The 144,179-nt window shown below is 42.8% G+C and overlaps 3 protein-coding genes across 5 annotated transcripts; 1 reads left to right on the top strand and 2 right to left on the bottom strand.

The window, feature by feature from the left end:
* Window positions 1-503: 503 nt before the first annotated feature.
* Window positions 504-16,804, top strand: LOC139419585 (transmembrane protein 47-like). The gene is made up of 3 exons (XM_071169555.1): window positions 504-811; window positions 5,460-5,600; window positions 15,352-16,804. The coding sequence occupies exons 1-3, from the start codon at window positions 616-618 to the stop codon at window positions 15,531-15,533; spliced, it is 519 nt and encodes a 172-aa protein (XP_071025656.1). The 5' UTR covers window positions 504-615; the 3' UTR covers window positions 15,534-16,804.
* A 15,808-nt stretch (window positions 16,805-32,612) lies between these two features.
* LOC139418588 (interleukin-13 receptor subunit alpha-2-like) lies at window positions 32,613-63,872 on the bottom strand. Of its 3 annotated transcripts, none has more exons than XM_071168175.1 (10): window positions 63,780-63,872; window positions 50,572-50,670; window positions 47,977-48,128; window positions 44,232-44,385; window positions 43,859-43,979; window positions 43,546-43,730; window positions 43,114-43,268; window positions 38,029-38,176; window positions 33,548-33,644; window positions 32,613-33,432 (listed from the first exon to the last, which is right to left on the bottom strand). In XM_071168175.1, the coding sequence occupies exons 2-10, from the start codon at window positions 50,657-50,659 to the stop codon at window positions 33,318-33,320; spliced, it is 1,215 nt and encodes a 404-aa protein (XP_071024276.1). In that variant the 5' UTR covers window positions 50,660-50,670; window positions 63,780-63,872; the 3' UTR covers window positions 32,613-33,317. The 3 variants fall into 3 exon arrangements, with proteins under 3 accessions (XP_071024276.1, XP_071024275.1, XP_071024277.1); XM_071168174.1 differs by having other exon boundaries at window positions 33,078-33,432; window positions 38,029-38,179; window positions 63,780-63,871; XM_071168176.1 differs by having other exon boundaries at window positions 33,078-33,432; window positions 33,548-33,638; window positions 63,780-63,871.
* A 3,625-nt stretch (window positions 63,873-67,497) lies between these two features.
* LOC139418558 (leucine-rich repeat and calponin homology domain-containing protein 2-like) lies at window positions 67,498-143,855 on the bottom strand. Its single transcript, XM_071168118.1, is given in 22 exon segments — window positions 67,498-68,947; window positions 69,610-69,687; window positions 69,797-69,934; window positions 71,057-71,163; window positions 76,016-76,079; window positions 76,212-76,262; window positions 82,056-82,193; window positions 82,447-82,485; window positions 82,672-82,720; window positions 87,820-87,882; window positions 89,160-89,279; window positions 89,610-89,677; window positions 94,236-94,339; window positions 94,460-94,556; window positions 94,915-95,002; window positions 95,241-95,371; window positions 95,621-95,757; window positions 95,943-96,048; window positions 96,173-96,299; window positions 103,527-103,671; window positions 143,572-143,804; window positions 143,806-143,855. Coding segments are annotated over 22 exon segments (2,253 nt in total). The 3' UTR covers window positions 67,498-68,827.
* Between the last annotated feature and the right edge of the window lie 324 nt (window positions 143,856-144,179).

The following is a 144,179-nucleotide window of genomic DNA, read 5'->3' as shown; positions in this document are numbered from 1 at the left end:
GCTCTCTCAATAATTAATCAGCCATAGAGACAAAGCCCACCTCTCATCATCATCAAAATGCCTTTTATGCTCCTGCTCTGACATATTCAGTAATGGCCAGGACTAGGTTTATAGGCCATCATTGTAAATAAGAATTTGTTATTAACTGACTTGCCTAGTTAAATAAAGGTTAAATAAATAAATCCAATATACAGTATTTACACTGCAAAGTTACCATAAGAGCCAGAACATGTTTCAATGAAAGGACAAATGCAGTTGAATAACGACAAAATCCACTCCAGGGCCAAAGTCCACCCTTGATGTGATTCAATATAACCTAATGTATGTACAGTGTGCAGTGGTGGATTGTATATCGTAGAATAGTTCATCAAATCTATTAGGTTCATTGTGCTCCAGTTAAAGTTGACCAGACGGGGGAGCACGGGATCTAAGTAAAGCGCATTGTGCGCACAGACAGACGCGAGGAGGAGAGAGGACTTCAATCAGGGTTTTCATCCCAACTCGCTACAGTCGATTCTGAACTTTCGGATTGAGGGTGCTGGAGGACGCTGTCACAGCTTTTCTCCTCTGCTATATTTCAACACGCGTGGATCGAAGTAAACTTAATATGAAAACATGTCTGTAAATGAAGTGTACGTTTTCAGACCATTCAAGTTGATTGCTTTACTTTGTGTCTTTCTGGCATTGTGTCTGGACATTGTAGCGTTATTGAGTCCCGCCTGGGTAACCGCAGAGCGGTTTTCTTTGTCGCTATGGGAATCATGCACCGAAAAAGATTCTGGCTGGAGATGCCTTTCCACCCTCAAATCTGGTAAGAAGCAATTTTTTTCCTACTAAAATTCTTCTTACTTTTGATGTAAATTATGCCTTTCAAGTGGTTTTCTATCCAGATGAAAAGGGATCCCCAAAATGAGTTATAATCCTTGACTCCCAAAATAATGTAGAAGTATTTTGGCAGCGAATGACGGGGGACTATCACTATAGGATGGTGATATTGGCATTTTTTCATGCTTTCACCCCTGCTCTTAAGGCTCATTATCTATTACAAACTCTATAAAACATGGCCTAGAAATTGGTGCAGTTTCTTCCCTTTCACAACCTTGTTGAAGTTCTATAGCATACACATACACTCTATAAGACTGGTCCAGATGGATACAGACTGAATGCGTAAAGCAATCGGATTATAGTGAGAGAAATACCTGGAATTTACGGTGAATTTCTACTGTATGTAGGTCATGGATGAAGAGCTCAACAATGGACCAATTGTTAATGTACTGTAATTAGCTTGTTCAACATCGCTCCGGCTCCGTTGATACATGTCTACTGCAACACTTGCTTTCCAGGGACAATATTTTGTAGCCTGATTGCATCTCGGGTAAACTATTCCGCTCTTTGCCACTTGCCACTATTACATTCCACTCATTGCCACTCCTGTCATGCGTGGAATATGTTAGCTAAGAAGACTGGTATCCAGACTAATTATTTTTGCTCCCGCCCTGCCAATCAGTGCGTACCACTTCTGTGAGTGATTATCGTGATACAAGTAGATGTTTAGGCCTATCTGAGGCTATTCTCTTTGAGTGTCGCCACAGTTTGTTGCGGTTGTAATGTGAAGTTCTATTTCTCAGCAGTGTTGTATTGGGGTGTTCTCAGGGGGGGGTGTTCTCACGCATTCCGACATAGGCCTAAGCCATATATTTAGGGTCAGTGGCAACCCCTCATTCAGGGCAGGTGGTTGGTAATCTTCTCTAGTTGCGCCGTAATTGGCTCAGTGTGCTGTCACTCATGGGGACACTAGTCTCTGCAAAATCTACAAGGAAAGCTAAAAAGTTCAAGCCCCCTTGGATACTGCCATAGATTTACATTAGAAGTGCCCATCCAAGAAGGATCAAGGTCATTGGCCACATATAAAATAATGTCAAATCAAGTTACCTTAGCTTTTATTGGACTTATTGTGTCAATATCATACTTGCAAAATCTTGTCAACAGTAGCAAGCTAGACAAGCAGTCACCATCATGAATCATGTTGACAATCTGCTGGCAAATCCTTTTCAATCCTTGTCATATGAAGAGAAAATATAAATAAAATGTATCAGTGCTCATCGGCCATTGGACATAAACATTACCCAACAAGTTGGAAATCGCAAATTCAACAATGAGTGGTTTGGAAGGAATCAGTTGCTAACTCTAAGCATTGCAAAGCAATCACTATTTTGCTTCCCCTGCTATTCAGTGAAGAGGGTGTGTGGTCCAAGTTTGGGTTTAAGGGTCTCTTTTCCAAGCTTAAAAGGATAAACATTCACATGCAATACCATGGGTCAGGAAATGTTGAATACATTGGCCATGCTGTCAATCCAGCATGACTACTGAGTCATGTTTAAAACAACTGGAAACTTGGAACTGGGAAATATCAGACTTCGGTGAGTTCAAGACAACTGGGAACTCTGAAAAAAACAGTCTCCGACCGGGAAAATACGTTTTGAACGGTCATCCTTTTTAGAATTCCAAGTCATGCACTCTGGCCTCTTTCTAGAGCTCCGACCTGAAGATCACTGATGTCATGATTCAACCTTGTTGTTTTTTTTATGTTACCACGGTAACCCTACATGAAACACAGTCATTATTTTAAGTGCTACTAAAATCCCCTAAGGGAAAAATGAATGGTGGAAAAACGAAATAAAACAATTTCCCTATTTGACCTCTAGGTTTTATGGGTATTATGACATCTCCACTGTGGAGCTCTAATGTTGGTCTCTTGGAACATTACTTGCTGCTTCCTTAGTTTCATCCCTCTCCTCTACTGTTTCTCAGTATCTCACTAGCTGTTTTGGCTGAGCCTCCCAGCAGAGTAGATAGAATGTGCTGTTAGGGAAAGCCTCAGTGAGGATGCTACTGCCACTGCAGCCAGCACAGGCTCCAGCACAGAGCAGAGCGGACACCATATGGGTGCTGTGATCAGGAGAGGCAGGTTAACCCTGGCGGTCTCCTCTGATAGGACCCTCGATCTCAGTTCAGTGCCCTCCCCTGTGGTGCCCAGCCAGCCACACCCTTTCCAAGCTTGATGGTCTGTCTCTGTCAGACTAAAATAAGAAAAAAACAGTAGGGGAAGTTCTCTTCTGCACTGTTCAACCAATACAGTAAATAAGAGTTAAGATGGAGTGTCGCCTGGTTAATATTCCGGATGGAAACAACTTCAGAGAGCTAGATATTAGATAGCGTTATCTAGCGGCAATGGAATCTCCGACAAAGCTGACGCCAACAAAATTGGTATGTGGTGTCTTGCAACTTTGTGGCAAGAACTTCATCTCAAAGACAAACAGGCACTATCTATAGTCATCCGCTATATGTTTCACCGGAGACTGTAAACAAGTGGCATCACAGCCTCTCTAACTTTTCTCCTGAAAACCGGATGTTTCTGTTTTGTAACAACCCTGCGGAGCGTGCTGTCAGACAAACACCTGTCACATAATGAGCTGCTGTGATAGAGCTCTTTCCCTCTGTTGTTGTGGTGTAATGTGGAGAAGGGGGGGGGGGGGGGGGCTGAATGTGAGGCGGTCCCTAAGAGATAACCCTGTCCCTGGGCAGAGAGAGAGAACGCCTGCCTGCCTGGCAGAGCTCATTAGGACCAGGGCGTCTGGGTGCAGGGGCATGGTGGGGTTAACACTACAGGAGACAAAGGAGACAGTGACCTGGGACCTGGGGGCAGAGAAAGACATGACAGAGCGGAGCTCATTAACTGCCTCCAGTGGAGCTTCTCTCTGTTCTCTGAGGCGAGCCAGCCAACCGAGACGCAACAGACCTGCGGGAGAACTGAACAGTCAGCTGGATTTTGGAAGGCTGCATCATGGCTATGTCTGCACAGCCAGAACCTGGACAGAGGAGAGGCAGAGGCAGATTGGATGGATGGATGAGATTGAAGCAAGGGTTTTGCACGTGGTCAAGTGAGCATGTTTGAAGTAGCTCTGTGGATCAAGCTCCCTTCACTGTCTAAATTAAAACACTAGAGAGAACTGTGAATGTTGGGGAATTTTAAACTCTTTCTTGACCACAAATACACACACACACACACACACGTGTTTTGAGTTGTAACAAGAGCAGTAGGCTATTTGTTTCCTGCGTGTCTCTCATCACTGGTCTGAGTTTATGGGGGATCTATTCAATTCCACCATACAGTCATACACTACATGTTTGGAACATCTCATTCCAAAATCATGGGCATTTATGTGGAGTTTGTCCCCCCTTTGCTGCTACAACCGCCTCCACTCTTCTGGGAGGGCTGTCCACTAGATGTTGGAACATTGCTGCGGGGACTTTCTTCCATTTAGCCAAAGAAGCATTAGAGAGGTCGGGCACTGATGTTGGGTGATTAGGCCTGGCTCGCAGTCAGCATTCCAATTCATCTCAAAGGTGTTCGATGGCGTTGAGGTCGGGGCTCTGTGCAGGCCAGTCAAGTTCTTCCACACTGATTTTGACAAACCATTTCTGAATGGACCTCGCTTTGTGCATGGGGGCATTGTCATGCTGAAACAGGAAAGAGCCTTCCTTATACTGTTGCCACAAAGTTAGAAGCACAGAATCGTCTCAAATATTATTGTATGCTGTAGCGTTAAGAGTTCCCTTCACTGGAACTAAGGGGCCTAGCCCGAACCATGAAAAACAGCCCCAAACCAAACAGCCGCAGACCATCCACCAAACTTTACAGTTGGCACTATGTATTGGGGCAGGTAACGTTCTCCTGGCATTGGCCAAACCCAGATTCGTCCGTCGGACTGCCAGATGGTTAAGAGTGATTCATCACTCCAGAGAAGGCGATTCCACTGCTCCAGAGTCCGATGGTGGCGAGCTTTACACCACTCCAACCTACGTATGCAATTGTGCAGGGTAATCTTAAGCTTGTGTGCTACTGCTCTGCCATGGAAACCCATTTCATGAAGCTCCCGACAAACAGTACTTGTGCTGACGTTGCTTCCAAAGGCAGTTTGGAACTCGGTAGTGAGTGTTGCAGCCGAGGACAGATTTTTATGCGCTACGTGCTTCAGCAATCCCGCTCTGTTAGCTTGTAAGGCCTACCACTTCGCGGCTAAACCATTGTTGCTCCAAGACGTTTCCACTTCACAATAACAGCACTTACAGTTGACCGTGGCAGCTCTAGCAGGGCAGAAATTTCATGAACTGAGTTGTTGGAAAGGTGGCATCCTATGACGGTGCCACGTTGAAAGTCACTGAGCTCTTCAGTAAGGCCATTCTACTGCCAAAGTGTATCTATGGCAATGGCTGTGTGCTCGACTTTATAAACCTGCCAGCAATGGGTGTGGCTGAAATAGCAGAATCCACTAATTTAAAGGGGTGTCCACATACTTTTGTATACATAGATTGTATTTCACTGAGTGATTAGAACAGGAGTACCCTATGAATCAATGTTGGTGATGGTCATTTGTAACATGTGTCTCCTCCTGCAGACTGGCAGATAGCCACCCTCGTGTTGCTGCTGGCCGGTGCTGCGGTGACTCTGGTGGCCTTCCTGGTGGCCCTCATCTCCCTGTGCCGGGGGACACACAGACATCACTACCGCACAGTAGCCGTGTTCATGTTCGCTGCAGGTGAGTCCACCAAACTTGAACTATCACAAACCCAACACCATACAGGGTCATACTGCACCACAACACAATCACATACAAATCAAATCACATTTTAACCATCATATGCTTGGTAAACAACAGGTGTAGACTAACAGTGCAATGCTTACTTACGGGCCGTTCCCAGCAATGCAGAAAGAAAATAGAAATATAATAGAAAAGTAATAACGTAATAATTAAAATAATAATGAATACACAACGAGTAACAATTACTTGGCTATATACACAAGGTACCAGTACTGAGTCTCTGTGCAGGTGTTCGAGGTAACTGAGGTAGATATGTAGGATAGATAATAAACAGTAGCAGCAGCGTATGTGATGAGTCAAAAGAAATTAGTGCAAAAAGGGTCAATGCAGATAGTCCCGGTAGCAATTTGATTAATTATTTAAGCAGTCTTATGGCTTGCGGTAGAAGCTGTTTAGGGTCCTGTTGGTTCTAGACTTGGTTCATCGGTACCACTTGCCGTAGGGTAGCAGAGAGAACAGTCTATGACTTGGGTGGCTTGAGTCTTTGACCATTTTTAGGGCACCGCCTGGTATAGAGGTTCTGGATGGCAGTGATGAGCTACCCTCTTTAGCGCTTTGCGGTTGGATGCCAAGCAGTTGCCATGCCAAGAGGTGATACAGCCAGTCAAGATGCTTTCAATGGTCCCACTGTAGAACTTTTTGAGGATCTGTGGGCCTATGCCAAAACTTTTCAGCCTCCTGAAGAGGTGTTGTCATGCACTCTTCACGACTGTATTGGTGTGTGTATCACAACTCAGGATATGTCCCAGATGCAGGCACAGGAGGTGGATAGTTTGATTCTCAGAATATTTAATATAACAAATGGGCAGGCGAAAGGCAGGTCGAGGGCAGGCAGAGGTCTGTGAACCAGGTCAGAGTCAGGCAGGTACAGGAGGGCAGTCAGGCAGTCAGGCTCAGGGTCAGGACAGGCAGAAAGGTCAGAAACCGGGAAGACTAGAAGACAAAACCTTGAGGACAGTAGAAACGGGAAACCTGCTGGTAAGACCTGACAAATCAAGTTGAACTGGCAACAGACAAACAGAAAACGCAGGTTTAAATACACAGGGGATAATGGGGGGGAAATGGGAGACACCTGGTGGGGGGTGGAGACAAGCACAAGACAGGTGAAACAGATCAGGGTGTGACAATATGTGGACCATGACAGATCCATAGTGATGTGGACACCGAGGAACTTGAAGCTCTCGACCTGCTTCACTGCAGCCCCATTGATGTGAATGGGGGCATGCTCGGACCTCCGTTTCCTGTAGTCTACGATCAGCTCTTTTGCCTTACGGACATTGAGGGAGAGGTTGTTGTCCTGGCACCACAGGTCTCTGACCTCCTCCCTATAGGCTCTCTCATCGTTGTCCGTGATCAGGCCTACCACCGTCTCGTCGTCGTCAGCAAACTTAATGATGGCGTTGGAATCATGCGCAGCCATGCAGTCCTGAATGAACAAAGAGTACAGGAGGGGAGTAAGCACGCACCCCTGAGGGGCCCCTGTGTTGAGGGTCAGCTTGGCGGATGTGTTGTCACCTACCCTCACCACCTGGTGGCGGCTCGTCAGGAAGTCCATCATCCAGTTGTAGAGGGAGGTGTTCAGTCTCGGGGTCCTTAGCCTAGTGATGAGCTTGGAGGGGACTATGGTGTTGAACGCTGAGCTGTAGTCAATGAACAGCTTTCTCACGTAGGCACAACATGGAGATACAGTGTAAATTCTTTCCCCATACCGCATTGGTCTCCATACAGACAGAATTCACCATTTGAGGTCATAGTCAAGTTGTTTGCACAAAGATAAATAGACACTGACTGAGACTGTGAGGGTGGAGAAGGAGAGGGCGGGGGGGGGGGGGGGGGGGGATTGTGGGTGAGAACTCTTTTTGTGGTGCTTTGAGACCCAGAAAGCAGGCTGATGCGTGCCAAGAAAAAGCAGCCGCAGAATTTGCACAGTTACCAATGAAGAGAGGAATGTATTCCCTTATGGATAATATCCATGAAGAAAGAGATGAATTCTCCCACAGCTCTCTCTGCTCAGTCTGCTCCGCCTCTCTCTGCCCCCACTCTCTGCTCACTCTCGTCCCTCTCTCTGCCCTCTATTTCTCTCTCTCCCCCTCTCAATGGTCTCTCTTTCATTTTCTGCTCTCTCTCTCTTTCCCCCTTTTTCTCTGCTCTCTCCTTCACTAGGCCTCTCCTTCTCAGGCTCAGTCAAAACACAATTAAGAGGCCATGCCGGAATAACAGTGCTGTGGAGCATTTAACTCTTAAAACTAACTAATTGTTCAAAACATACTCATTTCACAATACTTTTTTATTTCTCTTCTGTGAACTGTAGCAAATCAACAGCTGGAGATTACTACCAATGCATCACCATATAAAGCATCCACAGAGAGGACAAGCACAGTAAGCCATACTGAATAAGGAAGCAATATTGAAACCAACATCGCTTTTTGCTGTTTGTTCTTGTAATGAAAACGAGTGTGTGTGTGTGTGCATTTCTCTGTGTGTGTGTGTGTGCATGTTTGTATGTGTGAGGTCAGGAATAGAGCAGTGTGCAGTCAGTCAGTCAGTCTTGTGGTTTGAAAACAATGGTGGAGCAGTGACAACAGCCTTTACCTGGTTTGTACTCAGTCCCACATTCCCCAATTTGAAACTTTCTTATTTAACAGACAGGCACCCTGTTATTACATTTATATAGAATGAAAACAAACACATTTGCTCCCACTCCCTGCACTTTCCCAGGCCTGAACACATACGGTGCATTTGGAAAGTATTCAGACCCCTTCACTTTATCCACATTTTGTTACGTTACCGCCTTATTCTAACATGGATTAAGTTGTTTTTTCCCCTCATCAATCTGCACACAATACCCCATAATGACACCACAATACCCCATAATGACACCACAATACCCCATAATGACATCACAATACCCCATAATGACATCACAATACCCCATAATGACAAAGCAAAAACAGGTTTTTAGGCATTTTTGCACATTTATTAAAAATACAAAACGGAAGTATCACACTTACGTAAGTATTCAGACCCTTTGCTCAGTACTTTGTTAAAGAACCTTTGGCAGGGATTAGAGCCTCGAGTCTTCTTGGGTATGATGATACAAGCTTGGCACACCTGTATTTGGGGGATTCCTCCAGCATTCAGGCCAAAGAGTTCAATCTTGGTTTCATCAGACCAGAGACTCTCATGGTCTGAGAGTCCTTATGTGCCAAGCAGGCTGTCATGTGCCTTTTACTGAGGAGTGGCTTCCGTCTGGCCACTCTACCAAAAGGCCTGATTGGTGGAGGGCTGCAGAAATAGTTGTCCTTCTAGAACGTTCTCCCATCTCCACAGAGGAACTCTGGAGCTCGGTCAGAGTGACCAGTGCTCAGTTTGGCTGGGCATCCAGCTCTAGGAAGAGTCTTGGTGGTTCCAAACTTGTTCCATTTAAGAATGATGGAGGCCACTGTGTTCTTGGGGACCTTCAAAGCTGCAGACATTTTTTGCTTCCCTTCCCCAGGGCTGTGCCTCAAAACAATCCTGTCTCTGAGCTCTACGGACATTTCCTTCCACCTCATGGCTTGGTTTTTGCTCTGACATGCACTGTCAACTGTGGGACCTTATATAGACAAGTGAGTGCCTTCCAAATCATGTCCAATCAATTGAATTTACCACAGGTGGACTCCAATCAAGTTGTAGAAACATCTCAAGGGTGATCAATGGAAACAGGATGCACCTGAGCTCAATTTCGAGTCTCATAGCAAAGGGTCTGAACACTTATGTAAATAAGGTATTTGTGACCGATCTGCTCGATTTGGTCTTATGTAGCAACATTTGAAATGGTGTGTTTTACATTGAATACAAGTAGAGACTCAGAGCAAGAAAATGGTATATCATACACTACATTTGAGGAAAATGGCCTTTGAATGTTTTGGTACACCTACTGGAGAGCTCTTCTTTGTCTACACTCATTCAGCATCGTTCACACCCTCTTAAGCTTTTGCCCCACCCATCTCTTTAAGAGTTGATCCGAGCGTTCTGTCCTAACAACAGCAGTCAAGCAATCAAGTTAACTAGCTAACGTTGGCAAGCTTGCTAGCTACTGCCAGACACAAATGAGAGAACAGCTCACTCTGACCATGTGCTGCTGGCAACAATTAACTTTTTTTTGCCAACGTTTACTGACACCGGCCATATTCAACAGGTGTTGAGCGTTCGTAAATTCATCAGTTATTCTGTGCTCTGGCAGACTCAGACGAGAGTGCTCTGAAATCAGAGTAGGTAGCCAGAGTGAATTTCCCAGCTATGTGTATCAACAGCTGTCGCAGTGGCATCATGAACATTCTATTGAAATGGATACTTGCACAGTGGAGTCTTTTGTTAAGACATGTAGGTAGCTAGCTAGCTAATCAATGAACCATAATCTCAACTCATGACGTTACTACCCTCAATTAATCTGCAGGTAGCTAACCAACCAGGTTTAATATTAGCTAGCTAACATTAGGCTATAACTAGCAAAGCAAATGGCTCTGAGATACGAATAATATTGCTACACAGATCTTACACATAACTTTAACTTAACATTAGCTAGCTAGCGAGCCAGCCGGCTAACATTAGCTTGAAATTAAAATGACTTTCTGACAAAACTAGAAACGTGTAATATCTGAAAATGTAGCTAGCTAGACTATCTTACCCATATACATGGTTGGACACTTCTCCCTCTCTGTCACGGATGCCATGGTTGCCCTTAGTTTGAAGATGTAATCCGGAGACAGGTGTTTTCTCCATCTCCTTAGCTATCATAATCTAATTCCACTAATTTCAAAACTCGGTCCTCCAGAAAGTGGAGAGGAACACTTATGCAGTTCTACTACGCAATATATATATATTTTTAAAGCAGCGCTAGACAGGATTACCTCCACATTCTTACCAGCTCAAATAGACAGAAGCGTGCCACAAGGCAGACCAATCCAAACTCATCTCTTGGCATGTCCAGCCCACTCATTATCTCAGTCAATCATTGCTAGCGGGAAAGTTGCTGACTTTTTCTGTGGCTAAACCAACTAGGCTCGTATTTAAAGATGGCATACAAGTTTGTTATTAAGGCACATGAAAGTTCACATGTTCCAGAAGGCATTTCTGCCAAAAAACGCATTTTGATTAAAAAAAACAAGTTTACGTTCAAATGGCTCTCCTGTGAAGTAGTGACCCACGACATACTCCTAGTTTCCTGAAACAAGTCACATTTCAATGTTGTCACTTTGTCATTATGGGGTATTGTGTGTAATATATATATATATATATATATATATATAATATTTTTTCACCTTTATTTAACCAGGTAGGCTAGTTGAGAACAAGTTCTCATTTGCAACTGCAACCTGGCCAATATAAAGCATAGCAGTTCGACACATACAACAACACAGTTACACATGGAATAAACAAAACATACATTCAATAATACAGTAGAAAAAAAGAAAACAAAAAGTCTATATACAGTGAGTGCAAATGAGGTAAGATAACGGAGTTAAGGCAATAAATAGGCATGGTGGCGAAGTAATTACAATATAGCAATTAAACACTGGAATGGTAGATGTGCAGAAGATGAATGTGCAAGTAGAGATACTGGGGTGCAATGGAGCAAGATAAATAAATTAATACAGTATGGGGATGAGGTAGTTGGATGGGCTGTTTACAGATGGGCTATGTACAGGTGCAGTGATCTGTGAGCTTCTCAGACAGCTGATGCTTAAAGCTAGTGAGGGAGATATGAGTCTCCAGCTTCAGTGATTTTTGCAGTTCGTTCCAGTCATTGGCAGCAGAGAACTGGGAGGAAAGGCGGCCAAAGGAGGAATTGGCTTTGGGGGTGACCAGTGAGATATACCTGCTGGAGCGCGTGCTACGAGTGGGTGCTGCTATGGTGACCAGTGAGCTGAGATAAGGCGGGGCTTTACCTAGCAGAGACTTGTAGATGACCTGGAGCCAGTGGGTTTGGCGACGAGTATGAAGTGAGGGCCAGCCAACGAGAGCGTACAGGTCGCAGTGGTGGGTAGTATATGGGGCTTTGGTGACAAAACGGATGGCACTGTGACAGACTGTATCCAATTTGTTGAGTAGAGTGTTGGAGGCTATTTTATAAATGACATCGCCGGAGTCGAGGATCGGTAGGATGGTCGGTTTTACGAGGATATGTTTGACAGCATGAGTGAAGGATACTTTGTTTTGCGAAATAGGAAGCCGATTCTAGATTTAATTTTGGATTGGAGATGGTTAATGTGAGTCTGGAAGGAGAGTTTACAGTCTAACCAGACACCTAGGTATGGTGTGAAATAATTATTTGATATTGTAGAACAAGGCTCTAACGTAACAAAATGTAGGTAAAAGTGAATGGGTCTGAATACTTTCCAAATGCACTGTATCTTTCTGCTTGGAAATGTTCTGCTTGAAGTCCATTGAGAGACAGGTGTCAGGATGTATACAAGCAACCATTGGTTTCATCAGCTAGTTACTTAGCCAGTTGCTCTTATAAAAAGCCAAAACAGCCTAGAAGTCTCCTATACTGTAGCACCAGTATGTGGAGGGATAGATTGTGGTAGATGTCTGAGGCTTTCGCCATTTGTCATTTGCTGAGAAATGTGGGAGATGCAGTGTTTTCTTTCCCTCTCTGTAATTGCTTTCAGGCCTGTTAAGGATAAAGGTCTCCTTATGCAGGAGAGCCTTCAGTCACAGGATGGAGGGGGCAGGGGGGCTGTGTAAATGCCCCCAGTCAGAGAGAAAGGCTGAGAGTCATTGTTGTGCCTGTCTGCTGGCCAGAAGTACGGCCCCAGCCCAGCCGCCTTAGCCTGGCCTCTGTGAACAGTCACGTTCCTGAGCTTATGTCTCACGCCTCTTCACCTCTTTTCCTCCAGGTGGAGTCTCAGTAAATTTCACAATGTCCCTTCTCTGCGTCAGTCGACATATATGCACACTCACACGTGCACATACACACAGGTTTTAATAGGGAAAAGGAACAGTAGTTAACTTTATGTCTAGAGAGCCCACCGTGTGGTATTTCCTCTCCCCCTCTTTCAACTTGACGCCTTACTGTTTGACCATAAAAGTAGGAGGAAGCCTCACCGCACATACGTGAGTACACACACAGACGGACCAACACTCACTCTGATTCATTGCCCAACACAGTGACTGCTTTCCTGCTCTTAAATATATTCATTAGGAATGTGTTGACTCAGAATGTGATGTGACGGATGAGGTTACCCAATGTGAATCCTAAAGTTAATAGTTATGTCTGTGTTGGTCTTCTAACAAAGTTCAATCGACTGACATTGGTGACTATGAACAGGACACTCCACATACAAAGTACACAGAGAGATGGTAACACGGGATACACACAAGGAAAGTTCGGTCGCTATAGGGATATTTTAGTGTGACCCAATGTGTTTTCTATTCTAAGCTCTGCCACCACAGTTCCGACCACAGTCCAGTGGAACACAACGTCACAGGTTATAAAAGCACACTTTTTACTTTTCTTTGGAAGTTCAGGGTTATGGGCTTTGGCCACTTGACAGTATAAGCCCACAACGAGTTTGAATTATAATAGGCTTTTACTTATAGACTTCAGTTCAGAATAGTTCAATACAATAATCCTATATTTAGGCTGTGGTCAGTAAAGGCTAGTGAAGCACTGAGTGTTTCTCAGTGGCAACCTAAGGAGGATGCATTAGAACTTCATTAGAGAACCAGAGATTGGATACAGGATGCAGTAGTATGTTTGTTTACTGTGTAGTGGAGCATGGGCGGGTGGGTTTGTTGTTGGCTGCTGGCTGCAGTAATTAGCAGCTGTTGGGTCTCTGAAGGAGGGGCACAGAGAGTGTGAGGGGAACCCAGGAGGAGGAACAGGGTTTGAAGAGTGTAGAGGATATTGAGGGGAGGGGGTGTGATAGGACCCCCTGGGTAGCGGCTGGTTGGGGGTATCTATCACCCCTCTCCGAGCCTGGCTGTTGTCCCAACTCTGACTCGCACGTGGCTCCAGTTTCCCATCAGCATTCTTGGCATCACTAGCTCTTTACCTGCACACAGGTAGTCATTCATTCATACAGCAAGGCTAGCTGGTTCCCTTTTACCAGAATACATCTCAAATAGTAGGGCCCTACAAAATTTGTTTTTATCAAATTACATTTTATTTGTCATATGCGTCGAATACAACAGGTGTAGTAGACCTTATAGTGAAATGCTTACTTACAAGTCCTTAACCAACAATGCAGTTTTAAGAAACATACCTAAAAAAAATAAGAAATAAAGTAACAAATAATTAAAGAGTAGCAGTAAAATAACAAAAGCGAGGCTACATACAGGGGGTACCGTTACAGAGTTAATGTGCCGGGGCACTGGTTAGCTGGTGTAATTGAGGTGATATTACATGTGGGTAGAATTATTTAAGTGACTATGCATAGATAATAACACAGTAGCAGCAGCGTAAAAGAGGGGGGGGGGGGGGGCAATGCAACTAGTCTGGGTAGCCATTTGATTAGATGTTCAGCAGTCTTATGGCTTGGGGGTAGAATCTGTTTAGAAGCCTCTTGGACCTAGACTTGGCGCTCCGGTACCGCATGCTGTGCGGTATCAGAGAGAACAGTCTATGACAAGGGTGGCTGGAGTCTTTAACAATTTTTTGGGCTTCCTCTGACACCGCCTGGTATAGAGGTCCTGGATGGCAGGAAGCTTGGTCCCAGTGATGTACTGGGTCGTACGCACTACCCTCTGTAGTGGCTTGCGGTCGGAGGCAAAGCAGCTGCCATACCAGGCAGTGATGCAACCAGTCAGGCAGGATGCTCTCGATGGTGCAGCTGTAGAACCTTTTGAGGATCTGAGGACCCATGCCAAATCTTTTCAGTCTCCTGAGGGAGAATAGGTTTTGTCGTGCCCTCTTCACGACTGTCTTGGTGTGCTTTGACCATGTTAGTTTGATGGTGATGATGATGATGATATTACAATTTGTTTTGGTATAAAAACACCACAATTGGGTGTTCTATGTCCACAACAATGCTTAAACCACATCAGAAGACCATTTTTGAGGTCTGGAAAAAATCTAAGAAATTTTGATTTTGGGGTGTAGTTACCCTTTAATGCCAATGTGCAGCAGCAAGAGACTGTTGTTACTTTAGTGGTGTTTCTGTAGCGCTCATGTGATTGCAGAGTTTGCAAAACAAATGGCCACTGGATTTATGCAAATAATCATGATATCATTCTGCCAGGTAGGCATAGGCTACTTAGTAGTTAACATTTCATTGAGAAGATTTTTGTGAATGCCTTTCCATCTTCCAGAAGACAGTTGTCATTACATTAGCGTCATCGCTAACAGCTACACAAAGTGGTAAACAAACACGCACTCACAGGCAGGGGCATTCTTCTGTCATTGCCTCTTCATAAAGTTTAAGGAAAATATAACTCATTGATGCATTTTTTTCATGTCTTATGATAATCATGGGCATATTAAGGACTGTTGTAATAATTTCAATAGTTGATTTCCTACTTCCCTAAAAAAAATGTATATTGTTGAATTCCGTTTTAGTGTCTGGATTCTGTTGGCAACGTGGATTTTATAGGGCCCTAAATTAGTGTACCGAGATAGAAGACATACGTTGTCTAACTATAAAATGTTCACATTTATATCTTTCTGTGGATTCAATATCTAGATATTTTCCCTTTCTTTCAGTGGTCCTTCAGGCCTGTGCACTGGTCCTCTACCCAATCAAGTTCATTGATGGGACCGTCCTGCAGACCTACCATGAGTTCAACTGGGGCTACGGACTGGGCTGGGGAGCTACCATCTTCATGCTAGGGGGAGGCATCCTCTTCTGCCTCCGGACGGACATGTATGAGGATGCTATGTACTGAGCCCTCATCTCTCTCCTTCTCCTACTCTCTCTTGCTCTTTCTGTCACACGCACACACACACACACACACACACACGCACACGCACGCACGCACACACACACAAATAAATATTCACACCCATACTCTGGTACAACAACACACACACACACACAAACACACACACACACACACACACACACAAATAAATATTCATACCCATACTCTGGTACAACAACACGCGCACACACACGCGCGCACACACGCACACACACGCACACACAAATAAATATTCACACCCATACTCTGGTACAACAACACACACACATACAAATAAATATTCACACACATACTTTCGTACAACAACACACACACGCACACGCGCGCACACACACACACGCGCGCACAAACGCACGCACTCACACACGCACGCACACACGCACACACACATAAATATTCACGCCCATACTCTGGTACAACAACACACACACACACACAAATAAATATTCAGACCCATACTCTAGTACAACAACACACACACACACAAACACACACACAAATAATTATTCACACCCATACTCTGGTACAACAACACACACACACAAGCATACACACACATGCACACACACCGCCTTCCTCTGCCAACATAGACACCTACATACAGTATATCTCACAGACACCAATCCACGCTGTTATTTATAGACAGAGTGTGAGGACCTGTTCTAAGACAGGGCTCCTGGCTCTGGCTGATCAACAGGAGAGATGAAGTGGGAGGAACAGCTGTGTGGAGAGAGTGTCTGTCTGTCCTCAGTGGGCTCCCAGAGACCCCCACCACAGTCAGACAGATGGCGAAGCTGTTAAAGCACAGAGATGGTTTTGGACAGAGATGGGCCACTCGACCTATGAACCTTTCTACAGCACATCCCATGGATCTCCATTCGTAGAGGAACAAGAAAGATTATCTGAGCCCTCCCCTCTGAGCTGAGGTGTTTATATAAGGGATTGGTATACATTCCGTTTATTGGGTGTATTTTTTTGTTTGTTTAGAATTTCATGGTGACAAATCAAATTAGGGATGTATTGATGTTATCATTTATCTTGCTATCCGATCTCCCACAGGAAGATATATTTTATGTGTTGCTGTTTGATAATTGCAGTTTCTGAACACTGATAACTTAACATGGGATCAGAGGTGAGTCCCTAGCTACGTGTCTCCATAGCTGAAACATAGCTGGTTTTGCCAGCTCCTTACATTTGAAGTGTAAAATAAACAGTACTGTTATATATGCGAAAATGAACATGTGTTTCTCATTTGTTTTGAATTGATACAGCAGTCTTCAGCTTTTGCATAGCTCTGGCTCTGGGTTATGTCAACTGAGCTTTTACAAATTTAATTGGTGGTCTTTCTCCAGTCTTTGGATCTGTTCACGTTTTTTCATATTGAAGAACACAAAACATTTGAACAACAAACATAACAGAGGGTCTTTGAATAGTTGCACACATTTAGTTTGTAGAGTAGAATCTGTTTAACACCCCTACCATAAGACCTCGGGCCCAGAAATAGCCAATCAAAGCTATGGCAGGAATGTACCACTGAGCAGGGGAGGAGGGAGGTAAATGATAGGTGCCGTGCTTTGGAGGAAATGGCATGGCAGGGAGCCACTTGCTAAATTTCTTACTGTACCATTCTCTCACATCCCAGGACACAAGGGCCTCGCAGGCCAGAATGAAACAGCCGCAGCAACCCAATTATAGTTGCCATTACCAGTGTGGCTGCTTGTGGATCTACGGCTAAATGGGTCGTGGGAATGAGACTCCTGGGCTGGAGCGTAATGAGGTTCGGAGGTATTGGCTGGCAGGATATTGATGGTCTCTCAGGGCTTTACCAGACTCTAATAGTGCTACATCCTGTCCACTAGATGAAAGTGGGGCCAAACACCAGAGGCAAAATAGTTCAGGACCTCCCATATATTACACGCTTATGTTGCCATTAGAGTGATGAAGTATCATTATTAGCTATTTTGTCAGCTCTCCTCGTAATGGGTACGTAAATATCAACCACGTCCAAAGGCTGTGCCATTCATTTCACTTGTGGAATATTCATTTGACAGGCTATGGGTAAACATATGGGTATAACGATACATTCAAGTCAAAGTCGTTCTCCTAGAGTCAGTCCACCCTTTCCCACAATGCATTCCATTGCACACCTGTAACTCCCTTTCCATACATCCCCCCCCCCCCCCAGATATTCTACAGAAGCTCACTGTTACGTAATCAAGTTGTCGTTTCAGGGGCTGTTGTAAATGACTTGTTTATTAGCTCCTCAAAACAAACCACCAGCGGTCTTGTTCTCCCTCTGTGACTCCGGACTGTTTCCCCCTGCAGGCTGTGTTTTTAAGACAGAGAGGGGAAGGGAATGCACTGACTGGGATGTTGTTTCAGTTGAGCCCATCTCATCTGGTTTCAATCCCATGGATACTGAGGACTGTGATCAAATTAGCCTTGATATACATTTTTTTTTTCAAGAAACCAAAAAACTATGTTGGCATACCCAGCGAGGGAGGTCTTGAGCCTCTCTCCCTTTTTGTCATGCTCTCAGTAATGAGACTCATGTTGTGTCTGCGGGCCCCAGCAGGGTTGCAATGTAACTGTGTGACTGTGTGTTCAGCAACGCAGGACCCAGAGGAGGTGCCCAGGCACGCCAGTGCTCAGCTGTTCCTCCCGAACCACTGACTTTCAGGTGTCAGGTGGAGAGTCTGACCGCCTGGTGCCTGTCCTCCCTGGTGCTGCTTGCCCACTCCTCTGTCCCTGCCCAGCAGAGCGCACACTGCAGCAGCTGGGGCTCTCTGCCTGGACTAGGGAGATTCTCAACACCATCTAACTTCAAGCTGTTTTGTATTTTAGCTGCACCAGTGAGAAAAGGGCCCCATGTTATTGTGCGTGGGTGCTCTTGTAAAACACTTCTGCCACGGTGTCGGCCTCTTGTCCCCAAGCTGTCAACAGCTTCTCACAGGAGTCTGGAGGGCGTTAGGTCAAAATGGATGCTTAGCTTCTCTGATCGTTACTGGAGTGTCTGTGCTAGGGTCAAAGTTGATCATTTTCTTATTTTAGAAATGACGTTCCAAAAATCTATGGACTGCAGCTTGTTGGTTAGTGGTGCATGGTCATGTGGTGTGTGGAGTATTGGGTACGTATACTTTACATAGGGGGAGCTTCTATAGAATGACAGGTGTGCAGCTGTGTTATGCCAAGGGTGTATCCTAGGTTGTAACGGGAGGAGTCTAATCTGTGGCTCATGTCATGATGACATGTGGAGCTTGGGGACAAAGGAGTACCACGTATTTATTTCATCATGCATACATGCACTTATTAATACACAGTAAAAGTTTGCACAGACACTTATTATTTAAAATGAGAAAAAAACTTTAAATCAACTTTATGGAGCTAAAGAATCATGTTCACTGCCACAATTTTGTTGTTTACTTTTACAATCCCTTACAATCATTATGGAAGAGCATCCGACAGCATTGAGGTCATTGGAGAATTTAGTCTGACCACACCTGCACTATAAACATGTCTCCCTCTCGCCTCCTAGTGGACAAACCTAACACTGAGCTACTGTTGGGAAAAGGCATGGCCTCACTTGCCTGCTGAAGGAAGTGTTTGTGATGATGTGTGGTTGTTTGTAGATGCTGTCTCCTCAGTAGGGCCTTTGTCTTGAGGGTGTCTCCTCTTGGGCAGGATGTTTCTACAGCTGCAGCTACAGGTCCTGCTGCTCACCTCTGAAGGTGTGGAAGGTGACACCATACAGGCTCCACAGTCAGCACCTCCTGACTGGTCCTGACGAGTCCTGACACCATCACACCTGGCCCTTCTCTCCCCTCCCCCTTCTTCCCCCTCCCCAGACTTACACCAGCTCAGCTCTAGGTCAACATTCACACTGCTAAATAAACAAAGTAGGAAATAGTATCCCAGGACTACAACAAAACCAGTTAGAAGTGCAACTGGTTGGAAAAACAGATGTAATTGCCCATATGTTCAATAATAATAATAAGGTCATGTCCAGACATAAAATGGAGTTGATGGTCCTTTATTTGCAAGTGTTGCGTGGTTCACACATACATGCCCTGCCCAACTTCCGAAAACATCTGAAACCCTTCCTCTTCAAACGCTCTTTAATAATCCCCCCCCCCCCCCCTTCTTTAGCTCTGACTCTACTGATATGTGGTTGTCCCACCTAGCTACCTGTAAGTCACTCTTGACAAGAGCATCTGCTAAATGATTCAAATCTAAATGTGAGGTTCACTGGTTCACCTCATGGATCCACCATGAGGTATTGTAATTACACATTACAATGTAATCAATGTCACTGCGCCGGCCACTCTTGCCTTAACACCACAGATGTGAGTCCAAATGCTGATATGCAGTAAGTGATATAGCTATACAAACAAAAAACTCCCACATGCAAACTATATACAGTACATATAACTCCCCAGTGAGACCTCTAAAAGCGTGAGCAGCCAGGGCGAGCAGCCTGACCCCAGGGCGCAGTAACCAGCCGGCCCTGCTCTACAGTGTGTCTGCAGGGACAGATTCCAGTTACTGAGCATGGGGGACAGAGGTAGGCAGGGGATGCAATCACAGGCTTGGTCAGTGAAACCATTAACAAGGGCAGGGCCGGCCCTGGGCATAAGTAATAAACGGTCGATTAGTGACTCCTGACCTAAAAACAGATAAAGACAAAAACACATAAATAAATGTGCTGAGAGTAAGTAGAATACATAAGGCGCCATTTTGGAAATTGGTTGTGCATCATCAGTTTCTCTCTTGTTATGTCAGTCACTTACATTCACTCAATTAGCCTATGTCAGCAAAATAAAAATGGATTGGTAAATTAGTCTAACCAGCTATCTAAACCTTGTAGTAATCACGGCCAAAATACCCATTGATTTTGTTAGTCACTCTCACTCAGATATCATATTAGCATGGCAAAATGCATAGAATTACAGGAAATTCATTTGTCAACTTTAAAAAAAAAAATCTTGCCTTGGGCCCTCAAAAGGCTTGGGCCTGCCCTGACCAAGGGCCATTGTCAGCACTGTTAATTAATATAGCAGAATAACTGAGTAATTAAACATATATGTAAAGCGGTTAGTCAAATTCCAAACAAATTGTTGATAAAAGTAAAGACTACCTCTGGTTGGCACCTTCCTCCTGAGGTGAGGGATCCACAGCAACTACACCACATGGCCCAGGAATAGGTGGAACAGAACAGGTAGGACACCTCAAGTGGCATGTGGACACTACCTAAACCCACCAGCAGCCTGAGTGGACCAGAGAGCTCCCTAGCTGTCCCAGCCCTATGTCAGAGCCTGAGAGGTGTTCTGTAGCTCAGCACCTGCTCAGTCCAGAGCAGGACCTTCCCCCTGACCCTGTACTTCAACACAGCCCCTCCTAAATTAAATATTAACTAGAGGAACAAACAACCCCCCCCCCCCCCCCTCTGCCAAGCATCTGCTCTCCACGCGTCATGCTGGCCGGGTGTGTGCTTACACCCCATGGAGGCTGGGCCTATTCAAGTGTATTACCTTATTAATTATCAGTGAATTGCAATTAGTTACAAATGATTCATCAATGCTGAATGCCTAGTGAACTCAGCTGTGTGAGTCAGGGCTTTGGCTCCCAAACTGATTGTTGGACTCAATCATTTGATTCCTCTGATGTTATATAATAACTACACAACAGCCAACTTCCATCTAGGTATTTGCCGGCACTCGTCATGCGCTATTACAAAAGATGCGAGATCAAAATCGGACAATTGTGTGTGTGTGTGTGTGTGCGTGCGTGTGTATGTGCGTCCGCGTGTATGTGTCTATGAGTGTGCGAGCCAGTCTGTCACTCTGACACGTCCCTGAGGCGCTAGCTCTGCTTTCCTCAGCAGTCTTGTCACATCAGTGCCTCTGTTCCCTGAGCTATTGAACCGAACTGTGTGTGAGTGCGAGTGTGAGTGTGTGTGTGTAGCTGTCCTCTGTCTCTGGCGGTTTGTGAATAATTAGTAGAGAAGTGTTCCTGAGTGATAGTAGAACGGCAGGATTGTCTGGCTGTATAACTCCTCTGACTCCTCACTGGGCCCTCACTAGGATGAGTCCATTATATAACGGTCAAATTAGACACACAGCATGGAGACTGTTACTATTACTCCTTTCATGTAACCTGATGAGAGTAGACCAGTATGTGGTCTTTATCATGTGTCCTGGACAGAGAGCCCCAATGCTGTGGGAAGTGCTCAGCTGCTTCCGTGGCCTCGGGCATGTCCGTCGGTGAAACAGTGCAGAGGAGAAGTACCAGGACAAACACAAACCAGGTGGTCATTCTCCCAACACCGCAATTTATTGAATCATATTTACACTCTATAGCACAGCCAGCGGGTAATGAGTTACTACTCAAGGCAGCTCGGAAGATTAAATTGAGTTGAAACAGACCAACCCGAAAAGCGACATCGCAGTAAAACAGAACATTTCAAGCAGTTATATTGAAAAATGGCGGAACACTTGCATACCCAACGGTTTTGAGCAGGTGCCGTACACAAATGTTCATTAGCAAAAAAAGACTCCTCTGCACACTAGAAGAAATGCTCCCTAGTGTGTCTATTATAAGAAGAAGGTTTTGACCTTTCATCAGGTCTCAATGGGTTGAATGGCACTATAATAAATACTTGGAAGTGTATATTGTAGTGTGCACTATTTCTTTGCTGACTATAAATGTTCAGTTACATGAGGTAATTAACTTTTACTATGTGGACAGGGTAGGTGAAAACATTTTTGTGTGCATATCAAAGTGATAACACGTTATATCGCCATCTAGTGGTATTGCATGGCATGTGCTCAATTGAGAGGTGGCAGAGCGGCAGTGTTGCAACTAAAATATACACGGAGTATACCAAACATTAGGAACACCTTCCTAACATTGCGATCCACCCTCGCCCTTTTGCCCTCAAAACAGCCTCAATTCGTCAGGGCATGGACTCTACAAGGTGCCGAAAGCGTTACACAGGGATGCTGGCCCACGTTGACTCCAATGCTTCCCAGAGTTGTGTCAAATTGGCTGGATGTCCTTAGAGTGGTGGACCACTCTTGAAACACACAGGGAAACTGTTGAGCTTGAAAATCCCAGCAGTGTTGCAGTTCTTGACACAAACCGGTGCGCCTGGCACCTACTACCATACCCCGTTCAAAGGCACTTACATTTTCTGTCTTACCCATTCACCCTCTGAATTGCACACATACAACATTCATGTCTCAATTGTCTCAAGGCTTATAAATCCTTCTTGTGTTCTTTCAAACAAACTTATGGAGGCATGAATTTGTTTTGCAAAGGAGTGATCATAAAACTATTGCAAATTAATCAGGGGTTATAAAAGAGGCTGACTTGGTGAACAACAAAAAACACGTATTTATTGTTATAGGTGTTGATTTAATCTAGGCTGAATGTTAGCTTTAGTCTGTGAAGTGTATCAACTGGAGCCTGGTAGGACTGAAACTGTGTCATGGTAAGTCTATTAATGGCTCTGTGCAGGTGTGGGCTAGCCACTGATCTCAGAGATAAGTATATTTTCAGAGTCAATTTCCAGAGGTCCATTTATCCTCCGAAGAAAACCCATTAGAAACATAGAGCCGTGGAGAGCTGCAACACTGAGTGGTTTATTCTACCTGGCCAGGAGACTCATCAAAGGGTGTGTGCAGCCTCTTCATACCCCACTGTGTCTCTGTGGGGTTCTCTCTACAGGATTAAAGAACAGTACGGACCAATAGGGGGTCACCAGAGGTTAAATAACTCATCTGCGCAGAGTCATCAGTAGAATACTTAAAACATACAGACATCTGCTCTGAGAATATATTATATACTATATAAATCAAATCAAATGTTATTAGACACATGTGCCGAATACAACAGGTGTAGTAGACCGTACAGTGAAATGTTTACTTACGAGCCCCTAACCGACAGTGCAGTTAAAAAAATATGGATAAGAATAAGAGATAAAAGTAACAAGAAATTAAAGAGGAGCTGTAAGAAATAACAATATATACAGGGGGGTGCCGGTACATAGTCAATGTGCAGGGCCACCGGTTAGTTGAGGTAGTATGTACATGTAGGTAGAGTTAATTAAAGTGACTATGCATAGATGACAACAGAGAGTGGCAGTGGTGTGGAGGGGGGCAATGTGAATAGTCTGGGTAGCAATTTGACTAGATGTTCAGGAGTCTTATGGCTTGGGGATAGAAGCTGTTTAGAAGCCTCTTGGACCTAGACTTGGCTATCCAGTGCAGCTTGCCGTGTGGTAGCAGAGAGAACAGTCTATGACTAGGGTGACTGGAGTCTTTGACAATTTTCAGGGCCTTCCTCTGACACTGCATGGTATAGAGGTCCTGGATGGCAGGAAGCTTGGCCCCAGTGGTGTACTGGGCCGTTCACACTACCCTCTGTAGACTATGGTCTTTAGCTTTGTATGTACAGTTGAAGTCAGAAGTTTACATACAATTTAGCTAAATACATTTAAACTCAGTTTTTCACAATTCCTGACATTTAATCAGAGTAAAAATCCCCTGTTTTAGGTCAGTTAGGATCACCACGTGATCACGTGCAAAATTATTCAGCCCCTTTACTTTCAGTGCAGCAAACTCTCTCCAGAAGTTCAGTGAGGATCTCTGAATGATCCAATGTTGACCTAAATGACTAATGATGATAAATACAATCCACCTGTGTGTAATTAAGTCTCCGTATAAATGCACCTGCACTGTGATAGTCTCAGAGGTCCGTTAAAAGCGCAGAGAGCATCATGAAGAACAAGGAACACACCAGGCAGGTCCGAGATACTGTTGTGAAGAAGTTTAAAGCCGGATTTGGATACAAAAAGATTTCCCAAGCTTTAAACATCCCAAGGAGCACTGTGCAAGCAATAATATTGAAATGGAAGGAGTATCAGACCACTGCAAATCTACCAAGACCTGGCCGTCCCTCTAAACTTTCAGCTCATACAAGGAGAAGACTGATCAGAGATGCAGCCAAGAGGCCCATGATCACTCTGGATGAACTGCAGAGATCTACAGCTGAGGTGGGAGACTCTGTCCATAGGACAACAATCAGTCGTATATTGCACAAATCTGGCCTCTATGGAAGAGTGGCAAGAAGAAAGCCATTTCTTAAAGATATCCATAAAAAGTGTAGTTTAAAGTTTGCCACAAGCCACCTGGGAGACACACCAAACATGTGGAAGAAGGTGCTCTGGTCAGATGAAACCAAAATTGAACTTTTTGGCAACAATGCAAAACGTTATGTTTGGCGTAAAAGCAACACAGCTCATCACCCTGAACACACCATGCCCACTGTCAAACATGGTGGTGGCAGCATCATGGTTTGGGCCTGCTTTTCTTCAGCAGGGACAGGGAAGATGGTTAAAATTGATGGGAACATGGATGGAGCCAAATACAGGACCATTCTGGAAGAAAACCTGATGGAGTCTGCAAAAGACCTGAGACTGGGACGGAGATTTGTCTTCCAACAAGACAATGATCCAAAACATAAAGCAAAATCTACAATGGAATGGTTCAAAAATAAACATACCCAGGTGTTAGAATGGCCAAGTCAAAGTCCAGACCTGAATCCAATCGAGAATCTGTGGAAAGAACTGAAAACTGCTGTTCACAAATGCTCTCCATCCAACCTCACTGAGCTCGAGCTGTTTTGCAAGGAGGAATGGGAAAAATGTCAGTCTCTCGATGTGCAAAACTGATAGAGACATACCCCAAGCGACTTACAGCTGTAATCGCAGCAAAAGGTGGCGCTACAAAGTATTAACTTAAGGGGGCTGAATAATTTTGCACGCCCAATTTTTCAGTTTTTGATTTGTTAAAAAAGTTTGAAATATCCAATAAATGTCGTTCCACTTCATGATTGTGTCCCACTTGTTGTTGATTCTTCACAAAAAAATACAGTTTTATATCTTTATGTTTGAAGCCTGAAATGTGGCAAAAGGTCGCAAAGTTCAAGGGGGCCGAATACTTTCGCAAGGCACTGTAAGTGTATGTAAACTTCCCACTTCAACTGTCCATGTTAGTAAGTACTGATGAAAACGTAACACAGTCACCTTGACCACACATTCAGATTCAAAGCAAAAAAATAAAAAATGTCTCCTTTGAATGGTCTATAAGGCTGTCTATAAGGCAATATAACATGAAGGTAGTATCATCATGATTAGTATGTATAAGCCCAAGCTATGTGAAGGAGGTGTCTATAGGGTCCATAGGATCTTTACAGAAAATGAATTGGCTCAACAGAAATGGCTGCATAACTTGCAAATTAAACATTTATTAGACAACTAGGATAGCATTAAGCTCAACATGTTACAATTTCATGATCACAATATCACCGTCACAGACGGAAAGCATACAGCAATGTGATAGGTGTAGTCACCATGACACAGGGTATAATTAACAATGTATTTGGGTTCTATCTTAAGGCCAAGCTGAGCCATCCTCTCGGCGGACAGTCCACCAGAGAGAACGATGATTATGAAGTCACCCTCTTCCCTGGTTGTTTACACTTGGCAGTGACTGCTCCATGCCGTCTTCCTCTTCCTCTTATCTGTGGCCTCCAAGCACATCTTACCACACCGTTAGAGCATGTCCAAGTTTGACCGCTAAGTCTGATGAATCCCACTGAGCCCAACAGTCTCACCGGCAATGGTTGGACAGGCTCCTTCTATCTATGCCATAGGTATTTAGGCCTGGGGTGGGGTGGGGTGATCCTCACCTGTCCATGGAGCTGCATCTGTAGGGGGACAGAACATCACTAGCTCTACCTTATATGTACTCAATTTTACATAGGCTATCTTCTCTACATTTTACAGTGGGATGAAATACAACACAAGGCAATATTTATACACAGAAAATCTCATCTTCATGGATAAGCCTATAAGCCTATTGTTGTCCACTTTTGACCTTGTAAAAAAATGACATGTTCAAATTTACTGAATAAAACAGAGATTATTCAATTAAAAATATCGCACTGTTAACGATGGACTTAACCAAATTGATATGGGAGCTAAAACATCATTGAATGACATCCGCTGTCATTCAACAAGTAGCCTAAGCACACAATGGAAAACGTCCGGTAGCATCAATTCATAAATGTGTTGGCTAAAAACAAAACATATTACAAGGAATGTCACCAAATGCCACTGTCCAACAAAAGACATTGACGCCATAACAAGCCCCGTTAAAATGGCAGCAGTTCGATCAATACCGTTTCCTTACCTTGGACAGTTCTGTTACCTCGATAAGTGACCTTCGCTTGTTTAAATGTAGTCATTGTCGGTGTCTCGGCATATATACCAGAGGATGACGTATAGAATGAGCAGGATGGCGAAGAGAAACAAAGCAATGAATATGGCTTTGGTGACAGGGGACACCGACTGCATGGCAGGGAGGACGGTTGAGCGGAGCTGTGTAGACGGTGGAGCTCTCAGACATCTCTGGTGATCAGGATGCAGGAGGCTTCTCCAGTGCCACAGCGCATCTAATATCAGACGACTGGCAGTGCCCATCAACTTTTCGCAGCAGTGCCAATATAAAAACAAGGTGCTTGATGTATGATATTAAAACTGTAACCAATTGTTTGCCTCCAACTTCAATTAGCTAAGCTACAAGGAGGTAGGTAGCCTATATCCATCTTCTCAATATTAATACAATATCAAAAAGATTCAATGCATTACCCCATTACTTACTTTCTATTACTTAAAATAATTTAAAATATTTATTTTTTTATTTATTTTTATTCACATTGGAATATGTCATACTTTGTACAACGTGCACAGTAAATGAAAAACAAATATTTACTTGAAAAATCTGTTACCAAACTTATCTGTATCTGCACCGTTCTTCCTGTAAATGTGTTTTCGTAACATTTTCAGTGGAAATTATGAAAAGTATTCAGACCCCTTGACTTTTTCCCCATCAGGTTGGATGGGGAGTGTTGCTGCACAACTATTTTCAGGTCTCTCCAGAGATGTTCGATTGGGTTCAAGTCCAGGCTTTGGCTGGGCCACTCAAGGACATTCAGAGACTTGTCCCCAAGCCACTCCTGCGTTGTCTTGGCTGTGTGCTTAGGATCGTTGTCCCGTTACAATGTGAACCTTCACCCCCAGTCTGAGGTCCTGTGTGCTCTGGAGCAGGTTTTCATCAAGGATCTCTCTGTACTTTTCTCTGTTCATCTTTCCCTCATTCCTGACTAGTCTCCCAGTCCCTACATCATGATGCTGCCACCACCATGCTTCACCGTAGGGATGGTGCCAGGTTTCCTCCAGATGTGAAGCTTGACATTCAGGCCAAAGAGTTCAATCTCGGTTTCATCAGACCAGAGAATGTTGTTTCTCATGGTCTGAGAGCCCTTTTAGGTGCCTTTTGCCAGACTCCAAGTTGACTGTCATGTGCCTTTTACTGAGGAGTGGCTTCCGTCTGGCCACTCTACAATAAAGGCCTGATTGGTGGAGAGCTGCAGAGATAGTTGTTCTTCTGGAACGTTCTCCCATCTCCACAGAGGAACTCTGGAGCTCACCTCCCTGACAAAGGCCCTTCTCCCCCCATTGCTCAGTTTGTCCGGGCGGCCAGCTCTAGGAAGAGTCTTGGTGGTTCCAAACTTGTTCCATTTAAGAATGATGGAGGCCACTGTGTTCTTTGGGACCTTCAAAGCTGCAGAAATATTTTGCTACCCTCAGCTCAGTTTCGAGTCTCATAGCAAAGGGTCGAGTTTGCTGGATGTCTTTTGGGTGGTGGATCATTCTTGATACACATGGAAATCTGTTGAGTGGGAAAAACCCAGCAGAGTTGCAGTTCTTGACACAAACAGGTGCGCCTGGCACCTACTACCGTACCCCTATCAAAGGCACTTACATATTTTGTCTTTCCCATTTACCCTCTGAATGGCACACATACAGAATCCATGTCTCAATTGTCTTAAGGTTTAAAAATCGTCTTTTAACCTGTCTCCTCCCCTTCATCTACACTGATTTAAGTGGATTTAACAAGTGACATCAATAAGGGCTCATAGCTTTCACCTGGTCAGTCTATGTCATGGAAAGGGCAGGTGTTCTTCATTTTTTTGTATACTCATATTTCTGCTGTTTGGAAGAGAATAGGATGTTATGCAGAAAATGTGTTGGTTGTACAGGATGTTTGTATGTTTGTGCACATGGAAGTGAGTGTTTTATGTTTACTATAGGTTAATGAGGCAATACAAATGTGATGTTACTAAAATTAAAGGGCATTTAGTTAAAAGGGCCCACTTTTTTTCATAATTTGACAATAACTAGATTAAATCATTATTCAAATTACAAAAATGTGACTGACAATGATATTTTAGTCCAAATGACTGACTTGACTAAATCTAAAAAAAAAAGAGCCAAAATTACAGGAGTATTTATGTCTGTTTTAAAGCCCTTTTGTTAGGAAAAACTAATTCTGATTATCTGGGCCTGACTCCCCAGTGGGTGGACCTATGGACTCGCGGGCCAAGCCATGGCTGCGCCTCCGCCTAGTCATGTGAAATCCAACGATTATGGCCTAATGAATTTATTTCTATTGACTGATTTCCTTCTATGAACTGTAATTCAGTGAAATCTTTGAAATTGTTGCATGTTGAGTTTATGTTTTTGTTCAGTGTAATTTCCCCCCCCAAAAAAAATGGCATAATAATTTTAGACCCCACTGTACTTCCGACTGAAATTTGGAATTAGCTGTTGTGACACATCTTAGTGCTTTCATTGAGGTAATGGCAATAACGCCAGATTCAAAAGATTCATCAAATTATTTTTACACATTTGTTTCGGATACCCCCAAAGTGTTCTAAAATAGAGAATTAAATAACTTGATGGTCCATGTTAATAGTATCTTAAAATATCCTGTGTGAATCTATTTGACTTAGTTACTTCTCCCCCTTCACCGATGGGTATTGCGGCTCGCGAGTTTGCTTCACAAAAGAGTCTCCCTCAGAAATATTAGTGACAACCACTGCTCTAAGGCCAACAACGTTAGAAAAACCAATCCACTATAGGTCATTTGAGTAAGGAGCATATTCAGAATTCAATGACTTTAGACTGATGGTCTAAAGATGATTATAACGAACGCCCCTTGAAAATATGAAATCCATATACTGTTGGAAGTCGGAAGTTTACATACACTTAGGTTGGAGTAATTAGAACTCGTTTTTCAACCATTCCACAAATGTCTTGTTAACAAACTATAGTTTTGGCAAGTCGGTTAGGACATCTACTTTGTGCATGACACAAGTAATTTTTCCAACTATTGTTTACAGACAGATTATTTCCCTTACAATTCACTGTATCACAATTCCATTGGGTCTTTTAAACACCTTGGAAAATTCCAGAAAATTGTCATGGCTTTAGAAGCTTCTGATTGGCTAATTGGCATCATTTGAGTCAATTGGAGGTGTACCTGTGGATGAATTTCAAGGCCTACCTTCAAACTCAGTGCCTCTTTGCTTGACATCATGGGATAATCAAAAGAAATCAGCCAAGACCTCAGAAAAGAAATTATAGACCTCCACAGGTCTGGTTCATCCTTGGGAGCAATTTCCAAATGCCTGAAGGTTCATCTGTACAAACAATAGTACGCAAGTATAAACACCATAGGACCATGCAACCGTCATACCGCTCAGGAAGGAGACGCGTTCTGTCTCCTAGAGATGAACGTACTTTGGTGCGAAAAATGCAAATCAATCCCAGAACAACAGCAAAGGACCTTGTGAAGATGCTGGAGGAAACAGGTACAAAAGTATTTATTTTCACAGTAAAAACAAGTCCTATATCAACATAACCTGAAAGTCCACTCAGCAAGGAAGAATCCACATGGGGACAAAGATCGTACTTTTTGGAGAAATGTCCTCTGGTCTGATGAAACAAAAATAGAGCTGTTTGGCCATAATGACCATCGTTATGTTTGGAGGAAAAAGGGAGAGGCTTGCAAGCCGAAGAACACCATCCCAACCGTGAAGCACGGGGGTGGCAGCATCATGTTTTGGGTGTGCTTTGCTGCAGGAGGCTTGGTCGCAAATGGGTCTTCCAATTGGACAATGACCCTAAGCATACTTCCAAAGTTGTGGAAAAATGGCTTAAGGACAACAAAGTCAAGGTATTGGAGTGGCCATCACAAAGCCCTGACCTCAATCCTATAGAAATAAAAATATTGTGGACAGAACTGAAACAAATTGTGCGCGCAAGGAGGCCTACAAACCTGACTCAGTTACACCAGCTCTGTCAGGAGGAATGGGCCAAAATTCACCCAACTTGTTGTGGAAGGCTACCTGAAACGTTTGACCCAAGTTAAACAATTTAAAGGCAATGTTACCAAATACTAATTGAGTGTATGTACACTTCTGACCCACTGGGAATGTGATGAAAGAAAGAAAACTGAAATACATTATTCTTTCCACTATTCTGACATTTCACATTCTTAAAATAAAGTGGTGATCCTAATTGACCCAATATAGGGAATTTCTACTAGGATTAAATGTCAGGAATTGTGAAAACTGGAGTTTAAATGTATTTGGTTAAGGTGTATGTAAACTTCCAACTTCAACTGTATCCACTCCATTTACATCTTATGGGATCTCTAACGTGTCACAGATGAGTCTTCACCACAGTGGCCTGTCACTTGGTTGGCAACATCATTGGGTTGTTGCAACTGATGATGGTCATTCTTGAAAATAAATGACAATTATATCACTTGGATTTACAGATTAACCAGTTTTCCTCTGTGCAATAATTTATGAGAGAAAATATGGTAGACTAGAATTCTCCTAAATTACATGGTGATCAAAATTGCCCAAAAAAAGTCACCCTGCAGTCGAAGTGATCTGTGGACATGCTGACCAGGAGGCAGCAGAGTAAAGTACAAATACGTTAAAGTACTACTTAAGTATTTTTGGGGGGTATTTGTACTTTACTATTGATATTTTTGACAGATTACATTCCTAATGAAAATGATGTACTTTTTAGTCCATACATTTCCCCTGACACCCAAACGTACTTGTTACATTTTGAATGCTTAGCAGGACAGGAAATTGGTCCAATTCACACACTTATAAGAGAACATCCCTGGTCATCTCTACTGCCTCTGATCTGGCAGACTCACTAAACACAGATGCTTAGTTTGTAAACTATGTCTGAGTGTAGGATTGTGCACCTGGCTATCCATAAATAAAGAAACAAGAAAATGGTGCCGCTTGGTTCGCTTAATATACAGAATTAGAAATAATTCATACTTTTACTTTTTATACCTAAGTATATTTAAAACCAAATACTTTTAGACTTTTACTCAAGTAGTATTTTACTGGGTGACTTTCACTGAGTCATTTTCTATTAAGGCATCTTTACTTTTACTCAAGTGTGACAATTGCATACTTTTTCCACCACTGCCAGGGGGAGGCAGAGACAGATCATACCCAATGGCCAAAGCACCAACCCAGGTTGAGAAGAGAAGAGAGAAGGGGGGTGACGATCCTCCAATTTCTTATTTATAGGGTAATACAGTCGTACAGTTATGAGGTATTTTGTGGGAGAAGCAAGTATGAACATGATTGTGTGTTTGTGCATGTGTGTTTGTGCGTGTCCAATCATCTGTGTCAAGCAGAGTGGCCCCACTGGCATCATGCCTCATCAATGTCTGAACAAATCAAAACCAAAATCGATCATCTACTCACAGCATTGTCTGAACAATAGATACCCAAGCAAAACTGACCTTTCACCTATTGCAAATGTAGAAATGTCATTATTTGAGTCCTGATGAGCATTAACTATCATATATGCATGATTCCAAAAGATCTCTGAGTGCCGAAGATTGATCCATTACACCAGGTGGCTGCCAGGACAAAAACCCTCCCTCTGGGAACGACTCCAGGTCAGGATCTGGATTTGCATGGGCGCATGGGACAGTCTGAGATGATGGACCTGTCTTCCTCTGTATCAAAGTCAAGACAACTTCCATTGCTTTTACAATTTCTCCATGCTCATGATATAAATACATCCATAAGACAGTACAGCAACACTTCATTGCAAGAGCAAACAATATACACTTTGGAGGATAGTCGTCCTGACCGGCCACATGATGGTGCCAAATAACATACATCTCAAGGTCTCTGAAACATCAATCACTGCAAATACAATACTGTAAACAAAATACCAAACAACACATCTTTATAGCTATAGAGCAGCAAAAAATTGTATTAAACATAACATTAGTTCAACACCATCCAATTTTAACAGGCCGGGGAATTCTATGCAAAGCACTTAAAAGATACATTCGACTGGATGCAATGGCATCAAACTAAAACTACAAAAACCGACTCCAGTAAGTATAATTTGTGATATAAATGAAAGACATGTGGAAAGTAAACAAACCGGAAAGAGCTATGGTATTTCTTAAGTCTATACTGTGTAACGTAAAACCGAGAGTTTTACATTACGTAAATGGTTCGGTAAGAACACTTCCTATTCTACTGAGTAACATATCGATACATAAGAGATGAATATCAGCATACAAGTCCATACAATTCTGTCTTGAATATGAAATTACACAGAGCTTTACTGTCTCATCCTCATGTTGTGTCTGTGCATGGGTGTGCGCATGGGTGTGTTTGAGCATGTTTGCATGGGTGCTTCAAATAAGTGTGAACACCAGTCTAACTCTGATCTCTTTATCATTTGTCTGCCCAAAGGTAATGCTTGCAAAGGCTATACTACTGGTTCTCTCTTGTTTTATTGAAATGACTGCGAGCAGAGAGTCCTTTGGAATATTCCATCAGTTTGTGCAGGGGACCGAAAGGCATAATTTCCCCCTCTCTGGCTTTCCACCTAAGAGACAGAGAGTTGATCAAGATATGCAATGATCCTTCACCAGTATTTCAGTGCTTAAATAGACGGTTTTGTGTGTGTGTGTGTGTGTGTGTGTGTGTGTGTGTGTACTCACTTTCTCCATAGTGCCCACCCAAACAGAGACAGGATCAACATAGAGATGATGATCCCGATGACCACGGCACAGCCCACCACAGCATCTGACTCTGTATCTAGGGAAAGATATGGGTTCAGAGACTCCTCCTTACAGGAAATACACAGAGTGTACAAACCATTATGAAAAGCTATTATCCCTTATTGATTGAGGAGACAGGTTAAAAGAAGAAGGATTTTTAAACTTTGAGACAATTGGGATATGGATTGTGTATGTGTGCCATTCAGAGGGTGAATGGGCGAGACAAAATATTGAAGTGCCTTTGAACGGGGTATGGTATTAGGTGCCATGCGCACCGGTTTGAGTGTGTCAAGAACTGCAACACTGCTGGGTTTTTCACCCTGAACAGTTTCCCTAGTGTATCAAGAATGGTCCACCACCCAAAGGACATCCAGCCATCTTGACAACTGTGGGAAGCATTGGAGTCAACAAGGGCCAGCATCCCGGTGGAATGCTTTTAACACCTTGTAGAGTCCATGCCCGACAAATTGAGGCGCAACTCAATATTAGGAAGGTGTTAATGTTTTGTACACTCAGTGTATATGCATACAGTTGAAGTCGGAAGTTTACATACACCTTAGCCAAATACATTTAAACTCAGTTTTTCACAATTCCTGATATTTAATCAGAGTAAAAATGTCCTGTCTTAGGTCAGTTAGGACCACCACTTTATTTTAAGAATAAAAAATTATAATAGTAGAGAGAATGATTAATTTCAGCTTTTCTTTCTTTCCTCACATTCCCAGTGGGTCAAGTTTACATACACTCAATTAGTATCTGGTAGCATTGCCTTTAAATTGTTTAACTTGGGTAAAATGTTTCAGGTAGCCTTCCACAAACTTCACACAATAAGTTGGGTGAATTTTGGCCCGTTCATTCTGACAGAGCTGATGTAACGGAGTCAGGTTTGTAGGCCTCCTTGCTCGCACACGCTTTTTCAGTTCTGCCTACAGTTCTGCCTATCTAAATCCAGAACAAATTCAAGAAAGCATACAATATTACACTGCTCCTAAAATAAAGGGAACACTTAAACAACACAATGTAACTCCAAGCCAATCACACTTCTGTGAAATCAAACTGTCCACTTAGGAAGCAACACTGACAATAAATTTCACATGCTGTTGTGCAAATGGAATAGACAACAGGTGGAAATTATAGGCAATTAGCAAGACACCCCCAATAAAGGAGTGGTTCTGCAGGTGGTGACCACAGACCACTTCTCAGTTCCTATGCTTCCTGGCTGATGTTTTGGTCACTTTTGAATGCTGGCGGTGCTTTCACTCTAGTGGTAGCATGAGACGGAGTCTACAACCCACACAAGTGGCTCAGGTACTGCAGCTGATCCAGGATGGTACATCAATGCGAGCTGTGGCAACAAGGTTTGCTGTGTCTGTCAGCGTAGTGTCCAGAGCATGGAGGCGCTCCCAGGAGACAGGCCAGTACATCAGGAGACGTGGAGGAGGCCGTAGGAGGGCAACAACCCAGCAGCAGGACCGCTACCTCCGCCTTTGTGCAAGGAGGAGCAGGAGGAGCACTGCCAGAGCCCTGCAAAATGATCTCCAGCAGGCCACAAATGTGCATGTGTCTGCTCAAACGGTCAGAAACAGACTCCATGAGGGTGGTATGAGTGCCCGACAACCACAGGTGGGGTTGTGCTTACAGCCCAACACCGTGCAGGACGTTTGGCATTTGCCAGAGAACACCAAGATTGACAAATTCACCACTGGTGCCCTGTGCTCTTCACAGATGAAAGCAGGTTCACACTGAGCATGTGACAGACGTGACAGAGTCTGGAGATGCTGTGGAGAACGTTCTGCTGCCTGCAACATCCTCCAGCATGACTGGTTTGGCGGTGGGTCAGTCATGGTGTGGGGTGGCATTTCTTTGGGTGGCCGCACAGCCCTCCATGTGCTCGCCAGAGGAAGCCTGACTGCCATTAGGTACCGAGATGAGATCCTCAGACCCCTTGTGAGACCATATGCTGGTGCGGTTGGCCCTGGGTTCCTCCTAATGCAGGACAATGCTAGACCTCATGTGGCTGGAGTGTGTCAGCAGTTCCTGCAAGAGGAAGGCATTGATGTTATGGACTGGCCCGCCCGTTCCCCAGACCTGAATCCAATTGAGCACATCTGGGACATCATGTCTCGCTCCATCCACCAACGCCACGTTGCACCACAGACTGTCCAGGAGTTGGCGGATGCTTTAGTCCAGGTCTGGGAGGAGATCCCTCAGGAGACCATCCGCCACCTCATCAGGAGCATGCCCAGGCATTGTAGGGAGGTCATACAGGCACGTGGAGGCCACACACACTACTGAGCCTCATTTTGACTTGTTTTAAGGACATTACATCAAAGTTGGATCAGCCTGTAGTGTGGTTTTCCACTTTAATTTTGAGTGTGACTCCAAATCCAGACCTCTATGGGTTGATAAATTTGATTTCCATTGATCATTTTTGTGATTTTGTTGTCAGCACATTCAACTATGTAAAGAAAAAAGTATTTAATAAGAATATTTCATTCATTCAGATCTAGGATGTGTTATTTTAGTGTTCCCTTTATTTTTTTGAGCAGTGTTTATAGAGCCACGATTGCACGGAACTCTCATTTCATATTGCTCAAATTAACAACAAAACTGGTTTAAAAAAACAGATAAAGCAACACCTCACAGACCAACTCTCCCCTATTTGACCTAGATTTTGTGTGTATGTATTGATATGTACAGTTGAAGTCGGAAGTTTGCATACACCTTAAACACTTAAACTCAGTTAATCATAATTCCTGACATTTAATCTGTGTAAAAATTCACTGTTTTAGGTCAGTTAGCATCACCTCAATCTATAGTCAGTTAGCATCACATCAATCTATATTTTAAAAATGTGAAATATCAGAATAATAATAGAGAATTATTTATTTCAGCTTTATTTGATAGTATTGCCTTTAAATTGTTTAACTAAATTGTTTAACTTGGGTCAAACAAGGTAGCCTTCCACAAGCTTCCCACAATAAGTTGGGTGAATTTTGGCCGTTTGCTCCTGACAGAGCTGGTGTAACTGAGTCAGGTTTGTAGGCCTCCTTGCTCGCACACGCTTTTCCAGTTCTGCCCACAAATGTTCTTTAGGATTGAGGTCAGGGCTTTGTGATGGCCACTCCATTACCTTGACTTTGTTGTTCTTCAGTCATTTTGCCACAACTTTGGAAGTATGCTTAGGGTCATTGTCCATTTGGAAGACCCATTTGCGACCAAGCTTTAACTCCTGACTGATGTCTTGAGATTTTGCTTCAATTTATCCACCTAATTTTCCTCCCTCATGATGCCATCTATTTTGTGAAGTGCACCAGTACCTCCTGCAGCAAAGCACCCCCACAACATGATGCTGCCACCCCTGTGCTTCTCCGTTGGGATGGTGTTCTTCAGCTTGTAAGCTTCTCCCTTTTTCCTCCAAACATAACAATGGTCATTATGGCCAAACAGTTCTATTTTTGTTTCATCAGACCCGAGGACATTTCTCCAAAAAGTATTATCTTTGTCCCCATGTGCAGTAGCAAACCGTCATCTGGATTTTTTAATGGTGGTTTTGGAGCAGTGGCTTCTTCCTTGCTGAGCGGCCTTTCAGGTTATGTCGATATAAGACTTGTTTTACTGTGGATATAGATACTTTTGTACCCGTTTCCTCCAGCATCGTTCTTTGTTCTTTGCTGTTGTTCTGGGATTGATTTGCACTTTTAGCCCCAAAGTACGTTCATCTCTAGGAGACAGAATGCGTCTCCTTCCTGAGCGGTATGGCGGCTGCATGGTCCCATAGTGTTTATACTTGCGTACTATTGTTTGTACAGATGAACGTGGTACCTTCAGGCGTTTGGAAATTGCTCCCAAGGATGAACCAGACTTGTGGAGGTCTACAATATCTTTTCTGAGGTTTTGGCTGATTTCTTTTGATTTTCCCATGATGTCAAGCAAAGAGGCACTGAGTTTGAAGGTAGGCCTTGAAATACATCCACAGGTCCACCTCCAATTGACTCAAATGATGTCAATTAGCCTCTCAGAAGCTTCTAAAGCCATGACATCATTTTCTAGAATTTTCCAAGCTGTTTAAAAGACACAGTTAACTTACTGTATGTAAACTTCTGACCCACAGGAATTGTGATACAGTGAATTGTAAGTGAAATAATCTGTTTGTAAACAATTGTAGGAAAAATGACTTGTGTCATGCACAAAGTAGATGTCCTAACCGACTTGCCAAAACTATAGTTTGTTAACAAGAAATTTGTGGAGTGGTTGAAAAATGAGTTTTAATGACTCCAACCTAAGTGTTTGTAAACTTCCGACGTCAACTGTATATACAGGGGGCGAAATATGCATGGAGGAGAACAAACAGGCAAATCTATGAATTGAATTTAAGGATATACACCAGGAGATGATTTCTGTATGGAGAAATCTGTTACCTGAGTGACAGGACCAATGGCTCCAGTCACTCCAGAAGCCTCTGTCAGCACAGTACTGGTGCATCCTAGACCTGACCCGGAAGCACTTCCTCCGGGCACCATCCATTGAGAGGGAAGTCAGCGTCATCTCATTTGTTACGTTCCTCTGCTGCTGGTGACAGGAACAATATCAGATCTGAACAAAACTTCAGACAGATTTTGTCTATTCTCTAACCAATAATATTATTATTTTCTTCTTCAAAGGTTATCTTCAATGCTATGTGTCAAAACAAAATGAGAACTATGTTCAGTACAGTATGTGCCTGCATGATCTGAGATCATGCATTTCTGTCTTTACTATTTTTTTTAAATTTCACCTTTATTTAACCAGGTAGGCAAGTTGAGAACAAGTTCTAATTTACAATTGCGACCTGGCTAAGATAAAGCAAAGCAGTTCGACACATACAACAACACAGAGTAAAATGGAGTAAAACAAACATACAGTCAATAATACAGTAGAAAAATAAGTATATATATACAATGTGAGCAAGTGAGGTGAGATAAGGGAGGTAAAGGCAAAAAAGGGCATGGTGGCAAAGTAAATACAATATAGCAAGTAAAACATTGGAATGGGTGATTTGCAGTAGAAGAATGTGCAAAGTAGAGATAGAAATAATGGGGTGCAAAGGAGCAAAATAAATAAATAAAGTAGGGAAAGAGGTAGTTGTTTGGGCTAAATTATAGATGGCCTATGTACAGGTGCAGTAATCTATGAGCTGCTCTGACAGCTGGTGCTTAAAGCTAGTGAGGGAGATAAGTGTTTCCAGTTTCAGAAATGTTTGTAGTTCGTTCCAGTCATTGGCAGCAGAGAACTGGAAGGAGAAGCGGCCAAAGGAAGAATTGGTTTTGGGGGTGACCAGAGATATATACAGTGCCTTGCGAAAGTATTCGGCCCCCTTGAACTTTGCGACCTTTTGCCACATTTCAGGCTTCAAACATAAAGATATAAAACTGTATTTTTTTGTGAAGAATCAACAACAAGTGGGACACAATCATGAAGTGGAACGACATTTATTGGATATTTCAAACTTTTTTAACAAATCATGCCAAAAGTGCCAAATTATTCAGCCCCCTTAAGTTAATACTTTGTAGCGCCACCTTTTGCTGCGATTACAGCTGTAAGTCGCTTGGGGTATGTCTCTATCAGTTTTGCACATCGAGAGACTGACATTTTTCCCATTCCTCCTTGCAAAACAGCTCGAGCTCAGTGAGGTTGGATGGAGAGCATTTGTGAACAGCAGTTTTCAGTTCTTTCCACAGAATCTTGATTGGATTCAGGTCTGGACTTTGACTTGGCCATTCTAACACCTGGATATGTTTATTTTTGAACCATTCCATTGTAGATTTTGCTTTATGTTTTGGATCATTGTCTTGTTGGAAGACAAATCTCCGTCCCAGTCTCAGGTCTTTTGCAGACTCCATCAGGTCTTCTTCCAGAATGGTCCTGTATTTGGCTCCATCCATCTTCCCATCAATTTTAACCATCTTCCCTGTCCCTGCTGAAGAAAAGCAGGCCCAAACCATGATGCTTCCACCACCATGTTTGACAGTGGGGATGGTGTGTTCAGCTGTGTTGCTTTTACGCCAAACATAACGTTTTGCATTGTTGACAAAAGTTCAATTTTGGTTTCATCTGACCAGAGCACCTTCTTCCACATGTTTGGTGTGTCTCCCAGGTGGCTTGTGGCAAACTTTAAACAACACTTTTTATGGATATCTTTAAGAAATGGCTTTCTTCTTGCCACTCTTCCATAGAGGCCAGATTTGTGCAATATACGACTGATTGTTGTCCTATGGACAGAGTCTCCCACCTCAGCTGTAGATCTCTGCAGTTCATCCAGAGTGATCATGGGCCTCTTGGCTGTATCTCTGATCAGTCTTCTCCTTGTATGAGCTGAAAGTTTAGAGGGACAGCCAGGTCTTGGTAGATTTGCAGTGGTCTGATACTCCTTCCATTTCAATATTATCGCTTGCACAGTGCTCCTTGGGATGTTTAAAGCTTGGGAAATCTTTTTGTATCCAAATCCGGCTTTAAACTTCTTCACAACAGTATCTCGGACCTGCCTGGTGTGTTCCTTGTTCTTCATGATGCTCTCTGCGCTTTTAACGGACCTCTGAGACTATCACAGTGCAGGTGCATTTATACGGAGACTTGATTACACACAGGTGGATTGTATTTATCATCATTAGTCATTTAGGTCAACATTGGATCATTCAGAGATCCTCACTGAACTTCTGGAGAGAGTTTGCTGCACTGAAAGTAAAGGGGCTGAATAATTTTGCACGCCCAATTTTTCAGTTTTTGATTTGTTAAAAAAGTTTGAAATATCCAATAAATGTTGTTCCACTTCATGATTGTGTCCCACTTGTTGTTGATTCTTCACAAAAATACAGTTTTATATCTTTATGTTTGAATCCTGAAATGTGGCAAAAGGTCGCAAAGTTCAAGGGGGCCGAATACTTTCGCAAGGCACTGTACCTGCTGGAGCGCGTGCTACAGGTGGGTGCTGCTATGGTGACCAGTGAACTGAGATAAGGGGGGACTTTACCTAGCAGGGTCTTGTAGATGACCTGGAGCCAGTGGGCTTGGCGACGAGTATGAAGCGAGGGCCAGCCAACGAGAGCGTACAGGTCGCAGTGGTGGGTAGTATTTGGGGCTTTGGTGACAAAACGGATGGCACTGTGATAGATTGCATCCAATTTATTGAGTAGGGTATTGGAGGCTATTTTATAAATGACATTGCCGAAGTCGAGGATTGGTAGGATGGTAAGTTTTACAAGGTTATGTTTGGCAGCATGAGTGAAGGATGCTTTGTTGCGAAATAGGAAGCCAATTCTAGATTTAACTTGGATTGGATATGTTTGATGTGAGTCTGGAAGGAGAGTTTACAGTCTAACCAGACACCTAGGTATTTGTAGTTGTCCACATATTCTAAGTCAGAGCCGTCCAGAGTAGTGATGTTGGACAGGCGGGCAGGTGCAGGCAGCGATCGGTTGAAGAGCATGCATTTAGTTTTACTTGTATTTAAGAGCAATTGGAGGCCACGGAAGGAGAGTTGTATGGCATTGAAGCTCGCCTGGAGGGTTGTTAACACAGTGTCCAAAGAAGGGACGGAAGTATACAGAATGGTGTCGTCTGCGTAGAGGTGGATCAGAGACTCACCAGCAGCAAGAGCGACATCATTGATGTATACAGAGAAGAGAGTCGGTCCAAGAATTGAACCTTGTGGCACCCCCATAGAGACTGCCAGAGGCCCGGACAACAGACCCTCCGATTTGACATACTGAACTCTATCAGAGAAGTAGTTGGTGAACCAGGCGAGGCAATCATTTGAGAAACCAAGGCTGTCGAGTCTGCCGATGAGGATGTGGTGGTTGACAAAGTCGAAAGCCTTGGCCAGGTCAATGAATACGGCTGCACAGTATTGTTTCTTATCGATGACGGTTAAGATATCGTTTAGGACCTTGAGCGTGGCTGAGGTGCACCCATGACCAGCTCTGAAACCAGATTGCATAGCGGAGAAGGTATGGTGGGATTCGAAATGGTCTGTAATCTGTTTGTTGACTTGGCTTTCGAAGACCTTAGAAAAGGCAGGGTAGGATAGATATAGGTCTGTAGCAGTTTGGGTCAAGAGTGTCCCCCCCTTTGAAGAGGGGGATGACCGCAGCTGCTTTCCAATCTTTGGGAATCTCAGACGACAGGCTAGTAATAGGGGTGGCAACAATTTTGGCAGATCATTTTAGAAAGAAAGGGTCCAGATTGTCTAGCCCTGCTGATTTGTAGGGGTCCAGATTTTGCAGCTCTTTCAGAACATCAGCTGACTGGATTTGGGAGAAGGAGGAATGGGGAAGGCTTGGGCGATTTGCTGTGGGGGGGTGCAGTGCTGTTGACCGGGGTAGGGGTAGCCAGGTGGAAAGCATGGCCAGCCGTAGAAAAATGCTTATTGAAATTCTCAATTATAGTGGATTTATCGGTGGTGACAGTGTTTCCTATCTTCAGTGCAGTGGGCAGCTGGGAGGAGGTGTTCTTATTCTCCATGGACTTTACAGTGTCCCAGAACTTTTTTGAGTTTGTGTTGCAGGAAGCAAATTTCTGCTTGAAAAAGCTAGCCTTGGCTTTACTAACTGCCTGTGTATATTGGTTTCCAGCTTCCCTGAACAGCTGCATATCACGGGGGCTGTTTGATGCTAATGCAAAACGCCATAGGATGTTTTTGTGTTGGTTAAGGGCAATCAGGTCTGGAGAGAACCAAGGGCTATATCTGTTCCTGGTTCTAAATTTATTGAATGGGGCATGCTTATTTAAGATGGTGAGGAAGGCATTTAAAAAGAATAACCAGGCATCCTCTACTGACGGGATGAGATCTATATCCTTCCAGGATACCCCGGCCAGGTTGATTAGAAAGGCCTGCTCGTTGAAGTGTTTCAGGGAGCGTTTGACAGTGATGAGTGGAGGTTGTTTGACCGCTGACCCATTACGGATGCAGGCAATGAGGCAGTGATCGCTGAGATTTTGGTTGAAAACAGCACAGGTGTATTTAGAGGGCAAGTTGGTTAGGATGATATCTATGAGGGTGCCTGTATTTACAGCTTTAGGGTGGTACCTGGTAGGTTCATTGATGATTTGTGTGAGATTGAGGGCATCAAGTTTAGATTGTAGGATGGCTGGGGTGTTAAGCATGTTCCAGATTAGGTTGTCTAGCAGTACGAGCTCTGAAGATAGATGGGGGGCAATCAGTTCACATATGGTGTCCAGAGCACAGCTGGGGGCAGAGGCTGGTCTATAGAAGGCGGCAACGGTGAGAGACTTGTTTTTAGAGAGGTGGATTTTTAAAAGTAGAAGTTCAAATTGTTTGGGTACAGACCTGGATAGTAGGACAGAACTCTGCAGGCTATCTTTGCAGTAGATTGCAACACCGCCCACTATACCTTGCAGACTGAGCAATGGCCAAGTTGCTACGCTACCTGTTATCTCAGGGAATTACACAATGTTTTGACACATAACGTCATTGGAGATATTGAGAGACAGGTTCAAGAAGGACATACCAACAACGGCTGCCCGCCTACGCCCTCCTCTCTGGCTTCCACTTCATACTCAAGGCAGTGCCTGGGAATCCTCTCGTTGGGCAAGTCCCACTGCACCTGGAGCCTCCTGTCTGGACTAGCTTCCAGATGCACTGTCTCAATGGCTGCAGGTTTCACTAGAGTACAAAGAGGCCCAAAGGAGTCAGTGGATTGTTTACAAAGAAACCAGAACGGAGAAGACATAATGATGTCATTGCAAGTACCGGTGGGTGTAATGAGACCGGAGGAGAGATTAGACTGTGCAGATAATATCTGGATGTGCTATGAACAAAGGACATTATGAAAAATAACATTATGTGCAGCTGAAGAATGTTTATGTGAAGAAAATCTAGCAGTATTGCATTGAATAAGTGAGGCATATCATGCCTTGTTGTGAAGTTGAGTTTTAAGTACCATAATTCTGAATTTGCAGGGAGAAGAACGCCGACCTCAAGACCACCTTAGGAGAGGAGCTGTTTATGCATATGTTGAAATCACTGAATTCTGAGAGAGATTCCTCTGTGAATTTGCAGCCAGTCCTGACCCCATTGGAGTGGATGTACTGAGGACACACTTCCGCTTGCTCCATCTCCCGATGCCTGGAGAAGCACACAGACACACTCAGGCATCAACACGCCACATTTGTCCAATATATAACAGGTACAGACATGTAGGTAGGCCATACATTAGGAGAGATGTTCTAACGTACCCATTTAGGGTGACCTACCAAAAGTACAGGCTGTACTGGGATTGGGTTGGCTCCTCCAAGCCCGTCTCCCAGGTGCACTCCATGAACTCCTTCTGATAAAACACGCAACCAAACCCCTGGACCCTGGAGCCAACTGGGCCTGGAAACAAATTAAAAGAGGTTAAGAGATAAATAGATGGTTGAAGCTGGTCGACCAAATCGAACCGCCCCATTCCGCCCCTGTCCATAATGGTGCCTGTAGAGAATTCCAGCTATACAGCACTCACTCATTGTTCATTCCTATATAGGATGATAAGAGGATAGAACGAATCTCGCTTTCTGTCAGCCTATTGGTGTCATTTAATCCAAACAATTCCATATCTACAAAAGCACATTGTCCTCCTGACCTCACCTGTGTTATTGGGTGGCAGAACCATCTCTGTGAAGGGGCTCTTGAGCTCAGTGCCGTTGGTGCAGGCTCCCTTCAGTAAGGTGGAGATCCGCACCCTGACCTCCTTCTCCAGGTCAAACTGAGCACGGTACCATGTCCGTACAGTCCTGATCACCTAACCATTCACAGACAATATCACATTAATATTATGCATACCTCAGGCACCTGGCCATTACTACTATATTGAAAAGATTTTTAAAAATCTCCAATGTATTCATGATGTTCTCATGAATACATTCATGAATATTTCATTCTCACTCCCCCTAAAAATGCTGTAGGGTGTTTTACATTCACAGGAAAAACTCCAGAATAATTCCATTGAATCTAAATACAGTGCCTTGCGAAAGTATTCGGCCCCCTTGAACTTTGCGACCTTTTGCCACATTTCAGGCTTCAAACATAAAGATATAAAACTGTATTTTTTTGTGAAGAATCAACAACAAGTGGGACACAATCATGAAGTGGAACGACATTTATTGGATATTTCAAACTTTTTTAACAAATCAAAAACTGAAAAATTGGGCGTGCAAAATTATTCAGCCCCCTTAAGTTAATACTTTGTAGCGCCACCTTTTGCTGCGATTACAGCTGTATGTCACTTGGGGTATGTCTCTATCAGTTTTGCACATCGAGAGACTGACATTTTTTCCCATTCCTCCTTGCAAAACAGCTCGAGCTCAGTGAGGTTGGATGGAGAGCATTTGTGAACAGCAGTTTTCAGTTCTTTCCACAGATTCTCGATTGGATTCAAGTCTGGACTTTGACTTGGCCATTCTAACACCTGGATATGTTTATTATTGAACCATTCCATTGTAGATTTTGCTTTATGTTTTGGATCATTGTCTTGTTGGAAGACAAATCTCCGTCCCAGTCTCAGGTCTTTTGCAGACTCCATCAGGTTTTCTTCCAGAATGGTCCTGTATTTGGCTCCATCCATCTTCCCATCAATTTTAACCATCTTCCCTGTCCCTGCTGAAGAAAAGCAGGCCCAAACCATGATGCTGCCACCACCATGTTTGACAGTGGGGATGGTGTGTTCAGCTGTGTTGCTTTTACGCCAAACATAACGTTTTGCATTGTTGCCAAAAAGTTCAATTTTGGTTTCATCTGACCAGAGCACCTTCTTCCACATGTTTGGTGTGTCTCCCAGGTGGCTTGTGGCAAACTTTAAACGACACTTTTTATGGATATCTTTAAGAAATGGCTTTCTTCTTGCCACTCTTCCATAAAGGCCAGATTTGTGCAATATACGACTGATTGTTGTCCTATGGACAGAGTCTCCCACCTCAGCTGTAGATCTCTGCAGTTCATCCAGAGTGATCATGGGCCTCTTGGCTGCATCTCTGATCAGTCTTCTCCTTGTATGAGCTGAAAGTTTAGAGGGACAGCCAGGTCTTGGTAGATTTGCAGTGGTCTGATACTCCTTCCATTTCAATATTATCGCTTGCACAATGCTCCTTGGGATGTTTAAAGCTTGGGAAATCTTTTTGTATCCAAATCCGGCTTTAAACTTATTCACAACAGTATCTCGGACCTGCCTGGTGTGTTCCTTGTTCTTCATGATGCTCTCTGCGCTTTTAACGGACCTCTGAGACTATCACAGTGCAGGTGCATTTATACGGAGACTTGATTACACACAGGTGTATTGTATTTATCATCATTAGTCATTTAGGTCAACATTGGATCATTCAGAGATCCTCACTGAACTTCTGGAGAGAGTTTGCTGCACTGAAAGTAAAGAGGCTGAATAATTTTGCACGCCCGATTTTTCAGTTTTTGATTTGTTAAAAAAGTTTGAAATATCCAATAAATGTCGTTCCACTTCATGATTGTGTCCCACTTGTTGTTGATTCTTCACAAAAAAATACAGTTTTATATCATTATGTTTGAAGCCTGAAATGTGGCAAAAGGTCGCAAAGTTCAAGGGGGCCGAATACTTTCGCAAGGCACTGTATGTAAGGACTTTAGAAATCACCACCATAGACATGTTTTTTCAAAAAATCCATGAGTTCAGATAAAGCCAAACAGTGAGACACTTAGTTAATGTTTGGAAACAGCACATAGTTGTTACAGACTGTAATGAGAAAGAGCTACAGACAGATAGGGGAAAGGGCAGAAAGAGGAGCCCTCCACCCACTGCGGAGACCTTGAAGGCTTGAGAACAGAGAGGAGAAGGTTAATAAGGGGGGCCAGGACATGAGCAAGAACAGAATGGGAGAAGAACAGAATGGGTAGATAGCAGTTACTGTGGGGAGACAAAAGGGAATGAAAGCTTAGTTGGTTTCTGGAAACAAGGTGTTAACCACGGAAGCGTTGCCCGGAAATTGTTTGGCACAACAGGCCGAAATATTAGCATTGACTAGGGCCTGTGAAATAAAAAAGGAGAGAAAGATTACGGTTTACATAGACAAGCACATATACATCCAAGCCCATAGAAAACAGCACAGGTAACTCTTAAAGTAGATATATATTGATACAGGGGCGAAGCCATGTATCAAACGGGGGATGGGATAGGACACTTTGTGGCCTTTTGGATAATACTAAAACAATTTTTTTATAGCGTTCCCAACTTACTTGGCGGACACGATTAGATAGAACAAGTAGAAGACTGTTTGTTAACCAAACCCGTATCTCAAAGGTTTTATGTCCTACAGGAGAACTACAGAAGTAGATTACCCACGGGATTGGGCCAGGGGACTGGGTCTGGGTCCAATCACTAAAGAGAAAGGACTGGAAGCAGCCACAGTGGGAGGGACCATACCAAGTACTTCCTGGTGACAGCCTTTGCTGTGAGAATAGCTGAAGGAGCTACCTGGGTTCATATCACTGCAAAAGGGTAAGACACACGGACACTGTCGAACAATCACAGTCATCACAATCATCTCTCTAATGAAGATTCCCTGATCCAGTCATTTCAGTGGTCTGATACTCCTTCCATTTCAATATTATCGCTTGCACAGTGCTCCTTGGGATGTTTAAAGCTTGGGAAATCTTTTTGTATCCAAATCCGGCTTTAAACTTATTCACAACAGTATCTCGGACCTGCCTGGTGTTTTCCTTGTTCTTCATGATGCTCTCTGCGCTTTTAACGGACCTCTGAGACTATCACAGTGCAGGTGCATTTATACGGAGACTTGATTACACGCAGGTGGATTGTATTTATCATCATTAGTCATTTAGGTCAACATTGGATCATTCAGAGATCCTCACTGAACTTCTGGAGAGAGTTTGCTGCACTGAAAGTAAAGGGGCTGAATAATTTTGCACGCCCAATTTTTCAGTTTTTGATTTGTTAAAAAAGTGTGAAATATCCAATAAATGTCGTTCCACTTCATGATTGTGTCCCACTTGTTGTTGATTCTTCACAAAAAAATACAGTTTTATATCTTTATGTTTGAAGCCTGAAATGTGGCAAAAGGTCGCAAAGTTCAAGGGGGCCGAATACTTTCGCAAGGCACTGTACAGTTACAGCTAGTCAACCACAAATCTAGACAGATCTTAGGAGATGATATCATTGGGAAATATTGACTTCTGATGTAAATCATAACTGGTTTTGGCAGGATGTTTATGGATGGTGCATCACGTTTCTCTGTTATTCTGTGTATAAGAATACAGTAGCATTAGGACACACAGTTGGCAGGATAAGAAGAACGCCGGGAGGTAGGTGCACGTTTGACAATGTCTAGTTTTGTGTCCAGTGACTTACAGTCCATCTGCTCTGATATGTGTTGAAGTACTCTAGATGGTATCTCATGGAGCAGGCAGTCAAGTTGGTCAGGCTGGCTGGAGCCGTCCAGTGGATGTAGAGCGGCCCGAGGTGGCCAGGGTCATCAATCCCAATGTTCTCAGGAGGATCCACTGGAAGTCAATGAGGTACACAGTATTTTCAGGTCAAAGGTTAATAGAGCAAAAGGCACCTGCAAGCTTGCAGTAAGCATTAAGAGGCAATCTGTGATTGGTTCATCAATTCATTATATATATTGTTGTAACCCAACCAAAGCCAAAATATAAGCTTGTTTTATCTATTGTTTGTAAACAATTTAATTATAAATAAGCACGGTATAGCCTCAACATGGTTAGAGCTATAATTTCGCTAATTTCGCTAATTTCGCTCAGTCCTTGCAGACAGTTTAGGTCGGCGGGAAAGCGGCTGTGGGAGGTCAAAATGCATGCGCGCTACACCGTCACATGGCCGCTCAGCGTCACAGAGTCGGCTGGAGATGTTGTAGATATTGAAATTGGGAACCAAATAGCACACACGTCTGCCCAACGTAGTTACGATGTACACATGATACATCGGGATTATGTGGTATAGTATTGAGAGCATTAGCACATTGCCTACATTCTACAGTTCTACATCGTTTATATAAATAGGCCAGGCATCAACATTCTATTCAGATGTCTCGGCGTCATTTCACCAATGTGCAAACGCTCTCCAAACGACATATTCCCTACGCATTTTGATATGTCGGCCAAAGATTTGCGTTCTGACTGGCGTCGAGTGTCACAATGCAGCCTTCTCTGGGTGTATAATCATTCCGCACCCGTGGAGGTCACATATCGCAACTTTTAGGCATAGCTTACCAATGGACAGTCAATATTTTCAGGTCATGGTTGGCAATACTTTGATCAGAAAATATCATTTAAAAAAATAATAAAAGCGCGTTTTCTGATTACAGTACTTGTCCCATGCATTCTTTTCACCTTATTTTGTAAATACATTCATCACATATTCAAATCAAATTTTATTCGTCACATGCGCCGAATACAACAGGTAACAGACCTCACAGTGAAATGCTAACTTACAAGCCCTTCACCAACATTGCAGTTTTAAGAAAAATAAGTGTTAAGAAATTATTTACCAAAATAAACTGAAGTAAAACAAAAAAAACAAGGTAAATAAATAGAAAAGGTAGGTTTTCCTTTTGTCCAGGTGGGAAATGACAGTGTGGAGTGCAATAGAGATTGCTTCATGTGTGGGTCTGTTGGGGCGGTATGCAAATTGGAGTGGGTCTAGGATTTCTGGGATAATGGTGTTGTGAACCATGACCAGCCTTTCAAAGCACTTCACGGCTACAGACGTGCGTGCTACTGGTCGGTAGTCATTTAGGCAGGTTATCTTGGTGTTCTTGGGCACAGGGAATATGGTGGTCTGCTTGAAACATGTTGGTATTACAGACTCGGTCAGGGACAGGTTGAAAATGTCAGTGAAGACACTTGCCAGTTGGTCAGCACAAGCTCGGATTCACATCCTGGTAATCCGTCTGTTCCTGCAGCCCTGGGAATGTTGACCTGTTTCAAGGTCTTAACTCATGTCGGCTACGGAGAGCTTGATCACACAGTCGTGCGGAAGAGCTAGTGCTCTCAAGCATGCTTCAGTACTGCTTGTTTCGAAGCGAGCATAGAAGTAATTTAGCTCGTCTGGTAGGCTTGCGTCAATGGCAGTTTGCGGCGGTGCTTTCCTTTGTAGTCCGTAATAGTTTACAAGCCCTGCCGCCTCTGGATGAGCATTTTCTTGTTTGCTTATGGCCTTATACAGATCGTTGAGTGCGGTCAGTGGCAGTATCAGTTTGTGGTGGTAAATAGACAGCTAAAATATAGATGAAAACCCTCTTGGTAAATAGTGTGGTCCTCAGCCTGCATAAGCTAGATTTTTGTTAAATGTGATGTTTCTGTTTCTCTGTTCCTCGTTCCTCTCTTCTTTGTGCCGGAGTAATTGTAAGAATTTGATGGTATAGCAATAGGTTAATAAACTTGACATTAACTCTAGTCTTCCCTCTTTCATTTTTACCCACAAACAAAGTCACTTCCAATCTATATATATTCTCATTTAGCTCAGTTGGTAGAGCATGGAGCTTTGTGGCTTCGATTCCCACAGGGGACAAGTATGAAAAATGAAGAGTATAAAAAAATGTATTTACTCACGACTGTAACTTTTTATTATTGCCAGTATAATTTAGGAGCTTTGACATGCGTCGTCCAAATAGCGGCTGAAGGGAAAATGTGATCTAATCCAGATGTTTTGGCGACATCTTGCCAATGTGCAAACACTCTCTGTGATGCTGAGCGGCCATGTGACTGTGCAGTGCGCTTTCATTTCAACCTCCCACACTCACCGCCACCCACCTAGCCATGTGCTGTCTGGATATAACCACCTATATAGCCTATATAGTACAGTGTATTTGACAGCCCATCACATTCTTGTACAAACATAACTTTGAACGGAAATCTGCCTGGTATTATGAGATATTACACAGTAAAACAGTGATTAATGAATGGAAAGACACCTGCAGAGACTAACCTGTAAATTCTTGTGACTTGATGGACTGACTCCAATCAGATATAAGCATTAAGATGGCTGTCAACTGCCACGTTTTACTCTTCAACATTCTTCTGGCCCCTGGAACATCATGAGAATGTAATGGTAGAATTTACTATTGATAAATCAATCATATCTATCCAGTGTTGGGGAAGCTACAGTACTCTGAAAATATAGTTTACTAAAATACCAATTACTATACACTGGAAGAAGTTAAGCTACAATAAAACAACAAATAAAAAAACATATAGTTTACTTAACTAAAGTCACTTTGAAAAAGTTGTTCACCACATCCAAACAACTTTGTAAAAAAGTATCATATCTTAATCTGAAATATCAGACTACAAATTGCAAGACAGATCAATCTGGGGTCATATGTTAACAGAATGTGTAATTTAGCCTTTTAAACACAAAAACAATGTTTCAATTGAGAATTAAGCAGGTCTGCCTACTTCGCTTACAATTTGTTATTTTTGCAAAAAAATGAGTGGTTTCATTAGTTGTTTGGGTTGGGTTGTTGAAATATGGTCTCAGAGTATTTTGTATTATTCTGTACGTAAATCTGAGAAATCAGTATCATGTATTACTATGGTATGTATTCATTTGTGGATGTCCATCACCGATTTCGTATGATATGTTAAGAATTACAATTGGTATTATATGTTACGAATTTGCAAAATGTACAATATACTATGAATTTTCTAAACGTAAAATATGTAAAGAATTTGCTCAAATGTATGATATGTTAAGAATTCTAGCTAGGTGACTAGGTGGCTAACATTAGCTAGCTTGCTACCGTTAGCGAGGCTAGGGGTTAGGGTTAAATTTAAGAGTTAGGTTAAAGGGTTAAGGTTAGGGTTAGCTAAAAAAGGTTAATGTTGGGGTTATGCGAAGGGATGGCTAAAAGGGTTAAGGTTAGCGTGAGGGGAAGGGTTAGCTAACATGCTAAGTAGTTGCAAAGTAGCAAAACATTTGTGAGTAGTTGAAAAGTTGCTAAAATGCTAAAGTTGTCTGTGATGAGATTTGAACATGCAACCTTGCGAGATGTTTGCGTTATATGTATTACAGCACTTTTTGTACATAGTTCCCCGATGATTTTAGGGGACCAAAAATATTGGGACATTCACTTACATGTGTTTTAAAGATGGTAAAAAGTTAAGTATTTGGTGCCATATTCACAGCATGCAATGACTACATCAAGCTTTACTCTACAAATTTGTTGGATGCATTTGCTGTTCGTTTTGGTTACATTTCAGATTATTTTGTGGCCAATAGAAATGAATGGTAAATAATGTGTCATTTTGGAGTTACTTTTATTGTAAATAAGAATAGAATGTCTGATAGGTGAGAATTGTCAGTTAATCGAATGATTAGAATATTCTGCCCTGAAACATATAATTGTATGGAATTGATTAGAATGTATAAAATCATAATCAATAAATGTGTAGTCCGAGTCAGAATTAGGGTAAAGACAATATGTCTTTATGGTATTTTAAACACAGACTGTCTGAGCTTGGTGCTGACCTGACTAGAGATTTGGGAGAGAATGGGGAGTACGTCTCAAGGACAAGGTCACTATCTCTGTCGGCTGGGTAGTGAGACAGACAGTGTGTGCGTAGCAGGACATGTGTGTGCGTCTGTTTGTGTGCATGTGTGTGTGGGTATGTGTGTATTTGCGTCTGTTTGTGTGTGTGTGCGTATGGCTGTGTGTATGTGTGGGCGTACGAAGTCAGTATAAAATGAATTGATTTGTATTCTTGACTTCAGAACGTTCTCTGAATAAACTGTACTAACCTCTTGTATAAGCTGAGTCTTTGACTAATTATTATTATACCCATGGTCTTACAAACCTCGGGAATTGGTCCGAGCTATTGATTGATTGTTATTATCATTGGGATTGGAAATTCTCTTATCAATTGGTCCTTCGAGCCAGATTTCAATACCTGTTTTCTGTCATCCCATGGGAGCGCCGAAAACCGTGCCAGGACGGATCAGAGATCCGTAAGTTAAAGACATGACCTCTGGAAATTGAGGTTCCATTTCAGGCCGGTGGCAAACTGGTACACGACAGAAAACGGTGACGAAATCCAACCAACATTGAATTCTCAGCTGCAAGATAAGGTCGGTGATCTTTGGGGTTAAATTCTAAACTTACAAAAAATTAGAGCAAGATAAATGTGAAGGAGGATTTTTAACTGTAAAACTAACAGTAAGTAAGATTTGTATCGGGTATACCGTCCATATAATCTAATGTAGAGAAAGTTTAAGACAAAAGTATCTATGTTAGTGATGGCGGCACTGGGTCACAGATCTAATTAAGACATTTCGAAGTACAGTATCTAACAGTGAGACCTAAAAGTAAAACTGGTTGAAGTACAGTAGCCGGAAAACGTAGAAGGTGAAGTAAAGTAAAGTAAGATCGATTGTGGGAACAGGTCCGCAATGACCTGAGGTACATGTGCACTACCATAAATAAAAACAGCTTAATGATTGAGGTCTGTCGAGTGTGAGCTCACACATAGGGAGTAGTGACATACACATCAATAGTGAAACACATAGGAGTTATTTTATCAAAATGAATTTTAAAAGCACACACACAGATATATTTATCAGTCAGAAGTCATAAGGAAAAACTAAGACTAAGTAGAACTTGTAGTCATATAAATTGTGAGATCTAAATGATATCAGGATTCATACAAATAATTATTGTAAAATTCTAGGAAAGATTAACGGGAGGAATTTATCAACATAGGATAAGGATAATAATGGTTAAAAGCACATACACATAGAAGATGAGACAGAAAAAGGATGGGCGGCTGTAAAAGGAGACGGGACCCCAGGACAGGGGGCAGCGGTGGTTTTACAGTGGGCTGTAGATAGAGAGCAGAGAGAGAGAGAGGACAGACAGGAGTCAAATATTTATTGCTACTCTTGGGGAAATAGCAGGAAAGATTTTAAAAAGAAAAGAGGACAGGATTTGGCAACCTTATTGAGCAAGTTACAATAAGGATATCAGCGAGGGGGGGGGGGGGGGTATGTGCGTATCAAAAGTCATTATAGTAATTATTCCTGAATTCTGAGTAGGAGATAGAGAGAGAACCAAGGGAGAGAGAGTAAGGAGAAGCCTCGCTGGGGAAACGCTTGGACCTTTAAATTATGACTATTGTCTCCCAACGCGGGAGACTCGGGTTCGTATCTCAGCCTTAGCACCGATAGACTGAAATTTATTCTGATTGTAATCCAAATACTGATATGTTTTGCCGGGAGAGATACGGTTAGTTAGTGTTTCTTTAGGATATAAACTGAGTGTTTTAATAGCTGGTTTAGGTTCAATTGAAAGACTAATCCATTCAAAATAATAGCTGGGCGATTTCGATGAAATGCGGTGTCTTGCCTAAATGGGCCACTGGAATAATGTATTGGGAATGGAGTCGTATTTAAATTACTGAATCATAGAAGAGACAGTTAACCCAAGTCTAATGAATTCTACATAATAGCGGAGAGATAATTGTGATAGATTGACTGACATACGTTATAAATTTAGCGAAGTACATGGTACTTTTAAATTTTGGACATTTCATAAAGGGGAAGCCGAACGAGAAGAGAAAGTTGGAAAGTTTGGTTTCACTCTTACGATAGAATTCAAGCAGAACTCAGTCTGAATAGGGGTTCGATTTTTGCCTAGAAGCAGGAATAGGAGAGTTGGTTACAGTGTTGCCAACTCATTTTCAGGGTAAATTTGCTAGAGGAAGGTTGATTTTTTGCTAAAGATGTTGTGATATGATTGCGTGATAACGTAAAACTGCGTCATTACGTAGAATACACAATAACGTTACTCAAATTGATTTGACAGTTGTTCAGGTACAGACTTCCACTATTTTCTGTACTTCTGGCAGTACAATATTGATTGAGAGATGTTGATTGATGTTGTAAGTTCTGTTCAAGATCAAACATTCGTGACCAACTATATTCATTGGGTTTGGCTTGTCGAACCCGTACTACTGCTGTTGCAGTCAGCCAACAATAAATAGCAAATCGCTGAAATTGCTGCTGCCTGGGCACGGGCTGAGCGCCTGTTGCTGACGTCAATCACAATGCACTTTTGCAGCCAGCCAAAATTATGTTGTGACTGAGGGTGTGACAGAGAAAATGGTTTGTGTCATTTAGAGGGGAAATGCGTGCATTATAGATTTGAGTCACTTTTCAAAAGTTGCTAAAAGTTCCAAATACATTTTTAGAAGTAGCTGAATATCATCAGGGTATTTTATTTTAAAGGGACAGTGCACATTTATCATAGTTGTGTGTGTCTAATGGCAGGGTATTCCAATCAAGCATTTTGGGGAGACTATTTGGTGAAAGACTGAATGAGTTACATGAAACATTGAGGAAATGTAAAACTAATGATTGGAGGGAGTAGATTTCCATGTTTCCCAGAGACAAGATATCTTAAAGGGGTACACTCAGATATGGAATATTAGGAGTTTTATTTTCTGAGTTTTAATTAAACACGTGAATTATTTAGATAAAGGGTTCTTTAATACGTCTAATATAGTATGGAACACGACTGTAAAAGGGTGGTATAACCTTTGACCTCTATCATGGCTTTCCCTTGTGGTTTGATCAGCCTCAGGGGACGGCCATTTGGATAATGAATTTGTGGTCATTTGTGAAACTGGTTTTAAGGTAAATTAATTATAATGGAGTTTATAGCTCTTGGACATAATCATAGTTTGAACCACAGTGGAGAAAGTGGAATTGAGGCAGGAGAAATCATGGGAAGCGGGGGAATAAACTCTAGTGAGGAAGAGGAAGAGGTTCAAGATTCTGTTGTAAACACTGACTGAAGGTTTCGAATTGGCTACTACTGATTTAGTATTACAACAGGAAAAAAAATCCCATTTATCATCAATAATAAATAGGGGAAGATATGCTACATTGAGGTTTGGACAGGAAATATTTTAAGCCAATAGGGCAGGAAAATACATGATAGAAAAATAGTGATTTTATAAGCATTAAAATGATTAATGAAAATAAATAAGTTGCAGATCTTAGGGATGGTAAATTACTGTTGATAAGGTATCCCACACTATGCAACATATATTAAATTATTGATGAGACTGATTTTAAGGTTAACCCATGTTATTGTTAGATAAAATACAGTGGACTCCCGAAGGAGAGATTTCATTAGTACAGACAGCATGGGATATGGGTAGCATTCGTTTTGGCCTCATTTGATCAGTAGAAGATTTCTATTTAAATAGTATAAAGTGGACAGGGATATATGACATCTGTGGTGATTCAGGATTATTGATAGGATCGAGATAACCTTAATTAACCTACAGTGCCTTGCGAAAGTATTCGGCCCCCTTGAACTTTGCGACCTTTTGCCACATTTCAGGCTTCAAACATAAAGATATAAAACTGTATTTTTTTGTGAAGAATCAACAACAAGTGGGACACAATCATGAAGTGGAACGACATTTATTGGATATTTCAAACTTTTTTAACAAATCAAAAACTGAAAAATTGGGCGTGCAAAATTATTCAGCCCCCTTAAGTTAATACTTTGTAGCGCCACCTTTTGCTGCGATTACAGCTGTAAGTTGCTTGGGGTATGTCTCTATCAGTTTTGCACATTGAGAGACTGAATTTTTTTCCCATTCCTCCTTGCAAAACAGCTCGAGCTCAGTGAGGTTGGATGGAGAGCATTTGTGAACAGCAGTTTTCAGTTCTTTCCACAGATTCTCGATTGGATTCAGGTCTGGACTTTGACTTGGCCATTCTAACACCTGGATATGTTTATTTTTTAACCATTCCATTGTAGATTTTGCTTTATGTTTTGGATCATTGTCTTGTTGGAAGACAAATCTCTGTCCCAGTCTCAGGTCTTTTGCAGACTCCATCAGGTTTTCTTCCAGAATGGTCTTGTATTTGGCTCCATCCATCTTCCCATCAATTTCAACCATCTTCCCTGTCCCTGCTGAAGAAAAGCAGGCCCAAACCATGATGCTGCCACCACCATGTTTGACAGTGGGGATGGTGTGTTCAGGGTGATGAGCTGTGTTGCTTTTACGCCAAACATAACGTTTTGCATTGTTGCCAAAAAGTTCAATTTTGGTTTCATCTGACCAGAGCACCTTCTTCCACATGTTTGGTGTGTCTCCCAGGTGGCTTGTGGCAAACTTTAAACGACACTTTTTATGGATATCTTTAAGAAATGGCTTTCTTATTGCCACTCTTCCATAAAGGCCAGATTTGTGCAATATACGACTGATTGTTGTCCTATGGACAGAGTCTCCCACCTCAGCTGTAGATCTCTGCAGTTCATCCAGAGTGATCATGGGCCTCTTGGCTGCATCTCTGATCAGTCTTCTCCTTGTATGAGCTGAAAGTTTAGAGGGACAGCCAGGTCTTGGTAGATTTGCAGTGGTCTGATACTCCTTCCATTTCAATATTATCGCTTGCACAATGCTCCTTGGGATGTTTAAAGCTTGGGAAATCTTTTTGTATCCAAATCCGGCTTTAAACTTCTTCACAACAGTATCTCGGACCTGCCTGGTGTGTTCCTTGTTCTTCATGATGCTCTCTGCGCTTTTAACGGACCTCTGAGACTATCACAGTGCAGGTGCATTTATACGGAGACTTGATTACACACAGGTGTATTGTATTTATCATCATTAGTCATTTAGGTCAACATTGGATCATTCAGAGATCCTCACTGAACTTCTGGAGAGAGTTTGCTGCACTGAAAGTAAAGAGGCTGAATAATTTTGCACGCCCGATTTTTCAGTTTTTGATTTGTTAAAAAAGTTTGAAATATCCAATAAATGTCGTTCCACTTCATGATTGTGTCCCACTTGTTGTTGATTCTTCACAAAAAAATACAGTTTTATATCATTATGTTTGAAGCCTGAAATGTGGCAAAAGGTCGCAAAGTTCAAGGGGGCCGAATACTTTCGCAAGGCACTGTATGTAAGGACTTTAGAAATCACCACCATAGACATGTTTTTTCAAAAAATCCATGAGTTCAGATAAAGCCAAACAGTGAGACACTTAGTTAATGTTTGGAAACAGCACATAGTTGTTACAGACTGTAATGAGAAAGAGCTACAGACAGATAGGGGAAAGGGAAGAAAGAGGAGCCCTCCACCCACTGCGGAGACCTTGAAGGCTTGAGAACAGAGAGGAGAAGGTTAATAAGGGGGGCCAGGACATGAGCAAGAACAGAATGGGAGAAGAACAGAATGGGTAGATAGCAGTTACTGTGGGGAGACAAAAGGGAATGAAAGCTTAGTTGGTTTCTGGAAACAAGGTGTTAACCACGGAAGCGTTGCCCGGAAATTGTTTGGCACAACAGGCCGAAATATTAGCATTGACTAGGGCCTGTGAAATAAAAAAGGAGAGAAAGATTACGGTTTACATAGACAAGCACATATACATCCAAGCCCATAGAAAACAGCACAGGTAACTCTTAAAGTAGATATATATTGATACAGGGGCGAAGCCATGTATCAAACGGGGGATGGGATAGGACACTTTGTGGCCTTTTGGATAATACTAAAACAATTTTTTTATAGCGTTCCCAACTTACTTGGCGGACACGATTAGATAGAACAAGTAGAAGACTGTTTGTTAACCAAACCCGTATCTCAAAGGTTTTATGTCCTACAGGAGAACTACAGAAGTAGATTACCCACGGGATTGGGCCAGGGGACTGGGTCTGGGTCCAATCACTAAAGAGAAAGGACTGGAAGCAGCCACAGTGGGAGGGACCATACCAAGTACTTCCTGGTGACAGCCTTTGCTGTGAGAATAGCTGAAGGAGCTACCTGGGTTCATATCACTGCAAAAGGGTAAGACACACGGACACTGTCGAACAATCACAGTCATCACAATCATCTCTCTAATGAAGATTCCCTGATCCAGTCATTTCATCACTGTGTTTGTTCATAGAAGTATGGCCTGGCCTTTGGCTGCTGATATGTTTTCCGGGAAAGGGTGGGGCTTTACAGGAGTGCTGGTTGATCTGAGCTGTCTTATCGTGGGAGCCATATTCCTGATACACCACACCCCACCTGATTATGCAGAGGGTGGTAACTTGACCCATGGTTTAGACGATGAGGATTTTGTATTAACCAAGCATAATAGATCCGTAGGTCGGGATAGACAGGAAGTATAGTGAAGGTGAGGGTTTTTGACTGCAATCCGGAGAGAGAGATGTATTGCATAAAGATACGCCTTACCCTTAAAAATGGAATGAAAGAGGATCTAGGGTTATGGTATGTTGGATTTGACCAGTTTTCGGTCGACACCCTAGTACGGTTCTGGTTAGAGGAGGTTAGGACAGGGGCTAACTCTATCGTCAGCAAGAAAACTAGCAGAGCATCTGACACAACAGACACTGACAGCAGATTAGTCCAGAGCCAAGGGCCGGTGTGGATCGTGCAGACGAAATATCTTAAGTGATTGAGGTGGTTATGGAGATTCTAACCTTTGGTTAGAATGGATCCACTATACAGCCAGATCAGTAGCGAAAGAAGAATGTTATGCCTGCGCCACAGCCAAACCTCAGCTGACTACCATCCCCTTTCCATTTGATGGAATTGATACACCTAGGGGAATGGCCTGTACGGTAAAGCTGTTCATGAAGGCAGGGAAGACAGACAATGACAGTTGCATTGATCTGCATCCGCATGTGCCCATCACCTCCAGGCTTTCACAGTTACAGGTGGCCACTATTATTGTATGGCCGATACATCCCAAATGGATGGGATGTACGAACCTGCAATAGGACAGAGGATGTCACAGCTGACAAGACAATGAGGTGGTTGGGTGGTTGAGTCCGAGGACTTTAGTAAGATAAAAAGGCCTAGAACGGATGTCTGGTGGTTTGTGGAGGTGTGAGGCTGGGGCATAACCTGCCTACCAATTGAACCGGTAGTTGTGCACTAGGCATGCCCTTCACCCTTATCAAACACAAAGACCTAGAGCCAGGTAGAAGAGAGAGAGAGGGAGTGCTCCGTCTGGATCTTTTAACAATAGAATTTACATAGGATAGTATTGGATATGTTAATAGCTGAAAAGGGTGGTGGGGTGTGTGATATTCGGAAGTAGAATGTTGTACGTTTATCCCCGATAACACAGCTTCAGGCGGATCAGTGACCAAGGCCCTGGCTGGTTTAACCACCTTAGGTCATGAATTGGCTGAGAACTCTGGGGTAGATAATTCTCTTACAAATTGGTTTGATAGTGTGTTTGGGAAATGGAAAAATTTCATAATCACTGTGTTGTGGGCAACCTTCACCTGTATGAGTATTTTGGTTATATGTGGGTGTTGCTTGGTCCCTTGTATGAAAGTTTTGCTTATCAGGACTCTGGAGAGGTCAGTGGTGCAACAGATGGTGAGGTACGGACCGATTTCGAGCTCCAGCCTGTGTGATGACGAATACGGGCCTCCAGGCCTAGGAGATGGCTCCGTTTCTTTTAACTATGAGGAGCCAATGTTGGATGAGACTATTTTTGAGGGTTAAGACAGTTTATGAAGATTGTAATAAAAACCTAAACAGGAAGTGTTCGGATACTTAATGTAGGCCTATAACTGTCATTGATGGATAAGGTATGAAAATACACACATTGATTTTGTGAGATTGATTTTGATTGACGATATTAATAAAAATAGACGTGTAATTTTTTGTAGTTAATGTTTAGGCAATAGTTGGGCTTGCAATGGCTGGTGTAACATATGGCAGCAGGATATGATAAGCAAAGTATTGGTCTGGATCATTCTTGTATACAATTGATGTATCAGTGTGTATTATTCAGTCATTTAGGGTGGATTGATAGGTTAGAATTGAATGATTAGAATATTCCGCCCTGAAACATATAATTGTATGGAATTGATTAGAATGTATAAAATCATAATCATTAAATGTGTAGTCCTAGTCAGAATTAGGGTAAAACAATATATCTTTATGGTATTTTAAACACAGACTGTGTCTGAGCTTGGTGCTGACCTGACTAGAGATTTGGGAGAGAACGGGGAGTACGTCTCAAGGACAATGTCACTTTCTCTGTCGGCTGGGTAGTGAGACAGACAGTGTGTGCATCTGTTTGTGTGCATGTGTGTGTGGGTATGTTTGTGTGTGTGTGTGTGCGTATGGCTGTGTGTATGTGTGGGCGTGCGAAGTCAGTATAAAATGAATTGATTTGTATTCTTCAGAATTCAGAACGTTCCGTGAATAAACTTTGACTATTTAGCTGGGCCTCCGTCTGTTTCATTCGACCAGGATCTTACAAATTCTGGTTTGCAGACAGAGTAATATAATTTAATTGGGTGATGTACCTGGAGAACATAATTCTCCTATCAATGTCTCTAAACACTTCTACATTAATGTGGATGCTACCATGATTACTGACAATCCTGAATGAATCGTAAATCATGATGAGTGAGAAAGTTAAAGAAGCACAAATATGATAACCCCCGCCCAAATAAAAATGCTAACTTCTGTTATTGTAATAGTGAGACGTTAGCACAGCGTTTCCTAAACTCGGTCATCGGGACCCCAAGGGGTGCACGCTTTGATTTTTGTCCTAATCAGCTGATCCAAATTATCAAAGCTTGATGATTAGTTGATTATTTTAATCAGCTGTGTAAGGCTAGGGGAAAAAAACAAAACTTGCATGCTTGGGGTCCCGAGGACAGAGTTTGGGAAACACTTGGTTAGCATGTCTTGGGGTTATGATATTTGTGTGTATATCTTTCTCACTCATCATTATTCACATAAATTCAAGACACTTCACTCAGAGCATTTAGTATTATTTCTGTACGTATATCCGAGACACTCCATTTGGTATGATATGTTACATTTCTTATGGCATGTATTAATTTGTGAATGTCCTACAACCATTTCTCATGATATGCTTACAAATTACAATTGGTATGATATTGTAACAACCCTGGGCTTATAAGCTCGGATATCAACTCTGCTGCTGGAGCATTCTTTTGCGGCACAGTCGATAGCGCGCTGGACTTCGGGCTAGAAGGTCGAGGGTTCGAGACCTGCTCCCTGCCTGTTTCATTACATTGATGTCAGAAGGGATCGGACCTTGCATCCACGACAGTGTGTGTGCTTGGCCGGTGAGCGCGTTCCTATAAGACGTAGAGTTGCAAGCTAGCGCGAGGACGCGCTCTTTGAAAGGGGGGAGTTGTTTAACGACCCTGGGGTTATAAGCGCGGATATTGACTCTGCCTCTCGAGAATGCTTTTGGGGCACAGAAGGTCAAGGGGTCAAGGCCTGCTCCCTGCCTGTTTCATTACAATATGTTAGGAATTTGCTAAATGTACCACATGTTATGAATTCAAATTTGTGTTGCTAACTTTAGCTAGGTGGCTAATGCTAACATTAGTTAGCTGGCTAGGGTGAGGGGTTTGGTTTAAGTTTTGTTAAAAGTGTTAAGATTAGGGGAAGAGTTAGCTAACATGCTAAGTAGTTGCAAAGTAACTAAAAAGTAGTAAGTAGTTGAAAAGTTGCTAATTAGCTAAAATTGTCTGTGATTAGACTTAAAAAAATACAAATAAAACTTTAGGTTGCTAGATGTTCGTGTTAATCACCCACCCTGACCAACCAACCTCCTTTCGTTTTTGCCTTCAGTAACTTTGTCTTATGTAACCATACCGAACATAATGTATCATACTAAATAGAACATTCCGGATTTACGTTTACTATGTAACGTGTAATGTGAGACTAGGCTGCGCCAGCTAACTTGGTTTAGCCTGGTTTATGCCGAAAATTGCAGTTTGTCAGCGAAGACGGGCGTTTGGCATTCGTTTGAAGATATAGAAGCTGAGGAACCATTTCACACGGCCTGCGTTTCTGGACTCGGTTGAAGAATTGGGCGCGGGCGATTAGGAGGACTATGTTGGCATCGGCCGAAGAGGGGTGTTCACTGAACTTTGTCAGGACATTGGTCTAAAGAAGAGAGCGGTTTGCATTGTCCATTAAGAGACGGAGTCTGGCTGGAGCCGAATAATCGTTGCCTAAATACAAACTTGGCGTTAGGACAGAGAGGATTACGTGAACACGCACAGTGTGACGAACTCTGCTGGGTTATTGCGTGACATTCTGTGTTTAATAGCCAAATGAATTATTGTGAACTGCAAACTCTGTGTCAGTTGTGTGTCCACAGCACGCTCGACCCCATAGTAGGGTATACTACAATACCATGGCTATAATGTAACACATTTGCCTCTAGAAATGTGTTAATGTGCCGGTGGAAATGTTCAACATCCACTGAAGTAGCTAGCTAGCAAATGTACCAGATATCTATAGTAGTTTCCTTGGTAACCAAACAAACAGACTTGCTTCAAACCAGCAGTCCTGGCTTGCTATTATGAAAATCGAATTCAACAATGCCAATAATGTTTTCAATTCGACTTGCTTTCAAATGCAGCTCCAACATAGAACATGTAAGAATGAACTATAGCCACTGAATTCTACCGTGGGAAATTATGTACGTTCTAGAATGCCCTTCAAGACAATCTTTAATAATAATAATAATAAATGCCAGTAAACGTGCTAACTATTTCAGTGGATTCAATTATAGCCATGGTATAAAAGGGACATATCAAATCGGGGCTCTATGCGTTCTCTGGAAAATAATGAGCGTTCATTATTTTCCATAACGTATAACCCCCTCGTTGATTATCCCTTACTTATTTAAAATAGGGTTAAATGTGTAATAGTCTTGATACAAATCTTTGTTTATATTCAGAGGGAACTATTAAAACAGACATACATATTTCACGTGACTGTGAAGCAAACTACAATTCACAGCTTTAAAGAATCTTGTGAAAATAATACAGTTGATATACACAAATTATAATCTATTGTACAGTAGCTATATTCATTAAATTCACAGTGGGAAAAATTCATACAAATTAGTAAGGGATTAAAATACAGTAGACAAAGTTAATATACAAAGTACATGTTTTTCAACCATATACAGTAAAGAATGCTTACACAGTGCAAGCATTCTTTTAAATCAAAGTATGTCTATACAAATGCACCCCACAATGAAAATCATACCATTTTATATAAACAGTTTATGAGAATATAAAGATGAGATCATTTGGATCCAAAACAGAAAGAACAGAGGATAAAAGTGCATATCCACAGACAAGAAGTACTTACTGTGAATCGAGTCAAGGTCTCAGCGGGGGTCATGTACTGTACGCTGCCTGTACTTCTGGACCTTGCCAACCTGTCCTCCCAGCCTCAGAGTGTGGTCATGGATGTATTGAGGTGGAAGGGAAATCAGGGCTGGGCTGTGGCACTGATCTAGATGGGTGGGTGCTTCAGGGTAATGGTTTCTCATCCTGTTGGATGTTTTGGTTTCCCTGTTCCTAGAAATTAGGTCCTAGTTCCTGTGAATAAAGTTGCAACGCTTCTCTTGAAGCTCACAGTAAATTATAGCAACTTGGCGTACACATTGACTCGAAGTACTTTGGTGCACCAGTATCAACCAGTCAGCCTTGATCCAATTTCAGTTACTAGCACTAGAGTTATTGTTGAAACATGTAGCTACCCTTTCCTGTATAATGACGGAGAGACATTTCACTAAGTACATTGTCCTGTGTGACTCGGTAGAGCATGGTGGTTGCAACACAAGTTTGTGGGTTCAATTCCCGCTGGGGTCACCCATACCAAAAGTGTATGTATGCATGACTGCAAGTCGCTTTGGATAAAAGCGCATGCTAAAAAATGGCATACAGTAACTACGTATGATAATGCATGCTTGTTGGTACATCAAAGATCCACACAAGGCCTGTCAGACCTAACTACCCCGATACAAAATGTTTCACAAAGGCAATAAAAAATATAATTACTATGTTATTATTTTGTAATACTTTGTAGCTTTTAACAATGATTTACATCCACGGAAATAAAGGACCATCTTCAAGTGTAACCAGTTATTTTAAAGAATTACACTTTATTTTTCAATGTTTTTATTTTTTAGAAACACCCCACAATTTATACAGAGGATATATACACACACACACACATGGGGCTCGGTCATCCAGGATCCTTGCATGCATTGTTTCTTTTAAATACAAAACCTGTATGTACAGAATACATCAGAATGCTTCTCGGCAGTATAATGTGTAGATGATTCTTCCAGCTCTTTTAATCAAAGAATTGAAAGCTCAAAACAGCATGAGCGACGTAGACGTGAGGGACAAGTGGGAAAGCAGACTAGGCTAATGTGGATGGGTCTGGAGGAAAATGGGGCAGGTTTATAACATATACATTATACCACGACACAAAGCTTACTAATGCTCTGACATGGCAACCAATTAGGGATGAACAATTCATTTGGTATTAGGATTACCGAAGTATAAGGCTTGTATGAAAGTTGTTTGATATAAAGAATAAGGAACGATAGCTGGTAATTATGTTCTGTCAACAAACAATTGTACATTTTTATGTCTTGTGTCAAGAGAATCTTAAGGAATGATCTCGGTGTCCAACTCAAACACCAGTTGAAGAGTCTTGTCACATTGGTAGGCTACTTGATGACTATAATTACAACTAAGCCTTGTTGAAGTGTTGCCTTGAGGGCCTTGGCACTTTTAATTAGAGGAGGAGATGGGCTATGCTGCATGTTTCTGGGATGAGTATAGAGATAAACAAATGGGACCACAGTAACTATGAGTCAGAGACATCAACAGCTCTTGTTCTGGCAATTGCGATGCAGTGGGGTGGGGTGGTCACTGGCAGGTAAAATATGTGCAAGGCATTCTGAACAGGGGAGGCAGCCAAACGGAATACATACTGAAACCACCAATCATCACTTAGAACATAATCAAATTATCTATACACGAAAATTGAACTGCATCAGAGATACATTCCCAAAAACGTCCGCCAAAGCAGGCTTCCATGGCCAGCTCGGATTTCAGTGTGTACAAGCACAGCACGTTCCAATTAACAGATAAACACAGACACAAAGCCAACTAAAAGAATGGAATGTTCTCTCTTGTACAGGTAATGTATTTACAGTAGTTCGACCATCATGTCAATAATAAAATGCTTGGCATATTAAAAAACTGTGATACCATACATGAGCTCCACCCACACACACACACACACACACACACACACACACACACACAATAAGCGATGAGCGAGTGACAGTAAAAAAACAGATAGACACGGGAGTGGGAACAACAGTGTTGTTGGCAACATAAACAGCAGTATGAGTAAGGAGTTACCAAATATTTATCAGTGAGTAACACTGATTAAATCAAAACGGACATTGCAGAGACCTGGCCGTGCCAGGACAACAACCTCTCCCTCAACGTGATCAAGACAAAAGGAGATGATTGTGGACTACAGGAAACAGAGGACCGAGCACACCCCCATTCTCATCGACGGGGCTGTAGTGGAGCAGGTTGAGAGCTTCAAGTTCCTCGGTGTCCACAACACCAACAAACTAACATGGTCCAAGCATTCCAAGACAGTCATGAAGAGGGCACGACAAAACCTATCCCCCCCCCCCCCCCCCCCCCCCCCCCCGTATATAGTCTCGCTATTGTTATTTTACTGCTGCCATTTAATTACATGGTACTTTATTTCTTATTCCCATCCGCATTTTTTTTTTTTAACTGCATTGTTGGTTAGGGGCTCGTAAGTAAGCATTTCACTGTAGGTCATTTCACCTGTTGTATTCGGTGCATGTGACTAATAAAATTTGATTTGAAATACCATTGTTCCTGCATCCCACACAAAAGCAAATTTGAAGTTAAGAATGGATATTTGCAATAATAGGACCATCATTACTAAATGGAAACCAAATGAAACTCCTTTTAAGTGAAACTATTCGCAGCAGGAACAATGGTTTAGATTTCCTGCAATTTGAGGTTAATTGAATCGGACTTTGAGACACCTAAGAACAAACCGTACCCAAATGCTAATATATTAATATGGTTTTTAAACACTGTAATTTGTTTACAAACCTGATAGCTATACTTTTAGTTAATGTTTGAGACAGCTTTTTGTCTATTAGCAAATCGGGGGTTTCTCAACCAGATCAAGGCAGACTACCAAGGCATCCAACTGGTATTTACGATTTCACAACTGGTAAATTCCTACCTCCCACTCAAGAATGAGACAAGTTTTCCACTAGTAATTACCAGTTGGAGGGCTGTTCAAATGTATTTTTCCTAGTCGTATGTGGTAAACGTAGAGATCTTTGTACATGTTCCATTATGGCCTCTGTGATCGCACGGGCAGCGCCATAGAGGGCGTTGTCAATTTTCTTAATCTACTACTTCTGTGAGTTGGTAAACAAACTGAAAGGGTGCATACTGCCATCTAGAGTGTGTTGCTTGAACAGGTATAAAGCCAAGGATGGTGATTTACTGCCACCTAGAGTTATGGAATGTTTGCTCATGAGTATAATTTATTGGCTGATCCCTCCTGATTACCCGGATGGAATGATGTGATCCTTTCTTCACCCACAAGGAAGTCCCACCCAGTTGACTCCTTTAAAAATTGTGAAGCCCTCAATGGCAACGCCAGAACAGGTTTTTATCAATCTAGAGTCCTCTATCTAACTCTATGGTGGTAAATTACCACTTCCCACTATTTGTATTTTTACAAATGCAGCATTAAAGCAGGACAATATCATAAGTTTAGAGCTGAAAACTCCTGTCACATAACTTAAGGGGGTCATCAGGGGTGAAACACAAACAAACAAAGCACATAAATAGAAAAAATAAATAGATAAATAGTTTCCCTGATAAAATATTTCAAATGGGCAAGATTAATCTATGGGATCACCTAATTGCTTATTTTGTTTTCCTTATTTTACATTTTGCAGATGTGAATCCAACCAGAGGAGCAAGTTGTAAACTTAAAGATGAAATATTTCAACATTAAAAAAAGAAAATGTTTCATTGCATCAAATGACCAAAAGATACAATCTCAGGATTGTAAGTGTATATGGTACAATATCCCAACTACATACCCCTGTGCTTTCAACTAGTCCTATTCAAAACGAACATGTGGTTCGAATCAAAGCTACATGCAGTCACAGTAGTCTTATGTCTTTAGGTCTGCATTTGACAGAAGGTCCCGTGACAGTGGGATGGCTCTCTCGTATACTGTACAGTGTGGTGAGCTATCAAAACCACCTGCAGTACCTCAGAGCATCCTCCCTTCACCACAGCAGAGCAGTAGACAGATGGGTCACTGGACATGAGACCAACACCATCAGCAACCTTGTGCAGGTGAGAAAGTCTCTATCCGAATGTGCGGCAGTTTTAACATCCATCTGAATCATGGACACCATGCTTTTAAAAGTAAACTTAGCATTCGTCCCCCAAATAGCACTGTTATTGACAGTACAATAATTCTAGTCAAATGCAGACTGTAAGAAGTGTGTGTACTGGGGTTAAGCTACTGGTGGCTCCTCTGAGGTAAAGCACTGTTAAGGACATCCCAAGCTTTACCTCTGTGATATCAAACAGAGGTATGCTGTGACAGAACACAACGCTCTTGTACAAATATGACTCAAAATCCAATTTGAATGCTAATTCAAAGAGGTTAAGGACCACTTGAGTTATGTGGTATGGCTGGTGGGCCAGCATGCAGTTAAGTTCTCTGAGTGAAAGAGTGAGTACATGCCTTTAAAACAGCTATCACTTCACTACCAATGTATTTTAATACAGAGAATTGAAAACCCAGTGACTTCAGTGTTGGCACCACTAGGTTCAATGGTGTCTGACCATGGGCCAGTCAATATCACCATGGTGACAGACAGGTCTTCATCTTCACTGCGATTCCCTCCTTAGTCTGACCTGGCTTTATGTTCACCAGCACTCATAAAGTCCACACTGCGCAGGTCACACAGACAGTCACACTGGTACTCTACACACACACACAGTACAGTAGGGTCCCCTGAGGGTAGGACATGACAGAAGCTAACAATCTGATGGATGGGAGGCGGGGCCCAGCTGACATCATATAGGAAGGGTGGGAGGATCTGAATGAACCCCTCCTTCTCCTGGCTCAATCAGCTGACAATGGACTCCCTGCAACCCCCCGGGCCCTCGCCCCTAAGGGTTCTCTGGTGATGAGCGAAGCGGGCTGGAAGCCCCCTCCTCTGTGGGGTGTAGGGCTGGGGGGGGGGTGAATGGCTTGACTGGACAGGGAGGGTGGAGGCAGTGTCCAGGCTGCTGTTAGACAGCAGACAGCTGGGTGGGCTTGGAGGCTGGCAGATCCAGTAGAGCCTGGACGGTCATGCCCACCTTCACCAGCCCACGCTCCTCTAGGATATGGTGGGGCAAACACAGCTTGTCCTGCCAGGGCCAAAACACAGCACGCAGTCATCACCACACCTTTCAAGACACTTAAAAGGACAGTACAAGTGAATTGATGTTTATATCTCTGTCATGCTGCTCTGGGTACCAGTCTATTTATTTGTTGAAAGATGTTTTTGGTAAGACTCAGTTGGCTAAACCAAAAAGAGTGGCACAGCTCAACCCATCCATCATAACCTATCCACATTAACTTCAGGAATCTGACAAAAGTTTATTTACAGATGGTTATCCAAAGATGTTTTTCATATCTGTAGCTGTTCTACTGGTTAGGGAGTGTACCACAACTGGAGAAAGAGGCATATCAGATCTATGGGTGATGACAGAAAAAGATAGTAGTGATTATAAACTGAGTGGTTAAAGCGCTGAATGCCGATTGGCTGACAGCCGTGGTATATCAGATTGTATACCAAGGGTATGACAAAACATTTATTTTTCTACTGCTCTAGTTACGTTGGTAACACGTTTATAATAGCAATAAGGCCCCTTGGGGTTTGTGTTATATGACCAATATACTATGGCTAAAGGCTGTATCCTGGCACTCCGCATTGTGTTGTACATAAGAACAGCCCTTAGTGGTGGTATATTGGCCATATACCACACACCCTCAGGTCTTATTGCTTAATTAAGTGGTGTGCGTTTACCTGTGGCACACCCAGCTTCTTACAGGCATCCAGGAAGTTTTCCACATTCCTGCGGCACTTGGCCATGCTAAGCTTTGGCTGTGGGACAGAGTTGGTCAACAGTTACAGGCATTTTTTGTTTATTCTTGGCTGGTGGTTTGCTTCGGCTCTAGGGATTTCAAACAACAGGTTTTCAACTGGTGCTTACCACTGCGGGCGAGGGTACATGGATGCTGGCCACCGACCGAGGACGAATGTGATTGGCCAGATGGCACAAGACAACGCCATCCATCAGAGCAGCTCCCACATCGTCCGGCAGCAAGACCTTCAGTCTGGACTCCAGGTTCTAAGAGGAGTCACAGAAACAACACACTCAACATGGATTCTGTAGATCCCTGTGGAATACTGTAGATCACCTATTACAACTGCTAACGCAAGACATGGACGAAGATTATTTTACAGGAGGAGTTTGAAGTAACCCACAGTGTTACCCAGAGTGACCCACCGGGATACTGTGCTACCTGCAGCTGTCTGGAGGAACAAGTAGCGACACGTTGAGAATTCTGAGGAACTCCAGACAACATGAAAGAGCCCATTCAAGGCCCATCAGAGGAGGAACACATCTCTGAATTGCAGTATTATACTGTATTCTTTGGTAAACTCTGTCAACTGCTCGCTGTCAACTCTGCCAACAGGCCATTGTTCACACCTCTGTTGGAAAGCTGCTGATTTTCCATAGCCGTATCACTCGTACCCGTATACGGGTTGATAAAGGGCATATTTGGGCATTGATAAACACCTACATTGTAATGCAGGAGGTGTACAGTAACATCACAGCGCTGTATGGGTTTTGACTGACAGCCGTTCTGAATTTGATGACCTCGAATGACAGGAAGTTGCCCTTCCTGCTAATTGTGCAACTTTAGCACATTTTTTGTTGTCCAAGAGAGGGAAACGCTGTAAAATAAAGATGACTACGTATTTTGAAAGATAAGACGTTGAGGAGTAAAACAAATACCGCTTTGATGTCATACAAGCACGCCGTGCACTTCACATTTCCATATCATAAAACTCATGTCCTATACGGCATCAACCTTTACGATCACTACGTTTGATGTACAGTCACAAGATGACATGGCGCCATACCCTGGGTTGTTCGGAACGGATCGAGGTGAACTGTTGTGTCCTCACCTTTGGTCTAGTAGTTTTACCATCACCTCTAAACTCTTCCCTTTGCATTGCTACCATGGTCATGCATATGCTTTTCATATTTCTTCTGTAAGAAATATTATTTCAATTTATCCTCATCCACATAGGCCCATAAAGGGTCCAAATTAATGATGGAAATTTGTCAAATGAAAAGGACTGCTACATAATACCTTTTGCAAACGTCTATAAAGTCTAATCAGGTTATTGGTGGTGTCTTTTGATCATGGTGTGTCACCCTGTGTTTTCTGAATCTCCTGACCTGCCGTAGGAGGCCAACCTGCTCCATCTCCTCCCGCAGGTGCTCCATCTTCCTCCTCATGGTGAAACTGGGGTCAGACGGCTCCTGGCGGCTGCTTCGGCAAAAAGCTACGACAACACATAGGAAGCATATAGCGTGTGACATACTGAAATTACACAACTTTCAAAACAGTAGACTCCTGGGTATTCCCCTGGGCCCTGCCGAGATGAGCTCAGAGTCTAGACTTTTTAATGACATGAATTTACAAGTGTTGAAATTTATGTTGTAAAATTATACAATCTGATATGTCTGATATTAGTGTACATTCATTTTATTGTTGTACATGCCCTTTTAAATGTCGCATACATCTTTCTGCATTACCCCTTATAAACATCCCCTGCCCCCCCCCCCCCTTACCACTTCCATGTGGAAGAGGGAGGTTACTCAAAAATGTTACCATGAAAATCATAATCAATTCTATAGATATTGAGTTTATATTGTCACCGACCTTGTAATATTAGGGGTTTCTACCAGTATATTGTGAAATGTATGCATTTCAAGCATTTATTCGCTTTGTAGCTGTTGATTTGTGAATGCTGTACATGCTAGCTAGTTACTGTAATTTCCTCTGTACATGTCATCATTGGGCTAACATGGCTATTTCATGTCCCCTTTTGTTCGTTTGTACTTGAGTTGGTGCATAACGGCAGCACAACACTTCATGTATGGATGCTGTTTGTTTCTTTAATCGGGTATGTCATGTCTGTGTTTATGGTATTTCAACGATATTTGACTGTTAGTTTGCAAGTGCACGTCATGTACGAGCTGTACGTAACGCCTGGCTGTTGATGAATGTTAAGCCCGTAGGCTATACTGGACATTAGCTACATTTTATACTGTACATTGCATTATATAGTTGTCAAACGAGATTGTTATTCTTAGCCCTGTCTACAGTACCCATGTGGAAGACAGGAGTTTGGCGTGTTAGGGCAGCACAGCATGTGTTAATGGAAGTCTTTCCCTGTCATTATCAGAGAACAAAAAGATCAACACCAACCTTGAGCCGCTTGTCATCTGTAAGCTGATCAAAATGCAATCGACACCGGTCACATTTACACACAGGCTTCATTCCAACCATTACTGTAACGTTGGAATGTCCAGACCATGGTTACTTCTAGGCCAGTGGAGTGTGTATTTGAGTGTCAAACAAGTTTTGTTTAGTAACTCCCTTTAGTGTGGAAATCCTGAGCCCTCACTAAAGATGAAAATGCATGGAGGATAATAAATACTATATATTATATAATCAAATCTATTGCTACTTCTAAGAAAATATCCCTCGTAGCCTTTCTGTGGGTTCAACATAACACTTCTTTTCGTAAACTATTTATTGATTGCCGAATACCATGGAAATTCCACTGAACTCCTCCAACCATTTTACTCGGAAGGACAGTTCAGAGAGTCACCTCGTGCATCATCGTGAACTCTCTCTTTTGCAATGCTAACTGGAACTGCAGTCAAAGTGTGGTTAAAATGTCCAGTGATTGACAGGGGAGCACAGAAGAGAGTGCACCGGTCAAGAACACATTGCCCTGTTTGTTGGATTGCTACGAAATCCTTAAATAGTTCCTCTTCTCTATTTATTTATTCATTTTTAAAAGGGCAATATGTAGTTCAAACAAAGTGGCCACTGATTTGGTAAACAGCTGAGGGATGGGGTTGGAGAAAAGTAACTACTCACAGATTCATAGAGCTATGGATGCAAGGACTGATCACGATATCAAAATTATATGTTTTGAGGCTATACATGTCTTATTTTTTTTATTTTACAATTAAATTGTTTACAAACAATGGAGTAAAAAAAAGCGTATGTTCTGATGGGGTACTATTAAATAACACATATGGAAGGAATTGTGTAGTAACCAAAAAAAGTGTTAAACAAATCAAAATCTATTTTATTTTTGAGATTCTTCAAATAGCCAGCCTTTGCCTTGACAGCTTTGCACACACTTGCACTCTCAACTACACTACAGTTCAAAAGTTTGGGGTCACTTAGAAATGTCCTTGTTTTAGAAAGAAAAGCACATTTTTGTCCATTAAAATACCATCATATTGATCAGAAATACAGTATAAACATTGTTAACGTTGTAAATGACTATTGTAGCTGGAAACGTCAGATTTTTTATGTAATTCCTATATAGGCGTACAGAGGCCCATTATCAGCAACCATCAATCCTATGTTCCAATGGCACGTTGTGTTAGCTAATCCAAGTTTATAATTTAAAAGGCTAATTGATCATTAGAAAACCCTTTTGCAATTATGTTAGCACAGCTGAAAACTGTTGTTCTGATTAAAGAAGCAATAAAACTGGCCTTCCTTAGATTAGTTGAGTATCTGGAGCGTCAGCATTTGTGGGTTCGATTACAGGCTCAAAATGGCCAGAAACTAAGACCGTTCTTCTGAAACTCGTCAGTCTATTCTTGTTATGAGAAATGGCAGCTTCATTAAATAGTCCCCGCAAAACACCAGTCTCAACGTCAACAGTGAAGAGGCAACTCCGGGATGAGGAACTCTGCCTAGAAGGCCAGCATCCCGTAGTCGCCGCTTCATTGTTGACGTCGAGACTGGTGTTTTGCGGGTATGATTTAATGAAGCTGCCAGTTGAGGACTCTAATCAATTTATCCTCTGCAGCAGAGGTAACTCTGGGTCTTCCTTTCTTGTGGCGGTCCTCATGAGAGCCAGTTTCGTCATAGCGCTTGATGGTTTTTGCGACTGCACTTGAAGAAACTTTCAAAGTTCTTGAAATTTTCTGTATTGACTAACCTTCATGTCTTAAAGTAATGATGGACTGTCGTTGCTCTTTGCTTATTTGAGCTGCTCTTGATATAATATGGCCTTGGTCTTTTACCAAATAAGGCTATCTTCTGTATACCCCTACCTTGTCACAACACAACTGATTGGCTCAAACGCATTAAGGAAAGAAATTCCACAAATGAACTTAAGGCGGCACACCTGTTAATTGAAATGCATTCCAGGTGACTACCTCAAAGCTGGTTGAGAGAATGCAAAGAGTGTGCAAAACGATCATCAAGGCAAAGGCTGGCTATTTGAAGAATCTCAAATATAAAATTATTTTGATTTGTTTAACACTTTTTTGGTTACTACATGATTCCATGTGTTATTTCATAGTTTTGATGTCTTCACTATTATTATACAATGTAGAAAATAGTAAAAATAAAGAAAACCCCTTGAATGAGTAGGTGTTCTAAAACTTTTGACCGGTAGTGTATATCATAAATTTAAAATCCATAAATAGATGTAGCAATCACAGATTGCCCCTTTAAAGCCGCCCAGGCGTACGAAAAAGTATGCACAGACTACTGGATAAGAGCTTCTACTAAATTACTAATATGTCAAATGTACACTGAGGCACACACAACAGTTGACATTGATTGTATTTGCATCAAACTAAAATATCTTGTGTCACATAATGATAACTACTGGGGTATGACATTTAGCTCATCACTCTTCTTCCCTCCCAAGCAAAAAGGTGGTAACTGTTCATTTGGTTGAAAATGAGTTAATGTCATTTTTGTTACATTAAAACACATGCTTAATCATGTGGACAAGTATCCTGCCTCTATTGTATTGTGTTTTGGAGAAAATGGGGGTCGTATTAGCAGTAACTGCAAAAAGTTACTGTGAAACCAAGGTAAATGGCAGTAACTGAACTTACTGCCTTTTAGCTTCGTTTCAACCTGCCCTTGGCTGCAGTTACTGCGTTTTACCTTGGTTTCATGTCATTTTAAGTGACGCAATCAAACCTGCATGACACTGATTGTACATTGATAATCTACGGAGACAACACCATGGCACAGCATTCAAGGGGGGGAAATGATGGTTGAACTTGCTCTGAAACGCCAACATCCAGACACTGGTAAGAACTAGCTAGCTAAGTATGATGATGAACATGTAAATATGTTTAAAATGTATTCTTAAAGCTGTTATTTATTTAATCATTCAGAAGTGTCATTTGAAAAAAATACATACAATACATACAATGTTATTAGCAATCTCATGGTCATTTTTTTTATCATTTGTATTATCCTACGTCATACTTCTATCATTATATATTACAAGACAGGTAATCATTTCATGTAATTCAAACAATTGCAGTGCTGCTTTTCACATTTATTCTTATAACAAGACATGGGCTACTTGCCAAACACAGTATGTAATGTGACTGACGCAGAACCTACATCTCTAAATTCAACTGGTATCTTAGTGGAAGACACACAAAGGATGCAGGTTAAATCTGTTATACTGTCAGAAATTACACTGCTCTTGTATTAATAGCATAAATGAGAAGTATAGTAAACTAACAAATGAAAATGGCTGATACTGCTCTTTGCTTTGGTATTACGCTGCCATTTATAACATATCATGCCAAGGAAGAAGGCAGTATCTGCCGTTTAAGGGTCAGAGGTCATGTCAGAGGTCAGGGTCAACATGAATTTAAAAAAAGTACTCATAGTAAGGCAATGCATAGTACTCATGCATCGCCAATGATCTCCCTGGAATTCATTTGGCTAGACAATTAAAACACTTTTGAAGACATTTTTTCTCAGCTCCACTATGAGCAGTTACTATCTTTTTGCTTGGGAGAGCAGAATAGTATGCCGAAGAGGTCATAAGCAATGTATCGGCCATGCTTGGGACATGCTGTCATACTTCACCAGAATCACCATATTACAATACCAAATACAGTAAATGGCACTATTAATAGCCTGCATCATAATTGCACAACAACATGTTCAAACTCATTGCTCCACCACGTGTTCTCTGTTTTACAATTACTTAAGAGTTAAAAACCTTGACTTGAAAATGTGTGCCACTTGTATTGCCTAATCATACAATAATAAATAAAAGCCTTATAAAAATGAATGACTAACCCCTGAACAAGTTAAATAATTCAAATTACCTGATCTTGGTTTAAGGCCAAAGACTGTGAGGGTGGTGCTGAACTCAGCATTCCGCAATACCTCCTGCACACAGAATACATCATTTGATTATTGGTCAGATAGAACAACCAATGAGGATATTTGCTTGAGCATGTGCTTACATAATTTGATTGTAATGTGCTTTTACTGTGCACGTGATTGGATAGCTAATCTCACCTCACACTCGTCGTTCCCACTGGAGTTTCGTCGGGCACTCTGGCACTTGTTCTGTGAGGAGAGAAGACGCATTAAGAAAGAGATTTAATTCATGCCCTAGCAGCCTACTGCTCGGTGCGTCACTTTGCATTGTGGGAAATGTAGTATTGGTGCGTGTAAAAGATCTGCGGGCTGCCGGCTTGCTGCGGGCCGGTTCTAATAATAAATCAAGATCATCCCAGTAAAAAACCTTCTTGCGGGCCGGATGTGGCCCGCGGGCCTTGACTCTGACATATGTGCCCTAGAACCTAGTTCGCCATATTGAAAATTGCTCTCCGTTACTCTGTTTTTGTATGGTCATTAGCAGAGTTCACGTGATCTCAATGTTTGCTTCAAGACTCCAGACATTTGTAAAAAAAAAAAAAAAAAAAATTAGATATGAGCCATAGTTTAAAAACTCTGTAGATAGTGCTAAAACAATGTGACATCTGAATTCTGCTCTCAGGCTTGGAGGGAAGCAAAAGTACTTAAGCTACTCAATAATAGTAAAGCCCCCTTACTGTCTCAAAAAGCCAACCAATCAGCCTGTTACCAACCTTAGTATAACTTTTGGAAAAAATTGTGTTTGTCCAGATACAATGCTATTTTACTGTAAACAAATTGACTTTCAGCACGCTTATAGGGAAGGACACTCAACAAGCACGGCACTTACACACAAATGACTGATGCTGTTTTTTATACTTATTGACCATAGTCTGCTGCTGGAAAAACGTGTGTTATGGCTTAACACCCCCTGCTATATTGTGGATAAAGAGTTACCTGTCTAACAGAACACAGTGTGTGTTGTTTAATGGAAGTCTCTCCAACATAATCCAGGTCGAATCAGGAATTCCTCAGGGCAGCAGTCTAGACACCTTACTTTTTTCAATCTTTACTAATGACATGCCAGTAGCTTTGAGTAAAGCCAGTGTGTCTATAGTGCGTTCGGAAAGTATTCAGACCCCTTAACTTTTCTCACATTTTGGTACGTTACAGCCTTATTCTAAAATCTATTCGTCCCCTTATAAATCTACACACAACACCCTATAATGAAATAATACAAAAACTGATATATCACATTTACATAAGTATTCAGACCATTTACTCGGTACTTTGTTGAAGCACCTTTGGCAGCGATTACAGCCTCGAGTCTCCTTGGGTATGACGCTACAAGCTTGGCACACCTGTATTTGGGGAGTTCCTCCCATTCTTCTCTGCAGATCCTCTCAAGCTCTGACAGGTTGAATGAAGGGCATCGCTGCACAGCTATTTTCAGGTCTCTCCAGAGATGTTCGATCGGGTTCAAGTCCAGGCTCTGGCTGGGCCACTCAAAGACATTCAGAGACTTGTCCAGAAGCCACGCATTGTCTTGGCTGTGCGCTTAGGGCCGTTGTCCTGTTGGAACGTGAATCTTCATCCCAGTCTGAGGTCCTGAGCGCTCTGGAGCAGGTTTTCATCAAGGATCTCTCTGTACTTTGCTCAATGTCTTTCCCTCGAGCCTGACTAGTCTCCCAGTCCCTGCTACTGAAAAACATCCCCACAGCATGATGCTGCCACCACCATGCTTCACCGTAGGAATGGTGCCAGGCTTCCTCCAGACATGAAGCTTGGCATTCAGGCTAAAGAGTTCAATCTTGGTTTCATCAGACCAGAAAATCTGGTTTCTCATGGTCAAAGTCATTTCGGTGCCTTTTGGCAAACTCCAAGTGTGCTGTCATGTGCCTTTTACTGAGGAGTGGCTTCCATCTGGCTTCTCCCATCTCCACAGAGGAACTCTGGAGCTCTGTCAGAGTGACCATCAGATTCTTGGTCACCTCCCAGACAAAGGCCCTTCTCCCCCGATTGCTCAGTTTGCCCGGGCGGACAGCTCTAGGAAGTCTTGGTGGTTCCAAACGTGTGTTTTTGGAGACCTTCAATGCTGCAGACTATTTTTGGTACCCTTCCCTAGATCTGTGCCTCGACACAATCCTGCCTCGGAGCTCTAAGGACAATTCCTTTGACCTCGTGGCTTGGTTTTTGCTCTGACATGCACGGCCAACTGTGGGACCTTACATAGACATAGACCTTACATTCCCAAATAATGTCCAATCAATTGAATTTATCACAGGTGGATTCCAATCAAGTTGTAAAAACTCAATTAAAAGCTCAATTCCGAGTCTCATAGGTCTGAATACTTATGGAAATAGGGTATCAGTTAGTTATTTTTAATATATTTGTCAACATTTCTAAAAACCTGTTTTCACTTTATCATTGTGGGGTATCGTGTGTAGATTGATGAGCACATTTTTTAAATTGAATCAATTTTAGAATAAAGGCTGTAACGTAACAAAATGTGGAAAAAGGGAAGGGGTCTGAATACTTCCCGAATGTACTGTATTGTACATGTAAGCTACTACAGCGAGTGAAATGACTGCAACAACCTCTTAAGGATCGCCCCTTTTTTAAATGTTTTGCCTAAAATGACATACTCAAATATAACTGCCTGTAGCTCAGGCCCTGAAACAAGGATATGCATTTATTGGTATCATTTGAAAGGAAACACTTTGCAGTTTGTGGAAATTTGTAATGTAGGAGAATATAACACAATATATCAGGTAAAAGATAATACAAATAAAAAAACACCTGTTCTTTAGTATTTTGTTTGTACCATTATCTTTGAAATGCAAGAGAAAGGCCATGTCTTGCTCCCAGACAAACTAAACAACTTCTTTGCTCGCTTTGAGGACAATACAGTGCCACTGACACGGCCCACCACCAAAACCTGCACCAAAACCTCCTTCACCGTAGCCAATGTGAGTAAAACATTTAAACGTGTTAATAACCCTCGCAAGGCTGCCAACACAGACTCTGCTGTTCCCACATGCTTCAAGAGGGCCACTATTGTTCCTGATCCCAAGAAAGCTAAGGTAACTAAGCTGAACGACTATCGCCCTATAGCACTCACCTCCGTCATCATGAAGTGCTTTGAGAGACTAGTCAAGGACCACATCACCTCCACCCTACCAGACACCCTAGACCCACTCCAATTGGCTTAGCGCCCCAATAGGTCCACAGACGACAATCACACTGTACACTGTCCTAACCAACTTGGAAAAGAGGAATACCTATGTAAGAACGCTGTTCATCGACTACAGCTCAGCATTCAACACCATAGTATCCTCCAAGCTCATCATTAAGCTCGACCCCGCCCTGTGCAACTTGGTCCTGGACTTTGACGGGACACCCCCAGGTGGAGAGGGTAGGAAACAACATCTCCACCCCGCTGATCCTCAACACTGGGGCCCCACAAGGGTGCATTCTCAGCCCTCTCCTGTACTCCCTGTTCACCCATGACTGCGTGGCCATGCATGCTTCCAACTCAATCATCAAGTTTTCAGGCGACACTATAGTAGTAGGCTTGATTACCAACAACGGCGAGACGGCCTACAGGGAGGAGGTGAGGGCCCTCGGAGTGTGGTGTCAGGAAAATAACCTCACACTCAACGTCAACAAAACAAAGGAGATGATCGTGAACTTCAGGAAACAGCAGAGGAAGCAGCCCACTATCCACATCGACGGGACACTAGTGGAGAAGGTGGAAAGTTTTAAGTTCCTCGGCATAAACATCACGGATAAACTGAAATGGTCCAACCACACAGACAGCGTGGTGAAGAATGCCAACAGCGCCTCTTCAACCTCAAGAGGCTGAAGAAATTTGTCCTGTCACCAAAAACACTCAAACATTTACAGATGCACAATCGAGACCATCCTGTCGGGCTCTATCACCGCCTGGTACGGAAACTGCTCCACCCACAACCGTAAGGCTCTCCAGAGGGTAGTGAGGTCTGCACAACGCATCCCCGGGGCAAACTACCTGCCCTCCAGGACACCTACAACACAGGAAGGCCAAAAAGATAATCAAGGACAACAACCACCCGAGCCACTGCCTGTTCACCCTGCTATCATCCAGAAGGTGAGGTCAGTACAGGTGCATCAAAGCTAGGACCGAGAAAATGAAAAACAGCTTCTATCTCAAGACCATCAGACTGTTAAACAGTCATCACTAACATTGAGTGGCTGCTGCCAACATACTGACTCAAATCTCTAGCCACTTTAATAATAACAAATTGCATGTAATAAATGTATCACTAGTCACTTTAAACAATGCCACTTTATATAATGTTTACATACCCTACATTACTCATCTCATATGGATATACTGTACTCTATACCATCTACTGCATCTTGCCTATGCCGTTCGGCCATCACTCATCCATCCATATATTTATATGTACATATTCTTATTCATTCCTTTACACTTGTGTATATAAAGTAGTTGCTGTGAAATTGCTAGGAATTGTTAGATTACCTGTTAAATATTACTGCACGGTAGGAACTAGAAGCACAAGCATTTCGCTACACTCGCATTAACACCTGCTAACCATGTGTAAGTGACCAATAAAATCTGCTTTGATAATAATGTATTATTCCAGCACAGGTGCAATTTACATTTTGGCCACTAGATGACAGCAGTGTATGTGCAAAGTTTTAGACTGAGCCAATGAACCATTGCATTTCTGTTCAAAATGTTGTTTCAAGACTGCCCAAATGTGCCTAATTTGTTTATTAATAACTTTCCATGTTCAAAATTGTGCACTCTCCTCAAACAATAGCATGATATTTTTTAACTGTACTTGCTGCCAATATCAGATATGTCTATGTCCTGGGAAATTGTCTTGTTAATAGCATTAGCCTACGTTAGCTCAACCGTTCCGTGGAAGGGACACCGATCCCAAAGAAGTTGCTGCAGTTAGTTTCAGAAAGGGTGGCAAGGAATATGTTAGTCCTAAATATTTCAAAAACTATAAGCATTTGGGACAAATCATTCACTAAACCCTAAACCTCAACTAAATCTTCTGATTAATAAAGTAGAATTTGAGCAAGTTGAGGTGACTAAACTGCTTGGAGTAACCCTGGTTTGTAAACTGTCGTGGTCAAACATGTTGATACATAATAAAGTGCTGCTCTGCCTGACTTTTTAACAACGCTATCAACAAGGCAGGTCGTACAGGCCCTAGTTTTGTCACACCTTGACACCTGTTCAGTAGTGTGGTCAGATGCCACAAAGAGGGACCTCGGAAAATTACAATTGGCTCAGGACAGGGCAGCATGACTGGCCCTTAAACATACACGGAGAGCTAACATTAATGACATGCATGTCAATCTCTCATGGCTCAAAGTGGATGAGAGATTGACTTCATCACTACTTGTTTTTGTAAGAAGTGTTGACAATCTGAATGCACCCAGCTGTCTGTTTAAACTACTAGCACACAGCTCAGACACCCATGTATACCCCACAAGACATACCACCAGAGGTCTCTTCACAGTCCCCAAGTCAAGAACATATTATGGGAGGCGCAAAGTACTACTTAGAGCCATGGCTACATGGAACTCTATTCCACATCAGGTAACTGATGCAAGAAAGTAGAATCAGATAAAAAATAAATTTAAAAAAGACTAAAATACACCTTATGGAACAGTGGGGACTGTGAAGAGACACACACAGACACGCTGAAACATACACATGATAAGACACGCACGTACAGATGGATTTCGTATTGTAGATATGTGGTAGTAGAGTAGTGGCCTGAGGGAACACACTTAATGTGATGTGAAATGTAACGTCATGTAATATTTTAAATTGTATATAAAACAGCCTTAATGTTGCTGGACCCCAGGAAGAGTAACTTCTGCCTTGGCAACAGCTAATGGGGATCCATAATAAATACATATAGAAATCAACATCATGGGATTCAGAGTGCAATGTGGTAGCCATGGTCTCCTTACCTTCAGATAATCTTTCCTCAGATACTTGTTCCTCCTGCGCTCCTCGTTCTGGTTGAGTACAGGTGGAACCTCTGGCCACTTTGGGTCCGTGTCTGACTCGGATTTCAGGCTGCCATCGTAGGAGCATGAAGAGGAGGGCTGCAGAGACAGAGAGACAGAGAGAAAGAGACAGGTCAAGATACTGGACACTGTATTAACCAAATGGCAATGCAATAATGGACAAAACCCCCTTGGCTTTAGCAGCACTAGAACATAATTTAAAAGAGATGATTGACCTAAAGCCTCTCCCTACGTCACTCAGTTATAAAAGGCTAACATGCACACAGACACGTCTTCACATGGACGGTGATGAGGGTGAGGAAACAAAAAGGCACGAATGAAAATGGAGGACCTCAGAGAAAGCGTCGTCGTCGTCTGTGAAGTCAGGGTCCTTTCCAGAGAGAGACAGAGAGAGGTGAACGACATGAGTGAAACCCAGACAACAGAACCAAGGCCTCGCACACGGACACATTAGAAAGGGGAACTGAAAACAATGACCACGGTGTAGTATTACTCGCACAAAATGGGAACAATGAGTAGCATGTTCCCTGTGGAAAACAGGACAGGAAGTACTTACCTGCCCACTCAGCACTGACGTGCCACTGCTCGCTTCATCCAGAGAGGCACTAGGAGAGAGACAGGAAAACACTGACACTGACTCACTCAGTCACACGTATTTACCTTCAGGGACAATACCCTCATTTATTGGACAGTGTGTCATCACGAGGGCAGCCAACAGTCAATAACAACAGACAATGGAACCTTTACTGCATAGACATGGAATCACTGGCCACCTTAATAATGGAACACTTGTCACTTTATGAAATGATTACATACTGCTTTACTCATCTCATATTTACATACTGTATTCTATTCTACTGTATTTTAGTCAATGCCACTCAGACGTTGCCCATCCTGAATATTGATATATTTCTTAATGACATTCTTTTACTTTTGGATTTGTGTGTATTGTTGTGAATTGTTAGATACTACTGCACTGTCGGAGCGAGGAACACAAGCATTTCGCAACACCGGCAATAACATCTGCTAAATATGTGTATGTGACCAATAAAATTGGACTTGATTTGGTGTAGCTCAATTGGTAGAGCATGTGCAACGCTGTGGTTGTGGGTTTGATTCCTACGGGGGACCAGTACAAAACTAAAAGTATGCACTCACTAACTCTGAGTCGCTCTGGATAAGAGCGTCTGCTAAATGACTCGCATGTAAAAATGTAATTACTCGTAGTTATAGCTACAGTGCATTCAGAAAGTATTCAGACAGCTTGACTTTTTTCCACATTTTGTTATGTTACAGCCTTGTTCTAACATGGATTGAATAGTTTTTCCCCCTCAATCTACACATGATACCCCATAATGACATCACAATACCCCATAATGACATCACAATACCCCATAATGACAAAGAAAAAAACAGTCAATCAATCAATAATATAATAATTATTTTAACATGGATTGAATAGTTTTTCCCCCTCAATCTACACACGATACCCCATAATGACATCACAATACCCCATAATGACATCACAATACCCCACATTATGACATAACAATACCCCATAATGACATAACAATACCCCATAATGACATAACAATACCCCATAATGACATCACAATACCCCATAATGACATCACAATAAGGACAACGAAAAAACAGTCAATCAATCAATATAATAATTATTTTAGCTAAATGTTTTATTTTTCATTTACAATCTGTAGAACCTATGAGAATAGAAAGGTTCAATACTTTTGTGAGGCATCACAGCACAGTTGAAAAATATATGGCAAATAGAAATCCAAAATGGATGGGAGGGGTTGAATGGAGCTGAAGGGTGGGACTAATAACAAGGTAACCAATGTAAAACATACGGCGTCTGTGAAATGTTTATGGGTTCAGAAGTTTTGTGAAATAACACAGTTACAAATAGAAATCAAACTGGATGGACATCAGAAATAGAGGAAGGACTAAAAACAAACTAAATATAACTATTGTAAAATAGATTGTATGTAAAATGTGTATAAGATGTATAAACTGAAAGTAAAAGCCTAAGTGTTTATTAGTTTACGCCTATTGGGGGAAGGGTGGTAGGGTTTCCGGGGAATAAAGGTGTATTCTTAAAAAAGTATGTATGTCTATATAGGTATGTGTATGTAACTATGTATATGGATATATATATTTACCCTAAAAAATATATGGGGGATTGGAAATTATGCAGACAATTACATTGATGGAAGCAACATTCTTTCCGCAATATTAAGCTGATCCACCCCTTAAATAAATAAAAAAAGTTTGTTCATTTTATTTGCTAATTTATATATAAAAATATATTAAAAAAATATGGAAATATCACATTTACATAAGTATTCAGACCCTTTACTCAGTGCTTTATTGAAGCACCTTGCCAGCGATTACTACAGCCTCAAGTCCTCTTTGGTATGACACTACAAGCTGGCACACCTATATTTGGGGAGTTTTTCCCATTCTTCTCTGCAGATCCTCTCAAGCGCTGTCAGGTTGGATGGGGAGCATCACAGCACAGCTATTTTCAGGTCTCTCCATAGATGTACGATCGGGTTCAAGTCCGGGCTCTGGCTGGGCCACTCAAGGACATTCAGAGACTTGTCCCGAAGCCACTCCTGCATTGACTTGGCTGTGTACTTAGGGTTTTTGTCCTGTTAGAAGGTTAACCCTCGCCCCAGTATGAGGTTCTAAGTGCTCTGGAGCAGGTTTTCATGAAGGATCTCTCTGTACTATGCTCCATTGATCTTTCCCCCGATCCTGACTAGTCTCCCAGTACCTGCAGCTGAAAGACATCCCCACACCATGATGTTGCCACCACCATGCTTCACTGTAGGGAAGGTGCCAGATTTCCTCCAGACATAACGCTTGGCATTCAGGCCAAAGAGTTCAACCTCAGTTTCATCAGACCTGAGAATATAGTTTCTCATGGTTTGAGAGTCCTTTAGGCGCCTTTTGGCAAACTCCAAGCAAGCTGTCATATGCCTTTTACTGAGGAGTGGCTTCCGTCTGGCCACTCTAATATAAAGGCCTGATTGGTGGAGTGCTGCAGAGATAGTTGTCCTTCTGGAAGGTTCTCCCATCTCCAGAGAGGAACTGTGGAGCTCTGTCATAGTGACCATCGGGTTCTTGGTCACCTCCCTGACCAAGGCCCTTCTCACCCGATTGCTCAGTTTGGCCGGGCAGCCAGCTCTAGGAAGAGTATTAGTGGTTCCAAATGTCGTCCATTTAAAAATGATGGAGGCCACAGTGTTCTTTGGGATCTTCAATGCTGCAGAAATGTTTTGGTACCCTTCCCCAGGTCTGTGCCCTGAAACAATCCTGTCTCTGAGCTCTACAGACAATTCCTTTGACCTCATGGCTTGGTTTTTGCTCTGACATGCACTGTCAACTGTGGGACCTTATATAGACAGGTGTGTGCCTTTCCAAATCATGTCCCATCTATTGAATTTACCACATGTGGACTCCAATCAAGTTGTAGAAACATCTCAAGGGTGACCCTGGGCTCAATGTTGAGTCTCAGAGCAAAGGGTCTGAATACTTATGTAAATATGGTTGTTCTGTTTTCAATTTTAATAAATTTGCAAACATTTCTAAAAACCTGTTTTCACTTTGTCATTATTGGATATTGTGTGTAGATTAGAGGTCGACCGATTAATCGGAATGGCCGATTAATTAGGGCTGATTTCAAGTTTTCATAACAATCGGAAATCTGTATTTTTGGACACCGATTTGGCCAATTAAAAAAAATAAAAATAATAATTTCGTTTTTTTACACCTTTATTTCATCTTTACTTAACTAGGCAAGTCAGTTAAGAACACATTCTCAATTTCAATGACGGCCTAGGAACGGTGGGTTAACTGCCTTGTTCAGGGGCAGAACGACAGATTTTTACCTTGTCAGATCAGGGATTCAATCTTGCAAACTTACAGTTAACTAGTCCAACGCTCTAACCACCTGCCTCTCATTGCACTCCACGAGGAGCCTGCCTGTTATGCGAATGCAGTAAGCCAAGGTAAGTTGCTAGCTAGCATTACTTATCTTATAAAAAACAATCAATCAATCATAATCACTAGTTAACTACACATGGTTGATGATATTACTAGTTTATCAAGCATGTCCTGCGTTGCATATTATCGATGCGGTGCGTATCGTTGCTCCAATGTGTACCTAACCATAAACACCAATGCCTTTCTTAAAATCAATACACAGAAGTATATATTTTTTAAACCTGCATATTTAATAAATCCAGGTTAGCAGGCAATATTAACCAGGTGAAATTGTCACTTCTCTTGCGTTCATTGCATGCAGAGTCATGGTATATGCAACAGTTTGGATGCCTAATTTGCCAGAATTTTACATAATTATGACATAACATTGAAGGTTGTGCAATGTAACAAGAATATTTAGACTTATGGATGCCACCCATTAGATAAAATACAGAACGGTTCCGTATTTCACTGAAACAATAAACTTTTGTTTTCGAAATTATAGTTTCCGGTTTCGACCATATTAATGACCTAAGGCTTGCATTTCTGTGTGTTATTATGTTATAATTAAGTCTGTGATTTGATAGAGCAGTCTGACTGAGCGATGGTAGGCACCAGCAGGCTCGAAAGCATTCATTCAAACAGCACTTTCGTGCGTTTGCCAGCAGCTGTTTATGACTTCAAGCCTATCAACTCACGAGATTAGGCTGGTGTAACCAATGTGAAATGGCTAGCTAGTTAGCGGGGTGCGCGCTAATAGCGTTTCAAACGTCACTCGCTCTGAGACTTGAAGTGGTTGTTCCCCTTGCTCTGCATGGGTAACGCTGCTTCGAGGGTGGCTGTTGTCGATGTGTTCCTGTTTCGAGCCCAGGTAGGAGCGAGGAGAGGGATGGATGCTATACTGTTAAACTGGCAATACTAAAATATCTATAAGAACATCCAATAGTCAAAGGTTAATGAAATACAAATGGTATAGAGGGAAATAGTCCTATAATTCCTATAATAACTACAACCTAAAACTTCTTACCTGGGAATATTGAAGACTCGTGTTAAAAGGAACCACCAGCTTTCATATGTTCTCATGTTCTGAGCAAGGAACTTTAACGTAAGCTTTCTTACATGGCACATATATTGCACTTTTACTTTCTTTTCCAACACTTTCTTTTTTCATTATTTAAACCAAATTGAACATGTTTCATTATTTATTTGAGGCTACATTTATTTTATTGATGTATTACATTAAGTTAAAATAAGTGTTCATTCAGTATTGTTGTAATTGTCATTATTACAAATAATTTTTTATTTATTTTTTAAATCAGCCGATTAATCTGTACCAGCTTTATTTGGTCCTCCAATAAATCGGTATCGGTATCAGCGTTGAAAAATCTTAATCGGTCGACCTCTAGTGTAGATTGATGAGGAAAAACCATTATTTAATACATTTTAGAATAAGGCTGTAATGTAACAAAATGTGGAAAAAGTCAAGGGGTCTGAATACTTTCCGAATGCACTGTATTTTTGAGACAAGATCCTATAACACGAGTCACTGGGACAGTTTCGATGATGGCATGCTTTTGAGTGTATGACTAGGCTCAACTTGCGCCCAGGAAACAGGCTAGTTTTATGCACGTGACCCAAGGTCTTAGAGTGTAACGGGCAGAAGTAATGTGTTTAGGTAGAGCTGTGCTGTACGTACCTGCGGATAGCCTGAGAGGGGGACCTTTGTTTGCTGCCGGAGCTGCCAGAGTGACTGAGGAACCTGGACAGGTAGACAGAGGGGTGGTTAGTACCATCTCTTTATTTTCTCTCTGCAGGCACAATGTGTTCAGGCAGTCATGATATAGAATGGGTTCAGGTGGATTTAAGAACTGGAGAACAACAGACAATCTATCGAAGGGTGTGCATTCATCTCACAAGGCACAGAAACATGCATTTAATTCTCCAACCTGACAGTTTTCTATACATACATCCACCTCCTTAAACGTTCACAATCTCACTCTATCACACATCTGTCTCTACCTGTGTGCACGGCCGGCAACCCTCCTTCGATGAATTAGACTCTCTGCTCTACAAATTAAGGATCGTCGTCTAGTAGCCACACATCATGTGTGCACCAATCAGGTCCAAGGAAGAGGCGAGGTGGAGGAGGAGCAGGAGATGGATGAAGCAGGGAGGGATTAAGAGAAGAGAAGAGGAGAGCCAATGACAGGGAGGTTCGTTAGATGCAGAGCAGGAATAGAGATCGTTAGAGCGTGGTGATGGAGTAACTTCAGGAGAAAGAAGAGTAGTAAAATGTCTGGAAAGGAACTAAGGTCTGCACATACAATGGATAAAATACAGGTAATACACTCTTGGATAAAAAGGTTCTATCTAGAACCTAAAAGGGTTCTTCAGCTGTCCACACAGGAGAACCCTTTGAAGAACTGTTTTTCTTTGGTTACAGGCCGAACCCTTTTCCCACAGAGGGTTCTACATGGAACCAAAAAGGTTCATCCTGGAACCAAAAAGGGTTCTCGTATGGGGACAGCCGAATAACCCTTTTGGAACCCTTTCTTCTGAGAGCGTATAGAAGGACCCAATGCAAGAGAAATGATAATGTGCACTCTTCACGTATCACCTGCTGTCTGCAACAGCTATGGCTGGCTCACGCTGACAATTGATTATTGTTAACCTAATAACTATGGGTAGAACCCCAATAACCAGTCAGAAACCCATGACTGTCAAGGTTGTAAATCAAGTCCTTTTCTTTCCGGTCTTGTAGAATGAAAAGAAGAGTCCTTCCCCCTTCCAACCCTCTCCTCCAAGAACATCCCAGGATCTTCCTGCCCTTTCACTGATAAGGGGTCAAGGATGGAGTGAGAGAGCGCGAGCAGAGGTGAGGGCGGGGGATGCTGAGCTCAGCAGAGGTGAGGGCGGGGGATGCTGAGCTCAGCAGAGGCGAAGAGGACAGAGAGATATGGGGCTAGGAGCAGGGATCAGAGTGAGGTGAGGTCAGAGAGGAGGAAACAACCATGGGGTCAGAGGTCAGCCTCTCACCTGTTCTGTTGCTCTTGCTGTAGGAGCTGGACGGCAATCTTCCTCAGGTCCAGCACCTCCTTCAGCTCTTCCTCCTCCTCCTCCTCTTCCTCCTCCTCAGCTAGCTGATCTTTATCAGAGCTGCAGGCCACAGGGACATGACAGTCAGAAACCTACGCCAACTGCTTCACACTCACACTGTAATAGCATGAACTCACAATGTGGCCATACTATAGTGGCAGCTATCCAACGGCAGCCTTCTCAGCATGTCTACTGTCCCGGCCTGTTATTATTTCACGACTACTATCATCTAGCGGCTATCATCTAGCTGCTAAGTATCAACTCACCTACAGTAGATTAACCAGGGTTGGAAATAAATTATCTAAGGAGACTGACAGATCAATATTATTTCAGTTCAAACTTAAATAACTGCCCTTCCTCCTCCTGTCTATCCGTGTAGTGAGGACTTACCCAGACTCCTCTTTCCAGCTTTCCTTATCTTTGCTTTGGTGTGACTTGTTAAGAACCTTCTCCAATTCCTGAAACACAGAACAAATAGTCAGATTCATTAATTCAATAAAAGCATATATTTTTTAAAAGTTATAGTTAAGCAATAAGTGTGGTATATGGCCAATATACCACGGCTAAGGGCGGTTCTTATGTGTGCCGCAACGCGGAATGCTTGGATACAGCCCTTATTGCTAGGTGCCTTATTGCTATTGTAAACGGATTACCAACGTAATCAGAGCAGTAAAAAGTAATGTTTTGTCATACCCGTGGTATACGGTCTGATGTACCACGGTTGTCAGCCAATCAGCATCCAGGGCCCGAACCACCCAGTTTATAACAAGATGTGTAAAACTCCTACACTACTATCCAGGTTCAATCACAAGCTTGTTTTCCATTATCGATCCAAGTCAGGCCGAGACACATTTCATTTGGCCTTTAAGCGCTGTGCCTTGGCTTATTCCACAAGTCCCCCCCCCCCCCCCCCCCCCCAAAAAAAAACCTATCAAGATTATCTATTTGCCAATTCCATTCGTAAGGGAGGCCTTACTTTTGGTGGAGGTTTCAGTGAGGAGGCAGCAAGAAGAGGAAGTACAATGTCCAGGCTGGACATTTATTTACAGTGCAGGAGTGGCAAACTGTACGCTACGTATAATTATACAAACAATTAAACAAACAGGGCGTAGACCGGTAACATACATAAATAACTGAAAATAAATCAAAGAAAGGTTGAGCTCAATAAATCAAACAAACCCCAATCATGCCTGAAACCAATGGCAGCATTCCATCCTTACCCTGTCTCGGTCTGCCCAACAATGAAATGACAGGGCTTAAGTATTTTTTTATTTTTTTTATTTCACCTTTATTTAACCAGGTAGGCTAGTTGAGAACAAGTTCTCATTTGCAACTGCGACCTGGCCAAGATAAAGCATAGCAGTGTGAACAGACAACACAGAGTTACACATGGAGTAAACAATTAACAAGTCAATAACACAGTAGAAAAAAAAGAGAGTCTATATACATTGTGTGCAAAAGGCATGAGGAGGTAGGCGAATAATTACAATTTTGCAAATTAACACTGGAGTGATAAAATGATCAGATGGTCATGTACAGGTAGAGATATTGGTGTGCAAAAGAGCAGAAAAGTAAATAAATATAAACAGTATGGGGATGAGGTATGTAAAATTGGGTGGGCTATTTACCGATAGACTATGTACAGCTGCAGGGATCGGTTAGCTGCTCAGATAGCAGATGTTTGAAGTTGGTGAGGGAAATAAAAGTCTCCAACTACATCTCAACACGGCCTTCGCCTTGGAAGAAACCACTTCCGACCAAATCACAAATACACGGTCAAAATACATACTTAAAATCATCAATAACCACAATAAGGTAACCCCATTGACATTTCATAAATATGCACACTTCAATTAATAGTATAAAGCAGAAAAAGATAGGTTGTCTCATTTAGCTCTCCCCCCCCCGGGTTTGGCCAGCTTGGCACGAGCCACCACACAGGATACCTCGCACTTCAGACTGCGGGCCTGGTTGGCACAGCAGGAAGAAATAATTCACCTCTTCAATCAACGATGCTTAACACGGAAGTTTGTAACAGAGTATATATGAACAGACTACAGGCCGACACCAGCTCTGTGGCAACTCCACAATCGCACTAATCTACACTACATGGCAAAGGTCATGTGGCAACCCCTTCAAATTAGTGGATTTGGCTATTTCAGCTCACAGGTGTTGCCGGCATGTGTACAAAAATCGAGCACACAGCCATGTAAACATTGGCAGTAGAATGGCCCGTTTTTTTACATTTTATTTAACTAGGCAAGTCAGAACGGTCTGTACTGAAGAGCTCAATGACTTTTAATGTGGCATAGGATATCACCTTTCCAACAAGTCAGATCATCAAATTTCTGCCCTGCTAGAGCTGCCCCGGTCAACTGTAAGTGCTGTTATTGTTAAGAGGAAACGTCTAGGAGCAACAACGGCTCAGCCGCTGAGTGGTAGGCCACACAAGCTCACAGAACGGGACCCCCGAGTGCTGAAGCGCGTTAAAAATCGTCTGTCCTCAGTTGCAACGCTCATTACAGGGTTCCAAACTTCTTCTGGAAGCAACGTCAGCACAATAACTGTTTGTTGGGAGCTTCATGACATGGGTTTCCATGGCCGAGCAGCCGCACACAAGCCTAAGATCACCATGCACAATGCCAAGTGTCGGCTGGAGTGGTGTAAAGCTCGCATTAGACTCTGGAGCAGTGGAAACGTGTTCTCCGGAGTGAGGAATCACGTTTCACCATCTGGAAGTCCGACAGAATAATCTGGGTTTGGTGGATGCCAGGAGAACGCTACCTGCCCGAATGCACAGTGCCAACTGTAAAGTCTGGTGGATGAGGAATAATGGTCTGGGGCTGTTTTTAATGGTTTGGGCTAGGTCCCTTAGTTCCAGGGAAGATAAATATTAAAGCTACAGCATACAATTACCTTATAGATGATTCTGTGCTTTCAACTTTGTGGCAACAGTTTGGGGAAGGCCCTTTCCTGTTTCAGCATGACAATGCCCCTGTGCATAATGTGAGATCCATACAGAAATGGTTTGTCGAGATTGGTGAGGAAGAACTTGGCTGGCCTGCACAGAGCCCTGACCTCAACCCCATTGAACACCTTTGGGATAAATTGGAACGCCGACTGTGAGCCAGGAGTAATTGCCCAGCATCAATGCCAGACCTAACTAATACTCTTGTGTCTGAATGGAGGCAAGTCCCGGCAGCAATGTTCCAACATCTAGTGGACAGCCCTCCCAGAAGAGTGGAGGCGGTTGTAGCAGCAAAGGGGGGACAAACTCCATATCAATGGCCATGATTTTGGAATGAGATGTTCGACGAGCAGATGTCCACATACTTCTGTCCTTCTCTCAGCACATATCAAAGCTGCAGGCTAAAGTTAAATCTATACTGGGTTTCCGCTATCCCTCCTCTTTCACCCCAGCTGTTAAACTACTGCAGCCCTCCTCATCCACATACAACACCCATTCTGCCAGTCACATTCTGTAAAGGTCCCCAAAGCTCACACATCCCTGGGTTGCTCGTCTTTTCAGTTCGCTGTAGCTAGCGACTGGAACAAGCTGCAACAAACACTCAAACTGGACTGTTAGACGTCTTCTTTCAAAGACTCAATCATGAAAATTTTTACTGACAGTTGTGGCTGCTTTGCGTGATGTATTGTTGTCTCTACCTTCTTTCAAATCAAATCAGAGGTCAAATAGAGGTCCTGGATGGCAGGAAGCTTGGCCCCAGTGATGTACTCGGACATACGCGCTACCCTTTGTAGTGCCTTGCGGTCGGAGGCCGAGCAATTGCCATACCAGGCAGTGATGCAACCAGTCAGGATGCTCTCGATGGTGCAGCTGTACAACCTTTTGAAGGTCTGAATCTTTTCAGTCTCCTGAGGGGGAATAGGTTTTGTTGTGCCCTCTTCACGACTGTCTTGGTGTGCTGGACCATGTTAGTTTGTGCTGTTGTCTGTGCCCAACAATGTTTGTAACATGTTTCGTGCTGCTACCAAGTTGTGCTTCTGTCATGTGTTGGTACCATGTTGTGTTGGTATCATGCTGTGTTGCTACCATGCTGTGTTGTCATGTGTTGCTGCCATGCTGTTGTCTTAGGACTCTCTTTATGTAGTGTTGTGTTGTCTCTCTTGTCGTGATGTGTGTTTTGTCCTATATTTTTTATTTTTTTATTTTTTACTCCCAGCCCTCATCCCCGCAGGAGGTCTTTTGCCTTTTGATAGGCCGTCATTGTAAATAAGAATTTGTTCTTAACTGACTTGCCTAGTGTTAGGTTCGAAATATCAGAGTAAGAAATCGACGGACACTATGAAAGCTCCAACCAAGTTTATTCACCAATTGGGTCCATACAGCTGCGTAACACAAAATATATTCACACAAGCACTGATATTTAACCCTATTTAACCCTGAGTCTCCTCCTACACATCTGAACAGCCAATGCATCTCTGTTGCTAGACAGAACCTTAGTGATATCTGTTCTTCCTCACTTCCTCTAACCTGACCTCTGCCCCAAAATGTTCACTCCTCCAACTCATGGCTGTCATGTTGACTCGTACCAGACTGGGTACATTCTCCTCGAATAGTATCACTGATGGCTAACAATAACATATCGGGACAGAACGGAAATGTTACACATTCCCCTCTTTCCCTCAGTGACATTAATAAGTATATTTCATATTTTCAGAACCAAACACTAGTTAAATAAAAGGTTAAATAAACAATTTAAAAATATATATATATATTGTACTTTAATTCTTTGCCTGATTTAGGGCACTTGAGAGCTGTGAATGTCAGGTATGGGATCGCAAGTTTTATGACTTGATGAAAGGTATGATTAGTTTTAAGCCCGGATTACTCTTGTACTAACAATCTCCTATACCCCGGAGCTAATAGTGGAAAAGAAACAGACAGTGGTAGCACAGTACCTCCCCCGCGGATAGCTCGACAGAGGAAGACAGGCTAGTTACTGGTGTACGTGTAGTGGCCATACAGCTCCCTATGGATGTCTTGTGATGTACCTTTATACAGGAGATGTAGGGTCCACCACTCTGCTGCCCGTCCCCCTCTGACAGGGCAGCATCCTCCTCTGGGTTGGGCTCGATGAAGTCATAGGGTTCCTGATCTATGGGCACAACACACCAGGTTGAACCTCAGACTATGTGCCTGTTGCCAGTTGAGCACAATATTGCTCAAATACTGTTACCGAACAGTCAAATCCACTGCATCTAAAAACAGGCCTTACCTTTGCCTGAGTCCATCTTGGAGAGGAGAGAGAGCGCGTCGGCGCGGGCCGTCTCTGAGACCTGAGAGTGCAGGCTGATGGTGTCATCGTCAGAAGGCTAGAGGAAGAGAGGGAGGGGCGAGGAGGAGAAGGGAACTTAAGAGGTAAGTGAGCGTGAACCATAAACGAGTGCACTGAACATGTCTGCATGACCTACAGAAGGTGGTTGACTTGGGCCGGAGCTGACAGGAACATTGTACAGGCACCTCAAATATTCTACTGCTTTAGTTCCAGCAAAATATTGTGGTGTTCCAGCACCTAAAATGAGTACCGGCACCTACTTCAGTCCAAGTCCAGCACTGCCTATAGAATAAATACTAAGGGGCAGTATCAATTTGCCGTGGTTGAACGCACACCAATAGGCTTTTTACAGTCTAAGCCTCACTACAGTCTGACTACAGTGGGTGAACTCTGACCTCCGTCGTAGACAGTCTTTTATCCCCATTGTCACTGCCGATACCAGAGTCAGGACCGTGGTTCTTACTGGGGTAAAAATCCTCCATGCTGCAGAGACATATAAAGGGATAGTCAGAAATAAAAGAGAGTCAGACAGTTTTGTTCAAGTCACAATCATGACGACATCATAAGCACTTCATAATACGTTGAACCTGTGTCATTAATCTTCAAATATATGTTATACCAGTTGTCATTATAGTTTAATGGAACACACCATTTATGATGCATATGGTCTATTGTCTTGTCTGTAGTATACGTAGTAGTATGATATGATAGAAGAGTGTACCTGTCGGTCAGAGGCTGGGGAAGGCAGCGTTTGCCCAGGGAGGGGAGGTCCAGAGAGTCAGGCTTCTTATTCAACCTACATGTTTGGATGTTCAGGTACTTAAAGATGTGCACCTTGCCCTTCAGGCAGATCTGAAATACACAAATAGTAGATGAAATGAAGTGTGCAATTGTTCCTCGGAGATGGTGGTATTTCATGAATACTGTCACACCTGGGTGGGGGGGGTTCTAGGCACATTGCCGAGCTGAGGTTAACCTATGTTTTACTGTAACAACATCCTTGATACACATCCAGATGGCAGCGGATACTCCCATGCAGCGCCAAATGTCAAATACAGCACAAACTACCACAGATGTTGCCACACAAGAACACACACACACCTGTGCAGGTGGGGACTGCATAGGGTTGTTGTCGAGGATGATGTGCTGCAGCTGCCTGAGTCTCCTGTAGACAGGAGGGATCTCTGTGATCTTATTGCAGGAGAAGTCTAGTCTGGTGAGTGGCAGGTCCGCCAACTCTGGAGAGAGAGCGAGGGGTAGAGAAAAATAAAGAAAGCATAAAAGGCATGGGGTTGGATATAGAATAGAGAGTGCGGTAAACCTATATAGTTGGTATCTGTCACTGCTCTGGGGTCCAGAGAGGTGTTTGGGAAGAGAGAAAGAGTGAAGAGGACCAGGGGAGAGAACGTAAACTGCTACATACCCTCAGGCAGCATGTGAAGACAGTTCCTCCTGATGTTGAGTTCCCGTAAGGCCTGGAGCCTCCCCACCTGAGGGGGCAGCACCTGGATCTCATTACAGCTGATGTCCTACAGGGGGAAGACCGAGAGCAGGCGGTCATACAGAGGCCTACAAATGACTGGACATAGATCATAAATACATGTGGAAAGACACACGCACACACACATTAATGTGCTCTGGACCAGTGCTTACCAACTCCATCAGCTCTTTGGCCTTCCCAATTTCCTCTGGGATGGACACTAGCTTGTTGTTGCTCACCACCAGCACTTTGAGGGGGAGGCTAAACAGGTATTTTGGCAATGTTGAGAGAAGGTTCCGGCTACAAAAACACAAAATACACATATTCACTATAGTCAGTATTCAGCAACAAAGGACAACCATCTTAAAAGAATGTTAGTGAAACTAGAGGAGACTGCGATCTAATTGTGTCTAGGAAATGAACAGTACTGTCTAGATATAATCATCTTCATAACTTTAAAAACAACATCACAGCGTATTTCCCACACTATGAAAGAGGAAATGCTCTTGTTACTTGATCCTGTGAAGTCCCTGAAAAGGGGAACACCATTCTCCTGAGATAAAGCAGAATAAAACTGAATATAGTTGTGATCAGCAATGAACGGGATTCACAGCATGACAGAAAGGACACATGATCAGTTGGATAACAAAGCAAGCACTCTGTCACGTAGCAACTATATTTTTTGGTATTCTATTATCCCCATTAGCTGTTGCGAAAGCAGCAGCTACTCTTCCTGGGGCCCACACAAAACATGAAACATAATACAGAACATTAATAGACAAGAACAGCTCAAAGACAGAACTACATACACTACCGGTCAAAAGTTTTAGAACACCTGTTCATTCAAGGGTTTTTCTTTATTTTTACTATTTTCAACATTGTAGAGTAGTGAAGAAATCAAAACTATGAAATAACACATATGGAAAAGTGTTAAACAAATCAAAATATGTTATATTTCAGATTCTTCAAATAGCCACCCTTTGCCTTGATGACAGCTGCACACACCCTTGGCATTCTCTCAACCAGCTTCACCTGAAATGTTTTTCCAACAGTTTTGAAGGAATTCCCACATATGCCGAGCACTTGTCGGCTGCTTTTCCTTCACACATCCCAAACCAGCTCAATTTAGTTGAGGTCGGTGGATTGTGGAGGCAAGGTAATCTGATGCAGCACTCCATCACGTGCCTTCTTGGTAAAAATAGCCCTTACCCAGCCTTGAGGTGTGTTGGCTCATTGTACTGTTGGAAAAAAAATGATAATGGGACTAGGCCCAAACCAGATGGGATGGAGTATTGCTACAGAATGCAGTGGCAACCATGCTGGTTAAGTGTGCCTTCAATTCTAAATAAATCCCAGACAGTGTCTCCAGCAAAGCACCTCCAAACCATCACACCTCCTCCTCCATGCTTTAAGGTAGGAACTACACATGTGGAGTTCATCCTTTCATCCACATGTCACAAAGATGTGGCGGTTGGAACCAAAAATCTCCAATTTGGACTCCAGACCAAAAGGACAGATTTCCACTGGTCTAATGTCCATTGTTCGTGCTTCTTGGCACAAGCAATTCTTCTTCTTATTGGTTTCCTTTAGTAGTGGTTTCTTGCAGCAATTCAACCATGGAGGCACAGTCTCCAATGATCATCAATGATTTTGAGATATGTCTGTTGAACTCTGTGAAGCATTTATTTAAGCTGCAATTTATGAGGCTGGTAGCTCTAAAAGAAAATGGTCCTCTGCAGCAAGGGTAACTATGGGTCTTCTATTCCTTTGGCAGTCCTCATGAGAGCCAGTTTCATCATAGTGCTTGATGGTTTTTGCAACTCCACATGAAAAACTTTCAAAGTTCTTAACATTTTCCAGATTGACTGATCATGTCTTAAAGTGATGATGGACTGTCATTTCCTTTTGCTTATTTGAGCTGTACTTGCCATAATATGGACTTGGTCTTTTACCAAATAGGGCTATGTTCTGTATACCCCCCTACCTTCACAAGAAGGAAAGAAACGCATTACAGGTGATTACCTCATAAAGCTGGTTGAGTGAATGCCAAAAGTGTACAAAGCTGTCATCAAGGCAAAGGGTAGCTATTTGAAGAATCTCAAAAATAAAATATATTTTGATTTGTTTAACACTTTTTGGGTCACTAAATGATTCCATGTGTTATTTCAATGTTTTGATGTCTTAGCTATTATTCTACACATTAGAAAATAGTCAGAATAAAGAAAACCATTGAATGAGTAGGTGTTCTAAAACTTTTGACCAGTAGTATAGATTTAAAAAATGGCACACATAACACGTACAGTTGCAGTCGGAAGTTTACAAACACTTAGGTTGGAGTCATTAAAACTCGTTTTTCAACCACTCCACAAAATTCTTGTTAACAAACTATAGTTTTGGCAAGTCTGTTAGGACATCAACTTTGTGCATGACACAAGTCTTTTTTCCAACTATTGTTTACAGACAGATTATTTCACTTATAATTCACTGTATCACAATTCTAGTGGGTCAGAAGTTTACATACACAAAGTTGACTGTGTCTTTTAAACAACTTGGAAAATTCCAGAAAATGATGTCATGGCTTTATAAGCTTCTGAGAAGCTAATTGACATCATTTGAGTCAATTGGAGGTGTACCTGGGGATGTATTTCAAGGCCTAACTTCAAACTCAGTGCCTCTTTACTTGACATCATGGGAAAAATCAAAATAAATCATCCAGGTCTACAAAGATTGTAGACCTCCACAAGTCTGGTTGTTCATCTGTACAAACAATAGTATGCAAGTATAAACACCATGGGACCACGCAGCCGTCATACCGCTCAGGAAGGAGACGCGTTCTGTCTCCTAGAGATGAACGTACTTTGGTGTGAAAAGTGCAAATCAATCCCAGAACAGCAACAAAGGACCTTGTGAAGATGCTGGAGGAAACAGGTACAAAAGTATCTATAGCCACAGTAAAACGAGTCCTATATCGACATAACCTGAGAGGCCGGTCAAGCAAGGAAGAAGCCACTGCTCCAAAACCACCATAAAAAAAGCCAGACTATGGATTGCAACTGCACATGAAAACAAAAATCGTACTTTTTGGAGAAATGTCCTCTGGTTGGATGAAACAAAAATAGAACTGTTTGGCCAGAATGACCATCGTCATGCTTGGAGGAAAAATGGGGAGGCTTGCAAGACAAAGTACACCATCCCAACCATGAAGCACAGGGGTGGCAGCATCATGTTGTGGGGCTGCTTTGCTGCAGGGTGGCAGGGTAGCCTAGTGGTTAGATCGTTGGACTAGTCACCGAAAGGTTGCAAGTTCATATCCCCGAGCTGACAACGTACAAATCTGTCGTTCTGCCCCTGAACCGGAAGTTATCCCACTGGCTGTCATTGAAAATAAGAATGTATTCTTAACTGACTTGCCTAGTTAAATAAAGGTAAAATAAATAAAATAAAATGAGGGACTGGTGCACTTCACAAAATTGATGGCATCATGAGGGAAGAAAATGATGCGGATATATTGAAGCAGCATCTCAAGACATCAGTCAGGAAGTTAAAGCTTGGTCGCAAATGGGTCTTTATGATTAATGGGTCTTTATGATTAACTGAGTTTAAGTGTATTTGGCTAAGGTGTATGTAAACTTCCGACTTCAACTGTACATATCAATACATACACACAAAATCTAGGTCAAATAGGGGAGAGTTGGTCTGTGAGGTGTTGCTTTATCTGTTTTTTTAAACCAGTTTTGTTGTTAATTTGAGCAATATGAAATGAGAGTTCCGTGCAATCGTGGCTCTATAAACACTGCTCAAAAAAATAAAGGGAACACTAAAATAACACATCCTAGATCTGAATGAATGAAATATTCTTATTAAATACTTTTTTCTTTACATAGTTGAATGTGCTGACAACAAAATCACAAAAATGATCAATGGAAATCAAATTTATCAACCCATAGAGGTCTGGATTTGGAGTCACACTCAAAATTAAAGTGGAAAACCACACTACAGGCTGATCCAACTTTGATGTAATGTCCTTAAAACAAGTCAAAATGAGGCTCAGTAGTGTGTGTGGCCTCCACGTGCCTGTATGACCTCCCTACAATGCCTGGGCATGCTCCTGATGAGGTGGCGGATGGTCTCCTGAGGGATCTCCTCCCAGACCTGGACTAAAGCATCCGCCAACTCCTGGACAGTCTGTGGTGCAACGTGGCGTTGGTGGATGGAGCGAGACATGATGTCCCAGATGTGCTCAATTGGATTCAGGTCTGGGGAACGGGCGGGCCAGTCCATAACATCAATGCCTTCCTCTTGCAGGAACTGCTGACACACTCCAGCCACATGAGGTCTAGCATTGTCCTGCATTAGGAGGAACCCAGGGCCAACCGCACCAGCATATGGTCTCACAAGGGGTCTGAGGATCTCATCTCGGTACCTAATGGCAGTCAGGCTTCCTCTGGCGAGCACATGGAGGGCTGTGCGGCCACCCAAAGAAATGCCACCCCACACCATGACTGACCCACCGCCAAACCAGTCATGCTGGAGGATGTTGCAGGCAGCAGAACGTTCTCCACAGCATCTCCAGACTCTGTCACGTCTGTCACATGCTCAGTGTGAACCTGCTTTCATCTGTGAAGAGCACAGGGCACCAGTGGCGAATTTGCCAATCTTGGTGTTCTCTGGCAAATGCCAAACGTCCTGCACGGTGTTGGGCTGTAAGCACAACCCCACCTGTGGTTGTCGGGCACTCATACCACCCTCATGGAGTCTGTTTCTGACCGTTTGAGCAGACACATGCACATTTGTGGCCTGCTGGAGATCATTTTGCAGGGCTCTGGCAGTGCTCCTCCTGCTCCTCCTTGCACAAAGGCGGAGGTAGCGGTCCTGCTGCTGGGTTGTTGCCCTCCTACGGCCTCCTCCACGTCTCCTGATGTACTGGCCTGTCTCCTGGGAGCGCCTCCATGCTCTGGACACTACGCTGACAGACACAGCAAACCTTGTTGCCACAGCTCGCATTGATGTACCATCCTGGATCAGCTGCAGTACCTGAGCCACTTGTGTGGGTTGTAGACTCCGTCTCATGCTACCACTAGAGTGAAAGCACCGCCAGCATTCAAAAGTGACCAAAACATCAGCCAGGAAGCATAGGAACTGAGAAGTGGTCTGGTCACCACCTGCAGAACCACTCCTTTATTGGGGGTGTCTTGCTAATTGCCTATAATTTCCACCTGTTGTCTATTCCATTTGCACAACAGCATGTGAAATTTATTGTCAGTGTTGCTTCCTAAGTGGACAGTTTGATTTCACAGAAGTGTGATTGGCTTGGAGTTACATTGTGTTGTTTAAGTGTTCCCTTTATTTTAGGAGCAGTGTAATATTGTATGCTTTCTTGAATTTGTTCTGGATTTAGAGACTGAAAAGGCCTCTGCTGGCATGTCCGGTGGAGTAAGTGTGTGTGTGTGTCAGAGGTGTGTGTAAATTGACTGTGCAAACAATTCAGATTTTTTTTTTTATATATAAAAAAAAAATAAGTGACGCAATCAGTCTCTCCTCAACTCTTATCCAAGAGAGACTGGCATGCATAGTATTTCTATCAGCCCTCTGATTACAATGAAGAGCAAGACGTGCTGCTCTGTTCTGGGCCAGATGCAGCTTAACTAAGTCTTTCTTCGCAGCATTTGATCACATGACTGGACAATAATCAATATAAGACAAAACTAGAGGCTACAGGACATGCCTTTTGGAGTGTGGTGTCAACAAAGCAGAGCATCTCTTCATAACAGCTAGACCTCTCCCCTTCTCTACAACCATTGAATCCATATGCTTTGACCATGACTGTTTACAATCTAAGGTAACACCAAGTAACTCCTCAACTTGTTCAACAGCTACACCATTCATTACCAGATTCAGCTGAGGTAGAGCTTAGGGAATGATTTGTACCAAATACAATGCTCTTAGTTTTAGAGATTCTCAGGACCAGTTTATTACTGACCACCCATTCCAAAACTGACTGCAACTCCTTGTCTATCTTTATGTGCAACAAAAGTTAGTCTAGTGCTGTAGGTTGGTTATCTTTCTCAAATTCATTCGAGGTTAATTCATTGAGTCTATAAACCAAATCTGGAGTCAATCTGACTTATGGTTCATGAGAAGATGATTTTGAGCATTAGCATATGTGCTAATGTGCATCTATAGGTAAAGTGCGGCCATTTTTAAATGCAGCAACTTATTTCTCATTACCATCAAAGACTGATGAAAAACTCTCTAATCTAATTATTCAGAAATACAAAATCTGGAGTGAATCTGACGTATGTTTCACGAGGAGAAGACGATTGCAGATGATTTGGAGCGTTACTTATGTAAAGAATGAGTTGTTAATAGCTTCCTTGTTTTTTGAGATGTGAATACCACATTCAGTGTGGTTCATCTTAGGGACATCCATGATAGCGATGACAAGTTTCAAGTTGATAGGCCACTGTGGAGTGGATTTACAGTGGTTTAAATAGACACATAAAATCTGATAGTTAAGATATATACCATGGGCCCAGAATTGTGTCATTTGGTTCTATGACTTTATGAGACGATTTGTAAAGTACTTTTAGCATATTAGCGTATGTGCTAAAATGCATCTACTGGTATAGTGTGGTATATTTGAATGCGTCAACTTTATTTTCTCAAACTCTTTAGGGACTATATTGTAATGAGTCCAAAGACCACATTTGTTGTGAATATGACTTTTAGTCATTGTGAAAAAATATGTTATGATGATTTTAAGCATTGGTTACAGTCAAAAAAGTGAATTGTTAATAAGATATAACATGGTGCATCATGGTAATGTACTTTATTAACCATAAAAAGTTTCAAATTGATAGGCCATTGTGAAGTGGATTGACAAAGGATTTAATTGGACATGTAAAACATGACTCTTTTCTCAAACTAAGTTAAGAGATGTACCATAGGCCTAGTAGTGTTATTTTACTGCTGCTCTTTAATTATTTGTTACTTTTAATTCATTTTTTGTTGGTATTTTTATTAAAACCGCATTGTTGGTTAAGGGCTTGTAAGTAAGCATACCTGTTGTATTCGGCGCATGTGACTAATACTATTTTATTTTATTTAATTGTTGGTGTTACTTGGACTTTTGGTTCATGAGAATACATTTTTCAAAAGGTTATTCAAAATTTCCAAGGTGGAGGAAAATCTATCCTGATGGACCTTTATGGGTCCTTCAAGCAAATTTGTTCAGCACGAGAGAAGATACCTACATACAAAGTTTAAGTCTCTAAGTCAAAAGGGGCGGTGGATATGAGGGTTTAAGTGAGACTGCTTATAACAGCTCCACCTAAAGGCCACTCGGTGCCATTGCCATCTATGCCTGAGTTATTTGACCATGTCAAAGGGGAAAAAATGATCAAAGTATAACAAAAGCTTTGCTGTAAACACCGTAATGTGGGCCTTTGTATTTCCTGGTGATATCAAACAGTATGAGGTCATTGGGTCAACAGATCACACCACAGTGCTCCATGAGTCATCACTGACCTGATGTTGAGATAGGTCAGCATCTGCAAGTTGATGATGGTTTCTGGGATGCATTTGATGCAGTTGTGGTATAGGTTGAGGGACTCGAGTGGGGCGAACAGACACACCTCTGGGGGAATCTCTGTGAGCCTGTTCTTCGACAGATCTGGGGGAGGGAAAGAGACAGACAGCAGGTGAGGGTCATGGGTACCCAGGAACTATATACACAGTACTGTACGTACACTACATGATCATTAGTATGTGAACACCTGCTCGCCGAAAATTGCATATAATTTGGTGTCATAGCAGCCTCCACTCTTCTGGGAAGGATTTCCACTAGAGCAGATGAGCTCCCACATTTTTCAGCATGTTTTTAAAAATATATATATTTAGAGATAGACAAAATTTGATTTTTTGGGGATGAACATATACAGGATGCTACCCTAAACAACATAACCTTCATTCCAAATCGAAACTCGAAACCTACAACCTGATTTTGGATGGAATTACTTGGAATGCTTCCTACACTCAAGGATTATTATTCCCAAACTATACATCAAATGTTTTGGCAAACAAGCAGACCTGAAAACCCCATCCAACCTGGAGCTGAGTGAGTAATGCTCAGTCTGAAGCAATTTTTTTTTACCATCAAAAGCCAAGAAGAAAAATACATTACAATTACAGTGCCTTGCGAAAGTATTCGGCCCCCTTGAACTTTGCGACCTTTTGCCACATTTCAGGCTTCAAACATTAAGATATAAAACTGTATTTTTTTGTGAAGAATCAACAACAAGTGGGACACAATCATGAAGTGGAACGACATTTATTGGATATTTCAAACTTTTTTAACAAATCAAAAACTGAAAAATTGGGCGTGCAAAATTATTCAGCCCCCTTAAGTTAATACTTTGTAGCGCCACCTTTTGCTGCGATTACAGCTGTAAGTCGCTTGGGGTATGTCTATCAGTTTTGCACATCGAGAGACTGACATTTTTTCCCATTCCTCCTTGCAAAACAGCTCGAGCTCAGTGAGGTTGGAAGGAGAGCGTTTGTAAACAGCAGTTTTCAGTTCTTTCCACAGATTCTCGATTGGATTCAGGTCTGGACTTTGACTTGGCCATTCTAACACCTGGATATGTTTATTTTTGAACCATTCCATTGTAGATTTTGCTTTATGTTTTGGATCATTGTCTTGTTGGAAGACAAATCTCCGTCCCAGTCTCAGGTCTTTTGCAGACTCCATCAGGTTTTCTTCCAGGATGGTCCTGTATTTGGCTCCATCCATCTTCCCATCAATTTTAACCATCTTCCCTGTCCCTGCTGAAGAAAAGCAGGCCCAAACCATGATGCTGCCACCACCATGTTTGACAGTGGGGATGGTGTGTTCAGCTGTGTTGCTTTTACGCCAAACATAATGTTTTGCATTGTTGCCAAAAAGTTCCATTTTGGTTTCATCTGACCAGAGCACCTTCTTCCACATGTTTGGTGTGTCTCCCAGGTGGCTTGTGGCAAACTTTAAACGACACTTTTTATGGATATCTTTAAGAAATGGCTTTCTTCTTGCCACTCTTCCATAAAGGCCAGATTTGTGCAAAATACGACTGATTGTTGTCCTATGGACAGAGTCTCCAACCTCAGCTGTAGATCTCTGCAGTTCATCCAGAGTGATCATGGGCCTCTTGGCTGCATCTCTGATCAGTCTTCTCCTTGTATGAGCTGAAAGTTTAGAGGGACGGCCAGGTCTTGGTAGATTTGCAGTGGTCTGATACTCCTTCCATTTCAATATTATCGCTTGCACAGTGCTCCTTGGGATGTTTAAAGCTTGGGAAATCTTTTTGTATCCAAATCCGGCTTTAAACTTCTTCACAACAGTATCTCGGACCTGCCTGGTGTGTTCCTTGTTCTTCATGATGCTCTCTGCGCTTTTAACGGACCTCTGAGACTATCACAGTGCAGGTGCATTTATACGGAGACTTGATTACACACAGGTGGATTGTATTTATCATCATTAGTCATTTAGGTCAACATTGGATCATTCAGAGATCCTCACTGAACTTCTGGAGAGAGTTTGCTGCACTGAAAGTAAAGGGGCTGAATAATTTTGCACGCCCAATTTTTCAGTTTTTGATTTGTTAAAAAAGTTTGAAATATCCAATAAATGTCGTTCCACTTCATGATTGTGTCCCACTTGTTGTTGATTCTTCACAAAAAAATACAGTTTTATATCTTTATGTTTGAAGCCTGAAATGTGGCAAAAGGTCGCAAAGTTCAAGGGGGCCGAATACTTTCGCAAGGCACTGTATATTACTTAATAAGGACTGAATGCTCAGGCTACCAAGCTTTGCTAGGACAACTTCAATTAGCACTGACGTGTGAAGCGAGAGGTGTCAAAGCCTTTGAGACCAACAATTGGCTGGCTACCACAAGTGGGTGACACCTACTCCCTTTGCCTGCTGCACTGCTGCTTGGATTCCAACTGGCGATCTGTTCACCATCTACCCTGGCTTGTCTCCCCCCTCTGTCTCTCTCCCGAGCTTTCACTCACCTCCAGCACACATGCACTGTTGGGGCGAGTGACTCTAAATTTACAATGACTTCCCCCCCAAGTCGTTATATATTTCATTTTTTGTATTGTGCATTTTTCTATTTACCTCAGGACTCCTGCATGCTTTGTTGACTACAAACTTTCTTTACCCAACCGTGGGACAGACTGTTTGTTCCCACACTCGAGACTCACTTTCTATTGGTTACACAGACTTTTGGCCTCCCATCCCATTCTAAACACCTCTCACAGGCTTTGTATTCATGTTACCTGATGTAATTCCTGTACAATATGATCTTGTTGCCATCTGATGCACATTCAGATGTCATAAATCTGCACTGCAGTGCTCTCCCTGTACTATGCCGTGCCTTGATTGTATTTCGGTTGATGATATCTGGAAATGTGCATGTACACCCTGGCTCATCTACTGTTTCTAGCCCCAATTCTGACTTGTGCTCTGATATCTGCTTCACTGATTACTGCTCCTGTAAAAGCCTTACCTAAAATGGATCAATTGAAAGTGTGGGTTCAGAGCTCCATTCCAGATGTGTTGGTCATTACTGAGACGTGCTTAAGAAAGAGTGTTTTGAATACGGATGTTAACCTCTTTCAGCTAGGGGGCACTATTTTTACGTTTGGAAAATTAACGTTCCCAAAGTAAAACGGCCTATTTCTCAGGCCCATATGCTAGAATATGCATATAATTTACAGATTAGGATAGAAAACACTCTAAAGTTTCCAAAACTCTCAAAAAATTGTCTGTGAGTTTAACAGAACTGATATTGCAGGCAAAAACCTGAGGAAAATCAAACCAGGAAGTGGCTTCTATTTTGAAAGCCCCATGTTTCATAGCCTGCCGTTGCTCCATTTAAAGGGATATCAACCAGATTCCTTTCCTATCGCTTCCTCAAGGTGTCAAGTCTTTAGACATAGTTTCAGGCTTTTATTTTGAAAAATGAGCGAGAAAGATAACATTGCGTCACTGGATAGCTGGGTGTTCACATGAGTTTTGCTTGCGCAACAGAGTTGGGCAGCCATTGTCTCTCCCTCTCCTACTGAAAAAGAGACAGTGCCGGTTGATATATTATCGATTATATATTTTAAAAACAAACCTGAGGATTGATTATAAAAAAAGTTTGACATGTTTCTGTGGACATTACGGAAACTATTTGGAATTTTCGTCTGCGTTGTCGTGACCGCTCGAGCCTGTGGATTTCTGAACATAATGCGCCAAACAAACGGAGGTATTTAGGATATAAAAATAATCTTTATGGAACAAAAGGAACATTTATTGTGTAACTGGGAGTCTCGTGAGTGAAAACGTTCGAAGATCAAAGGTAAGCGATTCATTTTATTGCTTCTCTGATTTTCGTGACCAAGCTACTTTGATGCAAGGTGTTCATAATGTGTTGTCTAGTGATCGATAAACTTACACAAACGCTTGGATTGCTTTCGCTGTAAAGCATATTTTCACGACAGGTGGATTAACAAAAAGCTAAACTGTGTTTTGCTATATTGCACTTGTGATTTCATGACTATAAATATTTTTTGTAATATTATTTGAATGTGGCGCTCTGCAATTTAGAGGTTGTTGATGACAATTATCCCGCTAACGGGATGGGTTGCGTCAAGAAGTTAACCTTTCTGATTATAACCTTTTTCGGCAAGACAGATCTTCCAAAGGTGGGGGAGTGGCAATCTTTACCAAGGATCACCTTCAGTGTTCAGTTGTCTCCACCAAGTCTGTCCCCAAACAATTTGATTTGCTGGTTTTAAGTATTACACTTTCAAATAGCTCTTTGTTGACTGTTGCTGGGTGCTATCGTCCTCCATCAGCACCGAGCTGTACCCTACTGCCCTAAGCTCTCTCCTGGCCCCTTACACTAAATCTGAATTTGTCCTGGTAGGTGACCTAAAGCGAAACATGCTTAAACCAACTGACCAAGTCCTAAAGCAATGGGACTCTCTAAATCTTTCTCAGATTATTATCAATCCCACAAGGTATGACTCCAAACACCCAGAAAAGGCTACTCTTCTTGATGTTATCCTCACAAATGATCCTGATAGGTCATTACAGAAAACACCAGACTGATAGTAGTGATCACTGTTTTACAGCCTGTGATCGTAATGGCTGCTCAGTGAAACGACCTGTCCTTATTTGTCATAGACACTTGCTAAAAAACTTTATTGCGCAAGCCTTCCTTCATGAACTTGCCTCTGTTAAATGGTATAGAAGCAGCTTGATCCCCCCCTCTGTCGAAGACTCATGGACTTTCTTTTTTGATATTTTCTATGGTATTGTTAATAAACACACCCCCATAAAGAAAATGAGAATTAAAAACAGGTTAAGCCCCTGGTTTGACCGTGATCTTGCAGAGTTACTCCACCTCAAGAATTGCATTTAGCGAAAGGCTCGGCACACGCATACTCAGGCTGACTGGCTATCATTCAGGCAAATGAGAAATATGTGTACTCAGGCTATCCGAAAGGCCAAAGTTAGTTACTTTGAGCAGTTATGTCTCTGTGGGTCTAACCCCAAGAAGTTCTGGAAAACGGTTAAAGACCTGGAGAATAAACCCTTCTCCTCACAGCTGCCCATGTCCCTTAAAGTTGATGATGTGGTTGTTACTGACAAGAAGCACATGGCTGCGCTCTTTAATCACCACTTCATTAAGTCAGGATTCCTATTTGACTCAGTCATGCCTCCACGCCTGTCCAAGATTTCCTCATCTTTCACCCATTTTAAAGCGACTATATCCCTGATGCTTCTCCCCCTGCCCCGCTACAAAGTTTCTCCCTGCAGGCAGTCACTGAGTCCGAGGTGCTAGAGGAGCTCCTGAAACTTAACCCCAAAAAACACCCTTTCTTCTTTAACGTTGCTGACCCTATCATCGCCAAGCCTATCTCTGAGCTTTTTAACCTGTCTCGTTCCCATTGCTTGGAAGGCAGCCACAGTTCATCCTTTAATTAAAAGGGGAGATCAAGCTGATCCTAACTGTTACAGGCCTAGTTCTATTATGCCCTGTTTATCAAAAGTGTTGGAAAAACTCGTCAATAATCAACTGACTGGCGCTCTTGATGTCTATAGTATTCTCTCTGGTATGCAATCTGGTTTCCGCTCAGGTTATGGATGTGACAAAGCAACCATAAAGGTCCCCAATGATGTCACCATTGCCCTTGATTCTATGCAATGTTGTGCTACTATATTTCTATTGACTTGGCCAAAGCTTTTGATACGGTAGACCATTCCAATCTTGTGAGCCGGCTAAGGAATATTGGTGTCTCTGAGGGGTCTTCGGCCTGGTTTGCTAACTACCTCTCTCAAAGAGTGCAGTGTATAAAGTCAGAAAATCTGTTGTCTCAGCCACTGCCTGTCACCAAGGGAGTACCCCAAGGCTCAATCCTAGGCCTCATGCTATTCTCAATTTACACCAACAACATAGCTCAGGTAGTAGGAAGCTCTCTCATCCATTTATATGCAGATGATAGTCTTATACTCAGCTGGCCCCTCCCCGGATTGTGTTAAATACTCTACAACAAAGCTTTCTTAGTGTCCAACAAGCTTTCTTTACCCTTCAACTTATTTTGAACACCTCCAAAACAAAGGTCATGTGGTTTGGTAAGAAGAATGCCCCGCTCCCTACAGGTGTGATTACAACCTCTGAGGGTTTAGAGCTTAAGGTAGTCACCTCATACAAGTACTTGGGAGTATGGCTAGAAAGTACACTGTCCTTCTCTCAGCACATAAAAAAGCTGCAGGCTAAAGTTAAATCTAGACTTGGTTTCCTCTATCGTTATCACTCCACTTTGTCCTATATTTATGTTATTTATTTATTTTAATCCCAGCCCCCGTCCCCGCAGGAGGTCTTTTGCCTTTTGGTAGGCCGTCATTGTAAATAAGAATTTGTTCTTAACTGACTTACCTAGTTAAAAGGTTAAATAAATACTTTTTTTTAAAGATGTTGGAACATTGCTGCAGGGACTTGCTTCCATTCAGCCACGAGCATTAGTGAGGTCGGGCACTGATGTTGGATGATTAGGCCTGGCTCGCAGTCAGCATCCCAATTCATCCCAAAGGTGTTCGATGGGTTTGAGATCAGGAATCTGTGCAAGCCAGTCAAGTTCAGAGAAGGCGTTTCCACTGCTCCAATGGTGCTGTGCTTTACACCATTCCAGCCAACACTTGGTATTGCGCATGGTGATCTTAGGCTTGTGTATGGCTGCTCGGACATGGAAAGCCATTTCATGAAGCTCCAGACAAGCAGTTATTGTGCCCAATTTACTTCTAGAGGCAGTTTGGAACTCAATAGTGAGTGTTGCAACAGAGGACAGATCATTTTTACACGCAACTCGGTGGCCCCGTTCTGTGAGCTTGTGTGGCCTACCACTTCACGGCTGAGCTGCTGAGTTGTTGCTCCAAGACATTTCCACTTCACAATAACAGCACTTACTGTTGACTGGGGCAGCTCTAGCAGGGCATACATTTTACAAATTGACTTGTTGGAAAGGTGGAATCCTATGACCGTGCCACGTTGAAAGTCACGGTGCTCTTTAGTAAGGCCATTCTACTAGATTTTATACACCTCTCAGCAACAAATGCGATAGCCGAATCAACTCATTTGAAGGGGTGTCAACGTACTTTTGTATATAGTATATATGGTAAATAACATTCATCAAGTAGCACAGATCAGGTGTGCAATATGTATCCAAAATGTAGTGTAAGAAAGGACCCAAATAGTGGCTCCAGAAACGGCTATAGGCTGAGCCGGATGAAATCCTCTGGGAGAGTAGATTGATACCAGGCAGCCTTGACTGATCAATATGTCTGAATGAGTGATCGATGGGAAAAAGGCATGATCCTCAAAAGACAGAGCTGAAATTACACTAGGCCTTGGCACAGTTATAACATCACCAGATCCAGTCAGTCTTGCCCATCTCGATATAATCGCTTGAATTACAGGAGTCCGCCCTATTCCGCTGCTATATCTGTGCAATAGCTTTGCAATTGCTCCTTTGTGGCGCTGTTGCAGTGGATACTTTTATCAAATATATGCCAGGGATTCACTGACCAATGGTCAAAAAATCAGCCAGTTCAGAGTTCAGACCTCATCATGACATCACATAATATTGTATAGGCTTCAATGACAGGTACTATTTAACCCCGCTACAAATAAAAGGTTAGGATAAGGAGTGTATAATTATGCTTCCCTCATGAGACAAATATTTCGCTGAATTTAGACTCACAGAGCGAACACTAATTTCAGACAGCCATGAAGAACACGGGTCACTGTCCCCTTCAGATAAAAATGGTTGTGATGCAGGAGGCCCGTCCCTCTGTCCAATAATTAATGTGGATAGCAAGTGGAGCGCACAGCACACATTACGGTACCCCTCCTCAGCCCCAGCTGTGCTATCTGGCAGCCGCCACTGCCACTCCAAGATCCAGCGAATCAGGTTCCTCCTCCAATCAGGAAGAGCCCCATCCTCCAATCAAATGAAATGATAAATACAATTTCAAATGTGTCATGTGCCGAATAGAACAGCCTTTACAGTGAAATGCTTACTTACGAGCCCATTCCCAACGGTGCAGACTGAAAATAAGACAAATATTTGCTAAATAAAAATGAAATATTAAGAGACTCAATGTAGCTCCTCCGTTCACAAATAACACTGTCTGCAATACAACTACTGTAGTTGTCTACTTCAAAACCCTCCATTCACAACAAGCTGGCTACTCTGGTTTACCACCTCAATTCTTATTTACCCACACGACTCTATCACAACCACACTTCACATTATAAAACGGCTGATAGTTTACACTGCAATTGGAATGCTCACTATCCCTCTGTTCATTATGTATTACATCTATTCTAACAACGTCTAGATACGCTACTTGACGCGGATGTCGATTAAGGCAGCCCCCCGCACCTCTCTGATTCAGAGGGGTTGGGTTAAATGCGGAAGACACATTTCAGTTGAAGGCATTCAGTTGTACAACTGACTAGGTATCCCCCTTTCCTTAATCAACTGATAGCTGTGTGGTGAGCGTTCTGGCACAAAAATGGTCACCGTGCATCACCCAGGTGGGTGCTGCACATTGACGGTGGATGAGGTGAGTTTCCCCCTAAAGCACTTTGAGTACCTCAGTTAGTAGAAAAGTACTATATAAATCCAATCAGTTATTATACAATCCCTTCTCTCTATTACGCATGGGAATACTTTGGAATATATTTCCAAAAATGAAAATAAAAAGTACAAAAAAAAAAACGTATAAAACCAATTATTGTTAAACCCATGGTCTTACAGATCTCGGGGATTGGGCAGAGCTATTGATGGTCAGTTATTATCATTGGGATTGAAAGTTCTCGTGACGCCTACATACTGGTCTTGATGAGAAGAAAATAAACTGTCGGGGGAGGTTCTCTTCTGCAGTGTTTCAACCAATCCAGTAGATGTTGAGATGGAGTGTCGCCTTAACGTTCAAAAGTGAAAGTTGCGTCACAGTTTCCCTTTCCATTTGCCCTGAAACCCGGAGCATCCGGGTTGTTGGGGACCCAGTAGATGCTGTGTCCCTGAGGCTGGGGCTCTGCTGTAGAGCACAGGCCGCTCTGTGAAGGAGAGCTCTGCGGTGCTCCGTGAAGGATTATGTGAAGGCCCTGGCTACCGATTCCATGTCAACCATCCGCAGAGTGAAGGGGAGCGGCAAGCAACTGAATCGGCAAGATGCTCACGTGACGGGACGTGTGTGTTTATCCGCATTTGTGTGCGTCTTTGTGTGCTTCAGTAGTGCATGGAAAGGGGGGGAAGGAGGTTGTGCTGATACAACTGATTTCTAAATGAACGTTTAACAACGGTTGAGTTCCCCAAATACAGGGGGAGTTGGTTCCTGAGCAGTCTAATAAACTGACCCCAGCCCTGTGTCTGTGTGTAGGGGCGAGTGTTCAGCATGGTGAGTGGGAGGGTGTTAGCTGCCAAAACAACGTTGGCTATTTAATTAGAGAGAGGGCAGATACGGCAGGACTAAAACTTTAGGCCACTCACAGGCATTGGCAGCCTACCTGGTATAAATGGCCCCGTTTGTCTCTCATCACTAAACCCAAGACTGCATAAAGACGGCCAACGAATCCTTGCATTTATAAAAAAATCTAAAATCCAGATATTTGACTGAGTCTCGTGTACATCTTTAAGCTAAGTTAAAGCCCAATCAGGACGAATTCCTGAAACGTATTCCTTTCTTTCGGGTCTTCTGGGAATAACCAGTCAGGCAAATGAGAATAAGAGGAAACTGGGGCAACCATCCAGTCAGATCTCACATGGCAGACAAGCCATTTTAGGCAGAGTGGGAACACAACAAACATCAATACTTGTCAGTCACCCACTCAGTCACCCACTCTCTGTTCAGAGAGAAAGAGATATGACAAGTTGTTTTGGCCGAACATAAGGAGGGCCCATCTCTGAGCAAGCATGTTACAAATTGCAGCAGTAACTGTGTGGGAGACATTTTGCATAAGGAAGTGTTTAACTCCATTCCTGAGGCAGTGGGTCAGGAGAGTTCTGAGCCGGAGATACATCCCTGCTCCACAGAACAACAGCCACCACTAACACGCGCACACAGTCCGGTACAAAAAGCGGACTGAAGCTGGTTGAGAGAATGCCAAGAGTGTGCAAAGCTGTCATCGAGTCAAAGGGTGGCTACTTTGAAGAATCTCAAATATAAAATATATTTTGATTTGTTTAACACTTTTTAAAAATTGGTTACTTGATTCCATGGATGTTTTTTCATAGTTTTGATGTCATCACTATTATTCTACAATGTAGAAAATAGTCCAAATAAAGAAAAACCCTGGAATGAATAGGAGGGTCTGAACTTTTGACTGGTACTGTATACCTACACTTATTCCAATATTATATCAAAGTCAGTGTCCTTGTAGAATAATGAATAATGCTAATTCAATATCCTTGACAGGTGAACTTGACCCACTTCATCAGTGAGAGTTAGTCAACTAGGGTCTGGAGACTGTGTGCTTTTCCATTCCACAACATGAGGATTAGCAATTACCATAATAGAAGAGACCCTTCTTGCCTCTCACCAGTCCACCACAACAGCAGCACCAGCCCGTTCCTCTACTCCTGCCTGCAGGAAACCTGGGCACCTCAAATATTCAGACGGCAGTCCATTCAGTGAGGTCAGCATACGACTGGCACGCATATGAGAGCGAGCGCAAGAGAGAGAAAGAGCGAGCGAGAGATGAGCTCAGGTATGCACTCAGAGCTGGCCTAGATTTCAGCCCTTATGGGATATACAGAGGGGAGCCAGCACCCACACAATGTGGGGAATGGGTGTCCCCAAACCAAACTACATTACCCACAACTCTTCCTCCCAATTCTCTATGTGTATCTGAAATCCCCTTCCTGCGTGCTTCATGTCTTAAGAGTCCCATTGATTTTCTCCACACCCTATCATCACCTTGCCTGTAGACATGTAGAGCACAGCACTGAGAGGAATCATTCAGAGTAACACAGGAAGAGAAGCACAACAGTTCCTCAACCTAAGCTAAACCCCATCCTTGCCAAACATAGAAAGAATTGTTCTAATAATTACATAATGCATTCGTTAGTGATCATCTTTATAACAAAGATCAAACCAGCAGTGTTCTAGACCTGGCAACACAGTCCTTTGGTTTGGCATGAGACAGACAGAGACAGAGACAGACAGACGGGAGAGGCAGTGATGGGAACCCCATGTGACAGTGACTTCTCTAATCCTCAACCTCCTATTCAACACAGCACAGCACAGCCAGAGAGGTGGGGCATGTGATGCCTGAGAGGACTGCTGTATAACCCTGGCCTGCCTGGCTACATCACAGAGACAGCCAGGCAAATACACCAATATACATCTTATACCACCCCTATTACCAGCCTGTTCAACCTCTCTTTCGTATCGTCTGAGATCCCCAAGGATTGGAAAGCTGCCGCGGTCATCCCCCTCTTCAAAGGGGGAGACACCCTGGAACCAAACTGTTACAGACCTACATCCATCCTGCCCTGCCTATCTAAGGTCTTCGAAAGCCAAGTCAACAAACAGATCACTGACCATCTCGACTCCCACCGTACCTTCTCCGCTGCGCAATCTGGTTTCCGAGCCGGTCACGGGTGCACCTCAGCCACGCTCAAGGTACTAAACGATATCATAACCGCCATCGATAAAAGACAGTACTGTGCAGCCGTCTTCATCGACCTGGCCAAAGCTTTCGACTCTGTCAATCATCATATTCTTATCGGCAGACTCAGTAGCCTCGGTTTTTCTAATGACTGCCTAGCCTAGTTCACCAACTACTTTGCAGACAGAGTTCAGTGTGTCAAATCGGAGGGCATGTTGCCTGGTCCTCTGGCAGTCTATGGGGGTGCCACAGGGTTAAATTCTCGGGCCGACTCTTATTTCTGTATATATCGATGATGTTGCTCTTGCTGCGGGCAATTCCCTGATCCACCTCTACGCAGATGACACCATTCTGTATACTTCTGGCCCTTCCTTGGACACTGTGCTATCTAACCTCCAAATGAGCTTCAATGCCATACAACACTCCTTCCGTGGCCTCCAACTGCTCTTAAACGCTAGTAAAACCAAAGGCATGCTTTTCAACCGTTCGCTGCCTGCACCCGCACGCCTGACTAGCATCACCACCCTGGATGGTTCCGACCTTGAATATGTGGACATCTATAAGTACCTACAGTGCCTTGCGAAAGTATTCGGCCCCCTTGAACTTTGCGACCTTTTGCCACATTTCAGGTTTCAAACATAAAGATATAAAACTGTATTTTTTTGTGAAGAATCAACAACAAGTGGGACACAATCATGAAGTGGAACGACATTTATTGGATATTTCAAACTTTTTTAACAAATCAAAAACTGAAAAATTGGGCGTGCAAAATTATTCGACCTGTATGCTCTAGTCGGCTGGCCCTCGCTACATATTCATCGCCAGACCCACTGATTCCAGGTAATCTACAAGTCCATGTTAGGTAAAGCTCAGTTTTATCTCAGTTCACTGGTCACGATGGTAACACCCACCCGTAGCACGCACTCTAGCAGGTATATCTCACTGATCATCCCTAAAGCCAACACCTCGTTTGGCCGCCTTTCCTTCCAGTTCTCTGCTGCCTGGGACTGGAACGAATTGCAAAAAAAATAAATAATAATAATAATAATTTTTAAAAAAAATAAAAAAAATTTAAATCGCTGAAGTTGGAGACTTATCTCCCTCACTACCTTTAAACATCTGCTATCTGAGCAGCTAACCGATCGCTGCAGCTGTACATAGTCCATCAGGGGGTACCCATCATCTCAGCTGTGTACCAGAGGGGGGTATAATCCCCATTCCCTACGTCACCCCTCCATGGACCATCTCCCTCCACAGAAGGGTCACCCTATATCACTCCCACGCACAACCTGCCCCTCAAACTGAGGATGTATCACTTACACCTCTCCAGAGACAGAGCTGCAAATGGATATATGTAGGGCTCTTCTCCTCTAATAGCCAGAGGGGATGAGGGGAGAAAGCAGGCCCACAGCATTGTTTGGGGGCAGTGGACCACAACAGAGATGCAACCCCCAGCCCTCATTAATCATCACAACCTTGACCTACATACTCTGTTTTTAGGTGATTTAATCAGAATGAAAAATAGTCCTGACCAAAGCAGGGCTCCAGACTGTGACCATTTGATTTTAATTATTGGCATCAGTGCGAGCTGAACATTGTACATGGTCACCTCACTTAAAAACATCAGATTTTTGGGGGAGGCTAAAACCATGATAAGGTGCTCATGATTCCTGTAATTAAAGCTTCTGCCTGCCCCAGTACCGGTTTCGCTCAATATGGTCTGACTGCGACCCGCCCTGGACGGTTCTTACCTGAGCATGCAAGTACCGCCCAGGCAAAACCCTCACAGTCTTTCGATTGGCTCCTGGCTACTTCCTCGTTTTACGGGTCGCAGTAGCAACCCGTTTTATTGACGAGTTTACCATTGAACTAGTGCGAGAGTTTGGATTTGGCCAGAGAGGATGAGTCAGCGTTCACGGTTCATTTTACACACAGAATAATTGTACAGTTGTTCAGTTAGTAAAACTGACAGCTGTTTGTTTTTGATGAAAGTACTGAAGAGTGCTCGTATGCGTTGCATGAGTGTGCTTGCTGTGACGGTCACCCCCCGACATTGGCTACACTTGTAGCTACTTCCCACGGCATTGTGGGATAGCAGGAGCGAGGGACACTGTGTCTCAGTGATGTTGCCGTTAATGCTCTCCCCGTTGAGTAGACTGTATCACAGTGATGTCTACACAGAGTGCACAAAACATTAGGAACACCTGCTCTTTCCATGACAGACTGACCAGGTGAAAGTTATGATCCTTTATTGATGTTACTTGTTAAATCCACTTCAAATCAGTGTAGATGAAGGGGAGGAGACGGGTTAAAGAAGGATGTTTAAGTCTTGAGACAATTGAGGCATGGATTGTGTATGTGCGCCATTCAGAGGATGAATGGGCAAGACAAAAGATTTAAAGTAACTTTGAATGGGCTATGGTAGTAGGTGCCAGGTGCACCGGTTTGAGTGTGTCAAGAACTGCAACACTGCTGGGTTTTTTACACTCAAGTTTCCCCATGTGATCTCAAGAATGGTCCACCACCCAAAGGACACCCAGCCAACTTGACACAACTGTGGGAAACAGAGTCAACCATGGGCAGCATGCCTGTGGAACACTTTCAAAACCTTGTAGAGTCCATGCCCCTAATTGAGGCTGTTCTGAGGGCAAAAGGGGGTGCAACTCAATATTATAATGGTTTTCCTAATGTTTTGTACACTCAGTGTATATGGCTACCAATATTAGTTATTTCTTGTGTTAGCCGTTATCCTACTTGAAATATAATCTTGGGAGGGGAGGAAAAATGGGCCACGTTACTAGCTACGGTCGGTGACACCACGATACAGCTGCCCAGTGAGAAAGAAAATGTGGTCTGACTGTATAACATTTTAAAATCCAATTGCGGGGGTAAACACAGCAACTGTTGTCACAGTTGAAGAGGTTCTCAGTTTTGTGTAGGTATAATGCTTGAGCTCAATAGCGACTATTTTACAACCAATATATTTTATATGGCTTTGCGGTACAGAGCGCGCAAAATGCACGTCGGTCATTTTGCGATTGCATAGGCCTCATTAGGTAGTAGTCTAGGCTACAACTGCAAAGTTATTTGGGACATTACATGTACTGTTAGATTAATGCATGGCTATTAACAGTGGCTATTATTTTTAGAGTTAGCGATCTAGCTTATGTGTTTTGAGTTTCCACCTACTGAGGTGGTGAATTAGCCCCGAGTAAAGCAGACTTCGATATCAGTGCGCATAGATGCAGGCAAATTTATCTACTGAACAACAACTAAAAAAAAACAAATCTGAACATTCTGGAGCCCTATTTTAACAGTAAAATATAACATTGTTAACTTACAATTCATGACAATCACTGGATTAGGTTGCACATTCAAATATTTTGAATCACACCATGTTAAATAGAATATTTGTTGAAAACCATCTCAGTAGTCTATTTCACTTCTTAATAAAGCACTGTGAATGACCTTCTAAGATGCCAGTTGAATGAAAACGCGACTTTCAGAAATAAGATTAGATTGCTTCTGTTTGCTATACGCCACAACAACAACCAAAAATGGTGCGACCAAATCATGGGTTGGTGCCACCAACCGAAAAAAAAAAGAAAAAAAAAAGTTAGACTGGAGCCCTGCTAGGTCAGTAGATGGATCTTAAATTATCTCATGTCCTTGCACCCACATCTCATAAACATTGGAAGATTGCGAGTCGATTTATGCTGTGTTTGCACGGTTTCTAAAGAGAAATGTGTTTATTCACACAAACTCGAGGCATTTATGAGAAGCATTAAGACACACCCATTCCCAGAAACTCATGCACTTCGACACACATATTGTCATGTGTGTGTGCTGGTGATGCGTCTCTGCTGATGCAGGTTTAATTGGCCCATGTGGGCCTGTGTGTGCTGGGGCCTGAGCTGATACAGTAATTAGAGACCCGTTAAGGAGCTGCACAGCCCCTGGTAAACACACACAGCACAGGCTTTTCAATTACTCTTTTTATGGCTGCTCACACACACACACACACACCATCTCCATTAATACATACACGTACATAAGTACAGCAGCACCAAATAAACTATTGGGCAATACATGAATTGGCTTAACTGAATACAAGCCCATAGCTTTTGGGAAGTACTGTATGTATGTAGAGTCCTGTAGATTCAGGAGACATCTCTTTTCTATCCCACACAAACACATAGCCAATACGGTCTTGATCTCAGTCTCTCAGGCTAAACACAGAGACATATTAGGGCTCCCGAGTCGTGCAGCGGTCTAAGGCACCGCATCGCAGTGCCAGAGGCGTCACTCCAGACCCTAGTTTGATTCCAGGCTGCATCACAACCGGCCGGGATTGGGAGTCCCATAGGGCGGAGCACAATTGGCCCAGCGTCGTCCGGGTTAGGGTTCGGCCGGGGTAGGCCGTGATTGTAAATAAGAATGTGTTCTTAACTGACTTGCCTAGTTAAATAAAAGGTTAAATAAAATAAAAATGAATAAACATACAGAGAGATAAGCCTCCCATTAGGGGGTCCGAGAGAGAATTTAAGGTGTCCGACACATCTTTAACAGCTAGTAAAGGCTTTGCGGCCAATTCTATACTGAGAGATATTCTTCCTACATGCATCATTCATGTTGTACAGCACAGGTGTGCATCGATTTCCCCTTTCTGGCATGAAAATGCATCCAAAATGCACATATGCGTGTGCAGATATTACCCCCTCGTCCCAATCCTGTGATGTCAGAAGGTAGGAGCGCTGCATGGGAGCACCGTGTGAGAGAAGTCCATCCTACATGCCTTTGTTCTCTCACATGGCCCAGGCACACAGGGCCTAGCTACCTGGAGCGTTGGGCCAGTAACTGAAAGGTTGCTGATTAGAATCCCCGAGCTGACAAGATATAAATCTGTCGTTCTGCCCCTGAGCAAGGCAGTTAACCCACTGTTCCCCGGGCCAAGATGACGTGGATGTCAATTAAGGCAGCCCCCCGCACCTCTCTGATTCAGAGGGGTTGGGTTAAATGCAGAAGACACAATTCAGTTGTACATCTGACTAGGTATTCCCCTTTCCACGGACTGACTCAACATAACCCAGACCGTACCCACAGACACAGACAGTGAGAATGGCTGACTGACAGAGAGAGATACACGGACAAAGCTGGGGGAAAGACAGAGAGGATCATGGGAGCAGACAGACCGTCTAGACAGACATAAGAGACAGATATGAGAGTGACCAACTCGAGCATCACGTCGCTCTTCTGCTAATATGTGCAGGAAGAGATAGGTCGGGTGGATGTGCTGTGAATGGAAAGGCAAAGGGATCTCTCCCATTAAAAATAAAATAAAAATCAACTAACAGACATTCCCCTTTCCCCCTGAGGGGAAGACCAAAGTTGGCCCAGGCCCTCTTCTACAACTGGAAGTTTTGACTATGCCGGCTCCCATCTGTACATGCCTGCCGCCCCCCCCCCGCCCCCCCGCTGGGCTCAACAAAGACCTAGCCACTATTGTTTGGGGAGCGTTTGATGCGCACGGGGTCGATGACGAAGGGGGTGGGGAGAAGAGTGCTGCTTTGCTTTTGTGATGCTGTCCGTTTCTCTGTCTCCATCCTTGCCCCTGACCAAACGCCATCTGTGGCAGGAGCAGGGAAGCAGGCAGGCAGGCAGGAAGACAGCAGGCCCTTTGTCCATTTGCTAGTGCCCACAGAGTTCCAGCAAAACACGGCGGACTACCCCCCCAGCCAAACCATCATGCTGCAGCCTCTTCATCAAGTCCAGAAAGGGCTCTTTTATTCAGAGGACATTCAGACTAATAGATGAAGCCTGGTTGGTAGTGACGCTGAGAGCAGGAGGAGGTAGGAGGGTTGAATGAACTTGTAGTGTAATGTGAATAGGTAATGCCCCCGTCACACCTTCTCCAGTGGATGTGGTCTATCGTCTCGCAACAGACCGATGTAAATTAGCCTTGAGATAGGCTTGATATGTGACTAGGCAAGGCTTGATTTTAGTGGACGCATGAACTAGACTTAACCAAACCATGACATTTAGCTCATACTATCTGGTTCTACCATCAGATAATTACCCCTCCGGTAGAGTGGAGTGGGGTGTACTCGGCTGCAAAATGGCTGCCATTTATCACCAAGTTTAGGGTAGCACACCGCTGGTGGATGAAGAGGAGGCACAAAATGTCACCTTTTACTGGAACATCTCCTTTCAATTCAGTTTTTAGTGTAAATTCTGTCTTAAAATGCATTATGCAAACATGGTACATTGCATGGAGCAAGAGAGATTGGCTCCAATGAAATGTAGCAACTCAGTCCGTTTGCCTTTCCTGCAAAGCAGTTTAACAACGGAGACAGTATTGTATCAGTGGTTATTGGGGCTGGGGCAGCTGGGCTAATTTGATGTGTGTCTCCAGAATGCTAGCTGCTGATCGAGGGAGATGACCTGTGGGGCAGTTGCTCCGCACACATGGCCCTCTGAAGTTACCACAGCACACGCATGGCCCCAAATTAAACACATTCTAAGAAATGTTCTCCTGAGCTAATCACATTCATTTGGACCGAGATAAAACTCCCTAATAGAATTCTGTCCTTAATAGAATTATCAGCAGTCTAAAGCACACCGGGCATCAACAGAAACAGGGGGGGTGACGGTAAGAGCTCTTCTCGCCTAATATAGGCATTTTGTGTACTGGATTAACCTTCTCACATGATCCTTTCTGTTACTTGTAACGAATTAGTAGACTCGCGTGGATAAGTGTCAATGGACTAGCGTGGATAAGTGTCAATGGACTAGCATGGATAAGTGTCAATGGACTAGCATGGATAAGTGTCAATGGACTAGCATGGATAAGTGTCAATGGACTAGCATGGATAAGTGTCAATGGACTAGCATGGATAAGTGTCAATGGAGTAGCATGGATAAGTGTCAATGGAGTAGCGTGGATAAGTGTCAATGGACTAGCGTGGATAAGTGTCAATGGACTAGCGTGGATAAGTGTCAATGGACTAGCGTGGATAAGTGTCAATGGACTAGCGTGGATAAGTGTCAATGGACTAGCGTGGATAAGTGTCAATGGACTAGCGTGGATAAGTGTCAATGGACTAGCGTGGATAAGTGTCAATGGACTAGCGTGGATAAGTGTCAATGGACTAGCGTGGATAAGTGTCAATGGACTAGCATGGATAAGTGTCAATGGCCTAGCATGGATAAGTGTCAATTAATGCAAAAGTGGCATAGAATGTATAAATCAACAGTTTTAGAAATATAATATTGTCACTGGCAAAAAGACTGATATTTGATATTTGATTCTCTTTAATGTTATTGTATGTTAACAATGAGCACGTAGACTTTATCAGCAAAATATGTAACAATAGAACTCTGGCCTGTCTGACAGGCATGCATGTGTTCAGACAGTTTTTCCCCCAGACATGTTGACGCAGACTAGCAAATCTACACAAAACCCCGAGGGACGAAATAGGAGTTCGGATTTTCAGCCATCTGTGAAAATCCTAATCAGATTGCCAAGAGTGTGGCAGCTTCATGAGTCAATACGTGTGCGTAAAATGGGAAAGTGTTAGCATTCTGGAGCCAGCGGAATGTGTATTTACATGGGTGTGTGTGGGAGTAGTGGGTTGTGCGATTTGGTCGGCTGGGAAAATCTAAGAGTGTTTACATGTGTATATGGATGGAGTGTTGGCGTGTGTGGGGGAGGCGGTACTGTAGTTGAGGGGACTATGGAGGGTGTTGGTGTCCAGTATAACCATACCCTCTTTTGTTTTCATTGGTTGTAAGTGATCACATGACAGAGAGTCAAGCTTCACCACTGTAGCCAAATTTCAACTGACAGTGAAATACTATAGTGCTCAGGAGTCACGACACAATCAAACAATCACAGAACCAAATGTTCATGTTTAAATATCCTATATCTACAGCAGTTACCCCCATCCTATCATTGTTTTTTGTTGGAGGGAAAGTCTCTCTCGTTCTCCTGTATGTGCAGTGCAGTGTGTTGGTGCCCTTTGAGGTAGGGTAGGGTAGAGTTGCATAGCGTAGTAGGGTCATGCAGCAGCATGTTGGCTCAAACATCTGGCAGGTTGGGCATCTGCTCTCCAGCCTCTCTACAAGGTCAGGGCATCGGCTTACAGCTCTTAAACATTGCCATGGGAAAACAAACTGAACTGCCGGCAAACTGTCAACGACATCCTGCAAACACACACACAACTTGCCTTTCTCGGTCTTTGTATGCATCTCACGTAAATACGACACACACACACACACACAAGCTCCATCTCGTGAGTTTTGCATGAACACATGGCCTAGGTCTATGTTGACAGCTCCTGCAAGAACCCAACCACTAAAGAACAATGGAAATATAATTTTTCTTCTAATTATTTTACAACACTGTTCCTGTGCTGCTCTAAGTTGTGAAGCATTCTCAAAGTACTCTGTTGTATTCTGTGGTGTGGTTTTCTTGCTCCAGCATTCCATCTTTGATGATTCTGTTTGAGAGTTCTGTCAGCTGAGGATTCCACCTGGGAAGTGGAGTATATTATATACAGGGTTATATACAGGGTTCTGTCATCAGGGGTTGTCAAGAGTTGACCCCATTTAGTTGACATGACGATTGTTTGGTTGATAGAGTTTTTTAGTCGAGCAGTGGCAAATATATATATTTTTTCAAACGTTATGGCGCACGAGACACCGGTCTGATTCACGCCTGTCTCAGTGGACTAGTCCATTGCTGAGGCTGCTGGGATGATCCTGTGAAAAAGGAAAAAAATGCCTACCTGATTGCTCATCTCTTGCGCAATTAGCCTACAGCTGTGTCTGTCTGTACAGAGACTCCTGGCACAGGAAACTGAGGGCTCAGACCATTTTACACAATGTTGCTAGAGTGAACCTCCGGCTGTATCCAAGTTAGTTGATACAATGTTTCAAGTTCCTTGCTGACAGGCCATGCATAGCCAAAGTGATTTATAGGATATTTATTTTTAATAAGGATATTTTCTACCTGCGGGTTGCAATGTTTTTGTTGGCTTTATGTAGGCAATTTTTTACATATTGGTAATGGCAATAAGTTACTTTTAGAGTTGTATAATGTTCATTGAGATGTAATTTGTATTAACCACATTACATTGATTTCGCTATATGAAGACTTTTTTAAAAATAATTAATTGAAACTGTTCCAAAATGTGCATATGAAATCCTAACTAGCACGCGGATCAGTGGAAATGGTACAATAACATGGCATTCCAAATGGAAAAGGTTGCTGACCGCTGGTGTGGCAGAATCCACGAAGGCTAGCAGCAGCGGGGAACTGTGTTTTTTCTTCTGGTTAGGTTGTATTGATTTCTGGCTGCCTCTTTAGTCATTTGTGTGTCTTCATTTTTAAATTTCAGTGCTTAAAGCATCAGTCAAATTAGCCTAGATACTGTATAATTGATTTTTATTCAAACATAGGGTGCGTCTACAGTGCATTCGAAAAGTATTCAGACCCCTTTTCCTCATTTTTTTGAATCAGCCTTATTCCCCCAAAAAGTTAATTGTTCCTAAGCTACACACAATCCACCATAATGACAAAACAAAAAACAGGTTAAGAAATGTTTGCAAATATATAAAAAAATACAGTAATACCTTATTTACATAAGTCTTCAGACCCTTTACTCAGTACTTTGTTGAAGCACCTTTGGCAGTAATTACAGCCTTGAGTCTTCTTGGATATGACGATAAAAGCTTGGCACACCTGTATTTGGAGAGTTTCTCCAAATCTTCTATGCAGATCCTTTCAAACTCGGTCAGAATGGATGGGGAGCGTCGCTGCACAGCTATTTTAAGGTCTCTCTAGAGATGTTCGATCAGGTTCAAGTCCGGGCTCTGGCTGGGCCACTCAAGGACATTCAGAGACTTGTCCCGAAGCCACTTGTCTTGGCTGTGTACTTAGGGTCGTCGTCCTGTTGGAAGGTGAACCTTCGCACCAGTCTGAGGTCCTGAGCACTCTGGAGCAGGTTTTCATCAAGGATCTCACTGTACTTTGCTCCATTCATCATTCCCTCGCACCTGACTTATCTACCAGTCCCTGCCGCTGAAAAACATCCCCCCATCATGATGCTGCCACCACCATGACTCACCGTAGGGATGGTGATAGGTTTCCTCCAGGTGTGACACTTGGCATTCAGGCCAAAGATTTAAATCTTTTTTCTCATGGTTTGAGAGTCTTTAGGTGCCTTTTGGCAAACTCCAAGCAGGCTGTCATATGCCTTCCCCTGAGGAGTGGTTTTCCTACCATAAAATGCCACTCTACCATAAAATGCCTGATTGGTGGAGTGCTGCAGAGATGGTTGTCCTTCTGGAAGGTTCTCCCAGCTCCAGAGAGGAAATCTGGAGCTCTGTCACAATGACCATTGGGTTCTTGGTCACCTCCCTGACCAAGGCCCTTCTCACCCGTTTGCTCAATTTGCCCAAGCAGCCAGCTCTAGGAAGAGTCTTGGTGGTCCCAAACTTCTTCCATTTAAAAATGATGAAGGCCACTGTGTTCTTGGGGACTTTCAATGCTGCAGAAAGTTGTTGGTACCCTTCCCCAAATCTGTGCCTCGACACAATCCCGTCTCGGAGCTCTATGGACAATACCTTCGACCTTATGGCTTTGTTTTTGCTTTGACATGCACTGTCAACTGTGGGGCCTTATGTAGACAGGTGTGTGCCTTTCCTAATTATGTCCAATCAATTGAATTTACCACAGGTGGACTCCAATCAAGTTGTAGAAACATCAAGGATGATCAATGTAAAATGGGATGCACCTGAGCTCAATTGAGTCTCATAGCAAAGGGTCTGAATACATTTTTTAATTCTTATTTACAATGACGACCTACCCCGGCCAAACCGGACGACCCTGAGCCAATTGTGCGCCCCGCCCTATGTGCCAGTCAACAGTACCAGTCAAAAGTTTGGACACACCTACTCTTTCAAGAGTTTTTCTTTATTTTACTATGTTATACATTTTAGAAAAATAGTGAAGACATCAAACTATGAAATAACACATAGAATCATGTAGTAAAAAAAAAAGTGTTAAACAAATCAAAATATATATTTTATATTTGAGATTCTTAAAAGTACCCACCCTTTGCCTTGATGAAAGCTTTGCACACTCTTGGCATTCTCTCAACCAGCTTCACAAGTCTTGAAGGAGTTCCCACATATGCTGAGCACTTGTTGGCTGCTTTTTCTTCACTCAGCGGTCCAACTCATCCCAAACCATCTCAATTGGGTTGAGGTTGGGTGATTGTGGAGGCCAGGTCATCTGATGCAGCACTCCATCACTCTCCTTCTTGGTCAAATAGCCCTTAGACTGGAGGTGTGTTGGGACATTGTTGTGTTGAAAACCAAATGATAATCCCACTAAGTACAAACCAGATGGGATGGCGTATCACTGCAGAATGCTGTGGTAGCCATGCTGTGCCTTGAATTCTAAATACGTCACTGACAGGGTCACCAGCAAAGCACCCACACAACATTACACCACCTCCTCTGTGGTGAAAACCACACGTGGAGATCATTCGTTCACCTACTCTGCATCTCACAAAGACACGGCGGTTGGAACCAAAAATCTCAAATTTGGACTCATTTGGACCAAAAGGACAGATTTCCACCGGGCTAATGTCCATTTCTCGTGTTTCCTGGCCCAAGCCCAATGGTGTGAAAGCTTAAGAATGCCGCTAAGATTAGACCTTTGTCTCCGGAGTACACATCTTCATCTCCTGAATACAAACCAAGTACAAACGTCACGTTACGTCTTCTTGCTTTCCTCAGAACCTTGATGATCTCGAAGTGGAGTAGATTGGCAGTGAGTTGAAGTTGAGCCAGACCAGGACGAAGTGGGTCTACCTGCGGTTACAGGTGTGGTAGAATCCTACCAGAGAAGAGTTTGGACCGGTGAGAATTAGATTTTTGGATAGAGTGGATTCCAGCTCACAAAACGGGACCCCCAAGTGCTGAAACGCGTAAAAATTCTATCCTCGGTTGCAACACTCCCTACCGAGTTCCAAACTGCCTCTGGAAGCAAGCTTCATGAAATGGGTTTCCAAGGCCGAGCAGCTGCACAAAAGCCAAAGATCACCATGCACATTGCCAAGCGTCAGCTGGAGTGGGTGTAAAGCTCACTGCCATTGGACTCTGGAACAGTGGAAACACCTTCTCTGAAGTGATGAATCACAAATCTGGGTTTGGCAGATGCCAGGAGAACTCCACCTGCCCGAATGCACAGTGCCAACTGTAAAGTTTGGTGGAGGAGGAATAATGGTCTGGGGATGTTTTTCATGGTTTGGGCTAGGCCCCTTAGTTCCAGGGAAGGGAAATCTTAACGCTACTGCATACAATGACAAAACAGAATCATCTGGCATATCGTGATATGTTAATACATCCATGTTTTATGCGTTATCCACACTCTCGTCCTCATAAGAACGTCCTTGGAGAATGCACTCAGAGCATGGAGCACGGTAATATGCATATTGAGAAACCACTATAGTTTCTACCTGATAAGGTCAGGTTAGGTTATATTTGCTATTCTGCGAGGCCCTATATTCAATTTTTTAAAAGTGTCACATGCACTGAGTACAACAGGTGCAGATCTTACTGTGAAATGCTTACTTACAAACCCTTAAACCAACAATGCAGTTCAAGAAATAGAGTTGATAAAATATTTGCTAAATAATAAAATGTCACACAATAAGATTACATTTCAATAAGGAGGCTATACTGTATACAGGGGGTACCGGAACCAAGTCCATGTGCGGGGGTACAGGTTAGCCGATGTCATTTGTACATGTAGCAAAGAGAACAGTCTATGACTTGGGTGGCTGGAGTCTTTGACGACAAAAAAAAAATCCCGGGCCCACTATGTTGCTTTAGGTGCCAAGGATTCGGACATGTTGCAGCAGTGTGTAGAAAGAAGAACCCATGATGTGAGAAATGTACAGGAGGGCATAGTCAGAGAGAGTGGCATTTGGGCCAGTCGTGGCACTTGATGAAGCATTGTGGCCAGTTGCATCACCTAAGGTATTTGCGCCAGTTGCCACACTTGCTGATTTGAAGTACCCTGTGAGAGAGAAACAGGTTGAGAGAGTGCCAGAGTTTGCGTGGGGCAATAAGTTTCCTATGCTGACGCAGTGAAGAGAGTAAAGGATAGCCCAAGCGTGAGTGATTTGACTGGGAGCCACCCAGTGAATAGGCCTGACGAGAGAGAGATCCAGAAAGTACACGTTTAAGTAAGATTGGATTTCTTGCATTTATAGCCATGTTGATCAACTGCACTGCGTTGAAGGAGTGGAAATCACAGAAGATGGATGTGGTAGTTGCAGCAGCAGAGAAATGTAAGAGATATTTTAGTTCAGAAAATCTACAGGAAGTTTTGAGATGAGAGAAGGGGTTCCTCCCAGGCCGACGGCCTGGTGTAGGATTGTTTAGGGACAAAGTAGTGGGATGAGGTGGTGGGTTTTGGGGAGTGTTTAGGTGCAGGGTTTGATGGTGGTGCAAAATGTTTGGTAACGGAATTTCTCCCAAACTAAATATAAAAGTGTTGATATTAGTTGTCAGGGGTCTTTATTTCAACATGATTATGTTTTGATGCATTTCTAATAGTCTAAAGACTTTTTCTGGTAGATGTTTTCTAAGACCCCTTTTCCATTTGTTTGACCAGAAAAAAAATCCTTTGCTTTTTCCAAATTTTAAGATGGAAATTGTTGAAAAATGTACAATATATGCCTTAATTTCTCTTAACTTTCATTTGAAACCCAATTTGATATACTCCCATGAACTTAACTTGCTGGGGCTCATGTGTCCTTTTACATGGGAAACGCCCTGGTGCTCATGTGTCCTTTCACATGGGAAACACCCTGGTGCTCATGTGTCCTTTTACATGGGAAACTCCCTGGTGCTCATGTGTCCTTTTACATGGGAAACTCCCTGGTGCTCATGTGTCCTTTTACATGGAAATGCCCTGGTGCTCATGTGTCCTTTTACATGGAAATGCCCTGGTGCTCATGTGTCCTTTTACATGGAAATGCCCTGGTGCTCATGTGTCCTTTTACATGGAAATGCCCTGGTGCTCATGTGTCCTTTTACATGGAAATGCCCTGGTGCTCATGTGTCCTTTTACATGGAAATGCCCTGGTGCTCACATGTCCTTTTACATGGAAATGCCCTGGTGCTCACGTGTCCTTTTACATGGAAATGCCCTGGTGCTCATGCGTCCTTCTACATGGAAATTGCCATGAACAGATCCTCCTGAAGAAGAGAGAAGAAGTGCCTGCCCTGGTTCATCCAACCATCTATCTATAATGTGTTTTTCTGAACTAATGACAATTATTTTCATGTCATGACTATCAGCGTCATGTGCAAGAATTGTCTACTGACTTACAGTTTCTTGGATAAAGAAATCACAATCATTAAAACCTTAACTTTACATGATCCGTCTGTCAACTGCTATTCAAAGCGCTACTGACTCAATCGTCCTAAAACTAAAATAGAGAGAGGTTTCTTTTTGAAGTCATGTACTTAAAATCAGCGTAGAAATAGGACACATTATCCATGCAACTGACGCATTTCTCCTTTCATCCCAACAGTGTTCTTTGAACAGGACTATCTCCATCTGCCAGTTGAGATTTAATGGAGGATTTGATAATGCCAGCTTAAACATTGTATTCCATTTCTTTCATTTTTTTCTCTCTCAAATATGACAAAGTCATCATCAAGAGGAATCCCTTGTGGAAAATGGCAAAAAGGAAGAAAAAAAATGGCAGAGCCTTTTTCTTTTACGCAAAAGCCTTTTTCGCCACTGTTCACCTATCCTCACATTCTACACTACAAGGTGTTACAATCATGTGTGAATGGAAATGCACCTTCTATAAAAACAAAAACAGCCTTCTTTATCCATCTGCTTGTCCTCACTTCCTTTAGCAGCACTAATCTACAGCAAACATATCCTTTTGTAGCACAAAGAAAAAGGTGAATGTAGCAGCACTGACCAAACACACCACACCCATAGCAGTATATTCAGCCAATCGTCTTCTTGCCTTACATACTGTCTGCAACAACACTCTAAATCACTATCAACACTCCATGCGTTCAATGTCAACATGGACGGCATATCTCTCTTCTTTCACAGGTCCTCACTATCCTTACACTTAAATAACTCGCCAAGTAACTTCTCACTGGCAGGTCTTGCCTTTAACAGGAACATTACATCCTACCTGATAAGACAATAAGCCTGCTCGGTCACCACTACACACACACACACGCACACACGCACACACGCGCACACACAGCCATGCCAGAAATAGTGCACACAAACTTCCTGTATTCACAGCTTCTCATGTCTCGGTATGATGCATTTTTTATTTATACACGTCGCTCTGGTATTCTTGTCCAGTGATAGACCATAACAACAGTATACACTTAACACTTACTATATGATGTGCTGAAACCAACTCACACGGTCATCATGTCACAAGATTGAAGTCAGTCAGATCATTTGTTGAACTGATCAAACTGTGACGTTAGTTTGTTTTGTTTTTAGCAGCTAACAAATGCATCTCGTTCCAAAAATAGACCAACAAGTATCTCGTTAGCTGGCTGAAGGAACATTCCATGTATAATTCAAACACAGCACTTCAAAATAGGCGAGAATAAATGAACATCTCTGAGGCAGTCTAGTAGGCATACCGTAGGTCTCTCCTATCTACACCGAAAAATATATATATATATATATAAAAGGCAACATGTAAAGTGTTGGTCCCATGTTTCATGAGCTAATATATATCTTTTTTTTTAAATCACAGAAATGTTTCATACACACAAAAATCTTATTTCTCTCTAATTGTGCACAAATTTGTTTACATCCCTGTTAGTGAGTTATCCTTTCTCAAGATAATCCATCCACCTGACACGTGTGGCATATCAATATGTTAATTAAACAGCATGATCATTACACAGGTGCTACTTGTGCTGGAAACAGTAAAAGGCCACTAAAATGTGCAATTGTCACAACACAATGCCGCAGATGTCTCAAGTTGAGGGAGCGTGCAATTAGAATGCTGACTGCAGGAATGTCCACTAAAGCGGTTGCCAGATAATTGAATGTTAATTTCTCTACCATAAGCCGCCTCCAACATTGTTTTAGAGAATTTGGCAGTACGTCCAACCGGCCTCACAACTGCAGACCATGTGAATTGGGTCGTGTGTGTGAGTGGTTTGCTGATGTCAATGTTGTGAACAGAGTGCCCCATGGTAGCGGTGAGGTTATGGTATTGGCAGGCATACGCTACGGACAACGAACACAATTAAACATTCTATCTATGGAAGTTTGAATCCAGAGATACCGCAACGAGATCCTGAGGCTCATTGTCATGCCATTCATCCGCACGGCTCCATGTCGCAAGGATCTGTAAACAATTCCTGGAAGCTGAAAATGTCACAGTTCTTCCATGGCCTGCATACTCACCAGGCATGTCACCCATTGAGTATGTTTGGGATGCTCTGGATCGATGTGTACGACAGCGTGTTCCAGTTCCTGCCAATATCCAGCAACCTTGCACAGCCATTGACGAGGAGTGGGACAACATTCCAAAGGCCACCATCAACAGCCTAATCAACTCTATGCGAAGGAGGTGTCACACTCCATGAGGCAAATGGTGGTCACACCAGATACTGACTGGTTTTCTGATTCAGGCCCCTACTTTTTTTTAAGGTATCTGTGACCAACAGATGCATATCTGTATTCGCAGTCATGTGAAATCCATAGATTAGTGCCTAATATATTTCAATTGACTGATTTCCTTATATGAACTGTAACTTAGTAAAATCTTTGAAATTCTTGCATGGTGCATTTAATTGATATATTTGTTCAGTATAAGTAGAGGGGACTCTTGCATATAGGACACAATTCTTTACCTAAATGTACACAATAAATCACAACCCACTGGACACAGACCTCAAATCAATTTCTATTCCACGTTGGTTCAACAGAAACCAGTATGTTCCCAGTGGGAATGAACTTTATTACTCTGTATTCATTTTTAACTAAGACCTTTGTGAAACCTGATTTAAATAATTTCCCTAACATCACAGGCTAGGAGCTATTTTCAATCTGACTAGGCTGGTGTTTGCCATTTCCCCTTCATTTGTTATGAGACACATCAGGCACACTGCCTGATGTGTTTGCATTTGTCAACTAGCTCACCCGAGTAGCCTACATTGCCCACCAAGACCATGCAATGACATAATTACAGACACCCAAACAACAAATACAAACACACAGAAACACAAACCAACTCCTATACAGTCACTTCCTCTTGAGTTAGTTACCCTGGGTTTGCAAAAGGAAGACTCTGTTCCTCTGAAACTAGTGACTTGTTTGGAAACAGTGGGTGTGTTAATTCAGGAGCTGACAGGGGGTTGACCCAGAAACAGCTAGTTTTGTTTTAACACATGGGCACTAACTCCATCAGAGGCCTTGACATCAGACGACTGCAACCAAAACAGACAACTTTACATAACACGCACATTATGAATAGCCCTTTAGAATCATTGTCATACTAGATCACTGTCCTATTCACAGAAGAATTGAGACTAATCCCACTACAGTACTGAACACCAGGGGAGTCATGCACCACCATAATCTGAGGGGGCACAAATTACATGAGGAAGGCTTTGGGGTGGACCGGAGGTGGGATAAATTGGAGAATTTACATTTTTTTCAAGCACATGAAACTACTTTTTCCTACCATCTAGAGCCATAATCATTATGCTTAATCGATGTCAACAATCATTTATCTGCATCCTCCTGACAGGTGGTTTTATAAACTAAATATGCATCTCTGCTCAAATCTTGGTAAAAGATTGAAAGGAATATGAGTCTTGTTCAGTACATTCAGTAATTGTTTGCTTTTCTGAGGTCTACCAACGGTGTCAGCAGGCTTTTTTTTATTTCACCTTCATTTCAGATGCCAAGATGGCGTAGCAGTCAGACGTCTTTGTCCTGTCGTGTCCCTTGTATATATCGTTTTACATATTTTTCGTCGCATATCCTTTAAATTATTTTGCTAAACCTCATCATCTAAATACTCTCCTGCAACCCGCCTCACCCAATGTGGCGTGGATCTGCTTTTTTTTCCTAAAGTATTTATATTTACTTCGGATCTGGAATCCTTCAACTGAAGCTAGCCAGCTAACTACCAGATATCAGTCAGCAATCCATTGCCAGCGGTCATCAGCTAACCTTCAGCTCGGAAAGCTCGTGAAAGTTTGAACAACGTGACTCTAACCAGAGCATAACGGACCTGTTATTTTTATCCCCGGATATCCTACCGCAAACTGAACATTTTCATCTGGAGCTTCACAAGTAGCTAACCGCAATCCCGGATGACTACTCCTGGCTAGCGTTTCCATCCCAGAGCAAGCACCAATTTAGCTTGAAGCTAGCCCGGCCAGGGCTCCTGTGCTACCACCGAAGCATACTCCTGGGCTACAATATCAGCCTGCTAGCTACCTAGAGCTACTTGGAACCCTACTAACTCAACGACTGGTCTATCGACGTCACCGCACGAAGAGGCAAAAACAGACTTACCCATTGCGACGCCCCCCCCCCAAAGGCTAACTTTCTAGCCCCTGCTATCTGCTTGCTTGCTAACCCGGTCTGCTAACTGCTAAACTGCCGGGCCCTGGTCTGCTAACTGCTAGCTTGCCTTCCCGGTTTGCTAACTGCTAGCCCTTGCTAACTGCTTGCTTGCTAACCCAGTCTGCTAACTGCTAGCTTGCCTGCCCGGTCTGCTAACTGCTAGCCCATGCCAACTGCTTGCTTGCTAACCCGGCCTGCTAACTGCTAGCTTGCCCTGGTCTACTAGCTGCTAGCTTGTTTAGCGCCGGCCTACTAACTGTTAGCTTGTTAGCCTGCTAACTGTCTGAATCGCCGTGTCCCCAGCCAGCCCAACCACTCACTGGACCCATATGTTCACTTGGCTACGCATGCCTCTCTCTAATATCAATATGCCTTGTCCATTACTGTCCTGGTTAGTGATTACTGTCTTATTTCACTGTAGAGCCTCTAGCCCTGCTCAATATGCCTTAACCAACCATGATGTTCCACCTCCTACATATGCGATGACATCGCCTGGTTTAAACATCTCTAGAGACTATATCTCTCTCTTCATTACTCAATGCCTAGGTTTACATCCAATGTACTCACATCCTACCTTACCTTTGTCTGTACACTTTGACTTGAATCTATGCTATCATCCTTTTACTCTCTGTTCTGAACGTGCTAGACGGTCAGTTTGCATTGTCTTTAGCCGTGCCCTTATCCTACTTCTCCTCTGTTCCTCTGGTAATGTGGAGGTTAATCCAGGTCCTGCAGTGCCTAGCTCCACTCCCACCCCCCCCCCAGGTGCTCTCATTTGTTGACTTCTGTAAACGTAAAAGCCTTGGGTTCATGCATGTTAACATTAGAAGCCTACTCCCTAAGTTTGTTTTACTCACTGCTTTATCACACTCTGCCAACCCAGATGTCTTAGCCGTGTCTGAACCCTGGCTTAGGAAAACGACCAAAAACCCTGAAATCTGCATTGCTAACTATAACGTTTTCCGCCAAGATAGAACTGCCAAAGGGGGCGGTGTTGCAATCTACTGCAAAGATCGAAAGTAATACAAAACTCTGCAGGCTAAGTCTGTACCCAAACAATTTGAGCTTCTACTTCTAAAAATGCGCCTTTCCAGAAACAAGTCTCTCACTGTTGTCGCTTGCTATAGACCTCCCTCTGCCCCCAGCTGTGCCCTCGATACTATATGTGAACTGATTGCCCCCCCATCTATCTTCTGAGCTCGTGCTACTAGGTGACCTAAACTGGGACATGCTTAACACCCCGGCCATCCTACAAACTAAACTTGATGCCCTCAATCTCACACAAATGATCAATGAACCTACCAGGTACAACCCCAAATCAGTAAACACAGGCACCCTCATAGATGTTATCCTCACTAATTCGCCCTCCAAATACACCTATGCTGTTTTCAATCAAGATCTCAGCGATCACTGCCTCATTGCCTGCATCATTGCCTCATCACTGTCAAACGCTCCCTGAAACACTTCTGCGAGCAGGCCTTTCTAATCGACCTGGCCGGGGTATCCTGGAATGACATTGACCTCATCCCGTCAGTAGATGATGCCTGGCTATTCTTTAAAAGTGCCTTCCTCACCATCTTAAATAAGCATGCCCCTCTCAAAAAATGTAGAACTAGGAATAGATATAGTCCTTGGTTCACACCACTTGGTTCAGACCTGTCTGCCCTTGACCAGCACAAAAAACATCCTGTGGCATTTTGCATTAGCATCGAATAGCCCCCGTGATATTCAACTTTTCGGGGAAGTTAGGAACAAATATACACAGGCAGTTAGCTTTTCTAAGGCAAGCTTTTTCAAACAGAAAGTTGCATCCTGTAGTACTAACTAAAAAAAAGGTCTGGGACACTAAAGTCCATGGAGAATAAGAGCACCTCCTCCCAGCTGCCCACTGCTCTGAGGCTAGGAAACATTGTCACCACCGATAAATCCACTATAATTGAGAATTTTAATAAGCATTTTTCTATGGCTGGCCATGCTTTCCACATGGCTACTCCTACCCCAGTCAACTGCCCGGCACCCTCCACAGCAACCCGCCAAAGCTCCCACCATTTCTCCTTTACCCAAATCCAGATAGCCAATGTTCTGAAAGAGCTGCAAAATCTGGACCCCTACAAATCAGCCGGGCTAGACAATCTGGACCCTCTCTTTCTAAAATTATCTGCCGAAATTGTTGCAACCCCTATTACTAGCCTGTTCAACCTCTCTGTCGTATCGTCTGAGATTCCCAAAGATTGGAAAGCTGCCGCGGTCATCCCCCTCTTCAAAGGGGGTGATACTCTAGACCCAAACTGCTACAGACCTATATCTATCCTACCCTGTCTTTCTAAGGTCTTCGAAAGCCAAGTTAACAAACAGATTACTGACCATTTTGAATCCCACCATACATTCTCTGCTATGCAATCTGGTTTCAGAGCTGGTCATGGGTGCACCTCAGCCACGCTCAAGGTTCTAAACGACATCATAAACGCCATCGATAAGAGACATTACTGTGCAGCCGTATTCATTGAACTGGCCAAGGCTTTCGACTCTGTCAATCACAACATTCTTATTGGCAGACTCGACAGCCTTGGTTTCTCAAATGATTGCCTGGCCTGGTTTACCAACTACTTCTCTGATCGATTTGACACACTGAACTCTGAGGGCCTGTTGTCTGGACCTCTGACAGACTCTATGGGTGTGCCACAGGGTTCAATTCTTGGGCCGACTCTCTTTTCTGTATACATCAATGATGTTGCCCTTGCTGCTGGTGATTCACTGATCCACCTCTACGCAGACGACACCATTCTGTATACTTCGGGCCCCTCCTTGGACACTGTGTTAACTAACCTCCAGACGAGCTTCAATGCCTTACAACTCTCCTTCCGTGGCCTCCAACTGCTCTTAAACGCAAGTAAAACTAAATGCATGCTTTTCAATTGATCGCTGCCCGCACCTGCTCGCCCGTCTTGCATCACTACTCTTACGGTTCTGACTTAAAATATGTGGACAACTACAAATACCTAGGTGTCTGGTTAGACTGTAAACTCTCCTTCCAGACTCACATTAAGCATCTCCAATCCAAAATTAAATCTAGAATCGGCTTCCTATATCGCAACAAAGCATCCTTCACTCATGCTGCCAAACATACCCTCGTAAAACGGACCATCCTACCGATCCTCGACTTCGGTGATGTCATCTATAAAATAGCCTCCAACACTCTTCTCAACAAACTGGATGCAGTCTATCACAGTGCCATCCGTTTTGTCACCAAAGCCCCATACACTACCCACCATTGCAACCTGTACGCCTTTGTTGGTTGGCCCTCGCTTCATACTCATCGCCAAACCCACTGGCTACAGGTTATCTACAAGTCTCTGCTAGGTAAAGCCCCGCCTTATCTCAGCTCACTGGTCACCATAGTAGCACCCACTCGTAGCACGCGCTCCAGCAGGTATCTCTCACTGGTCACCCCCAAAGCCAATTCCTCCTTTGGTCGTCTTTCCTTCCAGTTCTCTGCTGCCCATGACTGGAACGAATTGCAAAAATCTCTGAAGCTGGAGACTCACATCTCCCTCACTAGCTTTAATCACCAGCTATCAGAGCAGTTTACAGATCACTGCACCTGTACATAGCCCATCTGTAAACAGCCCATCTATGTACCTACCTCATCCCCATAATGGTATTTATTTATTTTGCTCCTTCGCACCCCAGTATCTCTACCTGCACATTCATCTTCTGCCGATCTACCATTCCAGTGTTTTAATTGCTATATTGTAATTACTTCGCCACCATGGCCTATTTATTTCCTTAACTTACCTAATTTGCACTCACTGTATATAGACTTTTTGTTTTCTTTTGTTCTACTGTATTATTGACTGTATGTTTTGTTAATTCCATGTGTCACTCTGTGTTGTTGTATGTGCCGAATTGCTACGCTTTATCTTGGCCAGGTCGCAGTTGCAAATGAGAACTTGTTCTCAACTAGCCTACCTGGTTAAATAAAGGTGAAATTTAAAAAAATGTAAAAAATTAACCAGATAGGCCAGTTGAGAACAAGTTCTCATTTACAACTGCGACCTGGCCAAGATAAAGCAAAGCAGTGCGACACAAACAACAACACAGAGTTACACGTGGAATAAACAAAAATACAGTTAATAATACAATAGAAAAGGTCTATATACGGTGTGTGCAAATGAGGTAGGATAAGGGAGGTAAGGAAATAAATAGGCCATTGTGGCGAAATAATTACAATATAGCAATTAAACAATGGAGTGATAGATGTGCAGAAGATGAGCGTGCAAGTAGAGATACTGGGGTGCAAAGAAGCAAAATAAATAAAATAACAGTATGTGGATGAGGTAGTTTGATGGGCTATTTACAGATGGGCTATGTACAGGTGCAGCAGTGATCTGTAAGCTGCTCTGACAGCTGGTGCTTAAAGCTAGTGAGGGAGATATGAGTCACCAGCTTCAGTGATTTTTGCAGGCTTGCCAGCTAAGATGGCGCCGGAGAAGAATGTTGACGTTTTACATGTTCCTATCCAATTGTGTTTTTTTGTTTGTTTCTTAGTGGTGGTTGTAACTTATTTTGTACATGTTGCTGATATGACTGAAAATAACTTCTGGACATCAGAACTGCGATTACTCACCACGAACTGGCAGAATCCTTTTTTTCCTTTAACGAGTCCGACGAGCCCAACCTGAATGACATAGTGCTTTCCCGGGAACAGGCCCAGATCTCCGTCATTTGCGTGAAGAGAAGTCGGAGAAAAAGGGGCCGGTGGGCGGGCTGCCTTCTGAGAACTCATAGGCAATCGAATAAACCCCCACTTCATTCCATTCTGCTAGCAAACGTGCAATCTTTGGAAAATAAAATCGATGACCTACGTGGAAGATTAAACTACCAACAGGACATTCAAAACTGTAATACCTTATGCTTCACGGATTCGTGGCTGAATGACAACATTATCAACATACAGCCAGCCGGCTGGTTGTGCGCTGTACTGGCAAGATAGAACAGCAGCATCTGTAAGACAAGGGGCAGGGAACTATGTATTTTTATAAATAAACAGCTGGTGCACAATATCTAAGGAAGTCTCAAGGTTTTGCTCGCCTGAGTTAGTGTGGTCTACAGCTTATCATGAGATACTCTACCTACCTAGAGAGTTTTTATTTGTATATTTCATAGCTGTCTACATACCACCACAGACTGATGCTGGCACAAAGACTGCACTAAATGAGCTGTATTCAGCCACAAGCAAACAGGAAAACGCTCACCCAGAGGCGGCGCTCCTAGTGGCCGGAGACTTTAATGCAGGGAAACAAACCGATCTTACCAAATTTCTATCAGCATGTTAAAGGTGAAACCAGAGGGGGAAAAATAACTCTGGACCACCTTTACTCCACACACAGAGATGCAAACAAAGCTCTCCCTTGCCCTCCATTTGGCAAATCTGACCATAATTATATCCTCCCGATTCCTGCTTACAAGCCAAAATTAAAGCAGGAAGCACCAATAACTTGAACAATAAAAGTGGTCAGATGAAGCAGATGCTAAGCTACAGGACTGTTTTGCTAGCACAGACTGGAATATGTTCCGGGATTCCTCCGATGGCATTCAGGAGTACACAACATCAGTCATGGGCTTCATCAATAAGTGCATCGATGATGTCATCCCCACAGTGACCGTACATACATACCCCAAACAGAAGACATGGATTACAGGCAACATCTGCACTGAGTTAAAGGCTAGAGCTGACTCTTTCAAGAAGTGGGACTCTAACCCGGAAGCTTATAAGAAATCCCGCTATGCCCTCAGACGAACTATCAAACAGGCAAAGCATCAATACAGGACTAAGATCGAATCGTACTACACCGGCACTGGTGTTCGTTGGATGTGGCAGGGCTTGCAAACCATTACAGACTACAAAGTAGAGGTCGACCGATTAATCGGAATGGCCGATTAATTAGGGCCGATTTCAAGTTTTCATAACAATCGGAAATCGGTATTTTTGGGCGCCGATTTGCCAAAAAAACAACAACATTTTTTTACAACTTTATTACATCTTTATTTAACTAGGCAAGTCAGTTAAGAACACATTCTTATTTTCAATGACAGCCTAGGAACGGTGGGTTAACTGCCTCGTTCAGGGGCAGAAAGACAGATTTTCACCTTGTCAGCTCGGGGGTCCAATCTTGCAACCTTACAGTTAACTAGTCCAACGCAATAACGACCTGCCTCTCTCTCGTTGTACTCCACAAGGAGCCTGCCTGTTACGCAAATGCGGTAAGCCAAGGTAAGTTGCTAGCTAGCATTAATTATACTTATCTTATAAAAAACAATCAATCATAATCACTAGTTAACTACACATGGTTGATGATATTACTAGATATTATCTAGCGTGTCCTGTGTTGCATATAATCTGACTGAGCATACAAGTATCTAAGTATCTGACTGAGCGGTGGTAGGCAGAAGCAGGCGTGTAAACATTCATTCAAACAGCACTTTAGTGCGTTTTGCCAGCAGCTCTTCGTTGTGCGTCAAGCATTGCGCTGTTTATGACTTCAAACCTATCAACTCCCGAGATGAGGCTGGTGTGACCGAAGTGAAATGGCTGGCTAGTTAGCGTGCGCTAATAGCGTTTCAAACTTCACTCACTCTGAGCCCTGGGGTGGTTGTTTCCCTTGCTCTGCATGAATAACACTGCTTCGATGTGGTGGCTGTTTTTGTTGTGTTGCTGGTTCGAGCCCAGGGAGGAGTGAGGAGAGGGACGGAGGCTATACTGTTACACTGGCAATACTAAAGTGCCTATAAGAACATCCAATAGTCAAAGGTTAATGAAATACAAATGGTATACAAGGAAATAGTCTATAATAACTACAACCTAAAACTTCTTACCTGGGAATATTGAAGACTCGTGTTAAAAGGAACCACCAGCTTTCATATGTTCTGAGCAAGGAACTGAAACGTTAGCTTTCTTACATAGCACATATTGCACTTTTACGTTCTTCTCCAACACTTTGTTTTTGCATTATTTAAACCAAATCATTATCCACTTGAGGCTAAATTGATTTTATTTATGTATTATATTAAGTTAAAATAAGTGTTCATTCAGTATTGTTGTAATTGTCATTATTACAAATACATATTTTAAAATACATATTTTAAAATATATATATATATATATATATATATATATATATATATATTGGCCGATTAATCGGTATCTGCTTTTTTGGTCCTCCAATAATTGGTATCGGTATCGGCGTTGAAAAATCATAAATTGGTCGACCTCTACTACAAAGGGAAGCACAGCCGAGAGCTGCCCAGTGACACGAGCCTACCAGATGAGCTAAATGACTTCTACGGTCGTTTCAAAGCAAATAACACTGAAACATGCATGAGAGCACAAGCTGTTCCGGAAGACTCTGTGATCACGCTCTCCACAGCCGATATGAGTAAGACCTTTAAACAGGTCAACATTCACAAGGCCGCAGGCCCAGACGGATTACCAGGACATGTACTCCGAGCATGTGCTGACCAACTGGCAAGTGTCTTCACTGACATTTTCAACCTCTCCCTGTCTGAGTCTGTAACACCAACATGTTTTAAGCAGACAACCATAGTCCCTGTGCCCAAGAACACTAAAGGTAACCTGCCTAAATGACTACCGACCCGTAGCACTCACATCTGTAGCCATGAAGTCCTTTAAAAGGCTGGTCATGGCTCACATCAACACCATTATCCCAGAAACCCTAGACCCACTCCAATTTGCATACCGCCCTAACAGATCCACAGATGATGCAATCTCTATTGCACTCCACACTGCCCATTCCCACCTGGACAAAAGGAATAACCTGTGAGAATGCTATTGGCCGCTCAGCGTTCAACACCATAGTGCCCTCATCAATAAGCTCAGCACCCTGGGACTAAACACCTCCCTCTGCAACTGGATCCTGGACTTCCTGACGGGCTACCCCCAAGTGGTAAGGTTAGGGAACAACACATCCGCCATGCTGATCCTCAACACAGGGGCCTCTCAGGGGTGCATGCTCAGACCCCTTCTGTACTCCCTGTTCACTCATGACTGCATAGCCAGGCACGACTCCAACACCATCATCAAGTTTGCCGATGACACAACAATGGTAGGCCTGATCACCGACAACGACGAAACAGCCTATAGGGAGGAGGTCAGAGACCAGGCCATGTGGTGCAAGGACAACAACCTCTCCCTCAACGTGATCAAGACAAAGGAGATGATTGTGGACTACAGGAAAAAGAGGACCGATCACGCCCCCTTCTCATCGACGGGGCTGTAGTGGAGCCGGTTGAGAGCCTCAAGTTCCTTGGTGTCCACATCACCAACAAACTAAAATGGTCCAAGCACACCAAGACAGTCATGAAGAGGGTACGACAACACCTATTCCCCCTCAGGAGACTGAAAAGATTTGGCATGGGTCCTCAGATCCTCAAAAGGTTCTACATCTGCACCATCCTGACTGCTTGCATCACTGCCTGGTATGGCAACTGCTCGGCCTCCGATCGCAAGACACTACAGAGGTTAGTGCGTACGACCCAGTACATCACTGGGGCAAAGCTACCTGCCATCCAGGACCTCTACACCAGGCAGTGTCAGAGGAAGGCCCTAAAAATTGTCCAGCCAAGTAATAACAAGCATGAAGCTCAGTAGGTTGAACTGCATTCTGTCTCTCATCACCAACATCATTAATTCCACCACCTGGCTTCAGAGGCCACACAATCAGGCACCACATGCATGATGTACAGTTCGCTATTAGACCCTGCAGTGTGGGAATCCAGAAGCATCATCATTTCATAAGACAAATTCATGCTTCATTCTGCCAAAACATACATAAGCTATCTACATGGATTCAATAAACTGTAGGCTATTGATAGTGTATAGTATAGGCCTGCTATGTGTTCAACCACATGAACAGCATACATTGTACTCTCAAATCGACATGTGATATTTGACCTCGAGAATAAAATATACATTTACTAATTTCATATCTATTCACTTAAAATTATGATTCAACAGAAATTAAACGAATGTGTCTGTTCAATCCAAATCGATCTCGTACATCCCTAAGGGGGTAATGCGCCTATACACCCATCATTGTGGCTATGGAGACGGCGTATCTTTTGTCTTCGTCTGCCGGAGACAAAATAGCATATCAGTGAACATGCATAAATATTCATTGGGCAAGGTTTTACGATTCATCTTCCCATTCGCTAATAATTTGCTTCACCTAGCCAGGCTACTCACCATCTAAATGTAGGTTAATGTAAAGCCACTCTATCGCCCTGACTTGGTTGCGCTTGTCATTTCATTCATGCATATGGTATCAACAAGGGAGCGATTGAAGAGTAAAGGACCAAAACAACTAAACAAGCCGTTGCCGCGGCATAGCAATCACAATTGTAGAGAACGTGAATACTATGGCACATCTTTACACATTCAGCTCAGCCATTCTATTCCTTGCGAAGACACCACGATAAGAAAGCCAATGCAACACTGTGTCTATTGCACTATTCATCAAACAGAGCTGTTTGTGAAAATAGCCCATGGTAGGCTAATATAATAGTGCGCACCACGTTCAATTGTATACATATTTTGCTACCTTGTTGCATGGCACGCCTATTTGTTAAACCAGCTGAAGCCAGCGGGTCTCAGGAACAGCGAGCACTTCGGAAACCCACCTGCCTGCGTTGTATCAGTAAGATCATAGCACAGTCCAGGGTAGTCTCTCAGCTTCCTCCCGCTAAGATTCAACGTCCCTGAGCACACAGCATCCTCCAGAGCGCGGTCTAAACTCCGGGCCGTGTGGAGCTGATGCTGGTTGTTCCCCGGGTTCCAGTGAGGTCCGTTGGATAAGTGATGGTTTGGAAGAGCAGTTACAGCTCCCACACCTCCCTGACTCGACGCCATTTTCATAAGAGGAATTATTCTTACAATAATAACAAGCGGTAGTTTCTCTGCCCATGCGCACAAAGTAGAGACTCCTGGGACTGTAGGCTAGACGTTAGGGGAAGGGCTTCTGAGAGGGCGTGGGCTCGGTTTAGCGCCGATGCTAAAATTCGTTTTTTTACTGGATATTTGGTGGATATTCGGTTTTCTCTCGTAAATAGCTATTGAACCAAGCATGCCATAACTTTGAATAAGGTATATTCTGAAACAGGGTTGGAGGGATAAAAATCCTCACTTTTTTTGGTTTTGTTATAAATAATATGATCTAATATTTCAATCTTGAATAGCTCTTTCACAAAGCATGCCATGACTATGAAAATGATATATTCTGAGTAAGGGG

The sequence above is a fragment of the Oncorhynchus clarkii genome, chromosome 10, assembly GCF_045791955.1.
Source record: "Oncorhynchus clarkii lewisi isolate Uvic-CL-2024 chromosome 10, UVic_Ocla_1.0, whole genome shotgun sequence".
In the NCBI taxonomy this organism is placed as follows: Eukaryota; Metazoa; Chordata; class Actinopteri; order Salmoniformes; family Salmonidae; genus Oncorhynchus; species Oncorhynchus clarkii.
The sequence above is the reverse complement of the archived record's forward strand: the minus strand, read 5'-3'. Positions and strand labels throughout refer to the sequence as shown.

What these genes read in the sequence shown, in the direction of transcription:
- LOC139418588 (XM_071168174.1), bottom strand. Translation starts at nt 50,659, where the DNA reads ATGTTGAAGAGTAAAACGTGGCAGTTGACAGCCATCTTAATGCTTATA. An exon ending in TAGGCGGGCAGCCGTTGTTG is followed by an intron (nt 38,180 to 43,113) that starts GTATGTCCTTCT and finishes TCCTGTCACCAG; the next exon opens with CAGCAGAGGAACGTAACAAA. An exon ending in CCATTGGTCCTGTCACTCAG is followed by an intron (nt 33,645 to 38,028) that starts GTAACAGATTTC and finishes ATCTTTCCCTAG; the next exon opens with ATACAGAGTCAGATGCTGTG.
- LOC139419585 (XM_071169555.1), top strand. Translation starts at nt 616, where the DNA reads ATGTCTGTAAATGAAGTGTACGTTTTCAGACCATTCAAGTTGATTGCT. An exon ending in CCTTTCCACCCTCAAATCTG is followed by an intron (nt 812 to 5,459) that starts GTAAGAAGCAAT and finishes CTCCTCCTGCAG; the next exon opens with ACTGGCAGATAGCCACCCTC. An exon ending in CGTGTTCATGTTCGCTGCAG is followed by an intron (nt 5,601 to 15,351) that starts GTGAGTCCACCA and finishes CCTTTCTTTCAG; the next exon opens with TGGTCCTTCAGGCCTGTGCA.